General features: G+C 39.9%; 2 protein-coding genes across 2 annotated transcripts; both read right to left on the bottom strand.

Annotated features, from left to right (window-relative positions):
• Positions 1–49,304: 49,304 nt before the first annotated feature.
• SLC35D3 (solute carrier family 35 member D3) lies at positions 49,305–52,776 on the bottom strand. Its single transcript, XM_045814726.2, has 2 exons — positions 52,152–52,776; positions 49,305–51,166 (listed from the first exon to the last, which is right to left on the bottom strand). Exons 1-2 carry the CDS (start codon positions 52,588–52,590, stop codon positions 50,337–50,339), a joined length of 1,269 nt encoding a protein of 422 aa, XP_045670682.2. The 5' UTR covers positions 52,591–52,776; the 3' UTR covers positions 49,305–50,336.
• Positions 52,777–60,434: 7,658 nt separating this feature from the next.
• PEX7 (peroxisomal biogenesis factor 7) lies at positions 60,435–143,732 on the bottom strand. The gene is made up of 10 exons (XM_045814705.2): positions 143,599–143,732; positions 142,006–142,063; positions 140,426–140,576; positions 126,945–127,022; positions 126,470–126,578; positions 112,768–112,874; positions 111,002–111,115; positions 109,441–109,496; positions 83,802–83,901; positions 60,435–60,920 (listed from the first exon to the last, which is right to left on the bottom strand). The coding sequence occupies exons 1-10, from the start codon at positions 143,726–143,728 to the stop codon at positions 60,852–60,854; spliced, it is 972 nt and encodes a 323-aa protein (XP_045670661.1). The 5' UTR covers positions 143,729–143,732; the 3' UTR covers positions 60,435–60,851.
• Between the last annotated feature and the right edge of the window lie 447 nt (positions 143,733–144,179).

Raw genomic sequence — 144,179 nt, 5'->3', positions numbered from 1 at the left:
CCTAAGCTACCTGAAGAGAATAGGTATTACCAGGTATGGACTGAATGCCTGTATCCTTCCAAATTCCTTTGTTGAAACCCTACCCCCCCACCCAAATGTGATGGTATGTGGAGATTGGGCCTTTGAGAGATAGTTAGGTCATAAGGATGGAGCTCCAAGATGGAATCAGTATCTTTATTTTTAATAAGCAAGGGAAATGCAGTCTGTCTTTCTCTCTCTCTCTCTCTTCCTCTCTTTTGGTGCATGTGCCAAGGAAAGGCCATGTGAGGACATAATCGGGAAGAGGGACCCTCACTAAGAGCCTGGGCTTGCTGGCACCCTGATCTCAGACTTCCAGCCTGCAGAAGCATGAGAAATCAATGTTCATTGTTTAAGTCACTCCGACTATAATAAGTTTGTAGAGCAACCCAAATTGACTAAGATATTAGGGATTTAAAAGTAATTTAAAAGCCAATCATTTCTGACATTTGTTGTACAGATAGTTCAAATAGAATGTGATACTTCAAATAAACATACATTTATTAGTTTAAATGAACACAAATATCATCACCATAAGAAGAGGGTACCACTATCTTGACACCAAAAAGATGAACAAAATACAAAATACATGCCAGCCAAAGTGTTGATTTAGGGCTCTCTTTCACATGTCACGACTGGAGGACCCCTCCACTATGGCGCTGGCTCCAGGGAGACCGCAGTTGGTCACCCTCCACCCCTCATCGCCTCCCAGCACTGACTTCCCTAATCCTCAGGTCCCAATCAGCTTGCTGCTCTTTTCTGTTGGCCACTTAAGACTTGCATTTCAGAGTTTTGTTTTATGTGTGAAAGAAAATTTAACAGCTTTATTCACAGGCTGCTTCTCTTTTATCTTGATGCTATGCGTCGTTTCCTTGACGTCAGCAGGGGTTGGGAATTATTGTTAAAGGCCTAAATCAATACTTTCATTGAGAAAATTGGACCACGCTGGCTTGTAAGCTCAAGATGAAAAGCTGAAACCCTTTCCAATAGCTCACTGCTGAGGGCTGAAATTAGGGCAGATGGCTCAGTGTCCCTTGATATGATTTGATTACGTGTCACTGCCAGATGCCCAGTCTGAGGTACGTGAGGAGAAGCACAGACAGACAGCTGTAGTCACGCTGTTTAGGAAGCAGAGGCACCCTTTCAACTCAACAACTAAAAAGTAAAATGCTCCTTTGGGTTTTAAGGAAACACAATGTTTTGAAAAAAGGGAACTGTCTTCCTGTCTTAAGAGGTCTGTCTCAACACATTCCCTCTGGACCATCAGTCTTTACTGAATCTTTGTCATATTCTAGAGTTCTACCAAGCTAGATGCAGAAAATGCCCCAATAAAAAGCACCATTAATTTTATAGACAAGTAGCACCACAGGGCTGGAAGGAAACTTCTGGTTCATTTAGTGCTGAGCTCAACCCTTTGTTTTTTGGGAGGCCAGTGACCTCCTGGCATTCTGGTACTGCATAGGCATGAACTTCAACCCAGTAAGATGACGCATGCATGTTAGCTTTGGTTTCATAAATTAAAAACCTCCAACTACCTTAAATAAAGGAGAAGGTATACGACTGAAAGAACTCTGGAGGTCTTCACAGAATTCAGGGGCAGAGAGTGTATCTAAGACTCACTGGAAATTTGAGAAACGTAAGAGCCCTCAAGAATCCACCGTATGCCTTTGACCTCTCAGAAACCACAAGGTTTCCTGAATATCTGCTTGTTCACCCAGCACGTGACCAACATACCTTCAGCTCACGTACCCACCATTGACTGACTCAATCTCTCAAGTTCCCCCAACAGGAAAACCTAACTGGCCCTATTCACAGTCATGCCAGCCTGGTCATTTGGGAATATACTGAGGGAACTCTGACCGGGTGTCCAATTCTAGTGCAATCATCTGATGCTTGGAATTGGGAAGGCAGGGTCACTTGTTCAGCCGTGGAAGAATCCCCGAGTAGAAAGCAGGTATCTCTAATAACATGACATGGTTTTTTTCTCCTGAAAAGTACTGCCAAATTCAAAGAAATTATATCATGTCTAAGGAGAGTTTATGAAATACAAGGATAATGCAATGTATGATTTATCTTTATTGCTGCAATATAGCACACCTATAGATTTTAACATAAGGAAAATTAACAATAGGTATCAATAGACATTTCATAAAATTCAATAGCCATCCATAATTTTTACATTTAAAAAATTGTTAAAACATCATTAAAAAGGCAAATGTCAAGCTAATTATAATATGTAATAGAAAAGGGATTAATATCTTTAGAATAAAAAGAGTTCTTATAAGAGTTTTTTAAAATTAGCTCTTCAATAAAAAGAAATGAACAAAGAATGTGAAAAGGCAATTCATACCCACAAAATACTCAGCTTCATGAGAGATTAAAATGCAAAATAAAACAGGACTAGAGTATTATTTTTACTCATCAAATAAGCAAAGATGAAATAGTGATTATACCTAAGGATTTTCAGAGGTTGGTAACATATATGGTCTCATGCAATGTTTTTGGAAGCTTATATTGGTAAAACTTTCTGGATAACCTTCTGGCATTATTCATCAAAAGCCTTAAAACTGGTTATGCAATTTTAGTAGGAATTTATCAGATGTATTCTGATACGTAAGTAGATGCTTATCATGGCACCCCTTAAAATATAGGACAACTACAAACATTTAAAATGTATATCAATTAGGAATTTTAGTAACACATGGTACTATAAAAACAGAGATAACCTGAGAAGATAGAGCAGAATATACAGGACAGAGATGGAAAAGCAGTGGCTACTACAGTTTCTGCACGGAAAATCCACTTGGACTGTATGTGCTCTGATTGTCTTGCATATGTCACACGTACAATATCCTAGGTGATTTCCGGCCCACCCCCCACCAGAACGGGTGAGCAAGTGATGTTCTTTTCTAGAGGCAGCAGAGGTCAGGGGGGCTAGAAGACATAACAGGGAAGAGGCAGAGTGTTCAGGTAGAGATAAGAGTGTCTAAATAGAAAATGGTGTCCAAGAGGGTAAGATGGGGCCTTGACCTAAGGACCAAGACTGAAGGGCCATCCTTCACTTAGGAGCTGAAAGATGAGTTGGACAGTGTATAGAGACCACCCTTAACCACACCTCACAGCCCCACCCTAACATCCTCCTCAGGTTCTGAATTGGTTGGAAGACAAAAACTCAACCCTGAAGTCAAGAACTGTTGTGTGCCTGAACTAACACACATACCAAATAAAAAGGAATTCTAAAACAGAGAATCATTAACAAATTAATAAAACAGGATCTGAGTACATATTCCCAAATGTATTTTACCTATCTAATGCTATTTTACCTATCTAATTTTACCTCTCTCCTGCTTCCCCATCAACATCTGGTTCAAAACTTAATTTCCTTCATGCTTCCTTAGACGTATGTCCTACTAAAAACCAAACTACTAGGTTCACCCAGCCCCACCCTAATAGTGCGACTCCCAAGACTATTTAACTTCTTCATGACTCATTTCTTCATCTGAAAAATAAGGAGTAAAACATTTATCTATAGGGTTGCCAGAAAAGTTAGAAAGATAAGGCAAGGAAATCACTCGGAGCGTGCTCACTCAACACATACTAATTGCATCCTAAATGGGGTGTACGTGTGTTGTTTTTTTTTTAAGTGAAATACTGTTTTGTTTTAAACATTATACTTTGCAAGTTCCATAATGTCACTAACAGTAATAACATAAATGGAATGAGATAGAGAAACCTGTACTCGCTAAGATTAGCTCTGTGGAAGCGCTCTATTTTTATTTAAAAGAAATATTTTGATAAACTGATGAGGATTGAGAGTAGGACCTCAACAACATGCTTCCGGTAAGAAAAATCCTAAATGGAGGTTCAAGAGGCAAGTTGAGCAGTTTGTCTAGCTTCTGAGAAAGAAGGAAAAGAAAAAAAGAAAAGACAAGAATGAAATGAGAGGCAGAAAGGGAATAAAAAGAGAGAGGGAGAGAAACTCCAGAATTCCATGCCCAGGTTCACTAACCAGGTAGGTATAAGGTCTCCATGGCTGGGTTGGCCAGTCTAGGAGAAACTCATCCCCTTGGGGATTTTTATATAGTTGTGTGCAGTTCGCTCATTTTCCAGAAGGACAAATGCCGAGATGAATGCATAACTTCTTCTCTTCTAGAAGCTGGCCAATCAACATGGTCGTGTGCCCAGAAGATCTGGTAAGGCCACGTGAGCTATGAAGTGCTGGAATGAGAAGAGCTCCTGGCTGAAGATACCCACTTCCAAACCCCAGGATAGCTTAACTCAGCCCTTGCCTGACGTTTTTGTTTTCAGCCTCCCAGAGAGACCTATCTCTTTAGAGAAACTAAGGCAATTTAACATGTATGTGGACCATACCCCATGAGTCCGGGGTACACTTGGCTTGCTCCTGTTCCCCCTTTCTGTCAGCTTCTCCACCCAGAATACTGACTTGATTTCAGTACACAGGCTTAGCTTCAGTCATTCCACTTCTCTTGCCATAAGAGCAGGGCCAGTTGGGAAAAATGAGCCCCTGTTTATCAATTTATATTTAACAATGTGTACGTGGTCCACTAGCCTAGTGGTGTCATTTGATTATATTAATTATATTCCATCAGTGCAAGAACTATGAAACTCATGGGACAAATATTAAGTAGACCATTTGCAAGTAAAATTAAGATCTGCCCGAACTCTGTCACAAATCAGAGACTGCAGACTGAAGACACGGGAAGCCCAGAGTGTATTTTATTGTACATGTCAGAAGGCACGGGGGTCAAGTTACTCCAGACTTGCTACTTTGTAATATAAGGCATCCTTCCTTACCTTGGTCACTTCCCTGTGAATCTGAATGATTAGGTTCCAAGAATTACTTACCTGTTGGTTTTTGATTTTTTGTTTTTTTAGAGAGGGAGGGGCAGAGGGTGAGGGAGAAAGAGAATCTCTAGCAGGCTCCATGCCCAGCGCAGAGCCCTACACGGGGCTCAATCCCACAACCCTGAGATCATGACCTAAGCGGAAATCAAGAGTCAGATGCTTAACCTACTGAGCCACCCCAGGGCCCTTTACCTTTTTTTGAGGAGTAAAATTAGCACAACAACGAAGATTACCGGAAATTTTTTCACCTCAAAAAGAAAAAAATTCTCTCCCCACCCTCTCTACAATGAACACACGCAAGGCTTCACATGGCCAAACTCCTTAGCACTCATTTAAGATACTATCAGTGATCCACACCAGTGATTAGGTGACTAGCTGCTTTGCTTTTAGGCTCTAGCTAGATGCACTGGAAAGGCAAGAACTGGGATTTGAAGAGAGGAAGAGAAATGCACCCTGAAGTACAGGAAAGGCACCCCAAGTTGGGGGAAGTTATCTATAGGCCTAGTTCAAAATTCTGCCTAGTGTCTCTGTCTATGTATTTTTGACCCTCATTCCCATGACCTGAGGTTCTCAAAGGAATCTCTCCTCGGGGAGCTGAGTCACTTAAAGATCCCATTTCAGGCATCAAAACTAATGCTGGTGTGTACAGTTTGTTGTGAAAACGAAATTCAGAGCATTGAGATATGCAATAGAACAAAAAAAGATGATATTATATACATATGTCTCCCACATATAAACAGTCTCTTGAGCAAACTTTGTGCATTTTGGGGCTTATGTTATGTTGTTTAGAAAACTAATTGAGCATACTAGAGGCAGAAGTCAACATGAAGCAAATTCAGTTTTAACAGTTTATATCTGCAAAAAAAAATTAAATGAGTAGGGGATTTTTTAAAAGATTTTATTTATTTATTTGAGAGAGAGAGCGAGTTGTGGGGGAGGAGCAGAGGGAGAGGGACAAGCAGACCCCATGCAGAGCCCGACTCGGGGACTCAATCCCAGGACCCTGGGATCATGACCTGAGCCAAAGGCAGACGCTTCACTGACTGAGCCACCCAGGTATCCCAATGATCACTCATCTGTACAACTTTTCCTCCCATCTCAGTCAAAACGTCTTCTTGTGATAAATTACCAGACATATGTCCAAAAGATACATAACTATTCATGTTCTTAACACATAGTTTCAAATTATTTTCCAAGTTAAAAACGATGTCAATCTATAATCCCAACTGGCAGTCCTTATCATCACTGATTATTACAATTTTTTAAACTTTACATTTTACCAATTTCATATGTGAAAATATCTTGTTTTCATTATTTCTTTCAGTTCATATTGATCAGCTGTGGGCCCTGGACATACAGTAGTGAACAAAGTACCTCCCTTATGGAACTTTCATTCACAGTGGGGATAATAGTCCAGTTAACATAATCTCAAGAAAGAAGATGAGCTCTGAAGAAAACTACAGCAAGGTAAGGGAGAACAGGGAAGGGGTAGAGGTAAGGATGACATTTTAAATAAGGGATCAGGGAGAGCCTCTCTGGTAAAATCACATCCGAGTAGAAACCCACTAAATGAAGGAGAAAAAAATGGAGAGAGAGCATCCCAAACATAGAGGATGGAGGCCCAGGGGAGAGAACCAGCCTGTTTTGGTCAAAGAGCATCAAGACGGCCAACGTGAATCCGCGAGGTTTAGAGATGGAGCGGCCCGGGTCAGGGCATGTAGGGCCTTGTAGACCATGCGGATTTTGTTCCAAGTGTAATGGGAAACCGTTAGAGCATTTTAAGCATTAGAGTAACTGATCTGATGTAGATTCCTAGCAGATCATTCTTTTAAAAAAAGCAAGATGTATACAGTATTCTGCCGTCTGTGGAAAGAAATAAATATGTTGGTGAATACACAGGATAATGCTGGAAGGAAATGCAAAAAACTGGTTGCCTCCAGAGAAAAGAACTCAATGGGATGCGGGACCGGAGAGGGTGAGACTCAGTTTTCACATTATTTATTCTCTTTGGATAATTTTTTAATTGAAATTTTTTAACTTAATATTTTTAAATTCTCAATTAAAAAAAATTATACCTGTGTTTGTATTTCCTGTGGCAGAGAAACAACTGCCAGCTGCTCTGTGAAGACTCACCTGAGGGGAACAAGACGAAGCAGGGCGATAAGACAGGAGGCTGTTACAGCAGCCCCGGAGGAAGATGGGAGCCTGACCTGGGGTAATGGCGGTGCAGATGTGGAGAATTGATTGGATTCAGGATAAACCTTGAGGGCAGACATCTTGCCAACAGACTGGATGTGCTGGTGCAGAAAGTAGAGAAATCAGCAATGACCCCTCGGTTTGGGGCCAGAGCAAACCATGGAAGATGGCACCATGTAGAGAGATAGGATGAGGGATGGTGGGTGGCCAGGGTACAAACCAAGAGGGTACAGAGTTCCAGAATCCAAGCGAAGAGAATATTTCAGAGGACAGCATGGGATCAACATCAGATGCTGTAGATAGGTCAAGTGGGGTAAGGGCTGAGGACTGATTTAGCCCTGATGGAGGACACTGGTCATTTTGACAAGAGCAGTTTCAGTGGAGAGCTGGAAACAAAAGTCTGATTGGAATATGTTAACTGTTCATAATTTCATCCTCTTTTTTCCTATTGATGCTTTAGTATTTTTTTCTTATTGAGCATGAAGAATTCTGGGTATGTTTGTCATATTTATGGTTAATGTTTCCCTGGTTTATCATTATTTTGACATTTTAACTTTTACCATTTTTTGACAGAGTTAGATGTTTACAAACATTTATGACTGCTTTTAGAGTGAAGAGTCTTGGACTCTATGACGTAGTAAATAGGCACCTGTATTTTTCTTCTGTTGTTCTTTTACTTGTTCATATTTCACATTTAACTTGAATCCATATTAAGTTTATCTGGGGCTAAAGTATAAAGTATCCATGTAATTTTATTTTTCCCCCAAGAGTTAACAAATCGTCATTTATTAAGCAATCTTAAAAGAAATCTTTCCCTACTCTTTTATGAGACCATATGTTATGGGTTGAAATGTGTCCCCCAGAGAGACATGTTGAAGTCCTAACCCCCAGTACCTCAGAATGAACTTATTTTTGGAAATAGGATCATTGCAGATGTAATTAGTTAAGATGAGATGATACAGGAGTAGGGTGGGCCCTTATCCAATATGACTTGTGTACTCATAAGAAGAAAAGAAACAGACTCAGAAAGAAGTCCATCTGAAGACTGAGAAGCAAAGGGAGAAGGTGTCCATGCACAGCTAGAGGCGGAAATGAGAGTCATGCCACCATAGACCACGGAACACCAAGGGTCACTGGCAAGGCCAGATTCTTCCCTGGAATCTTCAAAGGGGGGATTGCTCTGCTGACACCTTGATTTCCGACTTAGGGCCTCCAGAACTGTGGGAGAATCAGTTTCTGTTGTTTTAAGCCACCCAGGGGGAGGGGTACTTGGGTCCAGCAGCCTTAGAAATCTAATACGCCCTCTTTATCATATATAAAATCCTTGTATCAACTAACATCTGCTTCTTGGTTCCCTTGATTCATGTCTGTATTATACCAGCGTCATGCTATTTGTTAAGCTTTTTAAATTTATTTTAGTTTAATACTTTCCCTCATTACTTATCTTTTCTGAATTGTCTTAGTAATCCCCCCAAATGATTCTTCACAGTGTTTTATGTTTAGAGTGAAAGTGTCAAGTCCTATTTCCTTCAAAACACAAACCTAGTAATTTTTACGTATATGGTGATTTGATACGTAGCAACAAATATTCACAATATGATTACATTAAATAAAATCTCCAGTTCATTTAAAATACCATTTAGATTTTTTAATTGATTTGCATTTAACAATGTACATTTATTCCAGAAAACTGGATAAATATGTGTTTTTAAAACAATTGTCAATCTTAAAGAATAGTAAAAATTTTATATTCCGTATAGTTGAAAGAAACTGTATTTTAAATAATAATAATGTTATTATCATTGATAATAATGCATGTGTCTTTGATTTCCACATATTTAAAACGTTCAAAAATTTTTTCCTATCATTTACTTCAAGTAAATGATATAACCGATATTCTGCCTCAAGGATGTTTCCACATTCACCACCATCAGCCCAGTGCCCCATCTCCAACCATAAATGTTTTCCCAAAATCCTTACCCACCTCACCCAAAGTCTTCCCCCTCCCTCTGTCAGGAATGGTTGGACCCCACCAATCCTTCAAGGCCCCCTGGGGTGTTACTAATACCTTGAAGCCCTGAAGCCACTTTAGTCAGAAATAGTTTCACTCTTGGGGCGCCTGGGTGGCACAGCGGTTAAGCGTCTGCCTTCGGCTCAGGGCGTGATCCCGGCGTTATGGGATCGAGCCCCACATCAGGCTCCTCTGCTATGAGCCTGCTTCTTCCTCTCCCACTCCCCCTGCTTGTGTTCCCTCTCTCGCTGGCTGTCTCTATCTCTGTTGAATAAATAAATAAAATCTTTAAAAAAAAAAGAAATAGTTTCCTCCCCCCACTGAACTTGCCACTTTTTATCTGTAGTTCATCTTGCACTTACGATGGATTGTGTAATAATGTTATCTTTTATCTATGTTCAAGATTTGAATTGTGATTTATTAAATCACATTCGTTTGAGCAATATATTATATTACATTGTGTCCTAAAAAAATTTTTTTAATCAGATGGGCTAATTCCATCTACTCCTCCTAAAATTGTATTTCCAAATTACCTGTTCTTTATGTAGAAACAAATGATGAGGACAGGCCTCGCCTAAGACGTTTTTGTAAAGGGAAACACCCAGCATTTAAAATGCATCTTGACGTAGGCCAGCGCTGGTCCTTGCAGCTATTTCTTCACATACAAGATGTAACATCAGAATTATAAGGGTGTTTTCCAACGTGCTTCAAACATGATTTTCTCAGCGTGATGACAGAGGCACTGGGCAACGGGTCAGAAAGACCGGATTCACGTTCTGACTTCGTTCTGATCTTTTACGTGTCTGGGCCCCAATTTCTCCATCACTATTGTGATTATTGCCCTAGGTCACCGGGAGGTGTTTGGTTTGGTTCTGTTTCGGGCTTTGTTGTTTCTTTTGCCTGTTTTAATTGTGGCAGCAGTCAAGACTTCTTAAAAAACTAAAGTGGGAAGAGGGGCCATACTAGATAAAAAGGAGCTGCCATGGAGGGAGATGGAAGAATGGGCTGGAAGCCGGCCTCCCGACCTTCCCAACCCTCACAGCAGCCCCCGAAGCTCTTCTGCGGCTTGAACCCCAGGATAGTTCCTGAGGACACACTTTGAAATGATTAAACTAGGTCAGGGTTTCTTAAGCATCAGGCAAACACATGCCAACTTAGGATTTTTTTGCCAGAATCAACATCTCCTACATGCTATTCATTCATTCATTCATTCATTCATTCATTGATCCGTTCAGCAAAGACTTATTGAGGCCCTACTTTGTGCTGAGGTTCTGCAAAAACAAAGCCCTTCTGTTGGGGTGCGGGGGGTGGGGATGACATTTTATAGAGCCCTGTCTCAGGGGCTGAGGAATCCAGACTCTAAATTCACACAGATCTGGGTCCGTTGGCATTAAGACAGGTCTGCCCCTTCCAACTGTTCGACTTTGGGCGAGTCATGCAAATTTTTTTTGCTTTACTCTGGTTTTCTTGTAAAATGGAATTCAGCTCCTACAGCGGCTGTGAAGGGTACACACTTAGTATGAGCCTCGGCACACAGCGCTTCGTAACAGCTCTTACTTTTCCCATTTACTTCCCTTTTCTACTTACGTGATTTCTTCAGTCTCATACTAAGCAAATACGTTTGATACACTAATTAGACGCTTCTAACATACTTAAGGATATATACATAACTTTCCCTTGGAAATGTTCTTCTTCAAACCCAAAGTCATTTCCGTTCCCCTAGGGGACGTGTGACACACTCAGGAACCATGGTTACCCGATTCCTTCTGGTAGCACCAGCTCATTCTCTGGTGAATGCGGTGGAGGGACCTCATTTTCCTCTGTGTACCTGCTGCCACTCCTATCCATCTTACGCCAACAGTCATCATGCTTCATTATCGTGTGTTTTATATCTAGGGAATGGCCTGCCCCCATTTCTTCATCCTCCAGATGATAATCCAAGCCACACAAGGTGTGATGAAACCACATTACCAGGTCATGCAGGCACCTTGACAAAGACAAGAAACGAAAATAGGGAGAGGTGATAAAACGTGTGTATCCTATATTGCTTGTGAAGGATTTTTCAGGGCTAGAGACCAGAATGGAATTTGTGAAGTGGGCAATAGGAGCTCCAAGTTCAGGTCACAAGGAACCCGCTCCCTCCCCAAGGGCCCTGGGTGCTGCATAGAAAAGTCTGCAGTGCCCTTCTCTTTCTCATTTCCCCCAAGAAGGGGCCAGGGACTCTGCAAGGGCAGAGACACTAGGGAACCCCAGGCCAGAGACCTTGCTAGCCTCCTGTTGCACCACCACATACAAGTGGTGCTTCTAGAAGCCAGACCTTTCCTAGGGCCTGCCTTTCCAACCTCCACCTCGTCTAACCACACACAAACTTGCCGTTACCATGAGTTACCTGCCAATTACTGAGAATCCTAGGGCAACCACACAGAAGTAGAGAATCTTAGAGGTAAACCCGAAGTTTTCTGGTGACTCAGGAACGCTCTCCATGGATGTCCACTTTCCGCTTCAACATGGAACAGAGGCCCCATCCTCCCCTCCCCCCACCGCGGTACCACCTACCACCTGATTGGTGACCATATTTGGGTGTAGTCAAGGATCTGTGTTGTAGTCCCAACTCTGTCTGTTACCAGCCACTTGGGTGACACTGAGCAAGTGTCAGCCTCTCAACCTTATTTTCCCCTTTTGGAAATTGAGGAGTATGTTTGATGGGATTTCTAAGGTCCCTTCCATAGCTAGGATTTAACCAATCTATTCCAGCCACCTCTCTTTTCCATGACAGCCCTTCAAATATTTGACTGCGGTGTTCGCATCATCTCTTCCTTAGCAAATGTGTCCCTTCCATTCCACACGTCCCTGTCGCGCCTGGTTTCCAGATCCCCCTCTGTGCTGGTCACCCTCCTCTGGAAGGGGGCCAGCTCATCAGCTCGTTCAGATAAGGGGCATAGCAGAGCCTGCCTGGGACTTCTTCCAGAGCACCTGCTTGTTGCCAGAACCGAGACTGTCTGCCTCCATTAGAATATCTGGTCTCCTTCCCTTGTCTTCTAATCCTGTTGCAAAAGCACTGGCTTCACAGACATGGGGAGTTTCAGATTTAAAATATTTACTCTTAGGAAAAGACAGAAAAGGGACACACTAATGCATAACCTCATATTTTCCCAGACATTAATTTAAGAAAAGAGACACACTAAGAAAACTGTAGTCAGTATTGTGAAGCTCCTAAGCTTCTCAGAGAGCAACTTGTCTCTCAAAGTACTAGCCAAAGAAAACCATCTCTTCTGCCGGGGAAGGAAAAGCACCCACTCGGCTAGTGAGCAGCCACGGAGGTGCTGCTGCCACCTTGTGGCAGAAGCTATTTATAGCTCACCTCCGTAAACAGGACTCAACTGATGAGTTGCCGAGTAAAATGCACATGGGCTGGTTTTCCTAGCAGGAGTCCTGACACAGAGAAGATTAATGGAGATTGCCCACTTGACCAGCTTCACCCAGGTTCTCCATTCACTCACCTTCCTCTCAGCCCCGCTTCATCAGGAGGCAGATGCGACCGGACAAGCCCCCCGAAGCATGGTGCGCACCCCTTCCCTAGAGGCCGGCAGCATCTGTGGCTGCCCACCTCTGACTCCCGAAGTGTGGGGCGATTTCAGAACCACGGCGGCTTGCTTGTTCGCTCTCATCTCCTTCCCCCCACCTGAGGGAGGGGTAAGCAGTAGCAGCTTTTCCCGCTGTTCTCCACGTTCCTCACCCTGGTCCCGGTGCCTCAAATAACACTCCTGGAGAACAAATGTGTTGGTCCCCAGTCCTAAGTGTGGTAAGGACGCCTCTGAGGTCTGACTTCCACCTCTGCAGGGAAGATGCGCTGCCCCCACCTTAGCATGGTGGCCACATGATCGGTGTCATAGAGGGTCTGCTTCCAGAACACTAGAGACCCGCATGCTGGATGGGGACTCTGGGACACACAGCCACATATTCCTAGGTTGGGCACTCCAGATTCCAAGCCCCACGTGCCTGTCTCCATGAGGACCAGCAACCCCAGCTTCTCCCCTTACAAACGTGTCCCTTTTGCTCCCAAGTGTCCTACTGCAGGACCACGGAGGGGCTGGAGAATCAGCATACAGGGAGCAGGGGCCACCGTGTGTATCTAGTCTAGTGATAATCCCCAGGGCTGATTTCAGGAAGCTTGGCAACCTCAAAATAACTTATTTTCCCCATCACTAGCTCACAAGTTCTACTAACTGAAGAAAAAGGTGCAAAAAAGGAGGTAGTCCATTAATCAGGAATAGAAAAGTGCTATATTGACCTTATTTTACAGCACAAAGTGCTATTTACTAAAGTACCGTCTACAAAGGATGTCGTTATCTTAAAGAGAGAAAGGGACCAAGTGTTCTGGTTAAAAGTGATGAGGGGAAATCATGTAAAGAAGGGGAGGGTGGGAAACACAAACCAAATGGAACATACCGAATATTCGCTGCCTGGCCTGGAGCAGAGGATAGACCACCTGCACATTATAAACCTGTAGTTTGTGAGAAGAAGGGTTTGCAAACCAACCAGTTACGAAGCAGAGCTGCTCAGCCACATGCAAGGTGCTGGCGTGTGTCAAAGGAGGTCATCCATGCAGCAGGGCCCATGCCTGAGGGCACTATATTGGTCCCTCCAGCACAGTGGGGCACAAACAGCTGTATGGAATACATAGAGTAAGATCTGGAACCATCCATGCCAAACTGTGACTCTGGTTACCTTTGGGGGATGGGGGCGAGGAGAATAGGAATAGAGAAGGGTGATTAATGGGCATATTAACTTGTAATATATTTTTTATTTTATTTTTTGCAAGACAGTGTATTCATTTATCATATGTATAATTTTTAAATGCATTAAACTATATTACAAAAATCCAGTAGAAGGAGCATCGGCATAAGTTGCCCCACTGGGTTTAGGCATCAGCTGTATCTGTTTCTTCCTGCAAGTGTCTAGCTTTGGGCAAGTCACTAAAACCCTTGAGCCTCCATTTTCTTGTCTGTAAAATGGAAGCATTCATACCTAACTCCTGGGGTTGTTGTATTGATTCAGACTGTAACAGGAAGTACTTGAAATTCAGTTGGTCCTAAATAAATGATCAAGAAAATAGATTATTGTCCAGACCAGAGGTAAGGTAGGCTTATGACGATGGTATCAAAGAAAAGGAGAAGAGAAAGATGGGAAGACACTTCAGAGACATGACAGAAAATAAGATGATTTACCAACAAAACTGAGGCTTATGACCTGAAGCCTCCTTGTCTACACCTGTTCACAGGTACAGCTGTCTGCTTTCTCCTCTCAGGCTTCTAGAAGCTGCTGCTACAGGAGAATCTGAAAGGAAAAGAAAGAACCAAATGAAATGGAATGAATTTAAGACCAAATAATGTCCCTGGTGATTCTTTTAAATATTTCTGTGTTGCAATGGCTATTTCGTAAAGAATTTACAAAACCCCTGCTTTCTTAAATCGTGGAAGGAACCGAGATGCCCTTCAACAGATGACTGGATTAAGAAGTTGTGGTCCATATATACAATGGAATGTTACTCAGCTATCAGAAAGAACGAGTTCTCAACATTTGCTGCAACATGGACGGCACTGGAGGAGATAATGCTAAGTGAAATAAGTCAAGCAGAGAAAGACAATTATCATATGGTTTCTCTCATCTATGGAACATAAGAACTAGGAAGATCGGTAGGGGAAGAAAGGGATAAAGAAAGGGGGATAATCAGAAAGGGGAATGAAGCATGAGAGACTATGGACTCTGAGAAACAAACTGAGGGCTTCAGAGGGGGAGGGGGTAGGGGAATGGGATGGACCGGTAATGGGTAGTAAGGAGGGCACATATTGCATGGTGCGCTGGGTGTTATACGCAACTAATGAATCATCGAACTTGACATCAGAAACCAGGGATGTACTGTATGGTGACTAATATAATAAAAAAACATTAAAATAAAAAAATTAATATAAAAAAAAACCACCCTGCTTTCTGTAAATGAGTAGGTGTCCGCATCCTGGAGACGTTCCACTCATAATATATCTCATTGTGACAGCCTCCTTCCATCTCTCCCTCTAACCGTTCTCCATGGAGGCATATCACCCCCAAGGGGGCAATAATTGCTTCTTGAGGAAAAAAAAAAAAATATATATATATATATATATATATATATATATATATATATATATAGTACACCCACCCACACAGATATAGAGTATATCTGTGATATTAAATTTTCATGAAAGAGCATTATAAAAATATATCCAAAAAAGCTCCTTAGAGGAGATGGTAATGAAAAAAAAAGTTGGAAAGCCTGCTCTGCACGCTAAGCGTTTTGGGGAGGAGGGTTCTGAACTTCACTGTGATCTCCTCTGTGCTGAGAAGACTGTCTGTGCATAATAAGGATTAATGACAATATACTGGAGGGAGGGGTGAAGGAGATGAGGGGGGAGGGAGGGAGGGAAGCACCTGCATTTTGCCTCCATCTTGAGCTACAAACAAGGGACAACATTCAATGGGCTTAACCAATAAACACCATTGGCCCATTCCACTGTTAGTTTGTTGGTAGGTAGTGAGATACTTCAGAAATCTCAGCCCTGACAAAATAATCTCAAAAGAGAGGGCATCTTCTAGAAACTCCTCCAGAGCCTTCAACAACATTCCCCTCTTGGCCAATTCCCCGGACTGAGTCACAGGACTTTTTCAGAACCTTCTCAGGCAAGGGGGTAGACTCCTCCTTAGCCCTGGAGCTGGTCCCTCACTCTCCCCTTCCCTTTCTTGCTCCCTCCAGTATATTAGTAATCCAAAGGTGCAGAGGAGTAGCAAGAGCCCAAATAAAATCAGGATTCTGTGAGGAAGGAAGAAGGAATGGACGGACGCTGGTTAGACAAACAAGAGAGTCCACTTAATTACTGGCTCAAATGTTTCTGAGCAGTTTTATTAAGAGAAATGGGCTTCCACGGTGTTCCTTCCATATTTTAATCGATCTTAACAAAACAAATCATTTTTAAATTAATTATTTTGATCATATTTATTTTGGCTAGCTGTTTAATTCAGACACATGAAATACAGTTGTACCTTTTCATGTTGAATGCACATTTTACAATATATTGTGGTCTCTTATTTAAGCAACCTTAAATAAATCTTGGGGTTTTTCTGCGGAAGGGTGTATGTATCAGAGAAGGAACATGGATCTGAGAACCGAAGGACCAGGGTTGTCTTCTTAGCTTTTCTGAGTTAAATGGGTGACACCGGGCAAGTCCCTTCCTCTTTCTGAACTTTGGTTTTCTTGGAAATAAAGATTATCAAAGTCTCTTCCATTTCTAAGATTCGGTGTCTTGGACTGTACTTCTGCTATCTAATAGATTACCAGGGTTTGTGGGATTTTACTTATATCAATGCTTTTGCTAAATATTTTGAATCCTGTTTATAATTTTTTTGACATTGTGAACAGAAGCAAGCTCTCAATTATAATGGTGTTTTAATAGGAAAATGTAATCCATTTAACCTTAAACCACGTCACATCATATCTCCCAAGAGGAAATATTTGTAGCAACAGAAGAAGCCTGCTGGATACAGTTTTAAATGATCGCATTTGTAAATTACCAAAAATAAATTGTTTGGATGGGAGGCATGGATGGATGGATGGATAGATAACTGAATGAACAAATGTTCTTGCTGTTTAACATTAGGTATAATTCACTGGTGACACTGAGAAAATTAAGTGGTAGCGCATATCTTTCAGCAATTAAAGACCGTGGATATTGCCCCAATTCTAATAATAGACCAACGGAGGGCTCTGCAGCCTGTGTCCACATTCATAGCACACTCTATTTGCCAGCTCCCCAAGGGGTCTACTGGCATTTTCACTGGACTCTGCTTTCTCTCTATTAACACATCACAACAGTGTGTTGCCCTTGTTGAGGGAAGCCAGTGACCACACTGAGGTCTATAATGGCCAGGAAAATCTCTGGTGGTAGTCCCATTTCTCTGGTCACTTTCCCCTTAAGGATTATGAGATTTGGGGGCACTGGATGGCTCAGTTGGTTAAGCCTCCAACTCTTGAACTCAGCTCAGGTCTTGATCTCAGGGTCATGAGTTCAAGCCCTGTGCTGGGCTCCATGCTGGGTAGATCATACTTTAAAAAAATGATTATGAGATATTTAAGTTATTACTAAAGAATCTGAGTGTGTTTTCTTTTTCTCTCCCACATAAGAATAATAAATAAATACGCAAGTACAAATACCACACACATCTTGAGCCCCTTACGGTCAGTAAAAATTTTAGATTATTAAGAGTAGTGACAAATTTATCAATGTTTCTAACATGAAATTGTCATCTAGAAGGATTATTTTGAAAGCACTTTTCCATTTTAGCCTAATAAATTGGCATCATCAAATAGCTGTTGTCTTATTGTTTAAATATTTCCAACTAATATCTAAAGCCTAACGGACAAAAGCGAATTCTAACAGCCAGGCTCAGAAACTCCAGGGCATAGGCTTCCTCGAGTCCCCATTCAGTTGAAGACCTCCACCGTCACCCCTACCCTGTGATTGTTGCTTTAGTGGCCACTTCCTGCAGCTGCCATCTGGCTGATTAGAAGGCGTAAAGGACTATGGTGACAAGCCCTCAGGGCACTACTCCAACCCTTTGGGAAGCAGAAGGAAATGCTTGGGACTCTAATTAGAGACCCAGGAACCACTAATAAACAGTTCAAGCAGTCTCAAAGAGAAGAGGGTACGGGTCTGGAAAAAGAGACCCCTTCATGTGCCATATTCCACGTCCTCCGTTTGTGTCCCCCTTTCATTTTAGAAGAGTCTCTAGCTTTTTTGTTTGTTTGTTTTAATTACAAATCTGAGTGTCCAACCATGTCCCTATTATTAAGAACCTAAGAATATCTGCTCTGTGGCAGGCCTATGAGCTACTCCGGCATTCATTTATACGTGTCTGTTATGCTCCAGGTGTGGAGGAAAATTCTGGGAATTTAAGACAAATAAGATAAAATTTTGCCCTGAAAGTGCTTGAAACAGCTGATTTGATACTCCCTCCCCATGGCCCCATGTTTATCTTTCTTTTTTTCCCATTTATTTTGGAATTCTTAATCACTATAGCCTACAGAGTACAGGCTCTCAGCTCAGACCAGACTTGAATCCCAGCTCTACTTTTTAGTTTGTATGTGACTTGGACAAGTTACTAATATTTCTGGGCCTCAGTTTCCTTACATGCAAAGTGGGGGAGATGATAGCTCCTACTTTTAGAGATGCTTAGAAGATGTTAAATGAATGGGACATGTTAGCTATTCTTACTAATACACCATATTCTCTTGTGCCATCAACAGTGCTATTATCTTGTATTTCATCTCCATTAAAAATGTATAACTGAGATCAAAAAGACAACATTGAAACTGTCGTACAATATCAGAAGGTGGTGAAACACGTTAATTGGAATTCTGATTATTACTTCAATCAATAGAGAAGTTGAATGTTTCTTTACACATTTATGATCCCTTGTATCAGGGAAGATTTTCTGAGTCCTCGGATGTGGGTGTTTCTTCACCTACTTTTGCGGATATTCAGGCAACCTCATTTGGTCTTTTTTAGGGAAGAGGAAGCTTGTGCTTTCTTAAAAAATGGAATTACCTTCATTGTTCCCTCTAATTATAAGAGTAAGTCACGTTCATTACAAATTTTTGGAAAATACAGTGAAGTATATATAGCAAAGCAAAAAAAAAAAAACACTCAAATCCCAGTAGAAAAAAAACTGGGAACATTTTCATATATCTCTCTCTATGCATTTTTATGCATATATAATTAATAAAATAGTAAAATATAAGTTAACAATGGTTGAGAAGTTATCTCGTGCCAGACATTATTCTAAGTGCTCTACAGGTACTAACTTAATTTTCACAATACCCTTGTGAGAGAGGCTGCCAAGAGTAGCTCATTTTACAGCTGAGGAAACCAAAGCACAGAGATATTAAGTAATTTACACATAGTCACACAGCTTTTTAGGGGCAGAACCAGGAAAATGTAGAGCCACGATTCAAAGCCAACCAGTCTGGCTTCTGAATTCACAAACCGAACCACTCTGCTATACTGCTTTTCCAAACTACACGTGCTATTTTCACCTAAAAAAGTAATGAAAAATTCTTTCCAGGTTCTTAATATATACCTATAATTTAGTAATTTAATAAGCCTAGTAATATTCCATCATATATATACTCATATTTTTATTTAATTATTATAGAATATTATTAATTGTTTATACCTTTATAAATATATATTTATATGTTTAACAGCCTCCCATTGTTGAACATTTCGGCCATTTGCCATTATAAGCAGTGACCATCATCCTTATAAACACAGATATATCCACGTCTGATTATTTCCTCAGGATAAATACCTATAAGTATAATGCCAGATCAAAAGTCATGCATTTTTCAGTGCTTTCAAAGGTCGGTGCCAAGTTGCTCTCCAGGAGACTTCTAGCCAGCCGAGTAGGAGAGTGTCTGTTTCCCACACACTTCTGCCAACACGGATAAGATTTTCTTCAGGCTAAATAAAAATATCATTGCTTTTCAAATTTCTATTTCTTTGATTAATAATTGACTGTTTCTTTATTAGTTAATTACCACGTATAATTCTTTTGAAAATCGCCTTACCCTGCTTTTTTCTAACATAGTTTGTGAATTTTTCTTACTGATCATAATTTGTATTTGTGTATCAATATTATCCTGTTGTCTGCTATTAGCTGTTGAAATCTAACCCTCAGTTTTAAAGAACTTATATTTTCATTTCTATTTTCTTTTGGACTTTTCAGGAAGAGGCTTTTTAAAAATTAAGATTTTCATACAACCACTTAGGTGTGGCTAAGAAGAGCTGATACTAGTTAAGGAAAGAAGGCATTCCTTAACCAAACCAGATAAAAATACTACTAAGTTGAAGGCCTAAGTTTTTTTTTTATTTATTTATTTAAGATGTATTTATTTGAGAGAGAAAGAGCACCAGCAGGGGTAGGGACAGAGGGAGAGGGAGGGAAATCTTCAAGGGGACTCCCTTGCTCAGCGAGGAGCAGGAGCTGGGGCTCCATCCCAAGACCCTGAGATCAGGACCTGAGCAGATATCTACAGTCAGATGCTCAAGGGACTGAGCCACCCAGGCGCCCCAAAGACCCACGTTTTATAATAATTTTAAAGATAGGGAGAAAGCAGAATATCAGCTTGATAGAGGAACAACTTCGCAGACGAGGAACTGGAGGCTCGGTAACTGAGTGACTTGGCTGGAGTAACAGTGTAATTAATTGATGAAACGAAATGGAACGGGGACCACCTGGTCTGAGCTCTACATCGCGCAACTTCTCTGAAAAACCAAGGCCACGTCTTCCGTCCCTCCCCCCCCCCGCCCCCTCCGTGGCGCTTGTCCTCACTGTTCCCGCTTAGGCTTCAGCCCTAGGTGATTTCCTCATGGTCTCTTCCTCTGGCCACGGAAACTGACTTCACCTGCGGATGCCGGCCTCCTGGCAGTCCGTGCTCTAGTTGTTGGGAGCAGTCGGCTCTGGTGGTGTCTCGATGGCCAGGCTCAGGGCCAGCCGCCCAAGTTTCGGGGCCCAGTGCAAAATGAAAATGTAGCCCCCTTACTGAAGAAAGGGGGTGAAAACTACAGGGGGAAAAAAGCTTTTCCCCTTTCCTCAGGTTCTCTGTTGCCCCTTCGTGGTGTTTTGCTGTTGTTGTTTTGTTTTTGTTTTTTGTTTTGTTTTGGGTTTGTTTGTTTGTTTTTGCTATTTGACGCCATTCCCCCCGCCCCCCTTCCCCAGAGCGACTGCAGACCCTCGGGAGCGCCGGAGCCCCTGCGGTGGACTCCACGCGGCACGGAGCATGCGCGCGCCCCCGCCTTAGCGGCTCCCAGGCCCCGCGCCGAGGGGCAGGGGGGCGCCCGGGGTGGGGGCGCCGGGCCCAGGCAGCTGGCAGCCGGCAGCTCCCGGAGGCGGGGAGGAGAAGAGAGGCTCCCCGGGCTCCCAGGCAATGATCCATTGTCCCACTGGAGTTCCCTTCAAAGACACAAATTCAAAGATAAATCAGAATTGCACGATGGCCACGAAGCCAGCCCTGCCCTGGCTCGTCGTGCTGTCGGAGCACCTCCTTCCTCCCCGAGCACGGGTCTGCGTGCACTGTGCCACATTTATCTTTTTTCCTCCTCCCCTCACCACCCCAGCCCATGACCACCAAGCTGCTGGAGATAAGCACAGGCAGCCACAAGGAAAGACACGCCTTTTGTGGGAGGTCGGCGAGAGCGCCGCAAGCGCATTCCACTTAATTACCAGGAGACATTCTCTAGAACTGCTTTTCATACTATTCCTAGAACCGATTAGCCAGAACCTTTCATTTAGATGCAACTTAGAGACGCAAAAAAACAAATAACTACGGTACTGTATTTTAGCAGCTTAAACGGCTCCATTTGTTAAGCTTAAACAGATGAATAGCTTTCCAGAAATACACAGAACAGCGCTTGGGCCTGGTGAATGCATAACAATGACAGCTGCAAAGTCACAAAGGAAGTACCTTTTAGGTGGCATTTGCTAATGAGTTGTATTTGGGGAGGGAAAGAAAAAAGTTGTTAAAGTAATGACAGTCAAAGCCAAAATAGAAACCTTCTCCCGTCTACCTGATTTTATGGATTAACAGCTGGATTACCAGTTTGGAATATGATGGTAGGTGGCATTGGTAAGGAGCAGGTTATGGCATTTCCTGAGGGAAGGCTCTGTCTCCGGACTTTTTGGACTTCTCATTTATGTAGAAATCATACATACACACAGGCTGCTTTGATAATTGCATGACTGTAACAGTTGCTTTTTCTTTCGCAAAGACATGTTAACTAGATAAGCACATATACTTCAGAGAAAACAGAATTTCTGCAGAGAGGCAGATGATTTTCACGATTCCAGTGACCACGGTTTAAAGCAGTGCTAAAAATGTCCACAATAGCTAAATTGTGGAAGGTGCCGAGATGCCCTTCAACAGATGACTGGATTAAGAAGTTGTGGTCCATATATACAATGGAATATTACTCAGCAATCAGAAAGAACGAGTTCTCAACATTTGCTACAACATGGACAGCACTGGAGGAGATAATGCTAAGTGAAATAAGTCAAGCAGAGAAAGACAACTATCATATGATTTCTCTCATCTATGGAACATAAGAACTAGGATGATCGGTAGGGGAAGAAAGGGATAAAGAAAGGGGGGGTAATCAGAAGGGGGAATGAAACATGAGAGACTATGGACTATGAGAAACAAACTGAGGACTTCAGAGGGGAGGGGGGTGGGGGAATGGGATAGACCGGTGATGGGTAGTAAGGAGGGCACGTATTGCATGGTGCACTGGGTGTTATACACAACTAATGAATCATCGAGCCTTACTTCGGAAACCGGGGATGTACTGTATGGTGACTAACATAATATAATAAAAAATCATTAAAAAAAATAAATAAAGCAGTGCTAAAAAATGTGATACTAATTTTAAATATTTTCTTCAGTTTTAAAGTTATAAATCAGAATATGTTAACGAAAGAGTTTCATGAACTTTGAATTCAAGCAAAGAGTTTAAAAATTAATTTTGCTGTTTCTTCCTTTTCATCTGTTCATTCAAAGATGGTTTTTTAAAATTAGCTTCACTGGGGGCGCCTGGGTGGCTCAGCATCCGCGACTCTTAATCTTAGCTCGGATCTTGATCTCAGTGTCGAGTGTTCAAGCCTAGTGTGGAGCCTACTTTAAAAATGAATAAATAAATAAAATAAAACTAGCTTAATTGCGTTTCCACCTTAAGAGCCTACTCTTAACAGAGCAGCTTTTGAATTCATGATAATGTAAGCTCCATAGCAAACATTGTCCCTGAATTCATACAGACGTCAATCTGCCGAGGAACAGACTGATCAGAGAAGTGCCCGGTTGCTGAATGACACTTGAAGTGCTCGTGCGTGTTACACACAAAGACACTTAGCAGTTTTGAAAGTGTCGAGAGAGAGATCGTGTGCTGCGGTTGAAAGATAACTGAACTGCATTATTCCAGCCCCAAGGACATTTTAATTTAATTTGAGACGAGTAAGCCACATCTGCTGCTGAAGCCGCTCGAATAGAAACCAGGGACCCAGAAGCAACCTGCCCAGGCTTTACCTTCAGTCCTTTCTCCTTCTTCCAAATTGTACCCTTTCTATCTTCTAATCCTGACCTATTTTGTAAACGTCTATTCTGATCTTTTTTTTTTAAGATTTTATTCATTTATTTGACAGAGACAGACAGCCAGCGAGAGAGAGAGAGAGAGAGAGAGAGAGAGAGAGAACACAAGCAGGGGGAGTGGGAGAGGAAGAAGCAGGCTCCCAGTGGAGGAGCCTGATGTGGGGCTTGATCCCGGAACGCCGGATTCACGCCCTGAGCCGAAAGCAGATGCTTACTGACTGCACCACCCAGGTGCCCTGTCCTCTCGTTCTAATCTTAATCTTCGTTCTTTAGTGATTGAAACCCTGAATAAATCAGCCTGTCCAACACATACAAGACAAAAGCACTACGTTCTAAATGTTGTGTGGGTGAGGGTGAGTCAATTCCCAATGTATAACACAGTGGGGCCAGCCACTCTCAAAATGTGAATTAATTACTTTGTGCCCTGTCAGTTCTCCCGTTTTCCTACTTGACTGGCGTTGCCTTCCACCCTCTACCCACGCTGTCCTCCTTATATCCCACTTGAACATTCTACGCCCATCCTTGTTCATTTCATCCTTCCAAAGCTTTCTTATGTTCATCATGCCCTACCCCAATGGTTCTCAAAATGAGCACAGGTGCTATTGTGGGAATCAGTTCCCAGCTCTTCAGCGTCCATATGGGCTTTTTATTAAAACCTTTCTACCGGAAAAAGAGCCTGTGGTCCAAGTGTCTTTCTGGTTCTACGTTCCCATCTCCCCTTTTATAGGCACCCTTCTCTCACCTAAAAGAATGAAGGCCCACCTCTTCTCTATCAGGACTCAATATAGTTGTGGGCTTAACACTCTCGGAGGCAAGAAAGACAAAATCAATTTGAAATAGTAATGCTGGCATTGAGACTCTAATGGTCAGCTAACAAATCCTTTTTACAAGTCAAGTGACTTCTGATTCTTTTGAAAAAAAGCTGATAAATCATTAAAAATCATTTTCTCGACAAATCATTCTATGATTTTGTTAGAACATATCTTGGAGAAGCGAGTGATTTTCTTGCAGCAAAACTTTTTCCGTTACCATCTACTTATTCAATGACCAAAATTTCTCAACACATCTATAAAAATAATAGATATGATGAGCATTGGAGCTGAACCCTATCTTTTTCTACCATAAATTATATTCATTTATGAACATATGAAATAACTTCATAAGAACTCCACCTATCCCACTGAGATACAGTTCTAATAGCATTTTATTTTTATATTTAGTAACTATTAGTATAATGTAATTTGTAATATAATGATGTTGAGGACCCATTGAGTACTAATAATAATTGCAACAACTCAATTGCAGAAGAGAATCTTTACACTTAGGGTCTTGTGGCCAAAATATTAATTTCAACTTACACACCTGTTTTTGTTTCGAAAATATATTTGAAACTTTAAAGCATAGAAAACACTAGTATAGGGGTGCCTGGGTGGCGCAGTCATTAAGTGTCTGCCTTCGGCTCAGGGCGTGATCCCGGCGTTATGGGATCGAGCCCCACATCAGGCTCCTCCGCTATGAGCCTCTTCTTCTTCTCTCACTCCCCCTGCTTGTGTTCCCTCTCTCGCTGGCTGTCTCTATCTCTGTCAAATAAATAAATAAAATCATTAAGAAAAAAAATAAAACACTAGTATAAAATTTCTACCAGGGAATAGAATAGAAATGTGATCTCATAAAGTTTGAGGGGGAAAAAAAGGATGATATAAAATTTTCCCTCACATATGCCCATGTCTTTCTTATCACCATGAAATCTGGGCTCAGTTAAGTACATTGAAAATTACATATCAAGTTTATTTCAAATAAAATAAAAGTGGAAATTACATTATTTGCAACTATCTAATCTTAAGTCAAAAGTTTTTAAATATCAACTTAAACAGGTGCAAAGAACTCATAGATTTCGAAAATTCTATTTGGGGATATAGAAGCAAAAAGTCTGAAGACCGCTGGACTGCCCTATTCCAATCTACACCTCTTCCATTCCCAGCGTTACCATCCAGAATGTTCTGCTTTCAGCGATGGTGCAGTGGTCAAGAGCACAGGTTCTGCAGTCAGGAAGACGTAAGCATAATTCCTGGGACGCCCAGGGTGCAAAACTTAAGATGCTCACTCCCAGGGTCAAGTGCGACGACCTGCACTTGCACAAACCCGAGAGTTTGCCTTCTTAAAGTTTGCCCCCTGTGTGCCTCATTGCCTCACCCTAGTCCTTTCCGCTTATTACTGAGTAATCACAGTGAATTATTTTGTTTCTCTGAGCCTCAGTGTTTCCAATAACAAACTGAAAAACCTGCTGCTTTTCAGAGGTGCACAGGCAGGTTAAAGCAGAGAATATGCAGAGTACTTGGCAAAGTGATCACCAATCAGATAGCTGCTGCTGTTTTCTGACCCTGAGGAGGGTATCTGATAAACCAATCTGTAATCAGGCAATAGACTTTAGAGATGATCAGTCCCAGAGGTTTGATGTTAAAAGGCCCTTGGAGAGACAGTATTTTCACACACATGCATGCCGTCTAGCATGCGTGCACACACATGGACACACATAGGCAGGTGCACACAGCTGGGGTAGAGGCTTCACCCCCTTCCTCCCGTCTGTCCTCTCCCGCTAACGTCTTGCCTCTGCTTACACTGATCTGTGCCCTTTCTGTGCTCAGGAATATCCCTATTTTTCAAAACCAATCTGAAAAGTGCAGGGAACTTGCCTTCCCGTTACAATAAGCATAGATATAAGCACTTAGTCCACATAATACTTCAAACATAGTACAATACAACCTAGCAGTGTGTTCTCCATAAAGGCATCATTCATGAAAATATTAAAAGGTACAGGAAGGCTGGCACCCCGTTAGTGCGATGGATAATTCTATGAGAAACCTAGTGAGGGTTTGGTAAATCTGCTTTTCCTCCCCTGCCTGTCTTAGACCACTGGGGCTTCTACAGCAAAAATACCACAGATCGGGTGGCTGATACACAATAGAAATGTATTTCTCACAGTTTGGGAGGCTGGGAAGTCCCAGGTCAAGGCACGAGCAGATTTGGTGTCTGGTGAGGACCTGCTTCCGGGTTCATCGATGGCTGTCTTTTTGCTGTCACCTCACACGGTGAAAGGAGACAGGAGAGCAGAAAGCTCTCTGCGGTCTCTTTTAGGAGATCATTCATCTCGCTCATAAGGGCTCTGCCCTTATGACCTAAACACCTTCCCAAACCTCTACCTCCTAATACCACCGCCCTGAGCGTTGGGTTTCAACATACAAATTCTGGGCGACACAAACATTCGGACCAGAGTGCTGCCCCCCGGTCGCGCCTGCCTGCGAGATTTGCTTCCACCCGTCAAACGCCCCGTTACCGAGGCTGAGTGTGGGTTACACAGGGCACCGTGCGGTCCAGGATACAGATCCGAGCAAACACAAGGCTCACCTTCAGTTAGCTTAAAATTGAGAGGATACAGTTGATTTCTTCTCTTTGCTGCTTAGTTTCTCTAGTCTCACAACACCAAAACTGGTATTTTTCACACTACTGTCCTGAGTCACACCCAGAGTCACAAGAGATGCTAAATGTTCAGCCAACCCCCGCTGTGTAAGAGAATTTTACTCACTCAAATATGCATCATTAACAAATGTTTCGGAGTACCTACTGTGTGCCAGGCAACTATGTAGATGCAGAGGATAAAACAGAAGCCAAATAGGAAGAAAAATCCCTGCTCTTATGATTATTTATTTATTTATTTATGAGAGAGTTTGGGTGGAGGAAGTGTCTTTCTTGATAAAATTAAACCTCAAACCCTCGAAGCTTAGGCAGCCAGGGAGAGCCCAGCCTGTCTCTTAAGCTCTTGGCTCGTGTGCGTCTCTTCTGCTACTTCACGCACACATGCACGTGTCGTACCCCCGTTATCTACCTACAGCATGGAAAGGCGAGTGAACTAAAGCCAGCCTGCTGCCTGTTTTTGTAAATAAAGTTTTATTGGAACCCAGCCACACTCATTCATTCATGGGTTGTCTGTGGCTGCTTTTGCTCTAAAATAGCAGAGTTGAGTAGTTGTGACAGAGAACATTTTTTGACAGGCCCACAAACCCTAAAATATCTACTATCTGATCCCTGAGGAGAAAAGACCAACTCCTAGTATAGAGGAGTAAGCCAAGGCTGCACCTTCCTTTAGTCCTCCCTAGCATATCTGAAAAAGGCTCAAACTTTCTAAAAGATTTGACTAAATATTTTCAGAAAACGGAAATGAATACAGAGAATAAAATAAACATACAAACATTCTGACCCTGGACTCTGGTATCTGACCCTGTCATAGCTGACTTAGCATAGTGTGCTCCTCATGTCCTTAGTCTCTGTAGTCTAACCAAGCCCCAAAGGCAAACCCAGAGCTACAAACTCATGATTTCCTCTCCTCCCAGCCTGGTTCTGTGTGGACACCGCCTCTTGCGATCCAACATTTGGGAGCTACTTCCTGCACATTTTGAGACCTTGCCGGTCAAAACCCCAACAAACTCCCATTCCACAGTTTTCCTGGGACTATTTTCTCTCCACTTTCCATCAGCATTCACATGCCACAGGTTTTCCTCTAATGACTGACCCTGTCAATGATCCCAATCCTTCAGAAAACGGTGTTGTCTGGACTAAAAACCAATAGTATAAAAACTCATGATAAATACAATATCCCAATGCAAGGGCCACTTTAACTGATAGACAATGATGGTCAATCGAAGGATGATTTTATCCATTTCTCAACTCCCAACATAAGAAACCTGATCTCCTAGAGAATATACAAATTACGTGAGGAAATCAAATCTATGGGGGGGGGGCAATAATCTGAGAACTACATGGGAATAGTCCATAAATAAATGGAAGTATAAATACAGTTGCTGAGAGCATAGAACCAAAACATGGTCGGAGGAATTGGAGGGAGAGGTGAAGAAGGCCTCTTTGAAGGACTGGAACTTGGGCAAATGTGGAAGAACCGACAGGGAAGATCTGTATTACCCACCTCAATTCGCCTCTACATTATCTCCTCCCTGCTAAATTTTCTCAACAGCAGCAGCCACAGCGGCAGGTGACAAAGGGCCTGGTCACAGCAGCTGAAGCATTAATGCTGTGTTTACTGAAAACAAAAGAGAGAGAGAATTTGAAGAGATCTTAACTCTGTAGAGAAAAGTAGGGCTTTTGGCAATCAGCAATAAAACACATCTTGCTCAAATAATCACCTTCTCATTCCCATTTTATTAGTAAAGCATCCACCAAAAATGGAGGAATTCTGGAGCTCAATAGTAACTCCCAAGGGCTTTCTCTCATCCGGGCAAAACGAATTTTATAACGGTAAGGAAGCTGCTTACAGATACTGATTTCCACAGAAGGTGCAGAATGTCCTCAGCCCTGCACGTTCCTCCGCCATTAACTGTGTCCTCACTCAGTGAGTTCCTTCAGCACCGGCTCATGAAATAAAGATCATTTTCCTTGTAATTTAAATCGATCTAGACTTTGATGTACAACAATAATAAATAGACTTATGAATAAAGATAAGATTAAGTTTAGTCATTTGCCTTTGGATTTTTATCTTCCATTCTATCTAGTATTTTGAAGGCAAAAGAGATGAGGTCAAAAATGCATTATAACTAGTATTCAGTTGACTTCAAAGGAACAAGAACCTGTTTCTATGGGATTGTTGGGTCCCTGTTCAGCATCATTTCGTTCTAATGGACGCTGCCTTCTGTTTTACAATTTACATTTAAATTCCAAATATTTTACTTTGATGCATTTCCAAAGGAAGATTCAGACAAGTTGTCTTTTTCTAAGAGTAATATTAAAAACCTCCTTCTATGTCACTCCTTGAGGTGCCTCATGAAAATTTTTAAAAAGTCATCACCTTTATTCTATCTGTGGAGGTTTATTGAGGAGAGGGAGGTTGGAACAAGATGAAGGGGATGTTTTCATCAGAGGAGTATTGTTCCAGGATGAAAAAGCTCTCAGGAATATATAACATGTTTCAGAAAAATTGAGGAGGAAAAAGCGAAGGGTAGGAGGAATCTGATCCTGTGGGTGTCAGACCCCCCAGAGAGACTGCTCACGCGTGACATGTTTCAGATCATTTGACACGGTCACGCAAGCAACAGAAAGTTATATGGTTTTTAGTCTTCAGGTAGCAGGGAAATGATAACGTGGGTGGATAAGGGGGAAAAAATGAACTTCTCATTTTTTATTTAAATTACTTTTGAGCTAGTTCTAGACTGCCGAGGCGTGGATAAGCCACCCAGTTCACACACTCTCACCCCTCCCTACTTCTCCTCAGCTACACCGAAGTTTTCCACAGACGTGCGGGAGCCACTCAGCACTCACTCCGACTGAGGAGTGGGTCTGGGTGGCCAACGTGCTCTAGGCCCCGGGAACGCAGATGAAAGAACACATTTCCTGCCTCTGACGAAAAACTCAGACACGTAGACAGGCAATCACACCACAGAGCAGAATGTCTCCAGATGCTATGAGCCAGGCACCCATCCCACCTGGGGACGGGGTGTGGAGGGTGAGGGAGACCTCCCCAGAGGAGGGGACAACAGACTGTGTTTGGAAAGACGGATGGGAGCCGTGCAGGAAAGGGGAAGGACGCTTCTGGCAATCCCAGCTGTCCCATCTCAGGACAGAAGACACAGATCGGAAAAGGTAAGTTTGGAAATGAAAGCAGGGCCAATCACAAAAGGTGTTGGAGGCTCTACTGAGAGTTTGAATTTCATTCTGAAATAGATGGGAAGCGAATACTAGCATTGTTAAGAAGGGAATAATCGGATCTGCACTCGTGGCATGAGGATTGTGCATAGACTGCCACCTTCTCTCTAAATGAATAAATCAGGAAAACCAACTAGGATAAAAGGTACAGCCGGAGCAGTGAGTGTGAGAACAGAGAAACATGCATGATTCCAAAGTATTTCTAAGAAAGGAGGGTACCAAACCCTTTGATGGACAGGATGCCAGAAGCGAGTGAGAGCTAAAGCGGCAGCAGAGATGCTGGTACAACTCGGGGCTCAGGAATGGGGGGGCTCCTAGAGGACGAGGAGAAAGTAGAGGGAGCCACAGTGGCCGTTGTAGGCAAAATGAGGTGAGTTGAATCACTGGAAACATCCCATGGGCAACTGATGGAGAGTCAGAGCTCAAGAGCCAGGACAAGGCACAAAGACACATTCGGCTGCTGTGCAGCAGGTCGGAGAAGTCTGGCCGAGGTGAGATGGCTGAGGAGAGATAGGGGCCCCGGGGAACACGTTCAGGTGAGGGGCCCGGAAGAGGAGACTGTGAAGAAATGGGCAGGTGGGCGGAAGGGGAACCAGGAGAGCCATAAAAAAGCCAAGGGGAGGAGTGTGTTTTAGAGAGAGAGTGACCAATAGGAACAAAAGGAGGGACTTGGCTTTTGTAAGCCTGCCATCTCTGAGGATCCTGGCAGAGCAGTCTCAGTGGAATCGTCTGGGTAGAACCCGGATCTCAACGACTGAACACTCAGTGGGGGAAGGGAAAGCAGAAGCTGCAGGGCAGACTTGACATCAAACCCACGTAGTAAGGAGGGACAGAAAATAGAGAGTTCAAAGGAGGAGTGTGTGCGTGTGAGAGAGAGAGAGAGACTTGAACTTCGCTTCAAGAACGTGCCTTCTCCTTCCTCCTGCCTGATGAGGACTCTGGGCGTAACCTAATCCAACTCTCAGGTTTTAAATAAAAAGAATGGGGTGTGCGGTATAGGAATTTATGGAATGCTTACTCCACGTCAGAAATTTTATGCGTCTGTTCTTTTATCATCCCAGAAGTTCTACAACACGGACACTAGCATATTTTCTCCCTTAGAACAACTGAGGAAACAGAGTCAAAATGTTCACTGCTTTGCCCATGGCCCACAGTATGTAAACAGTAGAGCTGGAAGTCGGTTCTAGGTCTATCTGATCTGAAGCACCGAGCCTCTGGGAGTAAGAGAGGCCGCAATTCTCCAGTAATTTCACTTCTGGAGCCTGTTTCCTTCTCGGGGAAATGAAGGCTTTGGTCTGGGAGGTCACGGGCACGGCTTGCTTCTTTTCTCTGGAGCGCCACGCGGCCGGGACGCGATGGTTCCACTGAGCGAGCAAGCCACTTGGTAAAGAAGCCATTTGAAAATCCTTCTATTTACCCTCCTGCCACTTTAACTCTCATCTACACACCTGAGCGCACAATTCTATTATTTTCAGCCTCTAATTTAGGTATGGGAGGAACTGAGTTAGTTTTAGCAGCTTTAGCGGCTGGCTCGGCACGCCCAAGGCCCAGAACACAAACAGCTTCCCTGGGTAGTTTCAGAAGAACTAGTCTGGTAAGGAGAGTTTTCTTCATTCTCTTTATACCAGCTTTCTTCATATGTTTTTTTTTAACTTTATTGATATGCAACATACATTCACAGTAGTGCATACACCCTAAATATTTATCTTGATGAATTTCGTGAGATGAAGCCATTCACAAAACCGGCACCCCGATGGGTGACTCCTTTTGAAAATTATTTGTTCTTTGTTTCCACAGTTATAAAGCTTACTTGGAAATTCAACTCTCTACCTCACAGTGAATATAGAAAGGCTAGCTAATTATAGCTTTAACTGTAAAACACTTTGACAAACTTGAAGTAGTTAAAGAGCTGCTTAAATTGATTATAATGTCACATGGTTTCTACTTAAATTATTTCACCCGAGAGAATGTCAAACTGTCCTCATTAACAGATCACGAAAGAGATGTGTTTGAAATTCAATTTAATGGAGACTTGTGAATTTTAAAACTGTTGGTGGCTTGTAACCTGAAATATTCCTATTTAAGTTCTTTGAATCAGCCTCATTCCTTTCCCATAACTTTTTCTGCATTCCTTTTTCTGTAATAATGGGAAATCTTGTGTTTGAAAGTCATAGTGGTCCCCCAAAGCTCCATGTATTACATGTTGGTCATATGGTTGGCGGCCACTGGCCCTCGGCCTCAGTTCTTGGTTTCCGGACGTCCTTCATGATGTTTTGTACAAAGCCACATTCAGATTCTAACTTTCTCCAGCCATAGACCCCCTTTCAGAGTCTGATCGTATTCTAGGTTATTTCTAATCTGGAGGAGCATGGTTTGAAACAGCTCAGGTGATCTCATCTTAGGGTAGGAATGAGCGGGAAAGCAACTGGCCTCTTTTGAGGACTATGAGTTTACCTCCTCAACGACCGGGGAAGGGAGACCACTCTATGTGACTAGGACTAGGTGAAATCTAGAGACTCTGCGTGAACAGTGAGAAGAAATGTTGACAAAACCGTGCAAGATTTGGTCCAACAAATTCTACAGCACATCAGCCATTACGGTTATTCCACGACAATATGAACCAGTAATGTTTCTTGAGGCATGAGGAAAGGGGTCTTATTTCTATTATTTATATTGACTCACACTTTGTAGCCAATCATTCCAACATGACCGAGAATTGCTACAATGATTTGTTCTCTTTCCAAGAGTTATTTTAATAAATCTAGTCATTATATGTAATCTCTGGGAAATTAGTTTTTCTTCTACTTGCTACCTGCCTGAAAGATCTGGCTCAGAATCTAGATTTGTACTATCTGTAGACAGATAGTTCTCATTCCCAAATTATATGCCTCCAATCTTTTGAGCTTAGAGACTTACTGAGGAAGTGAAATTAGCCCAGCTTTGGTAGTTACTAACTTTATCCTGCCTTGGAGCAAACATCTGTAGTTAGCAAATTAAGGGTCTGTACTGTTTTGTTTTGCTTTTGATACTGGCTTATGTACCATTGGGGATTGTTAGTTCCCTTGCCATGTACATATGTCTTACCTTCCCAAGGAGGATGTTAGCTCCTTGAGAGCAGGAACTAAGTCTTACACTTCTTTATATGTCCCAAGTGTCTTAACACAACATACTGCAGAAGAAATATTTATTAATTGGAAGTTTGGTCCAAGAAAAGGGAAAAGCCTACTAGACCATATTAACATTTTTTAAATTTAGGAATATATTACCTAATTTTGATCTTTCATAGTAGTTTTGTAAATACAAAGAGCCTTTTTTTTATCTTGTATAACCCTTAACAAATCACTGTATTTTCACCTATTTTTACTACTCTTGTATTTTTTTTTTAAGATTTTATTTATTTATTTGACAGAGATAGAGACAGCCAGCGAGAGAGGGAACACAAGCAGGGGGAGTGGGAGAGGAAGAAGCAGGCTCCCAGCGGAGGAGCCTGATGTGGGGCTTGATCCCAGGATTCCGGGATCATGCCCTGAGCCGAAGGCAGACGCTTAGCGACTGAGCCACCCAGGCGCCCCTACTATTCTTGTATTTTAACCTTCATTTTAGTTTTGTGATTAACTCACCACCTTTACAACAGTAGATTATTCTGAATTTTACTATACATTTACCTAAATTCAAATAGCTTTTTGTGAATGTAAACCACTGCTGCAGACAATGAATGAATCAACCATTCAGTAAGGTTGAATATCTCAGAGAGATCAACACCTTTCCCTTAATAATCCTGCTAATAGCTTCAGATGAGGACCAGTCATCATCCATCTTAGAAAAGGTAAGACTTCTCCCCTTTGGGCAGCTAACAAAACCATCACAAATAAGCCAAATGCTTCTCTACAAAATATTTTAGATTATATTCGTATTCTCAGCTTTACCAATTTATAAAGTCTCCGGAAGACATCATTTTATGTGTCTGACAATGAAAATCATTCTCTCAGCAAAGTGCAACACCCCTCCCAAGCAAACCCATAAGCATGACATGAATAGAAGGAATAAGAAATGTACTTCAAGATGCATGCAAATGAACAGTGCAGGGATGTCACTGACCTTCTCAGAGAAGAAAGTCTTCCTAAGTCTTGAATAGTGGTATTATTAAGCATTTCAGGTGCAAAATATGGATATATCTGTTTTGCTAATTAAGCTGTCTGTTCAACACAAGTATTGGCATCTCATTTAAATAATTATGTAGTAGGGTATACTGCAATTCCATGTTGTATATTCAGAGTGTTCAATCAGGAGAAATTCTAGCCTGCTTAGGAATGTTTGTTAATTAAAAGATTTGGAGATTTAAGTGGAGTACCTCCAGCTTTGGGAAAATCCTCAAAATTAAACCAATAAAAATTACAGCTCTTATTGTTCGCCCGGAACTAATAGCACGCTTTGGCAGGCAACTGAATGCATCCTCAGCCGCATAGATGTAGCTCCATCCAATAGGCCACTTTTAGAAAGCCACCTTTTTATCCTTCCATAGCTGGATTATCCCTACTTGTCCAGCTTGGCTAGTCTCCCCAAAGATCTTTTTTCCATTACTGAACCTAAAAACAAAAGGAAGTTTTTTGCCCCTCAATGTCCAGCTTACATAACAATGACTTGCCCAGGTTTGAGGACAACATAACTTGTAAGTAATGGAAAAATGGCTAACTTCATAAAAAGAGAAGAATTAAGTAGATGTCTGTGGTATAATTTGGCTTTGATATTTTGACAACAATACAACAGCAGGACGTTCAGGAAGGATTTTCAGTGCATTACCGTTTTTCAAGGCCTGCCATTAAAGGGTCTGTGAATTTCTTCATTACAGGTGTTTCTTTGATTTTCATGATAAATGTGTTGTTGAAATTTAGTTTGGCTTAAACAAATAGTTTCGGGGTGCCTGGGTGGCTCAGTCAGTTAAGCGTCTGCCTTCAGATCAGGTCATGATTCCAGGGTCCTGGGATCAAGGCCACATTGGGCTCCTTGCTCAGTAGAGAGCCTGCTTCTCCCTCTCCCTCTGCAGCTCCCCCTGCTTGTTCTCCCTCTCTCTCTGATAAATAAATAAAGTCTTTTCACTGCAGCAGAAGGGATTCATGCATTGAGCAAGCACTTACTAAATACCCACTAGATGCTAGAAATCATGGTCCCTAGAAATATGAAGATGGACAAACCCAAGCCCTGCTCTGTGGCGGCTCAGTCTAGTGGGGACACAAACACAGATAAAAATACAACGTAGGGTGACAGTCCCATAACAGGTGTTGAAGTAGACCCTTCTAGGATAGGCATGAAGCAATTGGACAGGCTTTTCAGATACGGTAACTTTCTACCTAAATAAACTGTGTTCAGAACACTCCTATAAAGCAAATCATTTATTTATTTTTTTAGTCACATTTTCACATATTAAGCTTTAAAAAATTAACAGAGGTGTACTCATTATTCTTGAAACAAACAAAACAACCTTATTCTGGAGCTCTTTGGTCATCCCAATTTCAAAGAGGAAACTGAGGCCAACTCTCCCTCTGCTCCCCCCATCTTGTGCTCTGTCTCTCAAACAAATAAATAAAATCTTAAAAAAAAAAAAAAAAAAAAAAGAATCCTCCTGCACCCAGAACTTCTACTGGACTCTTAAATAACGTCCTTAGCCATATGCACCTTTCCCCTTGCATTTGAGTTACTGACTACATATTTTTCTCTTTATCATGTTTTCTCTTTATTTATGTTTTAATCAGAGGTTCTCTTGGGTGAGACTTAGATTGTGTTAGCTCTGGATACATGCCGCACAGCACTGATGCCCCTACTGTGGGTGCATCTTAGATCTCTTTGGGGTCGCTGGTTCACTCCCAACCCAACAAAGTCTTCTGTGGTCCTTAAAAAAAAAGGCTTCCTTCTTAACAATAAGAAAACAACCTCATTAAAAAATGGACTAAGACCTTGGCAGACACCAAAGAAGATATGAAAATGGAAAATAAGCATATGAAAAGATATTGCACATCATATGTCATCAGGGAAATGCAAATTAAAGTGAGATACTACACACCTATTAGAATGGCCAAAATCTAGGACACTGACAACACCAAATGCTGACAAGGATGTGGAGGACAGAAACACTCAAGCATTGCCAGTGGAAATCCAAAAGGCTACAGCCCCTTTGGAAGGTAATTCAGCAGTTTCTTATAAAAATAAACATACTCTTTCTACACAGTTCAGCAATTGCACTGCTTAGTATTTACCAAAAGAGGTTGAAAGTTTGTGTCCACATGAAAACCTACACAAAGATGTTTGTAACTGCTTTATTCATATTACCAAAATTTAGAAACAACCAAGAAGTAGCTTCAGTAGAGGATGGATAAACTGGTACATCCAGACAATGGAATATTATTCAGCACTAAAAAGAAATGAGCTATTGAGCCATTAAAAGACCTGGAAACTTAAATGCATTTTACTAAGTGAAAGAAGCCAATCTGCAGGGATGACAGACTGTATGATTCCAATTATATGACATTCTGGAAAAGGTAAAACTACGGAGACAATAAAAAGATCAGTGGTTGCCAGAGTTTGGGGGTTGGGAGGGAGAGGGATGGATAGTGAGAGCACAGAGGATTTTTAGGGCCATGAAAATACTCTGTACGATACCATAATGATGGACGCCTGTCATTATACATTTGTACAAACTCACAGAATATAGAACGACTAAGAGTGAACCCCCATGTAAACTATGGACTTTGGGTGATGATGATGTGTCAGTGTATGATCATCGATTGTAACATCTGTACGACTGTGGGGGGTGTTGATAATGGGGAAGGCTGTGCATGGGGGGGTGCAGGGGGTACTTAAATCTCTGTAACTTCCTCTCCGTTTCACTGTGAATCTCAAATTGCTCTAAAAAACAGTCTAAATGACGTTGTCTGCTCATGCATCCTCTTCTATGGCTCCTTCTTCCCTGAGTCACTTGGTTCCCTTTCTTGCTGTCTCTTTTCCTTGGTGTTAACCTTGCCCGTTGCCTAGCTTCACTAGGATATCTCCGTGCACACTGAGTAGCTGCTAACTGTTCTGTTAAGGCCCACATTTCTCCAAACTCAGTGTGACTAGTATCCCAGGGTGTCTTCTATTATAAGACCCCATCAGGGAGACGGCTGGCCTCCAGTGGGCTCCTTCTAGTCATCTGCTATTTATTAGTTATATTGATCACCACCCCCAGAGGGATGACAGAAATCCTGGCACAGATATTAACTCCACAATACAGAACAAATTTGTTCATCTGCCAACAGCTCTTTCAAACGCTGTTCAAAAGATTAAAGAAAGGGCAGGACAACTTCACCCTCCATTTTTTGTCTGACCTATTTCTACTTTCCCTGTCTGAATTGTTAACAATGTTCTATATTATTTTCCAAGGCAAGCATCCTAGCCAAAAAAAAAAAAAAAAAAAAAACAGAAGAAAGTTTCTTTATGAACATTTTTATTGGATTGAGCAGAGCAAGTCTCCTAAAGCCTGAGTGCATGGAGCCTGGGGGCACCAAGAGTGCTGGGCAAGAGCTCTTGTCCTAGGTGAGTAGACTTCCAAACAGCCTGCACCCAGCCTCTCTGCCTTTTATTCCTTATCTAGCAGATTCAATTTGCAGCATTTTATTTTCCAAGAATGACACTATAGGGAAATGAGGCTTACCTATCAGGCCATCTTAAAAGGAGCTTATAATCCACTGTAGTTTCCAATTGAATGAGAAAACTGAAGTTATACTTTGATTTCATGAATTTGATTTCTTCAAAAAGTATTTACTGAGTGCTAGTCCATGCTGCAGGCACCATGTTGGGCAAAAGGAAGGAGGAAGACAGATAAGGCAGCTGAACGCCTGCCTTTGTGCAGTGAGCTATCTGGTCTACCGTCTCCCTTTCGGCAATCATCTCTCCATGTGGTTTATGGAATTGAAGGGGATGGTACTTGCCTACAAAGTCATTCACCAAATGAAAGAGGTAGTGCCATCCTATGATTACAGGAGCACTCTGGAAGGCTTAGGTAATATTAGGCAAAGTGAATTTCCCTTTATACCATTGCAATGACAGTAATTGCCTATGGAAATGGCCACTCACCAAGTCGGTAATATCATTTATAAAATACATTGCAGATTTTGGAAGACAGCCACTAGGTGAATTGCAAAATATAAAACTTTTCCCTATTTGCCTCCCCAATTCATTTGAAAATTGAACACTATTCCTTAAAGAAAAATAGAGAACTAGCAATATGAATTGGGTTGCTTATTATGGGCTGTTTAAGGGTAACTGGACCCAGAAATTATTGATGAGAGAGAATGGTAGCCCTCCAGAGAATTGGGCAATCAGTATGAAAGCACTCTACAGATAACCAGGACTTTTGACTTGCAGTATTAACGCCCACTAATCCAAGACAGCAGAGATTTATAACTGGTGGTGTTTTATTATATCACACAATAGATTAGCACTCTGGACTCATCATAATTGCATGGAAAGCCAGCCTCAAGACCAACAGTACCTCTTATTCATTAAGTGATCTTTGATACAAGAAAACACACACACACACACACACACACACACACACACACACACACACATTCTGTATATGAAGCCAAATAGCCAAAAAAAAAAAAAAAAAAGTCCACTGTCCAGATAACTCTAAATTAGGTGCTCTCATCAAGATGATTGGGTTTTTTAATTTTCCAACTGGGCACCTTGGCATCAAATGATTAAAATCAAACTTCCTCTCTTCTATCACACCAAAAAGAAGGTTGATCCAGAGGCAAGAATGGAAACGCATTTGGAATTACATCATGCGGCAGGACAAAATCAACCACATGCCCTTTGCTAGTAAGTAATTGTTCTTTCTGTTGCATCAAGTTTATTTCATGAACTGTTTTCAGAACATGTCACTGAGGTTAATCCATTGTTACATTTTGCAAGCCTCAAAGATCTACTGAATTAGTTTACAATATAAAGGATTTGATGAAAATGATGGCTTCTTTCCTTTTGCTTTCATGTTCTAAAATCTTTTCTCTAGCGAAATAAAAGAAACAAATGACAAATAGGCATTACTCAGATAGCCAGGGAAAAATTGTTTTTGCCCTTTTGAACATAGCCGATATTATAAATTGACTGTTGGCATAAACTACAAACAAATTCTTATTTGAGTTCTACTATGGAATATTATCCTCATAGAAATGCTCTCAGCTCTTAATGAAATCAATGAAAAAAATTGAATAGTGTAGTTTATTCTTATATACAGTACTGTGCCCTTAGCAGTTCTGTAAATTAAGAGTGAAGTCCCACAGCAGGTACAGGACGTATGGAATCCTGGGGCATCACGGGTTATAAGCTGAGTGTCGGTCAGGATGAGGGAGGAAAAAGTGGAAGAAAGAGAACGGGAAGAGGCCTTGAATCCTTGTCTCTTGTTTTTCAAAATCATTGTCTTTCTCCACGTGTGAAGTGAGGTGGCAATGTTTTGGTTAGAATACTGGCTAAGCTGCTGAACTACAAAGGACTCTGAGTACAGAAGCTCAAGAGACAAGGGTGGTCTCTTGCAGTAGTCGGAAAGGAGGGGTAGGGCGCTGGTGGCAGAAAGCCTCACTCACAGGACTACTCAGGGCCCTTGTTCTCTTCTGCATGCGCTCTGACACCCCCGAGTTTTGTCATAGCTGGGTTAGTGTCACATCCACAGTGGAGTTGTGAGGCTGGAAAGAGAGGAAGGAAAGGACAAGCAGGTTTCTTTTTACTTTTTTAAAACAGCTTGTTTGAGATATAATTCACATTCCACACAATTCACCCATTTAGTACACATTTCAATGGATTTTGATATCATTCATTATTAATGTTTAAAATCACAATAAAATATATCGCTATGAACTGAAAGTGTCCTCCCAAAATTTATATATTGAGATCTTAATCCCCGATGCTAATGTTTGGAGGTGGGACTTTTGGGAGGTGATTGGATTTGGATGATGTCATGGGTGGAGGCCCCAGGTGGGATCAGTGCCCATATACGGGGATGAAGAGCCCAGAACTCTCTCTCTCTCTCTCTCTCTCTCTCTCTCTCTCTCTCTCTCGGCCTTGTAAGGGCACAGTGAGAAAGTGACTGTCTACAAGCCAGCAAGTGGGTTCTCGTCATGCTGGCACCTTGATCTGGGACCTGCAGCCTCCAGCACTGAGAAAGAGATGTTTGCTGTTTAAGCCACTGCTATGGTATTTGGTTACAGCAGCCTGAGCAGACTAAGACGTGTATATATAACATAAAATTTTCCATTTTAACAATTTTTAAGGAAAGTCCAGTGGCGCTAATAGCATTCACAATTTTGTGCAACCATCACCTATTCCAAAACTTTTTCATCAACAAGCAAGTTTCTTGTAACCAAGTGATATGAGCATTGTCCGCATCCCTTCCCTTCACTTTCCATGGGCTGCAGCTGACTGCGGAGAGATAGGAGTATAGTTCAAGGTCAGCAGCAGGTGCCCAGCTCAAGCACAGGACACTCCAGTACTGAGAAGAAGAAGAGAGAAGGAATGCCTGGGCAAAGCTGCAGTTCCTACTGACGGTATTTATCTGAAACTCTGTCTTAGTCTGCTTGGGCTATCATCATGAAATACCACAGATTGGGTAGCTTAAAACAAGAGAAAATTTTCACAGTTCTGGAGGCTGGAAGTCCAAGATCAAGGTCAGTGTCTGGCATGCGCTCGATTCCTGGTTTGCAAATGGCCATCACCCCTTTGTATCCTCCCATGGCAGAGAGCAGAAAGAGGATGCTAGCTCACCTGTCTCTTCTTATAAAGGCACTAATCCCACTTATGAGGGCCTCACCCTCATGACCTAATTATTTCCCAAAGGCTCCAATCTCCAAATAACATCACATTGGGGGTTAGGATTTCATGTGAATAGGAGCAGGGGGGAGCCACACACATTCAGTCCATAACAAATGCTCTGTTTTCTACAGAGTTCATATCAACATGCCCACTCATGAGCCACCTGAGAATATGTCAATCTCCCTGCACCCTCGTGATAACCGTATTTTCATTGCTGTTTAATTTGTTTTTCTCCTATTCAAATGAAGTTCAAGATCTTCTCGTGCATGTAAGAGCCATTTGATCTCCTTTGCTAAAAACTTTCTTTTCATATCTTTTGGCCATTTGTATAGGGTTTCTGTTTCATTTTTTAAATTTTGGTGACTATGGGAAGCATCCCCAGTTTGGTCTATCAGATAAACTTCAGAAGATAATCTTTAGGGTTTGTATTGCCCTTTCAAGGAATGTTCAATGAGTCTTTATTACCAAACTAGCCCTTTGGGATGTAATTCTTCATGTATATAAAACCAGTAACTACATTTATTTTACAGAAATATTAAAAAGAGGAAATAGACTGTTGAGAAATTGATGCATAATATATCCTCAACACTTATTTGTTGGGTTAATGCATAGATAATGGATAGATGGATGGATGAAAACTAGTGTTGCAATAGGAATAAAAAAGTTTTATTTTTTAAGTATGTTTTCTTTTTGAAGTAAAATTAATTATCAAATTGATATCATAACACTTGGGAAGCTTTTGATTGAAAGAAAAAGAATGTCCAATTAAAAGTGACTTTAGAATAGGAATTTTTCTCTCCTATAACAAGAAGTGTGGACATAGGCAGTTCCTGTACTGTTAAATAAGCAGTAAAATGAAGGCATCAGAGAACAGGCTCTTTCCCCACTCTTTTTTTTTCTTCTAAGATGTATTTATTTATTTGAATGAGAGAGAGAGAGCATGCGGAGGGGGTGGGAACAGAAGGAGAGAATCTTCAAGCAGATTCCCCACTGAGCGTGGAGCCCACCACAGGACTCGATCCCAGGACCGTAAGATCATGACCTGAGGACCTGAGCAGAAATCAAGAGTCGGGCGCTTAACTGACCGAGCCACCCAGGCACCCTTCTTTCCCTCATCTTCTTGGTTCCTCAGCATATTGCCCTTCATCGTCCTTAAGATTCTGTCCACTCTAGTTGCAAAAAGACTACCTTTCAGACATCACATCCTCACCAACAGCATGAAAGGCAGGATGAAGGGAGTTTCATCTTATGGAGAACTTGCCCAGAACCCTTCCCTAGCACACTTTCTTATTCATCTCATTCGCTGGCTGGGTCACAGGCCCACCCCTGAACCAGTGATTGGCAAAGAGATGTAAGTCCGCCATGATGGCTTCAGAAAAATGATGATTAATCTGCTGGGGGCTGGCCCACCTTCCCTGAGCACCCTGCTGCCTTTATCTGAACGAATTTAGAGTTCTCTGTGTAAGGAAGAATGGGGGAAGGCAAGCAACCAACTTTGCATTAGTTATTAATTTTTCCAGAATAACTTTCTCCCTTTCCTTCTCTCCCTGGCTTGGAACAGGAGAGGATGTTCTAACTCTGGCTTTTCTACATTCTAGGAAGTGGGGAAGAATCCTATTGGAGAATGATTGCTTTTTTTATTTTATAGAACAGTGTGATAGTCCTTCCAGTTACTTCTTGAGAAACGAGGAGCTGGAGGACTTCAGTCTTTTCCTCTGGGAAAAGGGACTGTTGAGTAGGGAAGGGCCCTGCCACAGGGCAGCAGGCAGTGCCCCAGGAGAGAGAGGGACGCTCAGAGACTCCAAGAGCAGGGACCTCTGATAGTGACTTTTAAATGTTCCTTTTCACACTGAAATGCCCTTATGATAGGTTGCTTCAAGCATTCAGTAAATCTTGTCAACGGCATCTCAATGTCAACTTCATGTTAGCCAAACCTTGTGTAAAAGCAAGAGTTTGGGAGCCGGTGAGGAAAAGCAGTCTGAAGAAACACTCTCAGGCTAGCAAGAAACATCCATCCAGAACAGGCAAATCCACAGAGGCTGGAAGTAGGTTCGTGACTACCAGGAGCTGGGGGGACAGGGGAGGAATGGCTAGTGACTTCTAATGGGTACAGGACTTCTTTTTGGAATGATGAAAATGCTCTAATGGTGACGGTTGTACGATTCTAGAAACATACTAAAGACTATTGTGCACTTAAAATGAGCACATTTTATGGTATATAAATTATATTTCAATAAAGTTGTTTGCTTGGATTCTTTTTAAGTGATCCGCACAGCAGCTGGGAGCAGGAAGTAATCAGCTGCCCTGAGCGTGTTCGATGACTCCTCAGAAACACTAGTGAAGGTCTGTACTTCCCACGGTTATATATAAGGTGAGGAATCAGTGATTTTATTTGAATACTAAGAGAGAGATTGATCCAAAAGACCGGGTAACCTGGGGAGTCTTTGTTATAATAGCAATGGAGCCCCATGGGTCCCTTAGTGCTCACAAACAGAAAATGATTTATACAGACACACACATACAGGTTGTTCTCAAAATAAAGTTGTATCTTTTTCCTTTTGGAGGACAAGCAGGAAAGAATTAGGCATAGAGTCAGGATCCCCACAGGGCTGCAGGGTCAACAAACACCGTAGCGGCTCACCGCCGCTCCCAGCATGTCCAGCCTCGTGATGTCAGACTGAACGCTTCTCACTGGGAGGAGTATGGCATGAAACTCACGGGCCCTGGAGCCAGACTGCCCGGGTTCACATGCGAACCCAGCTCTGCGATCAGGGTAAGTTACTCAGCATTTTCATGCCTCAGTTCACCCCTTTGTATGACTGGGATAATATTGATGTCAACCTCTAGACATGTTGCGCAGATCAAATGGGTTGGTACTCGTAAACACTTAGAACCTCCCCTAGCAAATAGTATGAACTGTAACAAAGGCGTCAAGCAGTACTATGTATAACGGTGTGCAATACACGAATGCTTCCACTCTCCAGTGAATTTGGGAAGCGTAACTATGGGAATCAACTGGACTGTAAACTGAGGAGAAAGACGGCGGATCTAAGCATGGGTGGTTTAGGACCGTGGAGGATATGTGCATGCCAGAGGGTCCTTTGCAAGAGATCGGGGAGGCATATCTAATCCTTGGTGGAGTGCAGGGCATCGCGGATTGTGTGGTGGAAAATCAAAATCAAAAACAAAACCAACAGGGGCGCCTGGGTGGCTCAGTCGTTAAGCATCGGCCTTCGGCTCAGGGCGTGATCCTAGAGTTCTGGGATCGAGCCCCACCTCAGGCTCCTCGGCGGGGAGCCTCCTTCTTCCTCTCCCACTCCCCCTGCCTGTGTTCCCTCTCTCACTGGCTGTCTTTCTCTGTCAAATAAATAAATAAATTTTCTTTAAAAAAAAAAAAACACCTCGTTCGGTCCTTTTCCTGTTGGCTGAGAACCTTTAATTTAGTTTGTGTCGCTTAGGACTCTTTGGGTTGCAAGTGGCAAAAATCCCAACTTGAAATGACATAAGCAAATAATGACAACAACAAAAGGCGGTGTTGCGTGGAACTGACAATCTGAGGGACAGTGCTAACCTCAGTGAAAGCTTAATTTGGGGGCCACGTGGGGTCAGCAAAACTGTTCCTCTCTTTCTACCTCTCCGGTCCACTTGGACTCTCTGTATTGTTTCCTTTCTATTGTCTTTTCCTCATGGTGTGATGGCGACAGCACATCTCTCCTACCCCACCCTATCCTCGTAGGTTCAAGTCCAGTAAGAAAAAACACATACAGCTTCAGTCTCACCAAGACTATCCTTGTACTTCTTCAGCCCTGACCAGGTCCCATGACCATCCCGAACCACTTGCGCTTCCAAGTGGAGGAAATGCTTTGGGTTGGCTGGAGTCACACACGCTGAGGGTAGAAGGGTGGGGTCAACACTCTCTGAATTACACGAACCCGAAGTGGGGAGGGGACGGCTCCCCAAGGGGATGTCGGGGTTCATTTTACTAGCTGTGCATCCTCCTCTTCTGTGGTCTACTCTGTTCTGCTCACCAGCTTTCTTCCAAACCCTGCTATTTTCTCTCGGGAACAGGACACAACAGATTCGGAGAGGAATATACCCAGAATCAGAAGTACGTGTTACTGGGGGTGAAGGGTGGTGAGGGGCATGGCCAGGGAGGAGGTACCATTTCAGCAGATGCTACAGCGAAGTCCAACCTGGCGGACCTACCGTGGGATCTGGAGACGGAGCAGCAGGTGAGCCAGGTCAGCAATTATCCCTTGGAGGTTAACATGAAGGTTATGGGTTTCATAGTAGGTAGTTGGAACATGGTAAAATAAGGCCCAGAAGTAGAAGAAATTTCTGTTATGCAGAAGTGAAGCACCCCAAGATGGTGAAGGGGGGATTGAAACTAATCACAGTTGCCATGACACAGCAATCTGAATGTGCATTGACTCTTGCTCTCAGATGTTTTTATTTTCTTTTGGAACCTTCCTTGGAATGTCTAGCTTCCCTTCACAACTTCTGTCTTTTTACAGAAATGGAGCAGACTTTTCAAAAGTCTTTAGGCAGGACTTCTGGTTCCAGCTCTAACACATGAGGAGTTTGGAAGTTGCAGCTCTCATTTCTGCAACAAGAAAAAGATCAACCAAAGGAAAATAAATTACTTTTCTAGGACCCGTGGGAGAGCTGAGGTTGCAGGTGAGCTGCCAGCCCCAGATCTGGACAGACAGGTGATTCCAGGAAGTTACAGCAGACTTTACCTAGAGCAGGAGCCACGGAACTGGAAATTGGTAAAAACACTTAAACAGTAAATATTATGAATTCCCACAGGCTGAATATGAACTATCATGCCAGTGAGAAATTCCTGGGGGCCAAGTGGGTGGGGGACATCCACATTTCATGGGTTTGACTTCCAGGAACCCTGGGCACTCTGGCAGAGGGAGGAAAAGAGTAATCATTGTGAAATATGCCCAGAGAGTCCTCATAATAAAGGCCTACTCTCCAGAGGCAAACACTTACCAGAGCCTTATCCCATCCCAGGGAAAGGTTTTCTCCTTTCTCCCCCTGTAGGCCCCTCTAGCCTTCCTGTCTCATCTAAGGGGAAAAAAAAAAAAAAAGAACTACTTGTGAAGGTCACAACCCAGGGACATAGGCCACTAAGAGACTGAGATGTAATAAGATTGTAGAACGCTTTCCCTCCCCTCCCATTTACCAGCACACCAATAAGGCTCCAGTCTAATACGGGGGGGTCTCAGCTGAAAGCCCTGAGGAGCATAACCTCTATCTAAGGAGGAAGCCCAAAGTCAACAAGGAGTAAAAGCAAGGCCACCAGAAGAATTTGAAGCCTCTGACACCCACGGTTTCAGCCAGTGTTAAACAGAGCAGCCTGTAGCCATATGAACATGAAATCTCCCACTAGACGCTGATTTACCCCAGGTCCTGTTATCCCATACATCCTCCGGCTTTCAAAAAATACTTAGAAGGCATGTTAAACAGCCAAGGACAAAACATGTCTCATTAGACAAAGCAAGCATCAGAACCAGACTCAGATACGACACAGGCTTTGGAATGATTAGACAGGGAATTTAAAATAACTATGATTAATGTGCTAATGGAGCTAATGGTACAAGTAGACAGTACGCGAGAGCAGAAGGGTAGGTTAAGCAGGGAGATGGAAACTCTTAGAATCAGAAGGAAATTTTAGGAGTTTTAAAAAAAACCTTGTGAAATGAAGAATGAGGGACACCTGGGTGGCTCAGTGGGTTAAGCATCTGCCTTTGGCTCAGGCCATGATCCCAGGATCCTGGGATTGAGTCCCACATCGGGCCCCTTGCTCAGCGGGGAGCCTGCTTCTCCCTCTGCCTCTGCTCACCGCTCCCCCTGCTTGTGCTTGTGCACGTGCTCTCTCTCTCTGACAAATAAATAAATAAAATCTTACCAAAAAAAAAAAAAAAGAATGAAACGAAGAATGACTTTAATGGGCTCATCAGCAGACTGGGCACACCCCAAAAAAGAACCAGTGAGCTTGAAGATAGGTCAATAGATACTTCCCAAACTAAAGTGCGAAAAAATGTCATCAGTCAGTTAAGGACTTGTAAGTTTTACCCAGCTTCATCTCTGTGAAGTATTGCTGTTAATCCCATTGATGACTAAGCCCTCTGACCATACGTGACCACCTTTGCAGGATGGCTAGTCTTGCAGAAGTTTAGGCCACTGCTTGAGCTCTGCTCAGCCCCCCACAGTAGCACACACACACCCTCTCATCTGCACATTCTGGGCAATGACTCCCCCAGTGTTTTGGATGGTCTATGCCTCAATTAATAATAGGGGGCTCAACAGCATTTAGGGGACAAGGCCAGCAGTAGGGGGAGCATTGAGAAGGTCTGTGTGACATCATGCTGTGTTCCACAGACAGATTCCAGTCAAGAAATGCAAGTGTTGGGGTGCCTGGGTGGCTCAGTCATTAGGCGTCTGCCTTCAGCTCAGGGCGTGATCCCAGAGTTCTGGGATCGAGCCCCGCATCAGGCTCCTCCACTGGGAGCCTGCTTCTTCCTCTCCCGCTCCCCCTGCTTGTGCTCCCTCTCTCGCTGCCTGTCTCTCTCTCTGTCAAATAAATAAATAAAAATCTTAAAAAAAAAAAAAAGAAATGGCAAGTGAGTGTGTGAAGAATTGATAGAGGGACAGATTGTCAAGGCAGGGCCAGATGCCCAATTACATGCAAGGTAACTCCAAGTTGTCCAAAATGGGGCACAAATACCAGGTCAGTCAATCAACAGTGGTGACTTCCAGTTAAGTTCCTCCCATCGTAATATCCTGAAGTGCCTCAGAAGCTTTGTTCCTGACTCAAGGCCTTGGCAGAGCCCAAAGGTCAGAGTGGACCTGAGTCTGTTAGGTGGGCCTAAGTGCTACTGTCAATAGAAGAGGGATTCAGGAGCCAGGCAAGGCCGGCCAGCTGCTCACGCCCTCCTGTGCCTGAGCTCCAGGCACTGACTCGCACGCATTCTGCCTTGCCTTATGACTAACTTTCTTCATCCATGTAGAGACTCCCAAGCTTGGCCGAAACCAATGGATGTGACAGAACTTCCACTTTTGATTTTCCTGGGTTTTTTCCATCCTGGCACACTCCCCACTGTCCCCTCCCAGCATAAGTGCCTGGGATGCTTACTTCTTTGTGACAACCTGGCCACGCTGTAGTTTAGTTGTTGCTGTGAAGACTTTTTTAGATGTGATTAATATTTACAATCCGTAGATTTTGAATAAAGGAGATAACCCTCCGGAATGTGAGTGAGCCTCTTCTAATCAGTGGAAGGCCTTCAGTGCAAAGACTGAGGTCTTCAGAAGCAGCAATTCTGCCTCCAGCCTGCAACGTAAAAACCCTACCTGACTTTCTCACCTGCCAACCTGCCCTACGGATTTTAGACTTACCAACCCCCACAATTGCCAACTCCGTAATCTCTCTCTGAGATAGATGACAGATTGATATACATATAATCTTCTTCATTCTCTTTGCCTATATACATATGTATATATACACATCTTCTTGGTCCTGTTTCTCTGGAGAACTCTAACTGATACAGTGTCTCTACAGAGACAGGAAAGAGTTCATCTTTTTGCAATGAACGCAAACCCACAGTTTTGGCCCAAAGGGAATCTTTTCAGTAAAAATCATGCTATCCATTTCTCTGACAATGGTATTAACAAAAATATATATTCTTTGCTGCTTCTCATTAATTCTCTGCTTCACAGAGGTGCAACAGGATGTAGTCTCCTGGCACGCTGACATCAAAATTAACTCTCATTTTTAAAGAAGTCATTACAACCCTAGCCAACCATTTTTAACTGCAGACCCATGAGGGCTCCTACGTCTCCAATGGCTTGGAGAGGCACCTGCAGGAATGGTGAACTGCCTGTGACCACCAGTGAACCAGCACCAGTCCCAAACCGCCACATCACACTTGCTCTCCAGCTTCTGGAGCCTGATGAAGCTGAAACTTCCATTTTTGACTCTGCTTTCTGTTTTGTTTTGAAAAATAAAGAAAAATATAGGATACTACCATCTGAGCGTCTCAGGAACATGCTGGCGAATAATAAAAGTGCCTTCTCTCAAATTACCTCTCCCGAAGAAAGACTTCCCCCTGGGTGCACTCTCCTATGACATGTCAGGCTCCATATTGACTGATGTCAGCTGTGGGTGGCTTTCATAGTGCAGCATGAGGCAGTATTTTATTTTACCTTGTAACAGTTTCCCTCACTGGAAAATGAGACTGTCTTTGTGGTTGCTATTGTCGTTGTTTTAAAGTAAACTGCCCTGCTCATTTAAGAACTTCTCCATGGGGTGGCCCCTACGTAGCAGATACCGGACATCACACATTGAAGACTAACACAACCTACCCAGTGACAATAGAACATAAATGTGTCTACAATAAATTTTAACACTTTATCTTTCAGCTGATAGACTCATACTTTATTTTGACAAGTGAAAGATAGAAAAATATCATAAAGTGAATATAGCAGTTGCTGTTTTTGCAACAGGGTTTGGGATGTGCAGTGTGACTTGAAAGAGCTCGCTTAACGGGATGGTCTCACTTCTGTCTGGGCTTCAGTTAATACCGAATTACTGTTCAGCCTTTGCATTTGCTTGAAAGAATATTGGACACAGTAAAACTGGCTTTTCAAAAGGTTATGGCATTCAGTAATAAATATTAGGAAGCAATGAACCCAAACAACCTTTCAAATAGTTCTATAATTAATAAAAGCCAACTTAAACTTCAGGCTTAAAGCTAAGAACTCATATATTCAAAATAGCTTTAACATTTTCTACCAATATAGAATAGAATAATAGAGTACTTATTTTTTTAAAGTGAAGAAAAATGAGAGTAAACATGATATTTCAGATTTACTATAAATGGTAAACATCAATCCAGTATATATATATGTATATATAGCTGTATATATACATATATATATGTATATGTGTGTGTGTATATATATGTGTATATATATGGCTATATATACATATATATGTATATATATTATTTCAGTAATATACTCTTGCTCAGCCATAAAAACTGTAGCTCTAGCTATCACTGATGGATCTGGGTATGTCCCCTTTGAGCTTATTAATAGTGCGGTCATCCTGTCTACACTCCGTCTTTGGAGGGGGTGGGCTGAGGAATTCTAAGTACATGCAGATATTTGGTTATGCTTATAAAGACATAAAATTCATGTGCCAGGAGTCTGCAGCCAAAACCGCTGCTTTCCTTCCTTAAGCACCTTCGCTATCGTTTGTCCCTGTGACACCTCAGGTAAACTCACGCTAAATAATTCACACCGGTGCTCATGCTGTTGCTGTCAGTCCGTTTCAGCTTCCTGCTTTGCTTCCCTTCCCTGCTCTTCAAAGAATAAAATTGTGCGGCCCCTCATTAAAATATGGTATCTCTAACATACAAAATAAGTGTATGTACACATATACATACATGCATTTCCTTTTCAAGGACTGGGTAACTCCTCATTTTCTATCAAATAATCTTTCTTCATATACTTGGTTCCCCTAACTAACCTCCACACTTCGAGGTAAGCATCCTTCAACGACCTCTTGCTCACTTCCTCGGGGCCGTCCATGTTCTGCGAACTCCTAGCCCCCAACTGGCCTCCTCTGGGGCTGCCCCTTGCCTCCGGCCCACTCTTCCGCGTGGAGCCACCTGCTGCCTTGCCACCTTCTGACCCGCCATCTCCATCCTCCGCGGACAGCTCCTCCATGACGAATGGCAGCTGACCTCCACTCTGCTGTGCCTCCTCTTCCCGGGCCTGCGTCTCCAGGTCCTCGTAGTTGCTTTGCTTTCTGGTCTCCCAGAATTTGGCCACACAGTAAATGACGGAGCCCAGGGTGTTCACCACCACACCGGCAATGAACAGAGAGGTGGGCTCCACGTCGCTGAAGGCCACCATGCCCACCGTGATGGTGGCGATGCTCTTCACCACGCCCACGAAGCTGGTGGTCACCGCCGAGTTGATGTAGGTGCAGTGCAGCGTGGTGAAGTTCATGGCGCAGCCGATCAAGATGCAGGCCACGAAGATGCAGACCATGGCCGGGTCCTTCCAGCCAGGGAAGGTCCAGGCGTGGATAGAGTCGGTGCTGGCGAAGGAGCAGACGACCAGCAGCGGGGTGGCGGACACGGCGATGACGTACTGCGCGGTGAGCGGCCCGTGCTCCGTGTCGGCGCTGGCCTTCTGGATGAGCACCAGGTAGGCGGCGTGCACCAGCACTGCCAGCACGCCCGTTACGTACCCGATGGGGTCGCCGGTCAGGTCGCCGGCTCCTGGAGCGCGCCAGGAGAACCGCGGAGCCGGGGCAGGAAGGAAAAAGAGAAGACACCGGGTTGGCGAGGGTGGGTATTCACTGGGGCAATGCGTGGGGTTGGTGAGTAGACAGGGCTCGCGCCCCAGCTCTGCCCACCGGTATAAAACGCAAGAGCCAAGTTCAGCCAATGCCCAGTTCGAGGCATAATCGGAGGCGCCTTCCCTGCTATACCCCCAGGGCACCCTGGCTAGTTCTGTCCAGGACAAAGGCCCGGGAGAGCGCAGACGCCCTCGGAGTAGGCACGGAGGTCAGCCAGGCTTGTGGTACCCTTGCCCTCTCCGTGGGGCTCCGGAAGGAAGAGGGATCCCCAGCTAGTGTCCTTTAACCCCGGGCGGGCTGGGAGCCGAGCGAACGCCTGTGTCTCTCGACCCTTTCCCGGTTCCCGCCGGCTCCTTTCGGGCTCAGACCTTCGAGCTCGGTCCTCAGGTGGCGCTCAATCCCGTGCCCTTCGCCTCCCTCCCTCAGCACCTCGCGCGGTGCCAGAGACCCCAAACTAGCCTCCGCGGTTTCCATTGTCCCCCGCCCCCCACCACTCCAGCCCCGCGTGACCCAGGGAAGTTCACGGCCCCCCTCCTTCCGATTCAGCCTGGGGGCTCCAGTTCCCAGGCTCAGGCGGCTTCCCCACCCCTCCTGGAGGGAGGAAGGAAGGGAGGCAGGGCGGAGGGGGGGGGAAGGGAAGGCGGAGGGGGAGATACCGGGTTAGGCAGGGGCGGGGGTCGGAAGCCAGGACTAGGGAGAGGGGTGCGCGCTGAAGGAGGAGGTCTGAGCTCTAGGAAAGGCTCGGCTTGGTCTCAGAAGTCCCGTTTGAGAGCGGAGTACCCACATTCAAGCCTCTCTCTGCCTCAGTCTCCCCATCTGGAAGTGAGAGCCTTGCACTAAGTGATCCCCGCACTCTCTGTCCAGTGGGGTAGGGTGGGCCGGGGGTGGGCGCGGGTCCCGCTCACCTGCCAGGGCGGCGCCGCAGGTGGTGATGAGCACGGCCGCGAGCACCCCGGGCGAGGGCGCGCCGTTCTTGAGCACCAGAACACCGATGAGCATGGTGACCAGGGGCAGGCAGCGCTTGAAGACCACGTACATGGGCAGGCTGAGGCCGCGCAGGGACCACAGCGTGAGGCTGGACTGCAGCGTGGAGAGCACTGCGACCCCCGCGAAGGAGCGCGCCAGGCTCAGGCCGAAGGGAGGCACAGCGATGAGCCCCAGGCGCCGCAGCAGCTCGAGGCTCAGCGCCGCCGTGGAGCTGGTCAGGCACTGCACCAGGGTCAGGAAGGAGAACTGGTAGCGGCTGATGAGGAACTTGAGCAGGATGTTGAGGGAGCCCGAGAAGACCCCATGCGCGATAGCCACCGAGATACCCAGCACGCGGCCCCGGCACAGCTGCCGCATCGCGCCTGCCGCGCCCGCTCGCGGTGGTGGCGGAGCTCCGGGACCTGCGGAAGGAGAGCGGGGAAGAGAGCCGTGAGCAGCGGAGCGAGGGCGGCGGGGGTGCCCGCCCAAGGCCGCGGCGAAGGGCAGGGGGCGCCGGCTCGCTGCAGAGGGCAGCTCCAGCCAGGCGTCCTCGCGGCTCCGCCGCTCCGCGTCCGACTGCCCCGCAGCTCCCAGGAGGCAGTGACGAGGGCGGGGGACTCCGAAAAGTGGCAGGGGTGGGGGGCTGGTCTGAGAGGAGTGGCGGGAAACCTAGCGACAGCGTTTTGTAAGTGTGTGACGAGCTGCGATGGGTTGTGTCCCGCGCGGTTTCCCAGCCAGGGCGGACGCTCTGCGCCTGGAAGCCCGGGCAGCTGCAGCTAGCGGGACCCGACTCGCACCTCTCGGGCACCCCAGCGCCCATCCGGGCGGGCTCTCCGGGCGCCGCCCCCTCTCCTCCGGCAATGCCAGCTGCTCCCGCTGGCCTCTTCTTTCCAGCTGCGAGCCCAGGAGCGCGGGTTGGGGGATCCCGGGCACAGCTAAAGACTGTAGAAACGACAGCGCTCCAGGGGCGAGGTGATTAGCCGCAACAAGTGACAGCACCCTCAGCCCCAACCCTGCCCTTCCCTTCCCTCTCCGAGCTTCGGCGGCTTTTCTATCCGCCGTCCCTACAAGCGCAGCCGCGGGACCTTGTCCAGCTGCCGGCCAGGAAAGGGGAAAAAGTCGGTGCTAGCGGGCTGCGGGGCTCCGCGATGCTCAGGCGCCGGCGCCCCCACATTGAAGAAACCCACCGCCCCAGGACGCCGCCCCGGGGTGCTTTAGGGCGCCAAGGCTGGCCTCTTCCCGTCGCCGGCAACGCGCTCCTCAGTCCGTGAGCCTTCCAGGGAGGAACCTGGGATGACTCGCGTGGCTCTGGGGGAGTTTTAAGGGGGGCTCCGTGGCCTCGCCGGACAGCGGAGCCTGGGGGCGAAGGCAGGGGCACACGTTCCAAGTGGGGCAAAGATGTGAAACAAGCATAAAAGCAGAAGCTAAGTCTCCGGAGGGAGAATCCTCCACCTATCTGGTGGATCGCGGGGGCGACAGTGCCCCAGGAGTGGGGGGGAGCGAGTGGCCCCGCTGGGAGGTGCAGGGGGTGTGTTGGCAGGGGAGGGAGGACGGGGGCAGAACCCGGGGCCAAGACCGCGGCGAGACTAGGTGTAGCTTTCTCTGGAACCCCGAGAACCGACCGCAGCCTGCGGGGCTGTGGTTGGCGGCTTTCGCTAGCAGGACAACCCCCACCTCTTACCTCCCGGGGGCCTGCAGGACTTGAGAACTGTTTACTTTCCATTTGGCTAAGAGAAAAGGAAAATTCTTATTTTCTGTGGGCACAAGGCTTCTGTGACGCTTTGATCTGAATTTCGTTCCCTGGAAAAGTAACGCCTGGACGCGGAAACTCAGCAGCAGCAAAGGGGTTCGCTCAGCCGAGGTCACAACTAAAAGCCAGACACAGTTCAGTTTTCGCGCTATTTTAAAACTATGGACTTGACCAGGGTTTGGGAGCGCGGAAGAGAGCTTGAAATTGCTGCGCACCACGTCTCCCTTTCGCTCACTTTCCTATCCACCCACTCCCAGCGGGATCCCAACCTCCTAACCCTTAACTGCAGCACGAACTAATACACAGGAGCCATTTCTTAAGCGATTCTTTTGTTTTCTCCTCCATACTTCCCCCTCTGTGCTGAACGCGACACTTTCAGCCCGGATATTGAAGCCGCAATTATTTTTACCAGAGAAGAAAAATAATTTACTCCAGGGATGACAGCATCACTGCAGTCCTTATTCAAGGCCAGCTTTGCATGTGCTGGGAGCTCAAGCTGGTGGGAGAGATCTAGGTTTCAACCAGTTCTGCCTAGGGCCTAGTAGGGTCACCTCCCTTCCCCCCTCAGGTGGACACTCAAGAAAATGTTTGCAAATGGCTCAGTGTGTCAGCTTTCCAGGAATAACGCTGGAAAGCAATTTACTGAAATCCATGCTTCTGGTTCCCTGGGAAATTCTTTGTTTTTGTTGATGAAAGCTATGGTTACACGCTATTGGCTATTTCATGGACTCCATTTTTCAAGTGATGTTCTTTCTTTAGGAAATGGGGTCTGAAGCAACAGGTCACATTATGTGTATGTGTGTAGTATAAGCATATAAACGAAGTATACTCACATTAAAAAAAAACTTGAAGATTACCTTTTTAAAGAAATCAGCAAATAACAGATCTCCGCTTCTGGGGACCATTCCAATAAAGGCCATCTTAAGTGAGCACAATAAAGAATTGTCTGCATAGACCTAGTTTTGGAATGATTCATTTCTGCCAGCAATTATAATTGCTTCCATTTGTGATACTAACATTCGGTAAAAGATTTTGGGGCTGATTCAGCTATCTTATCCTTCTCATTTAGGTAAGAAAATTTAGCTGAATACTTGAAACCTACATTGGCATGAAACAGTTCATTTTCTCCACTTTATTGCATATAATTCTTTTCCATTAGGGCTTTCATTTAAAAAAAAATTAATACCATCTCCCACACCAATTACTAGATAAGCTCCTAAAGAAAAATGGGAAAAACAAGATTACTATGTTTAGCAAGGTTAATTGAACAAGAATGTAGATCTGAGGGTCAAAAAGCTATTTGACCTACTGGTATCAAGCTCCATTATCTTTGAAGCTACTTTAATACACATTGATGGCATTAAATAAATCCTTTAGTTCATTCATTTGGCAAACATATAGAGCAAGTATCTGAGGCCAGGCATTGGTTAGCCACAGAGAATCAAAGATGAGCACTCATCCTAGTTCTTTAGGGAGTCACAGGTGGAAGTGAGGCAACACAATGCTGCTTATCCAACAGTGGGGTCTTGTGGCAGAACCAGGAGAGCAGTAAAGAGAACAATAAAATGAGCTTTCTCAAGAGGTATCAGAGCAGATATCCTGGAGAAGGAAATATGGTCTTATTTCATTATTTTCAACTGTAAAAGTAACCCATTCTCATTATAGTATATAAAAGGAAAACATACTTTGTAACAATAACTGAACATGCTATCTTCAATATTCCCCACCCTCAACCCCACACCAACCCCACTACACGGAGCTGGCTACTGGCGCAAGACCTTTACGTTTTTCTTACATATCTATTTATAGATACATACTCCCCTTTTAAAAAATGATAAAGTTAGGACATCTACCTATTTGTGTATAATTTACTATTTTAAAAAGCATATCATGGATGGGTTAGTCCCCAAGATCCCTGCTTCCTTGTATTGACACCTTTGGTCAATCCCTCCTACGTTGTACCAGGACTGGTCTGTGTGACCAATAAGACACAGCAGAAGCGATGGTGTCGCTCGCTGAGATTAGGTTTAAAACACTGAAGCTTCCATCGTGAATTTTCTTTCTGTCTCTCAGTCTGGAAGAAGCCAGATGCTATGCTATAGAGACACTCACGCAACCCGTGGAGGGTCCCACATGATGGGTGCCTGCTAACAACCACGTGAGTGACTTTGGAAGCTGATTCTTTAGTCCCAGTGGGGCTTCAGACACCTGCAGCCCCGGGTGACAGCTCACCTGTCTGTCTGACAAAACCTGAGCCAGAACCACTCAGCTAAGCCACCCTTGGATTCCTGACCTATGGAAACTCTAAAATAATTCTTGTTTTAAGCTGCTATGTTTTGGGGTGCTTGTTATACAGAAATAGGTAACTCATACACCTATCGATAGCAATGTATTTTTTCATGTTGGGACACATAGTACTACCTTATTCTTTTTGATGATTGTTCCATAGTATAACCTTTCTTCAGTAGACAGGCATCTAGATGTTACCAAACAATGATGTAATGAATACCCTCGGACATTTGTTCTTGCATACCCTGTAAGTATTTGGGGTGGGAGCATACAGACAGGGAATTCTAGAACTGGAACTGCTGAGTCAACCAGTAATTTAAAATCTTCACTGCCAAATTGCCTTCCAAACAGGTGTGTAACAGTGCTCTCACTTTTTAAAAAAATTATTTGAGAGAGAGAGCAAAAGAGAGCATGCGCATGGGAGGGGGTTAGCAGGGTTGCAGCAGAGGGGCAAAGGGAGAGAGAATCTCAAGCAGACTCCCCTTTAAGTGCAGAGGCTGCCCTGGAGATTCATCCCACCACCTGAGATCATGACCTGAGCTGAAATCAAGAGTTGGACGCTCAGCCACCTGAGCCACCCAGACGTTCCATCAGTGCTTTCATTTAAACTAATATTATCAATATTTTAGTGTTTGCCAAACTGATAAGCAAAAAAAAAAAAGAAAAAAAAAAGAAAATCATTTTAATTTGCATTTCTTTGTGGTCAATTAGACAAAGTTTGGGCACTTTTTTTGAAGTGTATCAAACATTTGCATTTTTACATCTATGAATTATCTATTGATATCTTTTGTCCACTTTTATGTTTGGTTGTTAGTGATTTTTGAGAGCTCTTTGTAAATTATGGCTATTAAACAATTTGTTACATATGTTGCAAATATTCCTTCCAATATATCTTAGCTTTGCTAATGGTGTGTTTTGCTATTTTTTGTATGTTGTCAGTCTTTTTCTTTAGTCATTTCTCATAACTTTCAAATGAGAGGCAAGAATCTGTCATATCAATATATACCTGAAACCAATGTAACGTTATGTGTCAACTATACTTCAATCAAAAAGAAAGAATTCACTGAGCCAAGAGCAGGGCAAACCAGGCACGTGGACTACCTTGGACAAAGAGAGAACTGAAAACCTGCATTATTTATACGGAGAGTCTATGAGCACACCTGTGCTGTGGAGCACGAAGCTGGTGACCACGTGGAGGGAAGCAATGTGCAGAGAGAGGCAGGGGCTAGCCCCCAACGTGCAGAGAGAGGCAGGAGCTAGCCCCCAACGTGCAGAGGGAGGCAGGGGCTAGCCCCCAACGTGCAGAGGGAGGCAGGGGCTAGCCCCAACGGACCGCAGCTGTCTGATTAGTGAGCTTGAACTTTTTCCTGTAGGCAATCCTATACGCAGAGAAAGGTTTTACACTCAAACTTATGTAATCGGATCGCATTTTTAGATCTGTCTCCAGCAACTGTGTTGGAGAGGATGGCTCTGAGGGCACAAAACTAGAAACAGACCCCTCACTTAGGCAGTCTGCTGGGACTGTCCAGAGAAAACTTAACAATGGCTTGAACCAGGGCAGTGGTGGTTGGATTGAAGGGAGGAGAGAGAATGGAGAAGTATTTTGGGGGTTAAAGGGACAGGACTTAGGTGATGTGTCTTAGAGTAGAAAGGTGGGCAAAAGGGAAGGAACGAGAATGGTATTTCAGTCTTTAGCGTGAGCACCTGTACTGGCAACGCATGAGACAGACAGTACTGGCAACGCATGAGACAGTACTGGCAACGCATGAGAAAGCATGTGCCAGACGAGCCCGTTAGGGAACAAGACCAGTTTGGTTCAAAGAAAATGAGCATAAAGGCTATGGGAGGCCTGGATGGAGGAGGCAGGAGATGCGGATTTGGAAGTCTTCAGTAAATACATGGAAGTAAAAGATAGTTAAGTGGATTATCTCACTCAAGAAGAGGGCTGCTAAGAAATTAATGAGTTCCTTTTGGGAAGAGCCAAATGATAGCTAAGTTGGTCAGTTCAAAAGTGCCATAGGTAGAAGAGACAGTTGGTTCTCAGCCTGGGTCTTTCTGGGGGTGACGTACCTTGGTAGGGTCACTCCAGAGCCTGGGTCAGCTTCTTAGGAATCTAGACTTCAGATCCAGTCACAGCAGATTTCACGTTCCAGCTCTATACTTGTGGGCTCCTAGACTCCTGAGAGCCTTCATTTCTTTGTCTGGAACACTGGGAGGGCTTTCTTGCAGGGACATTATATAAATCAAAGGCAATAACATACAGAAATCATCTCACACTGTGCCCAGATCACAGAAGAAGTTGGAGAGGCAGGCAGGATGAAAGCTAAGAGCTCACTGGACAAGAGACACATGCTGTCCAGAGGCTGCTTGGCTTGTCAACTACCAAGAATTTGAAAATCTTGGGAATTCTCTTCAGGGAGAGAATCCAGCACCTTGCCTTCTAGTTTTTCAATCCTAGCTCCAGGGAACCCACTGGATAAACATTCACCCACACTCTTTTATATTGAGGCACTCCAAGAACCTAAGTATTAGGGAGTTAGTGTTCCAGACCTCTGTCCCAACCTCAAAATCGAGGGGGGGAAATCAAGAGAGATGTTAGTTTCTAAATCACAAGTATGTGTTTCAAAAGATACATGATAGATTATTTTAATAAAATCTCTCGCATTCTCAAAGGAAAAGAAGTAATTTCATTTCATTGTAAATGTGAGCTGGTGAGGTCTTTTTAAAGGTCTATGATAAATCCAGCTGATAGAGAGACCCCCACTGTGAACCTGCTTTTACTGAACTGTGCTGGGTGTGATGCCTCTGGTTCTGGAGGGAACTGAGAAACAGCTCCATGAGCCTTATTATAGAGACAGCCCTAAGGATGTGTCTGACCGCCTGATCCTGACATTATACTCATGTTAAGAAAGCAGTGCCCTCTTTACGGGGCCTTCCCAAAACAATTTGTACTGATTGGTCTAAGAACTAAAAAAAGTTGTGCTGTTCCCTGAGTACATTCATTCATGTAACAAATATTTCGTGAGCACCTTCTATGCACCAGGTATGGTACGAGGGCCATGCCTGGGACTAGGACAAAGTCCTTGCCGCTAGCTCTTGGGCACTTAATTGTGTACTCAACCAGGCATTTATGCCGCCAGGAGCAACTAGGACTTTGAGGCATAGATATTCAAGCCCCACTCACGGCTTCACTTTATGCTCCTTTTGTTCTATTACGTGGTCTTGTTCTTGTATGTTGTAAGCTGTCAATTTTTTTTTCTGGGACAAGTAAACAAATATGTAATATAAATATATAAATTAGACAATATACATATATTTTAATTTTTGTTGTTACTACAAATATATTTTGCTCTTTAAAATTCTCAAAAACTTGTTAAAAATTTAATGACAATTTTTGCCATTTATATTTTAATAGTATATAAAAATATAAATGTTATGCAAAGTTGTTTGTTTTGCCAATTTTTCCCTTTTCCCTTTTTTTTTTTTTTTTTTTTTTACAGGTCATCTGCACTTAGAGATTTTTCAAGGAGATTTAGGAAGGTACTGACTGAGGAGGGTTTATGGCATGACAGGGCTAGTTTCAAGGGTAACTGCTTGAAATTTAGTAGGACCTAAGAAACTTTTTGTAAGTGACCAGTTTTGTTTGTTTTTTTAATTGATAGCAGAGAAGTAGAAAGAGAGAAATATAGAGTCAAGGTTATGACATCTAAAAAGATTTGAATAGATGTAAAAAACATGTAAGCTTTTAACTCAGAGCATTCCATGTTCTTAAACATGCCACGAGTCCTTGAGACCACCTCATTCAGTCTGTGTGTCAAGAACATAGGAGGTGCTCAATAAATACTGCTGAATAAATCAAATTTCTATTAGAGCCCTGTTACTGAACCACAGATACCTCTCTACTATATATAGTATGTATTCATATATATATACTGTATTAGAAAAAGCAAACTTGGGGTGCCTGGGTGGCACAGCGGTTGGGCGTCTGCCTTGGGCTCAGGGCGTGATCCCGGCGTTGTGGGATCGAGCTCCACATCGGGCTCTTCCGCTATGAGCCTGCTTCTTCCTCTCCCACTCCCCCTGCTTGTGTTCCCTCTCTCGCTGGCTGTCTCTATCTCTGTCAAATAAATTAAAAAAAAAAAAAAAAGAAAGAAAAAGAAAAAGCAAACTTGCTAGGATGTCATAACTTCATAAGTAATCAAGAGATGCAGTTTATTTTAATTTTTACCAATAGCAGTGATTATATTTTACATCAAAAATGAAAAATTAAAAATGAAATATATCACTATCAATATAATCTACAGATCTCCCATATTTGAATCCATTTTACAATACAGAGATTACATTTCAAGAGACACTACAAGAGGTACCATAACATCAATTATTCCTTGGGATTTTAAGAAATATGGCTTATGTACCCGGCTTAAATAGTGAGCCAAAGTCTTTATCAGCTGCCTCAAAATGATTCCAGGGTAAATTTTTAAAATTTGAAATCTGAATAGCACATAAAAGCATAATATCTATGTTATCGATAGTTCATTTATTTCCTGTTAAGAAGCTCTCAGCCAGTCTTCTTTGCTTCTGACTGGGGGAGTACATCTCAAGCAGGCATAGTAAGGCAAACAGGATCATATATCTTTATTGTTTCGTCCCAAGCACAATCAGCCACCTAGAAAATAAAAAGGAAGTAAGAAGAAACGTAATCTACAAACATTCCAGACTGGCAGCAAAAGCTCAAGTAATTGAGAGTGGAAGCAGATCACCCACTGGTAAACATTATTTTAAATAGGAAGAAGGTCTAACTTCCCTCTTTCGGATACACTCTGGGGATTGTTTCCAATTGATGGAAATGCCTGTAAGGATTTCCTGCCTCCCCACGACTTCACCTCAGCCCCACCTCACCCCAAGACTACATCATCCCCTATATGTCCCAAGATACATGTTGAAAAAACCCACTCCTAAACTAGGAACCAACACACCATGCTAGGTATTGTGGGGACAGAAAGGAGATAAAGTACAGCTCTTGCCTTCACGGAGGGCAAGAATGGTTCATCCAAGACCTGCGGTGGGAAGTGCTCTAAGAGAAACTCTCAGAGGAGGGACTATCTGAATCCAGGTGGGGTGGTGTCAGAAGACTTCACAAATGCTGCGGCATTCCCCGGCCCTCTTTAGGGGCAGACATGGGCGACAAAGACATTCAAGTCTAAAAAGTCATACAAACATGAGGGGAGGAAAGTCCATGGTGCTCAGGAACTGGGTGTTAAAAGGTTTGTGGGTATAGCAATGTCTCAGAGTGTAAGATTAATATATAAAATTAATTGTGGGGCGCCCGGGTGGCTCGATCAGTTAGGTCTGCCTTTGGCTCAGGTCATGATCCCAGAGTCTTGGAATCAAGTCCCTCATCAGGCTCCTGGCTCAGCAGGGAGCCTGATTCTCCCTCTTCCACTCCCCCTGCTTGTGCTCTCTTCCCCCACCCCCCATCAAATAAATGAATAAAATCTTTAAGAAAAAAAAATTAAAAATAAAATCAATTGTATCAAATAACAAAGCACTTAGTAACCCATTCAATAAAAGACGTGCAAAACAGCCACACTGAAAACAAAAACACTGCCAAGAGAAACTGAAGAGGCCTAAATAAATGAGGAAATACGTCCAGGGGTTCAATATTGTTCTGAATTTAATTCTCCCCCAAATAATTTATAAAGAATTCATGATCCCAGCAGGCTTTTTAATGAAAATGGACAAGGCGACTTTTAAAGTTTATGTGGAAATGCAGAGGACCTAGAATAGCTGAAAAAAATCTTGAAAAAGAACAGCAAAAGTGTGTACTGATACTATCTAACTCAAGACTTACCATAAGATTATAGTAATCAAAACAGTGTAATATTGGCATAAGGATATACAAGTAGATCAAGGAACGGCATAGAGCTCTGGAATAGACCCAACACTTGGACAATAACTTTCCCTCCAACGTACCAGAACAATTCAACAGGGAAGGGAAGTCTTTACAACTAATGGTGCTAGAAATGGATATCCATATGGAAAAAAAAAAATGAACCTCAGCCCCAACTTCACACCATAAACAAAAACTAATTTCAGGCGGATGGGCCATGAGCCTAAATATAAAAGCTAAAAGTATAAAGCTTTGAGAAGAAAACATAGAATATATTCTTAATCTAAAGATTAGTAAAGATGTTTTAGACAGGACACAGAATGCAATAGCCACAAAAATTTGTTAGGTGCAATTGAAAATAAAACTTTTGCTCATCAAAAGACACCATTAAGAAAATAAATACATAATACATAGAGTGGGAGAAAATGCTCCCAAAACAAATGCATCTGACAATGTGTATCCAGAATATATATAAAGAACTACTATAACTCAATAATGAAAAGACAACCCAATTAAAAATGGGCAAAATACTTTACTAACAGACAAAAAAAGATATATGACCAATAAGCAGATGAAAAATAAAATGTTCAACATCATTAGGCATCAGGGAAATGCAAATAAAAACCACATTGTGATACCACCACAGACTCATAAGAACGGCTAAAATCAAAGGCAGACAATATCAAATGTCACCAGGGATGCAGTGCAGCTATAACTTCCACACACTTGCTGCTACAACCACTTTGGGAAACTTGGCTGTTTCTTATGAAGTTAAGCATATACCTATCTTTAAACTCAGTAATTCCACTTCTAGAGGTTTATCCTAGACAAATGAAAACGGCATTATGAAACAATGTATAGCACGAATGTTCACAGCAATGAAATTCACAATAGCACAGAACCGAAAACAACTAAAATATCCCTTGACAAAAGAAGATAACAAATTGTAGCAAATTCCTACAATGGAGTGCTGCTGAGCAACCCAACAGACAACCCAATAAATCTCACAGACATTAAGTTGTGTGAAAGAAGCCAAAAACAAGAGTAATTTACAGGACATTCCATCATATATGTTCTAAAACAGGCAAAACTTAAAAAATAGGGCACTGTTTTGTTTTTTCAGCTGGAGGTAGAGGTGAGGATAGGGGGAGACTAGAAAGAGAAGAGCATTTTGGAGGAAGATGCAAATGTTCTATATTGTGATAGGATGTAGATTACACAGTGCACCTGTCTGTCAAAACATAGATCTAAGACTTGTACATTTGGACGAATGCAACTGATACCTAAATATAGTAAGAATAATAATGACAATAATAATAATAACTGAACACGGGTAAGACACGAGTAGAAGAATAAATAAAACAAGAATGTTGATAATTGTTGAAGCTGGGGAAGGCAAAGGAGTTCATTATCCTATCTTGTTAACTTTTTATGTGTGAAATTTTCCACAATTAAAAAAACCCCCAAAAATGTAGACAGTGACATGAAGGATGAAGTGGCATGAGAGAGATTTTGGCTAAAGGTATTTGCACTCTATTTCCCACCCTTTAATGGTTACAAAGGCTCCAAGTTTCATAAAGGAACTCACAGTCTTAGTGGACAGTCAAATTACCTGGCTGTCACGAGTACAAGAACCACTCAGATTGATCTGAACATATTAACTCCTTATCACTCACTAACAGTATTTCAGATCACGATCCCAGCTACAGAGAGCAGTAGAGACATAAGCATAAACACCAGACTCTTCAAGATCTGGTTGCCACCTACTTCGTTTCTTATTGCACCGGGCCCACACACTCAATCCCAGCCTCTTGTTCCTGCCTCCATGCTCTTGTCCTTTTACTCATCCCCTCCCCTGAGTGACCTCTCTTCTCTCTCCCTTCCCCTCTCTCCATCGCCTTGTTCTGCCTGGAGAGGATACCTCTCTTTTGAAGAATCGGGTTAAGCATCACTCCCTCTATGAAGTCATTCACAGCACCTATGCTATTTGGCTGTACTTATTTATTGACATGTGCGTCTCTGGCTCTTTGAGGGCATAGACCATGTCTTGCTATAACATAGTGATGACTCAATGAATGTATTTTGCAGATAAAGACTGCAGAGAATAAAGTTTTCTCATGTTCATACGGAAGTAGCAGGGCTGGAACCAGAACCGAAATCTGTTGAGTCTGCCCACCAGAAATAAGTGCCTCGTAAAAGGAAAACTGACATCATTATCTGCCTAATCCTGCAGTTATCAGTTTTTATATCATGGGACACAGAGATCTTTACATTAATTTACCCCTGTCTCATCTATGTGTATTTTTTCAAGTGCTAAACCTTTCCATACGTTGTTTACTCAGGACTTATTTACTCAGAACTTAAATGCCTAACAAATATCAAGGCCAATGAATCAGCAAATGTTCATAAATCTATTAATTAATTGGTAAAATCAAAAAGACCTCAAACTGTGATGATATATAATTATGAATAGCTGATTCAAATGAAAGCAAATAATATTTCTCCATTAACTAATTAACTAAACTCCAGCTAGAGCCACAAGTTTAAAAAAGCTTGTAATAGGGGCGCCTGGGTGGCTCAGTCATTAAGCGTCTGCCGTTGGCTCAGGGCGTGATCCCGGCGTTCTGGGATCGAGCCCCACATCGGGCTTCTCTGCTGAGAGCCTGCTTCTTCCTCTCCCGCTCCCCCTGCTTGTGTTCCCTCTCTTGCTGGCTGTCTCTCTCTCTGTCAAATAAATAAGTAAAATATTTTTTAAAAAGTTTGTAATAAAAAATAATAATAAGGTAAGAAGAAAAGCGCTTTACTAAACTAACAAAGAGGTGCCTGACTCCCGAGGTAGGCACAGTGGACTTCCTGGTAAGGAAAGATGGCGGTGTGGTCCCTGGTGGTAGTGGGCAGGGTCCTCACGGATGGTCATCACCACCTCATGGCCTCTGGAGGCTCTGCTTCCCGCTTAATTCTGTCACTGAGAGTAAACACAAGGCTCTCTCTTAATGGCCCCTACTACTCATCTGAGGCCAGGCTTAAAGACATTAAAAAAAAAAAAAAAAAGACTTCAAAATAAGCATTAACAAAAAGACTGAAAGATAAGTAAAGCAAATGGCATGAAAATAAACAATCTGCTTTACAGGATGAGACTGACTCATTCTTTAGCTGGTCAAACAAAGTGAGGAATCTTCCCTAGCTCCTCTCATACTTCTTCACGACAAAAGCCATCTTTCCGTCCCATCTCCAGGAATATACTCCTGGCTACGGAGACTCCTTCAAGGCCAGACTCGGGATGGAGAACGAGAAGAGATAATAGGGTGTCTCCTTTCTCATCTACTAAAGATCCTCTTTCTCAGTTTCAGTCTCCCATACAGGGACTCACTTCTTTGCCCATGACCTTGCTGTCAGGAAAAACTGAAAGACTGCAATCAGCAAAAAGACTGCTGGGTGTTGTTTCAGTGAAATGCTGGCATTGTCCTAGGGCCCCACAGGGTGACCTCATTCTGTAGGGGTCTATGCCTTTCATTGTCTTTGACTGGATTATTTTACAACATTGAAAGTTATGGAAAACTGATAGTAATCAAATGATTCTCATTCATTAAAGTTGCAAATGAATGTTGTCCTGTGGAGACGCAACTGATGCCTCCCCTTTTCCCTCAGAAATAATTCCAAACATTACATTTTCTTGCCCTGTGGATATTGACCAGTTCTGCACCTATTAGGTAAATTCATTTCAGCCTTTAGTGCTTGCCTGTTTATGTCTGTTCTTTGGTTCCTCTGAGCTGGTTGTAAAATCTTTCAGGGGTTACGTAAATCTTTGATACACGTTCATGATACGTTTGTGTGAGAGTCATGGTCCCTATTTTGAAAATTATCCTTTAACATGGCCACATACAGGATACAGCTTATTTGTCTCAACAGGGAAATCATTATTTCTGTGGAATACAATAACCCTTGCTTCCTCATAGGAGATGACATAGTAACAGAAAAGCCATTTCATTAAAAGAACAAACATGAAATGGAGAGAATTGGGCAGATAATTATACTAGGAAAAAAGCTAAGAATAATTGCTAAAATTGGGCATGAAATTGAGCTCTATACCTCCTGGCAGCAAAGGTAAAAAAAAAGCAAACAATAAAGTAAGAAATGCAAATATCAGGATCAGTTTACCAGTTCATCAGACGAGATCAAGTTTTTCCTAGCACTTGCCTGGCTATAAGAGAAATACATACTATGCTTCCATTATAAAAGTCATTCAGCATCAAAAGAGTGGTTTTACAAGAGATACAAAGTCATTCTTCATATGGCTGTTTTTAAAATAAACATCTCAACCCTCAAATAAGCCAAAAGTATACTATTCAACTGTAGTGTCCTGAAAGCATTTCTATAGGGTAGTGGTTCTCGGGAGTTAGTGTGCATTAGAATCACCTGGAGGACGTGTGAAAACACAGAAGACGGTTCTCCATCCTCAAAGTACTTGTTCTCAAAGTGTGGTCCTGGGATCAGCTTCATTGATATCACCTAGGGCTGACGCACAGCCTAGGATCTTCAAATCAAGTCCACAGAGGGATTCAGAGAGTCTATAGATGCAACACTTTGTGTGGATACACATTTGTGGGGGAAGGGGAGAGAGACTCAATCATTTTCTTCAGCTTCTCAACCCCTGACCCCAAAGGTTAATTCCAAGCATTCCCCAGCTGAGCATCATAACCACCTAGGGAACATTCTAAAATGCAGCCAGAATTGAGAACCTCTGATACAGAACCTCTGATGTAGATCAATTGTCTTAACTGGCCTTTGTCATGTGCACAAACCCGGAGTTCTTTGGTAGTACCTATGTGCAGGAATTTTTTACTGTTGATCAAACATTAAAAAATGAATGAATGAATGAATGAACGAACGAAACCAAAATTTAGCAGGATTCAAATATTCTTGAGGGATAATTCTCTTCCTTTCTTGAGAAAGAAGAGGTTCATTTGCAACTAATAAAATGGAAAACATCTTGTGCCATATTTTCACATTAATTTGAAATCGAAGTTTCAAATCTAGTAGGCTGATATGTGGTAGGAAGATAGTGAATTGGGAGGAGGACTAAGGAGAAAAAAACATGACTGAACAATCTTTAAAGAACAACACTAGCTCCACCTGAAGCACTCCTACCCCCAAAGTTCATGTAGCTTCCCGATCCTGTTCTACATGAGGCAGTATCCAGAACTTCTACTTAAAACACATAAGACAATTTTATTAATCACGTAAGCTATGGTTAAAACCAATAGGTTGATTTATTTTTTTATTTGATATTTCCACCCTGCTGAGTTCTAAATAGGCTTAAGTGGTTTATAGATTAATGCACAGGGCCAAATAAAATAAATACAGATTCAAGGGAAAAATGTCTGTTCTAAAGGGAACAAATGGAACAAAAGCTTTCAGGCATCAGAGCTGAGCACATTACAACACTTGCAGAATAAATTAGGCTTGTGCTTTATGGTAACTAGGGAGAAAATGAGAGCATGCTGGGTAATACGGTTTCTGTTCTCTAACCACATGCACATATGGATGTAAACATTTTTGTATAATTAAACCTGAATATGATTTTCAGCAATTATATATCTCGGTCAAATCTGTATTCCTATGTTTTGTATAGTAAACCTTTAGTAAATACTGTTTGAATGAATGAATGAATGAATGAATGAATGAATGAGTGAGTGATTCCCATGTATGAGCAGTGGTTTTCCTCCTCCACAGATTTTCTGGAGTAGAGCCTCACCCATGGTAAGGAGCACCTAGCCTGGTGTGAGGTCAGAGATCTAGGTGAAGGCAACAAGTTGTACAGGAATGGGGAATATATGGGATTTTTGAGCGTCATGAATGTTATTTAAAGAGATTTCACAGGGAGCCTTCTTTTATTTCCCAAGAGCTCTTAGTCTGGTATTCCTCCACAATACAAAGCTATCTAAAACATAATTCATATATATACATACACATTTATATTCATCCATTTATTTAACAAATATTTATTGAGCATGTCCTCTGTCAGAAGCATGCTGAGGACACTACAGTTAACAAGATGGTCCTGGTCTCCGACCCACAGATCTGGAGTCCGGCAAAGAGATGGATAAACAGACACCTACAATGCAGAGAAATCTGGACAATGATAGAAGAGTTACAGGGTGCAGGAGAAGAGCTGCAGGAGAAGGAACGGTCACTATAACGAGATGTGAGGAAAGTGGATACATTCAGGAAGAAACATCGTCCAGGCTGTGGCTTACAGGAGAAGGACGCCTCGGCCAGACAGCATGTGGTGTTGCTATTGTTTGTGGGGTGGGGACACAACGGAGAGAAGGCAAGTGTTCTAGGCAGTGGAATAAATAAGAATAAATGAAGACCTAAAAGTTCTAGCTTTAAAACAACTAAACTGCATTGTAACTCCTCACATGAAACTCTTAATCTTTGGAGACAGGCTTTTTTCTGACTCGTGTCTGACTCCCGTCTAGGGTTTCTCCAGGGCTGACTGCCAAGGCCTATCTTGTTTGACCCTCTCCCCCGACGGTGAGTGTGCATGCGGAGACCACAGGGTAGAAGCCTCCAGGATCTACCTCTTCTGCGCAAGGATATGCGCGTGGAAAATTTATTCCTTACCCTGCAAGCCTCCACTGTAGTACCTGTCATCCCTATGCTCTCTGAATTTCCTTTAATCTCACATCAAAATGCAAATCTTTTCATTAAAACTCAGAATTAAAGTAACCAACATTATAGGAAAAATGGTTTGTCAAAATGTTATATTTCTTTACTTAATGTAACACTTGAAGACAGAATCTTCTTCATTATTTTTAAAATCTTCTATGTTCTAGGTAGTGAACAATAACCAATAGGATAAAACTCCATATAAGTTCAATTTTTAGTTATTTTATTTCCACTTTTAATAGCAAAACAAATATTCCTAAGTTTTAAGAAAAAGCACACTAATTAGAAATACGAATTTCTCGCCATGTCAATTCTTTAAAGCATATAATGAAGGCTTCTTGAAAAACAGAATAGAAATTTCATATCACTCTCAATTTTGTGGACAATTGCTTTTGCCCTTGAGAAACTTGCTCAATTTACTGTAATTATCTGTGTGACACATGGCCTTTTTAGTAAAAATGAACAAGAGGAACGGGCAGAAGGATGAAGAGAGAATGAAAGAAATCCCTAATAGTCAACTCTAAATTTGGAAAAAGCAGCCCAGTTATTATGTTGCAGTGTATTAAATTATGGGCTAAAGAAAGAACAGGTTTGGGGCGCCTGGTTGGCTCAATCAGTTAAGCATCTGCCTTCAGCTCAGGTCATGATCCCGGAGTCCTGGGATTGAGCCCTACATCGGGCTTCCCACTTAGCGGGGAGTCTGCTTCTCCCTCTGCCCTTCACTCTGCTCATGCACACTCGCTCTCTGTCTCAAATAAATAAAATCTTAAAAAAAATTAAACCAGTAATTAAGAAAAAAAGAACAGGTTTTACTCATTCAACCAACTTACAGGAGGAAGTGACTACAGAGAAGAACATGGGTTATTATGTTAATGATTATGGAGTTTAGGTAAAAGTAAGGAAAGAGAGGACTGATATACTAAAAAAAATCCTTTTCATTCATTCATTCACTCATTTATTCAATATTTATTTAGTACATATCTATCAGGTAATTAGCATTAATCTATGTATCTCCTGACACAGAGCTGATGCTCAAATATTTACTGAAAAAAAAAAAAGGAGAGAAGGAAGAGAAGAACTTGTACTGGACTCTGAAAGGCAGAAATCCTTCGTGCAGGCAGAAATGGGGAAGAGTGGGGGAAACAGGGGCAAACACATGGAGATGACAAATAACAAAATTACATGGGATGGTGGGAAATAAGATTAGAAAGCAATGCAGATTATAGTGAATCTTAGAAGCAACATTAAAAATTGAGACTTGGGGCACCTGAGTGGCTCAGTCAGTTAAGCATCTGACTCTTGATTTTGGCTCAGGTTGTGATCTTGGGGTCCTGGGATTGAGTCCCACCTCGGGCTCCCTGCTCAGTGGGAAGTCTGCTAGGGATTCTCTCCCTCTCACTCTGCCCCTCCTGCTTGTTCTCTCTCTCTCTCAAATAAATTAATCTTTAAAAAGTCCCTTATTAAAGATACATAATTTCTTTATCTAGAATCCTGCATATCAAAAACTATCTTTCCTCTGCGTATTACACACAAATGCACACACATGCACACACAGTTGCTGCCACGCAAATGTAATTTTTCCCATTTTATTTTCTAACTTGATTACTGACATCTACATGATATTCATTTTTGCACATTTATTTTTACTGATCTTATTGAACTCATAATTTTTAATAGGTTTAAAGTTGATGTTCTGGAATATAACACTGACAATCATATGGAGTTGATATGAATACCTTTGTCAATATTTCTACCTTTTAAAGATATTTATATCCCATTTTGTTTTTTTCTATTACTAATTGGCTACACCTTTTGGAACCATGTTGACTATTATAGTGAAGATGGTAATTCTCATCTTGTTTCGACCTTCAATGAAGCCACTGATATATTTCAGGTCAAGGACTAACAAAATCAGATTTGCATTATGGAAAGCTCTCCCCAGGAGCAGCGCTGAGAATTGGTGGAATGATGCAAAGAGCTTGGAGACCAGTTAGGAGATTACCGCAGCAACCATGGCAGAGATACAATAAATTACCTAAGGCAGTGAAGCTCGAAGGGAATGGTCCAGATTTCAGAAATATAGGTGAGGAGCAATTTATAAACTTGCGACCCACTTAAATTTAGGGAGACAAGAAAACTAGAATGACTTCTCAGGTCTGGTCCATCATGCAATCAATTGTACAGTTAGGAATATCAGAGGAAAGGTAAGACATCTATTGCAACCACACAGTAAATGCAACTGGATAAATGGGGCATGCATTACTAGCATATAATTAAATGAATTGGATATTAAAGGATGTCTACTTTTTAAGGATGGTAAGGAAGAACCTGGAGATGAAGACATTTGGCAAAGTGGTAAAGAAGATGAGGTTAGTACAGTTAGCATTAAAGCAATAGGATGAGAAGATTTGTTCTTTAAACAAATCTAAATCATATAGCTAAAGAAGAAGGAAGTCTGGGAAAAATGCTAACTTGGTTTTCACGGGTTTCCTGGCAACCTTTTTGGGCTTAACTTCAATTGAATGATGAAAGGGAGACAGATACAAGGGCATAAAAAGAGAATGTTGATTTTGAGAGAGTAAAAGCAACAGGTAAACCTACTAATTCTTGATGTCTAATAATGGAAGAAAAGCCAATTTTACTGGTATGAAGATAGGACAGTGAGGTCAAGTGAGTTTTGAAAATAGAGAACAGAACTGACTGAAGATCTAAAAGCACAGTGTACATCGAGGAAGCAAAGACCTGTATGGAGAAGCCAGTGAGAAAATCAGGAATCCACTGGAAAGGGGAGAAACAGAGATCGAACATAAAATATTGTGAGGTGACAGAGCTGGAAGAAGATATTCATTCTTATCTATTTTTACAATTAAGTAGCAAGTAAGGTCACGTGTCCAGAGTGTTAATGATACTGTGGGAGGCTGAGAAAAGATGTTATGGAGAATGGGCTAGAAAATCAAAATGACTTCAAATGTAAGTTGAGTAGGACCAAGAGCCCAGATGAAATTTTTGTGAAAAAATAATTTGTAGTGTGCTAAGTCAGCATTTTTGCTTGGTTTCTCAGAAGCAATGACAATGAGTGAGAAAGTGGGTGATTCAGGATTGGGAGCCGAGGCAGCAGAGACAAAGATGTCAGTCATTCTGGAAGCTCTCACTGCAAGGGTTGTCCATGAAGCACAGTAGGTGGTAGACAAAGGTTAACACATCCACCTTAGGGATGCACCAAGGTCCTACCAAGCTGGGCCGAGGAATGTTTTACAGCTAGGGGAAAACAGGCCCTTGTTATATAATTTTCAGCTAGAAATCACACAATTCTGAAAGCATCGAAGAGGAAACACACTGGATGCTTCTGGCACATGTTCTTTTCAACTCCTAAGCTAGTCTGTGACAGATGCAAAAATTATCACTTCAGATAAAAGGTGGTACAGATTTAGTTATCTTAACTACCAATAATGCTGGTCTTCTTTTAAAACTGAATTTTCCAACTTCATACTGAGAATCACAAAATATGTTTATCCACTGTCAACTTGTAAAGCTGGTATCTGAGATTGTGGGAACAGAGATCTCAATAAAAATATGAGCTGAAAAAAATTTTTTTATTTTTTATTTTATTATTACTTTTTTAAGATTTTATTTATTTATTTATTTATTTGACAGAAAGAGACAGCCAGTGAGAGAGGGAACACAAGCAGGGGGAGTAGGAGAGGAAGAAGCAGGCTCCCAGCAGAGGAGCCTGATGTGGGGCTCGATCCCATAACGCTGGGATCACGCCCTGAGCCGAAGGCAGACGCTTAACGACTGAGCCACCCAGGCGCCCCTGAGCTGAATTTTTAAATGACACCTAATTTTTAAAAATTTCTTTACAAATTTATTTTTTTTAATTGACATTAATTAACACATAACATTACATTAGTTTTAGGTATACAACATAATGCTTCAAAATATGTGACCTTTTTGGGCTTAACCTCAGTTGAATGAATTGAATTGAATTGCTTATTATTATTATTATTTTTTTACTAAAATGTCAACAAAGTCAAAGACACTTTTAAAAACACATCTATGGAACTAGTTTAAATCAGAGCCAAATCTAAGCATCTTCCACTGAAACAAAATAAAAATATACGAAATTTCTTTTGCCCTTTTTTAAAAAAATCGTTATAAAATGCATACATGTTCCTATCATGGATAGTCTAGGATATTCGCTCATTAAAGATTATATTTACCAAGAATTTTAGGAGTCCCAGAAGATGGATTTATATATGTAATATAACCACAACTATGAAAAACATGCATACATATGGGGAACGACTGGAAGAGTAGTTACTTTTGGGAAGGATGGGGGGGCAAGATGTGGAAGGAAGCAGAAGAGAACTTTCTGGGATTCTGGTAGGGTTATATATATTAACCTGAATGCTGGTTACTCAGGTGCAGTCATTTCTTGATAACTTATTAAGCTGTTCACTTAAAATATGTGCATTTTCCAACAAGGATGTTATACTTCAAATAAAAATGTCTAAAAAGAAAGACTGAAAACAAACATATTAATATGGTATAACAGAGATTCTTTCTAAAGCGGCAGAACCATGGGTAATCTTTTCCCTTCTGACTGTAATTTCCCAATTTCATTATGAGAAAAAAGATTAACTTTATTAAACATATAGAGATTCTATTTCGGAATGAATAAAGTCTACTTTAAAAGAGATTAAAAAGAGAAATAACTGTCTCCCAAAAGGCATGTGTAACAATATGTAAACCTATATTCAGATTATAAATACTAAACTAAATATCAATGAGTATTCAAAGGAGCAGAGTTGATACTACGGAGCACAAAGTCAGGAATTCTAAAAATATATTAACACAGAAAATCCCAATTATACAAATGGGTATATTACAGGTCCAGAATCATACGCCTAAAAACAGAAAAAGGGTATCCAATTTAGAAATAATAAGGATAAGAGAAAAAAGAGAAAATGCCAGGGCTGTACAAATCATGATCAGAGGGAAAAAATCAAAGAAAAATTTTCTGAACTGAAAGGTAACTTTAGCCTGGTTAACAAGAGAGGGGATAGAGCATTTCTCAGCAATTATCCTCAAAGAATGACCCTAGATACTTATTTGTCAAGTTTTTAACCTTTAAAGACAAGATCTTACGTTCGCCAAGAAGAAAGGAGGTATAATATAAGAATGCTTTTGGACCTCATTTTTCAGATCTCCAAGAAAGAAGAAGCTAAAAAGAAAGAGGAATTATAAGTATAAGAACTCAGATAAATCTCTTTTAAGACAGAGAATATATTAAGACACAAAGACCTAAAGTAATGTCAGCAAAGTCCAACAGCTGTTAAGATCACAAGAGACAACAAGTTTTTGAAAACAGATGGAAAGGTACTTTCTCAAAGGTGAGAGGAAGATACTTCCTAAGAGAATAAAATATGAACAAAGGGTGAAATTAATATGCAGTCAGTAAACGTAACCACATATTGTGAGAATAAAGGATAAATATGTCAAAAATAACGTAAACTACCAACTCTACCAACAAAAGGTTAATGTGATAGATATTAAATGGTTACAAATTCTTTGTAGCTACTCCCATCAAGAAGTGGAGTCTATTTTTCTTACTCTTTGAATCTGAGCTGGCCTCATGACTTGCTTTGCAACAGATGGACTGCTGCGTGAACTTCTAAGTCTAGTCCTGGAGATGCCTGGCAGCTTTTACTCTTGCCCTGTTGGAAACCTACAACGGCTAAGTAAAGAAGCCTGGGCTCATCTGGAGACACATGACTCAGGACGACAACCAGCAATGCACCTTAAACATGTGTGTGAGGCCTTCTTAGACCACCCAGCTCTAGTTAAGTTACCCAATGACTGGAGTCACATGAATGACCCCAAGTGAGAACAACAGAACTGCTTGGCTGAGCCCAGCCCAAATTGCTGACTCACAGAATTGTAAGCAATGAAAAACTGATGTTTAAGCCATTAAGTTGTGGGAGAGTTTGTTAGCAATAGATAACTGAGATAAAATAAGTGAGAGAAAAATAGGGACATACATCAAGAACTTGATCTCCTGTATCTCCCTACAAGGGAGTTTAATGCTACTTGGCAAAAACATAAATTAATACTATAAACAATACAAATGTTTGTGTTAAAATGTATTCATGCTAGATATGTAAAGAAAAATAGTGGTTGAGGTCATCATCTTAGTTTGATAAAAAGAAGAAGAGGGGCACCTGGGTGGTTCAGTCAGTTAAGCATCTGTCTTTACCTCAGGTCGTGATCCCTGGATCCTGGGATGGAGCCCCATATCAGGCTCCCTGCTCAGCCAGGGGGTGGGGGTGGGGGTCTGCTTCTCCCTTGCCCTCTGCCCCTACTCCCTGTGTTCGCTTGCTCTCTCTCAAATAAATAAAAATCTTAAAAAAAAAAAAAAAAGGAAAAAAGAAGAAGAAATTTTTAAAGATAAATTTTAGGGAGAAGAAAAGACAAACTCGTCACTGAAAATATTATACAGAAAGTAACAAGATCCTAGATCTTGGGAGTTAGAAAAGCTTCTTCTTCGAATCCCAAATCCAATAGGTTACAAAGTCAGGAAGGCTGGACCTAGTGCATTTCTCAAAGTCTCTCACATATCTACCATATTTAATCTGTCTTTTAATTTAGATGTTTAGACCATTTACATTTTTCCTTTCCTTTCCCTTTCCCTTTCCCTTTCATTTCTTTCCTTTTCTTTCTTTCTTTCTCTTCTCTCTTTTCTTTAGCAAGCTCTATACCCAACATGGGGCTTGAATTCATGACCCTAAGACCAAGAGTCGCATGCTATATCAACTGAGCCAGCCAGACACTCCTAGCCCATTTATATTTAATTTAATTGTTGAAATAGTTTGATTCAAAGACTTCCACATATAAGATCGTGTCCTTGGCAAAGAGAGATTAACTTTACTTCTTTTTTTCCAATTTAGATGCCTTTCTTTTTCTTGACTGACTGCTCTAAAACTTCCAATACTATGTTTAATAGAAATGGTGAAAGCAAGCACCTTGTCTTATTCCTGATCTTAGAGGAAAAGCTTTCAGTTTTTCACCACTGGGTATGATGTTGGCTGTAGGTTTTTCTATACAAGTTTTATTATGTTGAGGTAGTTATTTTTTATAACTATCTTCATGATTGGCTTAATAGTTATAGCTCTTTTTCTAAAACTTCTTAGATGTTAACATAGGGTTTACAATAAACATCTTGAATCTATCACAATCTACTTCCAAATACTATATCACTTCACATATAGTAATAACTTCATAACAGTGTACTTTCAATTCTTCCCTCATTTCATTATTGTCATTTATTTTACTTTTGCATATACTATGAACTCTATAATATACTATATGCAAATATATTGCATACAATACTATTTTTGCTTTAGGCAAAAATTTTCAGAGTGATAAAATTTAAAAATGTCTTGTATATTTACTTCATTTTTGCCATTTCCAGTTATTTTATATTTTTCTTCTTTCTTTCCTTCCCTCCCCTTCTTTCTCCTTCTTTCCTACCTCCTTCCCTTTCTCCCTTCCTCCCTCTGTCTGCCTCTTTCTTTTCATTTTGGTCTGGGTATATTTCTTCTGACATTTCTTGTCAGATATGCTCTCAGCTTTTGTCTGTCTGAAGTTTCCTTATTTCCTCTTTTTTTTTTGAATGATTTAATTTATTTATTTGAAAGAAAGAGAGCAGAGCCTGTGAGAGAGCACAAGCAGTGGGGCGGCAGAGAAAGAGGGAGAAGCAGACTCCCTGCTGAGCAGGGAGCCTGGCACAGGGTTCGACCCCAGGATCGTGACCAGAGCCAAAGGCAGATGCTTAATCAACTAAGCCATGAAGGACCCCCCTCTATTTCCTCTTTATATTCTTCACTTCGTACTTTAAAAAGACATTCCTCTGTCTGGTGGCTTGCATAGTTTCTGATAAGGAGTCTTCTGTAATTCTTATCTAGATGCTTCTGGGTATAATGTTTCTTTCTTTTGTCTGCTTTTAATATTTTCTCTTTACTTCTGGTTTTTAGCTGTTTGAATATGGGTATGCCTTGATGTGTTGTCTTGTTTGTTTAAATCCTGTTTAGGGTTCCCTAGGATTCTCAAACCTGTGATTTGACTTTCATTATTTTGGAAAAATCTCTTTAAAATATTTCATCTTCCCTATTTGCTCTTTTCTTCTTCAGGACTCCGATTACATATATGTAAGAACACCTGATATTATCCCACAGATGCTAGATGCTCTGTTCTCTTTTATTTCCCTCATTCTTGTTTTCCTCTATTGTTTCAGCTTGGTAGTTTCTAGTGACTGATCTCTCAATTCACTGATGAGTCTTCTGATGGGCATATTGAAGAACTGCATCTCTGATACTGTACTTTCAAAAAATTACTATTTTTTGACTCTTTCTTATATTTTTATTTCTCAGCTGAAATCCCTCATCTGTTCACACCTATTGTCCACCTTTTCCACTAGATACCATTTGTAGAGCAGCTGGGTCTTCTGCCTATGCTCTACCAAAAGTAAAACAGTGCTGGTGTCCCATCTCTCCTTGGAAGGAGGCCTCTGTCTTCCTTAGATTTGCGGCTACTTGTTTGCCCTGCTACCTCAGCTTTCCGATGAGTTCACAGAAAGTCTGATTTTGTAGTTTATCTGACTTTCTCTTATTTTTACAGTGGAAGTAATGCTTTTTCATCTTTTCACATCTTAGGGAAAATTAGAATGTCCATTCCTTTTTTTAAAAAACATCTTCACTGAGATGTAATTTAAATACCATAAAATTCACCCATTTTAAGTGTACAATTCAATGATTTTTAGGATCTTTACAGGGCTGTTCCACTATCACCCTACTCCAGTTTTAGAACATTTCTATCACTCCCAAAAGATCCGTCTGTAAACAATCCCCATCTTCATCCCCTACCCCAGATAACCACTAATCTCCTTTCTATCTCTATAGACTTGCCTTTTGTGGACATTTTATATAAATGAAATTATATATTATACAATCTTCGTGTCTAGTTTCTTAGCATAATGCTGTGGAAATTCATCCACGTTGTAGCATGTATCAAACTGTTCCCTCTTATTCCTGAATAGTATTCCATTGTATTGAGATACAACATTTTGTTTATCCATTCAGCAGCTGATTGACAGTAGGATTGCTCTCACTTTCTGGCTATGAACGTTCACGTACAAGTCTTAGTGGAGAGCTATATTTTCACTTCTTTTGGTTAGATATCCAAGAGTGTTAAGTGCTGAGATGTATGGTAAATTTACATTTAACTTTTTAAGAAACTGTCAAACTTTTCCAAAGTGACTGCAACATTTTACATGTCACCAGCAGTACATGGGAATGTCCCCATTCTTGAACCACTTTCTTCCTTGAACTTCAAAGATGCTATACTTTTGTAGTTAGTCTTTCACCTCACCGACCATTCCTTCTCAATCCACTTGGCCGGATTCTCTCCTTTCAGACTCCTAGAGATTCTTCTGGGCCTCTTCTTCATTTATATACTCTCTAGATAATTTTAATCTGCCCCGAGACTTTTAAAATCATTTGCATGCCAAAAACTCCTGAATTTGTTTCTGTTGCCCCAAACTCTTCCCTGAGGTGGATAAGCCTAAATCTGTTTACCTAGTGTCTCCATTTGAATGTCTAACAGGAGACCTCTCCAACATAACCCTTGATTGTTCCCTATCCCAAATCATCTCCTCTTCCCCATCTCAGTAAATTAAACCATTGCCCACCTTGGTGTCTAGGTCCAAATCTTAGGAGTAATCATTGATTTTTCTGTTTCTTTCACAGTCTATTTCTAGCCCATCAGCAAACCCTACTCACTATCTCTGAAGTAAACCATGTGAAATTTCCAGTAATTTTCTACGGCTCAATCTAATATATTATGAATATAATATAGCTCTTAGATTTTAAGTCACCATTATCTTTTTTTTTAAGATTTTATTTATTTATTTGAGAGAGAGAGAGAGAGAAAGAGCACAAGTAGGGGAAGTGGCAGAGGGAGAAGGAGAAGCAGGCTCCCCACTGAGCAGGGGCCCCGTGGTCTTGATCCCAAGACCCTGGGATCGTGACCTGAGCCAAAAGCAGACACTTAACTGACTGAGCCACACAGGTGTCCCTTAAGTCACCATTATCTTTGGCCTGCATTACTTCAAGAGACTCTAAGCTGCCCTCCCAGCTTACAATCTTGCCTGTCCTCTATTCTGCCACACACACAGAATGATTTTTTTTTTTCAAGTAGGCTCCATGTCTAGCATGGAGCCCAACGTAGGGCTTGAACTCACAACACTGAGATCAAGACCTGACCTGAGATCACGAGTTGGATGCTTAACCAACTGAGTCATCCGGTGCCTCCAGATTGATCTTTTAAAAGCACAAATCACTGGACAGCCACATGTAAAACAATGAAACTGGATCACTATCTTATCCTATATATAAAAATTAACTCAACATGGATTAAAGACTTGAATGTAAGATTTGAAACCATAACACTCCAAGAAGAAAACATAGGTAGTAAGCTCCTTGACATGTGTCCTGGAAACAAGTTTTTGGATCTGACTCCAAAAGCAATGACAAGGGGAATTACGTCAAACTAAAAAGCTTCTGTACATTAAAGGAAATAATCAACAAAATGAAAAGGCTGAATGGGAGAAAATATTTGCAAATCATAGATAAGGGGCTAATATCCAAAATATATAATGAATTCATACAACTCAAAAGCAAAAACACACACAATCCAATTAAAAAATAGGCAGAAGCTCTGAACAGACATTTTTCCGAAGAAGAAATACAGATGGCTAACGTGAAAAATACTCAACATTACTAATCACCAGGGAAATGCAAATCAAAACCACAATTAGATATCACCCCACACCTGTTAGAATGGCAATCATCAAAAAGACAAGAAATAATAAGTGTTGGCAATTACGTGGAGAAAAGGGAACTCTAATAAACTATTGGTGGGAACGTACATTGGTGTAGCTGCTATAGAAAACAGTATGGAAGTTCCTTAAAAAATTAAAAATAGACCTACCACATAATCCAGCAATTTTACTTCTTGGTATGTAACCAAAGAGAATGAAAATACTAATTTCAAAAGATATATGTACCCCTATGTTCACTGCAGCATTATTTACAATAGCCACCATATGAAAACAACTAAGTGTCCATCAATGAATAAATGGATAAAGAAAATATGGTAGGGGTATGTATGTATGTGTATATGTATACACACACACACACATATATATATATATATATATATACACACACACACAATAAAATTAAGCTATAAAAAAGAATGAAATCTTGCCATTTGTGATAATATTAAGATAAATCAGACAGAGAAAGAAATACCATATGATTTCACTTACATATGGAATCTTAAAAGACCCCAAAACCAAAAAACAAAGCAACCAAGCTCAAAGATATAGAGAACAGATTGGTGGTTACCAGAGGTGAGGGGTAAGGAGTGGAAGAAATGGATGAAAGGGGTCAAAAGGTACTAACTGCCAGTTATAAAATAAATAAGTCCTGGGGATATAGAATGGTACAGCATGATGACAATAGTTAATACTGATTATATATTTGAAAGTTTCGAAGAGAGATGTTAAAAGTCCTCATCACAAGAAAAATGTTTTTTTAATAACTGTGTGATGACAGATGTTAACTAGATTTATTGTGGTGATTATTTTGCAATAAATATTTTTGCATACAATATTTTGTATTGTATTGTATTGCAATAGATATTTTGCAATACAAAAGTCAAATCATTATGTTATATACCTAAAATGTCAATTATAGCTCAATAAAGAAAATCCACAAATCAGTTTCTATCATTCTTCTGCTTTTCAATCTCCAATGGCAATTACAAAGAAAATCAAACACAGTATGGTCTACAGGTCCCTCTACAATTTGGCCCCTGCCTAGTTCCTATCACTTTTCCCCTCATTCAGTAGGCTCCAGCCACGCTGGCCTTCTTCCTGTCCCTTATTAATAACAAACCCTTTATCACTCCAAGGACTTGACTGTTGTTTCCTCTGTGAAAAACACTCTTCCCTTAGATTTTTGGATGGCTGGCTTCATTTCATTATTCAGCTATCAGCTCACATTTCACTTTTCTTAGAGTCTTCCCCAGACCATTTAAGCAAAAGTACCCCATCATTCTCTATCAAATGCTCCAATTCTGAATAGAATTTATTACTATATGAAATCATCTTTTGGTTTATTATTTGATTTCTCCTATATATGTAAGCTCCATGACAGCAGGAACCTAGTCTGCTTTGTTCACTGGTCTATTCTTAGTGCCTAGAACAATGCCTAGCCTTCAGTAGGCACCTGGAAATATGAATGAATGCATATTTTCCTAAAACATCATTTGCTTCCCTCTGTTTTAGCATTTATCACAGTACACTGTAATTACCTATCCTACACAGCTGTAGTTGATACTCAATAAATGTGACCAAATAAAAGAGAGAAGCAGTGTCAAAGAGCATTAAAAGAAACAGAAAAATAGATAACTCTGAAATAATACTTTCAAAAGATTAAAAATACATTAATAATAAAGATACATTAACTAAAAAACTCTCATATTTCATTTGTATGACCTACATATGAAAAATGTAGGTCATTTTTACCTACATAGCAAAAATTATATAAAGCAAAGTTGACAAACCTTGAAGAATGGGGGAGAAATGTAAAATTTAGTTGAGAATCCCAACACTCAATTTTTAAAAATATGACAAGTAAACAAACATATTTTCTTAAATTCTAATGTTGAATAATACACCATAAATAAAGAAGAAACAATTTCTTTCATTCTCAAGTACTAGCCATGCTCCCTTCCATCCCAGGGCCTGTGATATACTATTACTTTTGCCTATTTATGATATTCCTTTGTCTCTTCACCAGTTAACACTTACTCATTCATCAGATCTCAGATGAGCCTCACTTCCTTACAGATGTTTTATAAAGATCAAATATCTACCCTAATTATGAACTTTTGAGGAACAAAGTATGTCTCCTTCATAGGCTTGTCACAGCTGTCTGTCACATTCATTCGTGAGATTAATTAATACAATGGTAGACTAAATGCTTTATGAAGCCAGGGCCCATGTTTACTTTCATTGCTCACTGCATCCCCAGTACTTAGTACACGTCCAAATATGAAAATATCTGTGGAAAGAGTAAATGATGAGAGAGAGTGGTCTTATTTTTAAGGTCCCTCCTAATCCCAAGATTCTGTCCCACTATGCGTTAACTCAGTGGAGATTCCTTGTACAATTGAACTGTATATTATGCCATTGAACTTGATGCTTTTTTAGAGCTCAAAGACTCCTGCTTCTCCATTCCTATTTGCTCTCAATAGCAATTATTTCTTTAGTACAATTGGAATTTGGTTATTCAACTGGAAGAGATGGGTGGCAGTCACCAGACTATAAAATATATATATATATATATGACCATGTGATAAAATCTCTTGTTATTTAAGAGATTTTAAAATATGATTAATACAAAATGATTAATAAATATGATTAATAAATCCTCTGAAACCAAAGTTCCTTTTAATAAGGTGGTCTATGTGCAGAGGATATAGAAAACACTTGGCGCTCTGGGCAAGGACCTGCCAGGACCAATGTACACTGAGGAGGCCACAGTTTGGGACGCATAAAGTGCAGGTTAACAGAACTATATGAGAAGGAAAATATTTACTTAGGGTCCTTTGGCACTGCCACATTTCAACAGGTACGTTGCAACTTTTTTTTAAATAGGACAGCAAACAGGTATGATTATTTTATTAAAAATCATCTACAGTAAATGTATTTCTCAGAAAAGGAACTAGTTCTTCCGAAGCATACTGTATTTACGTGAAAAATAATGCTATTTCGCCCATCACTATTTCAGTTTCTTCTCAGATGCCATTAAATCATTTAAAAACAATTATTCTAATGTTAATGAGAATATTCTAATGTCTAATAAGAGTATTTTATGTATTTATTTTTTGAGAATATTTTATAATGAGAATTGTCTTAAGTTCGTAAAATTAAAAAAACAAGTATCCATTTAAACTTAAGAATACAGTAATGAGAAATGGAATTTGCTTTTGTTCCAAGTTCTAAAATTCATCATAAAAATATAGTTTCTTAGTCACACTCTAGAATTTCCACATATTATTTTGTGGCATGACTATGCTGGTGTTCTCACATAGTCTGTGTTATAAAGTGTCTAATCATTCAACATACTGTGGTGTTTCTGACCTGAGTTTATAATTTCCAAAACTGAAACAGCATAAAAAAAAACCCTGAAGAATATTTAAAGTCCAAAATATTGACTGTCAAGTTCTCAAGAGAACAAAAGGGGGAAAATATGAAGTTTATTAATTTTTTTTAAGATTTATTGTTAGAGAAAGAGTGCAAGTACGTGCATGAATGGGGGAGGGGCAGAAGGAGAGGAGCCGACTCCCCACTGAGCGCAGAGCCTCACACGGGCTTGATCCCATGACCCTGAGTTCATGACCTGAGACAAAATCAAGAGTCCATGCTTAACCAACTGAGCCACCCAGGCACCCCTTAAGTTTAATTAAAACAGCCATTCTACTCTACCGGGTTCCCCACTGGAAGCCTCTCTTTTGACATGCGATGTAGAGAGGATGGTGACAGTCCTGAGAGGAGAATGACCTACCCATCATCTCAACCGTTCAGTGAGACAGCTGAATCCAGAACCACACTTTTGACTCTCACCGACCTTTGAGGACAAGCCATCCCCATTCCATTTTTCTCCTGTCACCCCTTCTACTGGGAGAGGTCTACTCAAACGCTCAAGTTTATATAACAAAAGAGATGAAGTTAATTAAGTAAATGTACTTTGTTCTGCCCTAAAGGCAAAAGTCTGGTCCAGACAGCAGCACACGCCCTGCAGAGAGCTAGTTGCAAACCACATGCTAAGAAAAACATGAGGAGATCGCACCCATTACCTGAGTAGGACTCTGAAGACTTAAATCTAAACCACAAGTAAACTCCGTATGATGTTCCACTGTTTCAAGAAGAGGGTCAGGTTTTGAAAAGTTCCAGAATCTGTGAATATAAACAGAAAGAAATCATTTAAGCGCTAACACTACCCAAAAAACGGACCTAAGAGAAAACAGATATTTACCATAGCAGGGTCTTTAGCAAGATAGCTTCAACCAATTCATAAATACAGAGCCCCTACTGACCTACATAAAAAAAAATCTAATACAGAAAAATATGTACTCCATTCTATTACATAAAAAAACAAAATTATTGGGGCGCCTGGGTGGCACAGCAGTTAAGCCTCTGCCTTCGGCTCAGGGCGTGATCCCGGCGTTGTGGGATCGAGCCCCACATCAGGCTCCTCTGCTGGGAGCCTGCTTCTTCCTCTCCCACTCCCCCTGCTTGTGTTCCCTCTCTCACTGGCTGTCTCTGTCTCTGTCGAATAAATAAATAAAATCTTAAAAAAAAAAATTATTAATCAATCTACCCTTGTAAAAGATTATTCCCACTAGTATACCTTGTAGGATAGAAGCTTAACAAGTTTTAGTTTGAAAAAAATTTTTTATATTGCACAAGGACATTTAAGATGAGAGATACTGTAGCAATTTCTAAAAGCATTCATGACTGTAAAATAAGGATATTGGATTACACAAACTCTAACATTTTGTGATTTTTAAATACTTCATTTCTCAACAACTGATATGAAAAGATCTTAGGTTTAATTTACATTTCAACAGCAATTCAAATTCTTTAAAAAGAATCTCTTCTCTTATGAAAATCTCGTTAATTCTGAAAATCTTTTTCTTTTTTCTTTTTTCTTTTTTTTTTTGAGGCACAGCCTTTCTTATAGATTCCACATCAGTGTAATTTCTAGAGTCAAGAAACTGAAATGTGTTTTCCTGGGCCAATATTAAGTATTCTATTTATCCTCTATAGACTGGGAGTGGTAATATTTACCATAATATGCCTCTGATTTCTACTATACAGATAGGAACTTGGCCCTTTTTTCAACATACAAAATAGTACTTTATTTCTAAAGCTTTATTTGCTCATCATCTTTCTTATTTGACTCTAAACACTCCATAAAAATGGCACATTCAGGATCATAGAGTCATACTCCAATTCAGCCTCCCTAATGATCTGCAACATGGAACACACTGAAGGTTTAGCAGATCTCTCTGAAAGAGAGTAAATACACAGAACCAACAGTCATAGTTTGTTCAACCTGGTGGTATTATTTCCCTAATAAATACAGGGTTGGTCTTATTAAGTTTGAAAAGGATTGTTGCTATGGATAAACCACTGTGTGGGTACCAGAGAGACAATGAATAAATAGCTCATTTATCAGATTACTGAAATCTACAAAATATTTAAGGAGAGTGATTTTACTTTTGAAAATTTCCTGTTCAAACAAATGAGGGAACAGGCTGCAGTCCTTCTCAGAAATCATCATAGTGGCCTCCACTGTCTTTGCATATTTGTTCCTTTGGGTCTAGAGACAGATACTGTACTGAAATCTAATTTTCTAGATTTTGATAATGTTTATATAAGCAAAAGTAAATAAGTCATCATGTAATTTCGTTTCTAGAACATGGTTATTTACTGATTTGCATTATTTGAAACAGTAATCAAATGATTTTGTATATACCCACTATGTTCCAAAAAATATTCAAAATGGTTTTAAAAATGGTTTTTAAAATGGTTTTAATATGGCTGAAAAATGAGTTAAAGAAAAAGGATAGGAAAGTAAATTTGAACCTACAACGAGATGATAAACAAAAATAAAGAGCATCCTCAACATCTCTGAACGAAACACAGAGATATTACTTCATAGGCTGCTACTCATGAATCAATGGTATCACCCCAAAGGACAGGGTAGTAGAATCATTCTATGGGAAGGTCAATTTAATCTAGGTATTCAGCTTTCTGACTTCATTTGGGATTTAGATTCTATTTCAATAGAATGGATGAGCATCTGTCTTTAGACCAACCATAAAAATTTGTTTGTGAATTTCAGCAGAACTTTTTAAGGATAATAAAAAGCAAAAGGATTCATTTGTACCCTCCAGACCAGTTCCTGGGATGCAGTTTTTGTTATTATTTTGTTGTTCTGAGCTAGTTAAGGAAAAGGTAGCACTTACAGACAAAACAGGTGGGCCTTATGAAAATTAGGATGCCCGATAAGAATGCATGGGTGAAAACATCCAACTTTAGCTTTAAAATATGGTAAGGGAGGTCACTCATGCAGGAGGGCTGAAATTCTACTCAAAAAGCCAAGCTGGCTAAGTCCGTAGAGTGAGTGACTCTTGATCTCTTGGTCATGAGTTCAAGCCCCACATTGGGTATAGAGATGACACAAATAAGTAAAACTTAAAAAAAAAAAAGTAAAGCTGAATTTGCTCTAATACATAGCTTAACAGGGAGTCAAGATGCCATATAGCTCCACACCAGAGTCATACTCATCCTAACTTTAACCTGGGAAAAATGATGTGCAAAACCCTCATCAAACAAGATGCATGCTACAACTCTAAGGATACTATTTGGTGAAGGGAGGGTTAGTCTAACGAATGTCATAAAATGCTACTGGCTTATTACATCAGTTCACGGCTCTGATGGAAATTATGTAATACATGAATTATGCCTATTATGCATATGATAGTACAAAAATTATGAGAGGTTCATTTCCAGCAGAATGGTTGACTAGGTGTCTAGAACAACATTCTTACTGAAAAAAAAAAATCCTAGATAATAACACAAAAACAAACACCACCACAAAAATTTCATAAAAGCATCAGTGAGGAGCACTCAGGTCAAAAGGAAGCCGGAAGCTCAGAGCAGCACATCGACCATGAGCCAGCTTTTGCCTCGAGAGGGTCTGCTGAACAGGGAGAGCTGGAGCTTCGATTTCGTAGACCTCGAGGGGATCAGGAGCCAGAAAAATCAGCAGGATTAATACTAATATTTATAATTTAGGAATAATTTTCAGTAAGCTAAAATATCTTCACAAAAATATCAAGTTAAAGACAGTACATGGCACAAGCTCAGTTGAGAAAACCAAGCACTAAGCAAGGCGTCTATACACTGTAATTCATTTTTTCATCGCTAATGGCTTTTTTTAATAACAAAAGAAATATATGTTTTTTCCTCATTCCCACTCTCCAATGGCAACCACTGTGAACAGTTCGATGGGGACAATTCCAGAACTGTTCCAAATTTCTCCATTTCAGTTCCACCAGGAAGGGGCGAGCAGTAAGGAGGAGGTGGGCGTTTCTCCACATTTTCTCGTATTTGCAAGTAAGGTGGTGGGCAAGGTCTCTTCTTGTGATCTTCTGGAATCAAAGGTCCCATAAGTTCTATGTATCTTAGGGCCTTCATGTGCCTATCACACAAGTAAAAGAGGCTCCTTTTATTGGGAAAAGTTAGGCTCCATGTATCATTAAGTGGTCAAATAAGGCATGTTACTGTTAGGGGCAATGTTTGCTTTGGTCCAGCACATATACGACTTGGTGCCTTTTTGTCTCTTTGCTGATGAAATCACCGACTATTTAAGCTCTCTCATGGGAAGTAAATATACTGGACAGGCTTCCAATGATTAAAAATATTACAGAACTGTAGGAACATTTTTCATTTAAATTGGAGATGGAGAGAGAGAAAAATTCATCACAGTACAAAGTCTTGTTTGAGTTCCTTTTTGCCTTCTGATTCCACACTTTTTACTAAAGCAAGTATGTAGCACTGTGTTAAATAAAACATCCAAACTACTTCAAAAATTAAGCTGAAATTTTTTTTTACTTTATTAAAATGTAATTTGAAATCCCTATACTAACTTCTGAAATTTAGCTAACATATGAGTTCAGAATAACATTGATAATATTTTTCAAAATTCTTCTTTTTCCTTTCCTGTTCTTAAGAGTTGGTCCAGAATTCTCTGTGAGTCTTTCCTAACTACAAAAAGAAAAGATGGGAAAAAATGTTGGCTCCTTTTCCATGCCTCATATGCACATTAATTTTAGTCAAGCTGAATTTTAATTATTTTAGTCACATTAATTTTAGTTGTGTTTTTAAAATTCTAAGCAAATTGCACAATCATAATTCCGTTTGCACTGCTTCAGGCGAGTGTTCTCTAGAGTGATGAGCAAAAAATGTCACAACAGCTTGTTTTCTTGTTGCCTAATTACTTGGTCATCAACAATTTGTGAGTCCTCGGATGTGCCAGGTACTGTGCTGGGTGCCAGAAGTAAGAGAGATATGGCGGGACAGACTGACATTCTTTAAAAGACCACAGAAACATAACTATCGCTGCAACTGACAAGTGCCCCCAAAGACTATGCGGGACGGTCTAAGAATGACATTCTGGCATGCTTGGGTGGCTTAGTTGGTTGAGTAGCTAACTCTTGGTTTTGGCTCAGGTCATGATCTCAGGGTCCTGAGATCAAGCCCTGTGTTGGGCTCTGTGCTCAGTGCAGAGCCTGCTTGAGATTCTCTTTCTGCTCCGCTTTGCTCCCGCTTTCTGTCTCTCTCAAATAGATATTTTTTAAAAAGAAGAATGAAATCCTGAGGAATTGACACCAAGCTGAAATCTGAAGGTTGATGAGATAGCCAGGTAGAGAGCAGCTGGCCCCTTGTCAGTAGGGAGCAGAAAGGCTCAGATCACACAGGTCTTTTAGCCCATGTGAGGAATTTGGGATTTTCTCTTAAGTATAAAAAACAAAACCAAAGGAAACAAATCAAAAAAATGAAGGAGACAGGTGCCTGGGTGGCTCAGTTAGTTAAGTGTCTGCCTTCCTCTCAGGTCATGATACTAGGGTCCTGGGATTGAGCCCCATGTCGGGCTCCCTGCTCAGTGGAGAGTCTGCTTCTCTCTCTCCCTCTGCCTGCCGCTCCCCCTGCTTGTGCTCGCACTCTCTCTCTCTCTCTCTCTCTCCCTGTGTCAAATAACTAAAATCTCAAAAAAAAAACAACCCCCAAACTGAAGGAGATTTATATACTCAGCTTTATATTCTTTAAAAAAAATGTCTTAGTAGACTTTTAAATGTTATAGTAGTTTAAATCTGGAGAACTTCTGAACAAGTAGAGTTCCCACATAGTATGACCCCATGTAGTACAGGTCCAAAAAGAGAAAATATCAGCTTGGATTTAAGATGGTGACAGTGACGATGAAAAAAGGTTAATGGATTAGATACATGTATAGGCAGAAGAATTAATAGGACAGAAGAAACAACAACGATTAATAGAACAGGAAAAAAATAAAGAATGATTCCTGTTTCTGGCTTCTATCCTAGTACTTACAATACTTCCATGTATTCAGTTATTTATTCATTTTTTTTTCCTCTAAAAGGCACTAAACTCCTTGAATTCAGGGACAGTCTCCTATTGTTCTTTGTATCTCTAGCATGCATAAAAGTATCTGACACATGGACACCCGAATAATGTTTCTTGAATGAATGAACAAAAAATAAATGTGAATATTAAGGACGAGATATATAACAAAGGCCAACCTCACAAATAAAGTAACTTTAAATCACCTATAGGTATGGTTCCCAAATGATGGATCAGAGACTCATTCCTCTGCTTTGCCGAGGAATTTTTTCTGAAAATTTCAATTGAATAGATTTGTATGGAATCCAAAAATCCCTTCTCAGGAAATGGTGATGCTTAACCAGCTAGGTCTGGGAATTACCATCTTGAAGCAGCACTTCAACAGATACAGATTTGATAAATTCCCATCGGAAACAACAGTGATAGCAAGCATTAGGCAGAAGGGGAGGCAAGGGAAAAAGCCAGTAGGGGGTAGTGGTTCTCAACCTTGACTAAATGCAATCAACTGAGAAACTTTAAAAAAACTGATGTGTGAATGCTAGCCCTAGAAATTCTGATTTAATTGGGCTGATGTATGTCATGGGCATTGGGAGGTTCAAACATTCTCCAGGTGATTGAAATGTAATGCCAAGGTTGAGCTTCTTGAGGGGGTAGGGGTGGGGGGTAGGGTGGCAGATATTACCCATTAATTGAGAATCACTGATCTAGACCAGCAGGTTCTCGAACTTAACTTTGCATCAGAATTGCCTGAAGTGCTTGTGAAAAACAGATTTAGAAGGTGTGGAGTGAGGCTCAAGAATTTGCTTTAGAGATGAAACAATCCATCATGACATAGCTAATAAATGGCAGCCCCAATGTACAGACTCTACTGGCACCATGTCCAGTACTTTCTCTACTGAAAGCTGCTGCCATTTGCTTTTTTTTCTGGGCCAGGCCAAGGAATCTGGAATATAGGTGGCCTGGGGCTCTTCAGGTAGTTCTGATTAACACCCTGAAAGTTCAAATGGCCCTGGACTAAGTCAGGCTTCCCCCATACTCCTCAACTACATAGAAAATTCTATTAGCCAAAGCCCATGCCAACACTCCATTGGTCTGCCAGCTTACATTCAAAACCAATACCCTAAGAAAATTACAAGCTAGAATAAATCTGAACGCCTATGGCAAGGAGTTCAGAAATTTCCCTTTCTTCTAATATTTTTTACATGCACCTACTGGATCTCCCATCTAACTTGCTGTCCCTTCCTGACTTTTGAATCACTCAACTGATCAGCTCTTTCTGTAACCTCACAGATCCCCATCTTTTTGAGGTGAAATCCTCCTGAGCAGAACACACAGAATAAATCATGGGCTTATTATTTTATTGTCTGTATTGCTTTTGGAGGGGATTAAAACATAGAAATTACAGACTAGCAAAACAATCCTGTAAAGAGCTAAACTTTCTTTCATTAACTAAAGAATATTTACCGAGCACTAAGGCTCATTTGTTTGCATGACTAGATTGGAGAGTTGTTTATTTTCATAACTGGTAATGACCAAAATAAAGCTTAAAACTGAAAAATACTGTCTGCTAAATGAAAAAATATGATTAATTTCAAAGAACTACTGAACAATTTTCAAAGAACTTTTAGAACGACTCATTCACAAAAATCCAGAAACCATATTCACAAACTTTCAAGGTTAAATCCAAAATTCTAGAATTAAGATTCTCTACCAAAATAAATGCATTTTAATATTTCAGTTAAAACTTTAATTAGATCAGTACTTTAGAGGGACTTACTCCACTTCATCACAACAAACATTAAGCCCAGGAGCCATATACCACAAAGCCTAGCGTACTTTGACAAATTAAAGAAAACCATTAGCTGATGGAAGGCTTGCTCTGAGTGTATACATGGTTGCAATCCACGGGGATACAGGATGATTTTCTGAAGAATGCCACATCTCAACAAGAGGAGATAAAAGAAAGAAAAAAAACCACAACTCTTAGAGACTTTGTTTACTGTTCACTGGTACGAACTGGAGGATCATGAAATAATTTTGCGGTCAAGTTTCAAACAACATCTTAAAAAAGAAACAAACTGGGAAGAACTCTATCCGACATGAAATAGTATCAGTAACTCAGGGATGAGAATAGTCTATGTTCAACTGAATTGTAAAGGGCACCAAAATGTGGCTACCCAGGTTAACTACCTCCCAAAATGTGGCAAAAGGTTATTTCATAGAAGCACAGACCACAGTGTGACTGGATGAGGCCGCAGGAGAACCTGGCGCCTAACGTTGAAAGACTAAACTGACAGCGGCTGCTTGCCTGCTCCGGTCCTTTACCAGCCATATGCCTCTGAAATTCTTAATGTCCTCATCTCTGCAGCTAAGCATTTGTGAATAAACCCACTCAGGCTGCCAGGTTGTGGAATGTCTACACAGCTTACAAGGATCTCTTTTATTGAACAACTCTCTTATCAGTGGAGGACGGATATAGTGAGGGGGTGAAGGAGAGAAGCAGACACTGACACATGTGGGAGAAAAAAAAAAACACATGGAGCAGACCAAATAATTCTGCTTCTTTTCTGGTGACTGGACATGAAAGCTTAAGGAAACAAGAAAAAAGAAAAAAATCAGTGCAGAAAGAGGAGAAATGAGAGCAGGCACTTGAGTCAAGCAGTTGCACTACCTCCCTGGCCCCTGGGGCACTCCTGTCCTGGTGCTCGGAGGGATCCCAGATCCTGAGTCAGGTCTCTCCCTTTCTATGTAAGCTAGCTCAAGACGGTTCCGCTTTCCACACAAGTCTGCACACAATGCAGACACACACACGCCCGCACAGCAAAACTAAGCGAGGCTGCTGAATTTGAAGATGCAAACAGATTGCTCATTATTGGTGTTTATTCTCTGTACGGTTCACTCTATTAGGTCAAATCTCTAAGATTCAATGTTAGAATATTTAGTGTTACCACATTCCAGATTGGGGCTTTGGGGCAGACTTCAAGGGTAATTTTTTTTTTTTAAGATTTTATTTATTTGAGAGACAGAGGGAGGGAGAGCACAGAGGGGGAGTGAAAGGGAGAAGCAGACTCCCCACTGAGCAGAGAGCCTGATTCCCACCGAAGGCAGAGGCTTAACCGACTGAGCCACCCAGGCGCCCCTCGAGGGTGAATTACTTTTCCTTGAGTTCTTAGGGGACAGAACAAAGTAGTAACAGCTGGCGGGTACTACCCAGTTGATCTAAATAAACAGGCTCACTATGTGTGCAAACAAGGTGGGGGGAACACTGAGGTTTTCTGCTCAATTACCTTTTTCTTAAAAACAGTAATTGCACAGATTAGAGTCCACTAATTCTACAAGGCTTATAACAAAGAACAGCAGCTTCCTGCATAGTCCCCTCTGCCCTTCACCTCAGAGGTCATCGCTTTCCATTCTTTTTGCTGTTCCTTTTGATACGCTGTACTTATTTCCGCTATATTTCCAAATAATATGCTCATGGAATTCATTATTTTCATTTTCACATATTATCTTTTGGCTTCCTACCATGGAAGATGAGGCAAACATTATCTACATTAGAAAATATACATATATGCAACAAAAGCCACTCAGTTGCCTATTCATACTGCAACCACAGAAGTTCTTAAAAATTATAATGCAAATTAACTGACAAACTCCAGAAATTTTCTGCTAATCAACACAATTCAAAGTTCAAAGCAGTGACTGACACTGCATTAAGCTATGACTTAACATTCCTCACTCCTTTTAGATCTATGTATTTCTTCATGTGCTGGCATTAGGTTATGAATTACACACGGATTTGGTTTGGTTCTTAATGAAAAATGTTAGCACTAAATAGTTCTGAAAATGTTGTGCAGTTACAAATCAAGGTATTTAAAATCAAAAGTCTTACACATTCCTTTCTAATTAATGTACGTTGTTTCATTTTATAGGAAATTACTTTCATTTTTCACCTGGCATTTAACTTGCAAAATTATGCTTCACTTCATCAAAAGAGCTTTCCAATATGACAATAATTAACACAAGACTTTTCTAATTTAAACAAGTCAAATGGAAAAATTCTTTGGGACATTTAAAAACATCAATCTATCAACAAACTTGGGATTTATTGCTTCATACAGACAAATACCTTAACTATTAGTTATATGAAGTTCAAGGAAATTTATTAGTAAATTGCATATGACAATTGATTGCAGGAAAAAAAACCCAAAAAATATCTATCTGTAAATTTAGTTGACAATCAGGATACCAATACAATGGTTCGAAATTTGTTAAGTAGCAAAATTTTGTGATCTAGTCAGTCCTGACTTAAATGAATAGAACAGCAAGTTTTATCCTGGAAAAATATCACTTTCTTATCCCAACAGGACTTTCCAGTTTAAATTCAGTTTGATTAATGACTACTTCAAACATAATTAAAGGGAAAGCCATATTAAAATACAATTGTTGTAGGTTGTTACATTCAGAGTGAGCCAAGGGTAATATAACTTTTCATGTAATTTAAATTCACTTACATCTAAAACGTTTATTTAGTATTTACACGTACCAGGGTGCCAGGTACTAGGGACAAAACAATGAAACAGACACTTATAGCCTGTAATCAGATAATGTACTTTATTAACACAAAATATAGTCAGTATTAAAATAGCCTTATCAGAGTTAAGCAGATTAAATATGTGAATGCAAATAATCTCATTCTTAAAAGACACAACATTAAGATGCTCTCCTAATATCAGTGGTGAAGTTCAGTGAACCTTTGCCACAAAGCAAAACCTGTGATAGAGTTACAAAGACACATCTAAGATATCTGAGAGGCACACAACATGAAACCACTCTTCGATCATTTTCAGGGTTCAATCACAGTTACTCAAACGTTAACAGTTAGTGTCATATCATTAGCCACATAATTCTTCTTGTGGTTTGATTAACAAATGCAGAGGAATTAAGAACAGCTGTCTGAAAAGATGAGGTAAAATGATCATTTGAAACTACATCTGAGCTCACATTCAGCCACATTTCTTACCTATTTACTTTGACTGACCTTTTTTTTTGTGGGTAAGGGGGACTAGGTAAAGTTGAAAGGAAAGGTTTGCAAGACAGAGTACATATTCAGCTATACTATCTGTTTACTTTGGCTGACCTTTTTTTATGGGGAAGGGGAGGAAAGAGAAGTATCTGCCTGAGGAAATCTCTGTGCTAATAAACATAAGGATCAAAAAAGCCCATCAACCATACCAAAGTTAAGACACTTACTATATAAAGGAAAATCCCATGAGAGTAAATGCGACAAAGATAAAAAGTATTTCTGTGTCTGCTGCTTTGTTAAGATTCTAAATTTACTACAATTAAAGACCATTTTTCTGCTTACGCAACATAATAAAGCTATTTATCTTATTTTACAATTAACAGTATCATTGAATATCACATTTATGAGATATTAGTAAGGTATTAGTAAGAAACATTTTCAGTGTCTTATTTTATATGAGCAAATATAGCTTACTTTTTCCTCAAATGTTGTTATTTTTAAAATCACCAACCCAGAGAAAAATTCAAAGAATATAATGAACACGCATATATTGTCTATGTTCACCAATTATTAAAGTTTTACATTTGCTTTATCTTTCTCTACAAATACATACTTAAAATAATATTTTTGCTGAACCACTTAAAAATAAATTGCAGGAGTCCTAATTGAGTGTCTTTTTGTGATTCTGCTTCTTTTTTAACAATTCTGATCTGAAATATAAAAGCATATATTCACAGTGACACAGTACTAAGTACAAAGTTTGAGGAATATATATGTGGATGAAAAAGAGAAGAAACTAAAATTTGTTGAGTGCTTGATATGGGCCAGCCACTATGGGGACAGCTTTGCATACACTGATATTTAAATCTCATAATAATATATTTTATGACTGAGGAAACAATGGCTCAGGGAGGTCAAGTGACTTTATAAGAGATTAAATATAACAACAGCTAGTGACGGTAAATTCAGGATTTTAAACTATATCTCTTTTTCTATTGTATCCTGCTGCCTCGCTAAGCAATAATTTTAAAACAAATGTATAGATAATATGTAAACATTTAGAGAAACATATAGGTTGAATTGAAGTAGAAGTGGTCATGTGGTTATGGATTTGAAGAAAATGATTCACGTACATTCATCTTTGTCTATGTGTACAAGTATACTCTGTTCTGGGTCATACTGCACCAAATTCACAAGGTATGCTTCCCCCACCTCCTCTTGACAATGTAACAAGAATTCCCATTCACAAAGCTCCTCCACAGTTTAAGCACCATAATTATCTTATTAAAGTAATGCTAGGTAAGGCATGAATGATGAATACCTTAACTCTCCCTACAGTACTTACATTTTAAAATAGAAAACTTATTATAACTATTCTCATTTAAAATATCTGCTATTTTCTTTGAACACTTATTATGTGCCAAAGGTGTTTACAGCTTCATTTAATCTTCTGAACATCCCTGCAAAGTATCATTTCCTATATTTCACAGCTAGTAAATGGAGGAAATGGCCTTTCAACAAGTCTAATGGACTCAGAAGAGCATATGCTTATCCCACCACACAGGGGATTTTGAACCCACAGAACTTTCCTATATGTCTCCAGAGACCAAAGAATGGGGAGGGACAGTACAGCTTCTAGATAACCTCCTACCCCCACTTAGTACTACTTTCTCACCTACTTATTAATGTAGAATTTTATTAAATTATAATTTATGAGTAGATATTTAGAAAAGTTAGCAATTCTATCATATCTTGCACTCAAATATTCTTTCTCAATGAAATAGTCATGAAGCCTTGGTCCTAGATTGTCTACTCTAATCTCTCCCAATAAAACCTTAAAATTATATAAATTGAAGTTAAACTATATTGTCTGGTCAGGAATGTATCCTATTTGTAACTTGGGACTGAAACATACTTCAATAACATATACTTATTGAGTATAGTTCACTTAGTGACAGATCATCTGCTATGTATTTACCATAGTAATAGTGCACTTATTTAGGAATCCGACTTTTGAGAAGAACAACATCCCAAAATGGAGAACCAAAAAAAAAAAAAAAAAAAAAAATCCAGAAAAGTGAGTGTACATGAAAAATGGCTATTTTTAAGTCTATGAATTTTATTAAGTGAGCAGATTAAAAATAGTACGTACAAAAGCAGAATAACATGTCACCTGGAAGTGAAGAAGCATAGAGAAACATACGAAAGGCAAAGGAAAAGAAACTAGAAAGTAAAACTTTCTGGGGTCACAGTGTCTCAGGACAGTTCTACAATATACAGACAGTTCAATAACTTACCCACTGTCAGCCTTGGCCAGAGGTTAGATTTTTTTAAAAAGAGCTTTAAGATTGTATACATACCTAAGTTATACGCCAATTAAAGAAGTTAAAAAAATTTGTGTTAAGATATCTGAAATCCCAGCCATCAGTAATCTTTAAATTTTAGTTATATCTTTCCAAACACTTTTCAATAAAAATGTGTATACATACATATATGTTTATGTGTATATACACTTACATGTGTATCTATATACACTCACAGGTGTATTTATATACACATACATCCTAATGCTGAAAGGTATTTAAATCCATAATTGTTAAGATAAAAGTATGGCACATAACCTTTTACACGTCCATCATTGTCAAAACTCACTTATGCAGAATACCTCAATCCTGAAATGATTATAGATATTATAGGCAATACTGTATTTTGGCAATTTAATCCCTAAGGAGATAACGTTTAACATAACAGGGGGAAATTATACTATTTGGAAATACATAAAGGCCTGCGCTTACTAGAAGTGTTCAGGTATTGAGTAATATAAAAAGCACCAGATTTGAAAATAAAAGATCTAGGTTCAAGTTTGGCTCCATTACTTGCCACTTGTGTGATAACGGCCTACCCTTCTACCTCCCAGAGTCAACTGCCTTCTGGATAAAATGAGTACATGCCCAAGGTAGCGTTGTGTGAATAAAAGGAAAATATTGTATATTAACATACTTTATAAACTAGACATAGCTAATCAAAAATAAGAAGTTGTATCATTGTGAGCACTGGGTGTTATATGTAAGCAATGAAACACTAAATTCTACTCCTGAAAACAATACTACGCTGTATGTTAACTAACTAGAATTTAAATAAAAATTTGGAAAAAAATAATAAGTTAAATATAAGAACAGATATTGATATGGAAGAATTTGAGGCATAATGAAGACTCTTTATTTGGACCTATTTCGCTTAATATTCCCACTGCCTGAAATCCACTGGGTAGGGCGCTACTGATCCTGGAGGAAGGGGAGTCAATTGCTAACTGCGCGGTCTGTCTTGGCCATTCCAGGACCCTACGCCCAGCACCTGCCCACTCAATGCCAAGGTGTGTGCTGGCACTGCCACAAAACCAAATATGCCCCCACAAAGAATACTGCAGATTTAATTTAAAGAGTAACTATAACCAGGGAAACATACACAGTAAGCCTTAGGTCCTTTTGCCTCCATATAAATAAATGGACAAAAATGTTCTTCGAAGGGGGTAAAAACCACTGAAAGGAGAGGAGGTAAAGAATGCTTACATAAAGTTTATCTGGTATATAACTTTCCAGACATTTTCCAACGAAAATGCACACATAAACACATATTATAATTACAGAAGCCTTTTAAAATCAGTAATTATTAAGATCACAATCACGTAGGTCTAGGCCAGCCCCAGTGGAGTGCTGGAGCCAGCTCATTCTGGTTTGCGAGAGCTGGCTGAGCACAACTTCCCAACCCTGTGCTTACTACGGACCTGTCACGGGGGCAGCTTGATATCGGCCGTGATAGGAGGACTTATACCACTGAACTCTTACTTCAAACATACAAATCAGGTTACCCCCACCTGCCTAGAGAGCCAGTTGTTAAACATTTTTCTGGTCAGCCCTTATGGAATTATGTTGAATAATAAACTGTTAATAAATTAAAATGGTGTTATTATCTGGTCTTATAAGCAAGAAAAGCACTGATAAAAATACTAGAATCAAAGCCACAATGAGATACCACCTTACACCAGTTAGAATGGCTAAAATTAACAAGACAGGAAACAACAAATGTTGGCAAGGATGTGGAGAACGGGGAACCCTCTTACACTGTCGGTGGGAATGCAGGCTGGTACCGCCACTCTGGAAAACAGTATGGAGGTTCCTCAAGAAGTTAAAAATAGAGCTACCCTATGACCCAACAATTGCACTACTAGGTGTTTACCCCAAAGATGTAGTGAAACGAAGGGGCACAATTGCACCCCAATGTTCATAGCAGCAATGTCCACAATAGCCAAACTGTGGAAGGAGACAAGATGTCCTTCAACAGATGAATGGATAGAGAAGATGTGGTTCATATATACAATGGAATTATTCTCAACCATCAGAAAGGATGAATACCTACCATTTATATTGACATGGATGGAACTGGAGGGTATTATGCTAAGTGAAATAAGTCAGTCAGAGAAAGATAATTATCATATGGTTTCACTCACATGTGTAATATAAGAATAGTGCAGAGAATCATAGGGGAAGGGAGGGAAAACTGAATGGGAAGAAATCAGAGAGGGAGACAAACCATGAGAGACCCTTGACTCTAGGAAACAAGCTGAGGGCTGCAGAAGGGGAGGTGGGTGAGGGGATGGGTAACTGGGTGATGGGCATTAAGGGGGCACGTGATGTGATGAGCACTGGGTGTTATACGCAACTGATGAATCACTGAACCCTACATCTGAAACTAATGATCTACGTTAGCTAATTGAATTTAAATAAAAAAATACTATACTTTTATAGTATAAATTGAATTTAAATAAAAAAACACTTTAAGAGCTCTGAACTAAAACTAAATTTAAAAGTTATGTACTGGAGAACATGTTGATAAAAAGTTGCACACTGTCACCAAGAAAATGAACTCCCAGGAGGCAGAGGAGACAACAAAAGGCCAGGTTGAGGCTGCCTGCTTTTGTGGCCATACAATACAAATTGTTATCTCACCCTTGAAGACGGGAGCTGAAATGGGCCTCAAACCCAAAGAGATGGTCTTCTGTCACCATCCATCCTGGCAGTGTAATAAGTGACAAAGACTTACACGGCCCCTGCTACGTGCAGCATTTGTGGATATTACTCGTCTCGTCCTCACAGCAAGCCGGTGTGGTAGGTACCATCATTGTCTCCATTTTACAGAAGAGGACACTGAGCATGCTGTTTTCAAATACTGTGTTCAAGTTTATACAGATAGTAAAAGGAGGCCTGGCTCCGTAGTCCGTGGTCCTAACTCCTATGTTACCCAGGAATGTGCCACCCCACAATTAGTCCATTCAACTTGTATTTCCCACAACCCCAAATCTGTATTTGTGACTACAAGTCTCTGCTACTCCCACTAATCCCAACACAAATGACAGGCTCAGGACTCCCTGAAGTGTGTTTCTACTTCTTTCCAGGTCTTTACTTTTATCATTTCGTCAGCAAGATATTCAGAACTGTCTATTACAAGGGCTGTCAGATAACAGGCATTCTATAAAAATGCCTGAATTTTAAAGCAGAGTATAGCCCTACCATTTTGTAACCAAAGTAGCTTAACAGTTGAGTAGGAAACATTAACGTTGCTGGTATAAGCAGAGCGAGTTTCACATCACACAAGCTTAGATGAGCACAGTTTGAAAACACTGGAATTAAAACTCCCTATTTTTCTTGCCAAAAATTCTATAAGTCAAAAAAACCCCCACTGCAGTTTGGTATATTACTACCCAAGACCAACGACAAAGAATGTTTGGAAGGTTAGAATATTTATAGAAGTATCATAAGGTGAAAAAGTATTACTCTGAGTTTAAATTTATCATATTAGTTTTATCAGTTTTATGAAAGTTATATCTTTAAATACCTGAGAAGTATTTGCTACACCTGGAAAAATGTTGCTTTTTCTAATGAAAAAAAACCTAATTTTAACAGCTTTTACCTTTGTTTGGCTGCCATACATACTGGATCTGCTGATTTCCAACTGTGTTTACAAAACAATCCACTTAGTATGAAACCAAAACAAGCACTCAGAACTCAAATCATGCTCATGCATGGTTGGCATAGCAAACATGCCTCGGCCGAAAAAGAAGTAACCTAATGGAGAGTACATGGGAAGAAGATGGTGTGCTACAATCTATGCTGACAACATTCACAGAAGAAAGGAAATAAATCACTGTGAAATATTTTAGATTTAGTACCATCTTGAGTGAAGTTTAGAAAGAACCGATGTGTAATTTTTTTTTAAGATTTTATTTATTATTTGATGAGAGAGAGAGCACAAGCAGGGGGAGTGGCAGGCAGAGGGAGAGGGAGAAGCAGACTCCCTGCTCAGCAGGGAGACCAATGAGGGGCTTGATCCCAGGGCCCTGGGATCATGACCTGAGCTGAATGCAGACACTTAACCGACTGAGCCACCCAGGTGCCCCAGAACTGATGTATATTTTTATAGAGTATATTGCCCATCAGCTAAAGGGAGTTCTGATATTTTTTATAAGGTTGGAGCTTTTGTTTAATCTAAACACATTAATTTCAAATGCTATTTACATATTAATTTTTAGATTTTTATTATTTATTCAGTGAAACATAATGAGCTACTATACAGGTAAAGGACTTAAAGCTTTTTCTATTAGATATGATAATATATCCACATAAAACAAAAATATGAAACCTGAATTTTATAATACTAAAACATCCATCACATCATCAGTTTTGACATGTGCACAAGATGAACTATTTTAAAATGAAATTTTAAAGGCTTAAAAACTACACAAGATATAAAAATGGACAAATAAATGAAAACTTATCTTTGAAGAGCTTATGTTACAAAAACTAGCCGCCCAAAATCTAGAGGTAATACCTGTATAATTATCAGTGCTGAAAATTAAACAGGTTATTGCTGGTCTTTTGTCTTAAATCTTTTTCTTTTTATTAAAATGAGTTTTCTGGCACTAAAAATATCATCAAACCAATGAGATTTAAAATTCTTCAGAGGATAAATTGAACTCATATCACATGGGGTAAAAAATCTACTAAAAACATATCTTTTCTGACCTTTCCAATGCATGGTCACTACACACAAATAATGAAAACTAAACTCACACAAGGCATTACTATAGTTAAAGTCGTATTCTCAGCATGTTCTGTGAATTACAAAATACAGTACATATGTTAAAAAAGAAATTTTAAAAAATGATTTTGTTTTCTTTTTCTACTTTCCTTCTCATAAAGTCTTTGGTGGTGCTATATTGAAATACACAATTGTTAACCTCCAGTTACATTTAGTAAAAAGGCAGTACAGTAAAGTAGCTGTAACGTATGTTAAAATTAAAATTCCATTTCTGGAAAAAAGAGGATGCTGCTTCTACATACTGCCTGTGATGGAATTTGGTTTAAGTTTTTTACTCCATACTGAGAAAATGATTACCAATTTTGCAGGGAAAAAACAAAAGAATTCTAGGCTTCAGGCTTGACTAGGGATAATATTCCCATGAAGACCTTAAAATGGCCCTGGTGAATGGAAGCTTAGGGGACGCTAAAAGTTTGGTTGGGAAGGAAAGAGAAATGTAAGAGAGAAGTTAAAAGAAGATAGCGGAAAAAGGAATAAATTACAGGCTAAGGGGGAAGTCAGCAGGGAATTGGAGAACAATGATAAAGGAGGGAGAAGGGGTGATTTCACAGTCCTGAAAACAAGAGTGTATGGGGTTAAGAGGCCTCATATCCAATGGTAGCAGAGAAATGGATAGGTACGGATTTAGATCAATCCGCAGGCTTGCAGTGAAAATTGAGATAATTTGTGCTTGAGCTCCACAGTTATTATTATTTTTAAAGATTTTATTTATTTGAGAGACAGACAGAGATAGTGAGGGAGAACAGGAGCAGGGAGGAGAGGGAGAAGCAGGCTCCCCACTGAGCAGGGAGCCCAACATGGGGCTCAATCCCAGAACCCTGGGATCATGACCTGAGCCAAAGGCAGACACTTAACTGACTGAGCCACCCAGGAGCCCCCCCCCCCACCTTTTTAAAGAGATATATAAGGCCTTGAGTGAATAAGGTTGGTGAGGTGTCTTGAGAAGAGAAACAAAGGTTGGAACAGTGAAAAATTAGCACAGTAATTTCCAGTATGACCTCTTCTGTAATTCTTATAATCAATTTTTGAGGAGAGATATTATTAATTCCATCCTACATATGAAAACCTGGACTCTGAGTTATATAGGAAAACTGTGCATTAAATGTCTTTTTTAGTTATATGTTAAGGATCTCCTATTATTTCATTATAATTTCACTTTTTCCAAATGCTTACAATTACAGCTATGACACTTTTGATCTTGCAGCATGTCACCGAAGCCAATCCTCTCCCCAGAAGCACTAAACATCTATCCCCTAATCTCCAGACTTGCTCAGGGATCAGGAAAGAAGCAAAACCTAATTCTTAGAAATAGAAGAGTAAGACTGTGAGCCTTAAATTGTGATGATTTTTGAGCATGTTTAGCTACCTACACGATTTTGGAGCAGTATCACATTCAAAAGTTCAGTCTTAACAAATATTTCTGACTCAAATTTACATCTATAAAGATAAGGCATTTCTCAACTGGGTCTTCAAGGATACTTAAGTATATAGATAAAACGGGGAACGGCCAGTAGGGTTAAGATCATGATGACAGTTCTGAAAATAAAGTGTACGTAGGTCACTAGGTTTTTCCCTTTAATTAGAAACAGGACAGAAATGGATTTAATATGCCCCTTAATAATACCTCGAAACCAGAAAGACCCAATTAAAATTGTTAGGGACACTAAAAATGAGATCAAAAGATTAATGCCCCATCTCATTTGGTAAAGTCTCCAGTGATCAGTTTCAAACATCAGAAAGGTCTTTGAAATCCAAGGACTAGATTCTATATCCACAAATCCCTTTTGAGCCCAAAAGTGACACTATATAAAGAGAGAAAACTGAAAGTTCTACTCTTTATCCTGCTCAGTCCATCCAAAGGATCTCACATCACTGGCCATTCACATCTGGTTGAAATCCTCTCCTGAAGTTTCTGCAGCATACTGCATGCTCTCCTGTTTTAAGTGGGCTTGTCCCTTCTTTGTTCCAACATTAATTCTCTCCTGCTTTTTGCTCTTCTTTCTCTAAACTTAGTCATTCTTATGGACTGAACTGTCAGTAAGTTAATGGTCTTCAAATCCATATTTACAGCCCAAATCTTCAGCCAATAATCTATCTCCACAATTCCAGTTTGAAGAAGTTTGGGGCGGATGGCCAAGTTTTCTTCCTGTCTGCCATGTTGCCATTCTTTGGCTCTAATGCCAGAAGTTCTATAATCACTCCTTACTATTTTATACAGACTATTAAAAAAAAACTGTTATGGCACCCTTTTAATTGATAGCTGGAAGCCTCAGTGTGATTATGTTTCCCAGTTTATCTGCATGCTTATATTGGATTAAAAAAAAAGTTAGGGCATGTAATTTCTCTCAAGGCATTGTAAATTATTCTATTCCACAGTATATTCCACAGAAACAAAGTTATACAGCTTCTACCATATCAACTACTGACTCAGAAGTAAAGGAGAGAGGAATTCTGGGTAGTTGAGGCAGGGAAGCCATGCAAATCCAAAACTCTAAGGGCATCTTCACAAAAAACTAATACAGAATAAGCAGAACAAATAAAACTACACAAAACTTGGGGCTCCTGGGTGGCTCAGTCCGTTAAACATCCAACTCTTGATTTCAGCTGAGGTCATAATCTTTGGCTTGCAAGATCAAGCCCCACAACGGGCTCCATGCTGGGCATGGAGCCTGCTCGAGACACCCTCCCTCTACCCCAGCTCATGTGTGTGAGCTCACTCTCTCTTCACCCCTCAAAAAACAAAACAAAACAAACAAAAGCCCTACACAAAACTCAGGCCTCCAACACACCTGAAATTTAATTACAGCTAAAAAAGAAAAATAAAAACAGAACCACAACGAGCTATCTCCCATGTTCCAGCCACAAGCCTAACTGGACACTTCAGTCTGTACCAGGGAAAACTGAACTGCAACAATCAGGGTCCCCAGGAAAAAAGATCAAAAAACTTATGAGGACATAAGAATCAGACTGGCATTGGAATTCCAAAAACAAGACAGAAAAGGAGGCAAAAATGAGGTAGCATTTTCAAAAAACTCCAGAAATGTAAATCGAAGCATTTCTTTTTTTTTTTAAGGTTTATAAAATTTATTTTATTTTTTTGATATTGTAGATTTATTTATTTATCTATTTATTTTTATTTTAATGTTTTTAATTATATTATGTTAGTCACCATACAGTACATCCCTGGCTTCTGATGTAAAGTTCAATGATTCATTAGTTGCGTATAACACCCAGTGCACCATGCAATACGTGCCCTCCTTACTACCCATCACCAGTCTATCCCATTCCCCCACCCCCCTCCCCTCTGAGGCCCTCAGTTTGTTTCTCATAGTCCATAGTCTCTCATGCTTCATTCCCCCTTCTGATTACCCCCCCCCTTTCTTTATCCCTTTCTTCCCCTACCGATAATGCTAAGTGAAATAAGTCAAGCAGAGAAAGACAATTATCATATGATTTCTCTCATCTATGGAACTAGGAAGATCGGTAGGGGAAATTGAAGCATTTCTATTCAGAGAAGCTACACTTTAAGGACAAGGCTATAGAGAAACAGTTTTAAATGTGCAAGAGCTCCTGAGAATTCTGAACCCATCAGCTCTTCTTAAGGAATCTACTAGAAGATAAACTTCACCAAACTAAGAGACATGATGGGGAAATTCCAGCAAAAAGATTAATAATGAATATTTGATATATTTAATTGTATATCTAAGACTAAAACAAAGGTGAAAACAGTGGAAAAATAATTTAAATGTTGCGAGGTCTGACAAAGTATAAATAAAATCACTCAACATTTGATGGAGAAAGGAAAGGTGGGGAAAAAAGGAAATAGAGTAAGTTCACTGCTTGTCGTATATGTAGTAGGTAGGTGTTGAAATACCATTAAAAACTCACGAGTCAGCAATGGTTACATTTTTTTTAAATGGGAATGAAGGCATTAAAAAATTTAAAATACCAAACGCAACCACTAATACAAGCAAAAACTTAATACCTAAATATTACAAAAATTTAAATAAAAGAACAAAATAAACCTTCAAAACACAACCAAATTTACATCATACACAGAAACAGCAAATGTAACTTAATATACATAATAGTCGCCACATAAAATGATACGACAGACTTGATACCAAACATGTTTTTATCAAGAAATATAGATAGGTTAAACTTGACTATTACAATACAAAGACTTTTTATTTAGTTCACCTAGCAAGACCCAAATATATGCTCTATACAAAAGACATATCAGAAACAAAATGTTTCAAAAAAGCTAAAACTGAAGGTATAGGAAAAGATGTACCCGGAAAGTGGAAACAATCTGAAAGCAGGGACAGTGACACAGGTTAAGAGACAAAGCCCAGCTAAAGCTAAAAAGATCAACTGTGACAAAGAAGGAATCTCTTTGATGCTAAAAGTCTCAATTCACTATATGGCTGTTATAAATACCTATGCACCAAACAACACACTACACTATCTACCTTTATGAAATCAAAACGACAAGAGTTGCAGGGAGACACAGATAGAAGCCCACTGATAATAGTTTTAACATTCCACTCTTGGTACAAAAGAGATTAAGTGGTCAAAAAATAAAATAGGATACAGAACATCTAAACAACAATCAGTAGAGCTTATGTCACATATTGGACTTCACAGCATGATCATACAGAATATACCCTCTTCTCAATTGCTTATGAAACACTCACAAAAGCTGATCATTTATCAGGTCCCCCCAAAAATCAATATGTTCTATAAAATGGAATGACTAAGAACTGTATTCTCTAATTACAATGCAATAAAACTAGAAACTTTTAATGAACTTCTAAAAATTAAAAAGCACTTTCATCTGGAAATTAAATAACTTCCTACTTAACAACCCTTGAAAGAAAGGGGAAATACAGATAGAAGTTACAAATCTTTTCAAAACAAACTGAGGGTTTCAGAGGGGAGGAGGATGGAGGATTGGGCTAGGCCAGTGATGGGTATTAAGGACGGTATGTATTGCATGGAGCACTGGGTGTTATACGCAAACAATGAATCATGGAACATTACATCAAAACCTAATGATGTACTGTATGGTGAACAGCATAATAAAAAATTAAAAATAAATAAATAAAATGATAATGAAAACATAATATATCAGAATTTATGGGTGAGAACTGAAACAGAAACTGGAAGAAAATTCATAGCCTTAAACAGTTTATTAACAAAATGAAAGAATAAAAATAAATTCCCAGCTCAAAAGTTGAAAAAGAACAAGGTAAGCCAGAAGAAAGTAACAAGAAGGAAATAATAAAGATAAAAGTAGAAATTAATGAGGTGATGAATAGAAAAACGGTCATTCTAATTAATAAACCAAAATCTTGTTTGCTGAAGAAAAATAACAAAGTATATATACCATTAAATAACTTACAGAAGAAATCACAAACATACAAAATCAGAAATAAGAGTGAAATAACCGTTGAAACAGGAGAAATTAAAAAGTCATGACACTACTTTACAGACATCTGTAACAAATAAATGTGAAAATCTATAAGCTAAGGACAATTTCCAAAACTGATCCCAATAGAGATAAAAAGTTTAAATAGACCAATTTTCCATACAAGAAATAAAGTTATTAAGAAAGCACTCCACAAAAAGAACCATGCCTAGGTGGTTTCACAGGGGAACTCAACCGAGGCTTCAAGGACCAAATAGCCTCAATGTTGTACAAGTTGTTCCGGAGCTTTGAAAACTAGGAAAACTTCTTAATTCTTTTTTATGAAACAAGTAAAACACTGACGCATGAAAGAAAGAAAGAAAGAAAGAAAGAAAGAAAGAAAGAAAGAAAGAAAGAGCAAGCTGTAGACCAATATCACCTTTGAATACTAATGCAAAAGCTCTAAATAAACTAATAGCAGACCAAATTCAACACTACATAAGAAAATAATACACAAAGATCAAGAGGGATTTAGTCCAGGAAGGCAAGGCTGGTTCGATCCATTACAATAATTCCTTAATAGCTCTAAGAAGAAAAATCATGATCATCTCCACAGATGCTGAAAAAGCCTTTGACAAAACTTAAAATCCATTTCTGACTTTAAAAAGATTCAAGAAATCAAGAGTTGATGCACATTTCCTTAGCACGACAAACAAACATATATATATCTGACCCTTGAGCAACACAAGTTTGAACTATGTGGGTCCACTTACATGGAATTTGTTTTTCAATAAATATACATACAGTATTGTAAATGTATTTTCTCTTCCTTATGATTTTCTTAATAACATTTTCTTTTCTCTAGCTTACCTTATTGTAAGAATATAGTATATGATACACACAGCATGCAAAATGGGTGTTAATCAATTGTTTACATTAGTTATAGGTAAGGCTTCTGGTCAACAGCAGGCTGTTAGGTTTTAGGGGAGTCAAAAGTTATGCAGGGGTCAGTACCCCTAACCCCAGGTGTTTGAGGGTCAACTATACTTTGACTTAGAGCCAACACCTTACTTTTAACAGGGAAATGTAAAAGGCACTTTCATAAATACAGAATTAGACATTATAACACTATTTAGCACTTTAAGAGAGGTATCTGCAAATGCAATTAGATAAATCAATCGGAGGCATCAGAGTTGGAACTGAAGATACATAACCGTCTTTCCTGGCAGATGCTTTGATCATGTACTTGGAAAACCCTAAAGAATCAATGATCTTTAGATCAGTAGAGAAACAGGCATTCTCAAACACTGCTTCTTAGAATGAAAATTGATATATTCCTTTTGTGGGGAATTTGGTGATATCTAACACAACTATATGTATGCTTACATTTTAATTCAGCAATCTCACTTCTAGGAATATACTCTGAAGTTAATCTTCTAATAATGTGCACATACATACAAGGTATTATTCACTGTGCATTGTTTATTTACAAAATATCTGAGAACAAGCTAAATTCCCATACATAGGAGAGTAGTTGAATAAACGATAGTACATCCACATAACGCAGTATTATAAGAATGAGAAGATCTCTATGAACTGACATACAGTGATTTCCTGGATGTATTTTATGTGAAAAAAAGCAAAACTGAAGAGTACCCAGAGCACTCCATTTTGTATAAAAAAGGGGGAAATAAGAAAATAGGCATTGTCTACTTATCTGAGCAATATCGATTATTATAGGATGTGGGACCCTATAGAATGGGTTGGAAAGAATAGAGGAAATAAATTTTTCTGAATATAACTTTACATACATCTTGACTTTGGAACCATGTTACTGTTTTGTCTGCTCAGAGAAACAGACAAAATCAATAAGGATACGGGAAAATTGAATACAAACAGAAGCAAATGAATCGAACTGTGTTTCCAATGAATGACACAGCCACACTGATGGAGGGGAGCAGAATTAACCCAAATAACCTTTAAACACAGTATTTGGACTAGGGGAAAAAAGCCCTAAACAAATGTGAACTCTAATTAGTACGATTCCGTTTCAGAGAGGCATGGCTTTGCAATTCTAAAATTACTTTCTGAGCATTCTAGGGTTTGCAAGTAAGTCAATATATTGTGGATAATGGGAATTAGGAGTTACAAATCTGGAAAAGGAGGAAAAAAAACCAGAATAAACCTTGTGTAGTGTGGGATTGGAACTGGGATGTATGGATAGAGACACACATACACACACGTATATATTCATACATAGATGTGGATGTGCACACACATATACACACTCATCTATATACATTCGCAAACATAATAACACCCTTGCTGGTTTTTTCAACTATAACAATCTAAGCCTTAAGATTCATATAATTACACCCGAAAAAATGGAATTTCACAATTTCTAAAATCTAAACTTAAAAAATACTGGCTATGCAGCCTATTGTGTGGAAAGGTGTCAGTATAGGAATAGCTATCAGGAAAAAAGGCTTTTAAACAGAATAGCCAGGCTATCTTTAAATAGCAAAGAATTTACGTATATGCCAAGATCATAAAAATATAATATGAATCCTAGTGGCAAATATTCAAATGTGCCGAGCTCAGATTATTTTCATATTAGTACAATAACTATTTTTCATAAAAGTTGAAAGAATGCTATTCGGTATTTCACAATGAAACTTATCAAAAACTACCGTACCTTACAGTGAAATCATAGGAGCAAGAGGCCAGAACGGAAGCATGAAATGGTGAAAACTACAAAAACAAAAAAAAAAACTTTTCTAAGTTAGCTGTAATTATAACATGTTACTTCATAAGGTCATTCCCATGAGTGCTACAATAAAGTTTAATCAAGACTGTTGCTTAAAATTACTTCTCCCCAAACCTTATATGCTTTAATTTAAGGCAAAAATCTTCTGGCCTTTTAAGTATCAGCTGCAGGAAATACATTTACTTTAACATTCACCAAAGAAAAGTCATTCCTCAAGCTTTTTAGCACTTACTTAGAATAAAATATTCCCAAAGGGTTGCCATTCTGGAAAAATTAAATACAATTTCATAATGGCTATCCAAAAATGACTCCTACAATATAAGGAATTTAAGTATATGATTGTACAATATGTAATTATATAATTTACCCATTTTATGAATACATATTATGATTGCTATATACACAAGTATCAAGTCATCATTTAATTGTTAAATAAAAACATCTTTAAAAGAATTTTTACATTATCTGTATATCACAACAATGTAAAGGATATCAAGAAGAAAAACTGCAAATTTAAAGACAAATATCTTTTAGATAAGTAATCAACATACTTTAATAGGCTGCCCTTTGTAATTATATTTCTTTAGGTTTTTTTCTTCCCAGTATTTTAATGGTTATATACATAAATATAACTACATTCAAATATGCTTTATAGTTTGCAAAATACTTTCAGTAAATTACCCAATTTCATTCTGTGAAACAAATATTGAAACTATTTTTCAACTACTACAACCTGTGTGCCATTAAAACAACAACATGGCACTGGGTCTCATATGCTGAGTTGCAACCAGTAAAATTTAAAATATTAATCTAATTGAAGATTTAGAATTTCTGAAATAGGAATAACCCAATATCTTATTTAAAAGATGAATAAAGTACTTCTTTACCCTTAGTATAACAAAACAAAGAATGAAATTGGGGGATTGAAAAGATGTTTTCCACAGTGACTTAGCAAAACCCACCAATAACAGCTGGGAAGCTTATGTAAGTCACCTTAGAACCAGGCACATTTCTCAGGAGTGGGAGCAAAAAGTTATCTTCATCTCATCGTCTGTTGTTGGCAGAGTGGAAAATTTTCTATACCCCAAATGTTTGGGAACATTCATATTTATTACCATGTTAGAGTAAAGAAACCTCTCTGTAGTTTCAACCAAGAGACCTTCCATTGAGTGGGAAATTATGAAGAATACCGAAAGTAAATTATCATAGTTAAAAACATATAAAAAGGAATAGTAGTAGAATGGAAAGGACAAAATGAAAAAACTTTTCTATTTAACCTTAAGCACTGATTGGCTACATTGTCCCAATTCATTCAATTATTATTCAAATATTTTACCTAATTTTAGCTTTCATTGTTCATCATCAATTGGCGAACAGAAATATGCATAAAAAGAATCCATAACCCCAACCCCTAGACAGTTTTCTATACACTTCATTGGTTATGTTTGTATTTATACTCTACATATAAAAAGAAAAGATAAACACTTACTTTCACTCTCCTAACAGCATAGGTGTGACCAAGAAGTTCGAACACTGGCTGCCGTACATTCCTCAAGTCCCAGCCTCTCAAACTACAATCCACTGCCCCGGTCACCAGCAAGTTCTGCAAAAACGATTCGGAGAAAAGTGAGCAGTGCACACATCAGAACAAGGCACAGTCTCAAATGGCACTGTGGGTTCTCCAATCAACCCGTAGTACTACCAGTAAGTACATACGGGAATAAAAATTATGCCTGACAAATGAGCCCACCTTTCTCTTCAGTGTATTGTGAGGCTTTACCAGGGGTTAAACAGCAAGAGGCCTGTTAACCGAGGAATATGGGGGGAAACAAAAGGGTACAAATTTGATTTTTTACATTTTTTCTAAATTTAATTCAATCATTGTTCCCCACTCTCATGGGCCATGTCTTAATACAATATCTAATCCTATTTGAGAACTTCTGCAAATAGTGGTGAGTCTCTCCTATCTGGTCAGGTTTTACAAATCTCTCTATCTAGAGCCCTCGGTGAACCCACAGTTCCTGGCTGAACAGGCCAAGTGCTGGGTCCACAGTCAGCCCCGTCCTTGCCAACCAGAGCAGTAATTCATTGTCTGAATGTTCTGGGTTTCAGTGTAAGCTCATTTGAGGAAAAATTTCAATAATTTAAAACAAAAACTGGGGCGCCTGGGTGGCACAGTCGTTAAGCATCTGCCTTTGGCTCAGGGTGTGATTCCAGCGTTCTGGGATCAAGTCCCACATCAGGCTCTTCCACTGGGAGCCTGCTTCTTCCTCTCCCACTCCCCTGCTTGTGTTCCCTCTCTCGCTGACTGTCTCTCTCTGTCAAATAAATAAATAAAATCTTTTAAAAAAATAATTTAAAACAAAACCAATTTTAACAACTCTCAACCATGTATCAGCATCTTTTTGTGAATTCCCAAAAGTGAAAAATATAGTCCACAACTCATTTTCTATATGGAAAACTCATTTATGATGACAGAGTTGAACAGCAGTTATCTGCCTGGAATTGTTATTTAGCTCAAGTACTATTATTGAATATGTACTCTATTTTCTTTTAATCCATTTTATTTCTTTCCAAAGAACTCTGCCAGTACAATGCTCTCTTAACTTCCTTTAATTAATTGAAAACTGAGAAGAAACAAGGCATATGTTTTAACTGTCAGTCCCAATCAAAAGACCACTTCAGGTACATAAACAGTATATCAACACATGTTTAATCCATTTCTATTCTGAATTCATATGCTCATGTGGTTAACTGAAGCTTTGCAAAAAGGTACAAATAGACACTATTATCTTACAGAAGCATGAAGTTTGGTTAGGCTTATATGGGAAGATGAAACAAAATGTTAAAAACTGGTGGACTGTCAAACTAAAAATCAAGTTACAAATAGTTCAGCAGCCCAACCAGCAAAGTGAACGAGAAATGAAAGCAGATGATACAAATTGGTGGGGTTAAGAGCAATAAAGAAAAAAAAATTACATAAATTGTAAAGCAGCTTCCCAAATAAGCAAGTAAGGCTGCACTGTTGAACTTTGAGAATTTCTACTTCTTACTCTGCCTGTTTTATGTGCACTTAAATCCAATTAATGCTAATGCAGGTCACTCGCAATCATCAATTAGAACTGAAAGGGACTGAATTTAACTTAATGGTCCATAAACACTACCAAGGTCCACATAAAGGAACAGAAGATAAAATCGCAAACATTTCAACAACAGGAAGGGCTCAGCAGCAAGGGACAGATCCAGACAGGGTACCTCATTGTATTTACACCAGTCACAGCTCAAAATTTCTGCATGATGTGCTGGAACCACAATTCTGACTCCTGTTGACTTCACATCCCAGATTCTCAGAGTCTGATCACCTGATGAGAGATGAAGACTTGATCACCCTCCATCACACCATTTGGATGTTCAGTGACATCATACTCATGATGAGAAATTCAGGGAAAATACACTATTTTACTGTTAGGATTTTACCATCTCTATATCATATGCATACATATATTGGTTGTTTTTTTTTTTAAGATTTAGATAAAGAGAGAAAGCACACGAGTGGAAGGGGCAGAGGGAGAGGGAGAGAGAAGCTCAAGTAGACTCCACAGTGAGCCCGAAGCCCAATGTAGGGGCTCGATCTCATGACCCTGAGATCACAACCTGAGCCAAAACCAAGAATCGGATGCTTAACTGACCACCACATATATTGTTTTTTACTAGAATGCACAGGAACTACTAAAAGTGATGAACTACATAAAGTAATGTGTCATGACAATGTTTTTAGATCTACTCAATGCAGGAAAATCTGAATTTCACACTGAAACAACAACACGCATGGTGACAAGATACAGACACACACAGCGCCATTTCTCTTCAGGACAGGAAAAGGCCCTGAAAATCCTCGGTTTCTAGCAAATAACCCACCAGCACAGTTTATAAGAAACAAAATGCTAACAATTTTACTATTAAACTTGGGTAGTCTACCAAGACAAAATAGAGAATTTTTAATCTTTGCATTTATATTTACTACACTTTAATAGGCCAGCCGGAGGCATATTTTTCTCCTTGGAAAAAAAGAGTTGAAAAACTTAGGGATTATATTTTGCATTATTACAAAAATGGTTTCCATTGCTTACTTTCACAAAGTTACCCCTGATTAAATGTTTTATATGCTGTTTGCCTTCCATTTTTATAAATTATAAGGAGACAACAAAATGACCAAATGAATAAAACTCAGGATGTGTGTGTATGTGTATATATATATATATATATATATATATATATATATATATATAGACATCACCAGTAAATTATAAATAGTCAGTGATGCTGAGAGAAAGCTGGTACAGCTTGATGGAAGAACATGGTTGATGGCGTGATGGCAGTCAGGGTCTGGAATTCCATAGTAGCTGTGTGACCTGCACAAGTTATGTATCTCTGAGACTGATTCCTCATTTCTTAAAAAAAAAAACAAACAAAACACCACAGAATGCCTACATGCAGGGCTGTACCAGAATTTAGTGTAATAAAGTTGCTGGCACTTAGCATGGTCTCTAGCACAAAGCAGATACTTTAATATATGGTATATAATAACACTAAAATTTTAAATTATCCTTTGCTTACTTACATATATTTTCCCCCATTCCCAATTCTAAATCATATCATCGTGTAGCTACATTTAGCAATTTTAGATAATGTTTTTTTTTTTCTGATTTCTTTGGAAGTTGTTTAAGAAAGATAAGCATTATATTGTTGGTGGTAATGAAATGTAGAGGTTACGAATGGGGACTCTGGTGGTCCAGAGCTTAGTCCTAATCTAGCTCAATCATTTGGTCCCTGTTGATGTTTAATCAAGTTACTTAACTTACCTGATTCTCAGTTTCCTTACCTGTGATAAAATATTACCTTATCAAGTTTAAATGAGATAATGTATTTAAAAATAAAATAAGAAAGCATACCCATGATTAGAAGTCATTCCCACCCCTATTAATAATACCATGAATAATGGCCAATATTTATTGAGTGCTTATTTTATGGCAGATGGTGGTCTAAACATTTTGTATGTATTAACTTTTTAAAAACGTAACAAGTGAGGTAGAAATTTCGATAATATAAAAAGTAATTTTTGTGGTAGTTGACAAATAGGGAAACTGAAGCTCGTGGAGATGAAATAAGGCCCTCAAGATAGCAAGCCATGGAGTCAGGATCTGGGACAAGAGCTCAGGCAGGCGGGCGCCCCAGCCGGCGTGCTCCATAACGACACTGTGCTCACTTCCTCATGTTGCTAGAGGAGACCTGCCAGACAGCCAATGTTGGCTGACTCTTGAGGAATTCTTTTTATTTACATGCTTTTTTCAATAAATTGAGAGGAAAAACCCCACATACACACACACACGACATTGTCATTTTTGCCCCACAGTTAGTTATCTCAGAAATAAAAGTAATAAAACGAATAAAATTGAAACCTCTACTATATTTCCAATCCCATTCCCCATCTTCCTTGCCCAGAGGACACCACAATCATGAATTTGGCATCCCTTTAGTCTGTGTTTTTGTAATACTTTCATTACATGTTTATGGATCCATATATATGTACTATCTCTTTATGTGTGGGATTTATATTTTTTTTGTTTAAAAATACTATCTTCTTACTTTTTTAAAAATTTGAGTACAGTTGACACTTAATGTTACATTAGTTTCAGGTGTACAACATAATGATTCAGCGTCTCTGTACATTATGCTGTGCTCCCCACAAATGTAGCTCCCATCTGTCACCACGCAACATTATTAGAGTATCATTGACTATATTCCCTATGCTCTGCCTTTCATTCCTGTGACTCATTCATTCCATAATTGGAAGACCTGCATGTCCCACTCCCCTTCACCCATTTTGCCCATCCCCCAACCCTCTTCCCACCTTCCTACTTTAAAAGAAGTTGAAAATCACTCTGATAGAAGAGAGTAACTAACATTTTTGGATCTAGCTAAATATGGTAGGGACGGGAGGAAATGAGGAATTTGAAAGTGCCAAGTGGAAACTGCTCAGAATTAGTATTGACTAGATCTTCAAATAACTCCAGGGGCCCAAATTATAGCCAATGTCTAGCCACCTGTCAGTAGAATTTGTTTCAAAATTCTAAATAGCTTTGATAAAATGATCTTTAGGCTTTCTCTAGCCTTCAGAGTATAAAGCAGGGTGGTGTGGATGTCTAGTGTTTGGTCTGCCCAACAGTACACTTCTTACAGGAAAAGCATCCTTTCTCACCATGTGACTCTAGAAGGATCTATGGCTCAACACAGCTGACCACTCAGGGGCAGGTCCAAGCAAGGCCAGTCATATTATCTTATTTCCTGTCCTGATCACAGCTGGCAGGTTAAAGGTAGGTACCTGGGTTGTTTGTTTTGGGTGTTTTTTTTTTTTTTAACTATAACTGAAAAAATAGTATCAGTCCCTCTCTTAGGATTAACAGATTATAACACTGAGGAGCTGCTGGTGGCCACATGTCTCACTGTTTGGGGAAAGCCAGCTTGCAGAATGAAGTCAGCAAGCAGAGAAAAGTCTAGATTAAAGACAGAAAATGTGTCCTGGGCTGTTCAAGCATCCCTTCCCTTTCTTGGGGCTATTTTTCAATAAATTCCTCAAAAACCTAAGACAGTTCAAAGTCTATCACCCGTAGGTAAAGGAGACCCCTTTCCATCATGGAGGGAGTGAATGAAATTCCCCTAAAGCTTCAGTCTGTAAAAAGCCTAGCCTAAGAGAAAAACATTTGATTTAGCACAAGGCTTCCATTAAAACATAGGAAATACCTAAATGAGGTATACCAGTTTTCAAAAAGTTATATTTAATATCAGGTCTGAAACTATAAAGTCTGCTATAGTGGCAACTAAAGCACTGTTTAAAGTTGAATGTGCTGTGTTCATCCTAGTAATTACATCTTATGAGTATGTGAATGGCTTAGAGTGTCAAAACATTACAATGACTATGGACTAGGCCATGAAGAAGTAACTGTTATTCTAGCAACATTACTGATAAGTCTCACAAAATATAATGTTGAACAAAAGAAACCTGACACAGAAGTATAAAAACAGGCAAAATTAATTTATGCTATTAGAAGGCAGGACAGTGGTCACCCTGGAGTGGGGTAGGGGAAGCCTCTCAGAATGTTGTTTCTTGATCTGGCTGCTGGTACACAGATGTGCTCATTGTGAAAATTACTTGCATTGTACACTTAAGATTATGCACTGTTCCATATGTGTACTATACTTCACTAAAAGATTAAGCAATTGCACTAGTAGGTATTTATCGAAAGGATTAAAACATAGTGATTTGAAGGGGCACATGCACCCCAATGTTTATAGCAACAACGTCCACAATAGCCAAACTATGGAAAGAGCCCAGATGTCCATCAACAGATAAATGGATAAAGAAGATGTGGTATGTATATATATATCAAAATATATATATCAGCTATCAAAAAGAATGAAATCTTGCCATTTGCAACGACATGAATGGAACTAGAGGGTATTATGCTAAGTGAAATAGAGAAAGAAAAATACCACATGACTTCACTCATATGTGGAATGTAAGAAACAAAACAGAAGAACATGGGAAAGGGAAGGAAAAATAAAATAAGATGAAAACAGGGAGGCAAACCATAAGAGACTCTAAACTCTAGGAAACAAATTGAGGGTTGTTGGAGGGGAGGTGGGTGGGGGAATGGGGTAACTGGGTGATGGGCATTAAGGACGGCAGTTGATATAATGAGCTGATGAATCACTAAGTTCTACCTCGGAAACTAATAATATACTATATGTTAACTAAATTGAATTTAAATAAAATATATATATGTCTGTATATATTTATTTTATATTACATATATATTTATATAGGATAAAAAGATTAAGCAAAATACCAACAACAAAGACTGGGTGGGTGGCCACTCCACATTTCTCTGGGACAATATTTTGGTTCCTTACCAACATATTCACACACACAGAAAAACCATGGCCTAGGTTGTCCCTTCTTACAGTTAACTTAAAAGACACAAAAAAGGAGGGAACGGCTCTAAGGAGCTAAGAATTCCATTTACTTGACAGTCGCTTCTGTTGCACACATTTGGCACTTCATCGTTCTCACTTTGTTTTCCAGGTTGGAGAGCCAGCTTCTGGCCCAATGGTGCCATGACTCACTCAACTCTTAGCCACCGGGATATCTGTATTTATGTTGGTTTTTTTTTTTTATAATTGCATTTTCCAGACAACTGGCCTTTCATTGCCAGCCAGACGTTGACCAGGGCCCTGTGACAGCGCCATGGGCCCACCTGAATTACTAGCTTCTCTTATCAGTGGCAGGCTTGCCACTGGCAGCTGAACCAGTGAGTCTCCGTACATAGCATGGAATAGGAAATGTTGGCTGCTACTATGTCTACTTCAAGCCGCAGCAGGTAAGAGGACAGCGAGTAAGGAGAATGAGTGTCAATGTTGAATCTGACTCTGGAAGAGCTAAGCAGCAAAAGGATGCATACTGGGCCCAAATAATTGAACTGAATTGAAATGCCAGATGCTTATCAAATGTAATATAAATTTTTTCTCAGAGTGAATGAAGATTGTTTTTTAACTACCGGACTCATTCATTCAGGCATGGCTATGACTTATGCAATTATATGGAGACTGTAATAGCAGTAACTTAGTTTTCATGGTTCAAAAGAAAGTTTACTTCATATTAATGTTCTTTATGTAATGAGCTTAAATATTCTTCCCTTCTATCTCATGTAATTTAGAAATATGAATTCTGTCTTACTAACAACTTTCATGAACTAGACAAAATGCAATGTCCTTAGAGAACCTTAGAATGCTTTGGAAGGTAAATCTAGATCTAAATCCCTAAAAACTCCCCCCTTTTTGGCCTGTCCTAACTTAGCCAGTGGTAACAAATTTAGTTCTAGATTTGCAAATACCATCTAATTTTGAAGGTGATTCAATTCTTAGAATGACTTCAATGCTATATTCTCACATATCTTAAAATATAAACTGCTATAAGCAGTTGAGCGGCATAATTAACCATATGTGCGGCACAGGACTAGACATAAAAGTACATCTTGACTGCCTAACATGTAAGCTTCCGCCATTTGTAATATTTGTAAAGACAAATATTTTACAACTTTGGGTCCCACAACCATGAAATTTACAGTTGAGATTTCTTATGCAAAGATTATAGTTTTATAAAAAGCTCTGTCTGTAAGCAAGAAGATAAAGTAAGAAAATTGATGAAGACCATAATATAACCCAAACAAAACTGAGGGAAAAAAAACAACTAAGGCATTCTCAAACTACAGAAACCACTTCCTCTCTGAATTCAGCACTGAAACCATTCTGTGGGTTTTTAAAAAAGAGATGAATATTAAACATGCAGCTTCCATTATACCAACAGAAATAAACTATTAGTTTGGCTTGTCAAACAAAGCTATGCCATAGAGTAGAACAGTGCTTTCCAAATGAGGCTAATCACCAAATTCAGCTGGGGTGATTAAAAAATGTGCCTTCAGGAGGACTAAGATGGAGCCCAGAATCCTGTTGTTGTTGTTGTTTTTAAAGCTCCCCCAACAATTGCAATGGCCAGCCAGGTTTCAGGATCACTGGCCTCGTATGCTATTACACAACCAAGCATTCCAGATTCTACCCGGAGCAAGTTCCTCAGATGAGCACTGGTAATTCTTACAACACAAACACATGCCACGGTCATTCAGATGCTCTTCAAATATGCCACCTCCCATTCCTTTGCTTTCCAGCTCTCATCACTTAAGTCTTAGTTGTTCGTAGGTAACGGCGTGAACACTGTTTCCTCGGAGTAGACGACCCGCTTCCCTGACCACCCAAGTTTGATGAGCTCAAGGGTCCTTAGCTGTGTTTCCACAGAATTCTGAGCACACATGTTAATCATAGAAGGCAACATTTATAGAGCCCTAACTCTGTGCCAGGTACTGTCCTCAGCCTTTTGCACACATTAACTCACTTAATCTTCCTCAAAACTCCATGATGTAAGTATCACCGTCACCATTGTTTTCAAGTGAAGAATGAAGAGACAGAGGTGAAGCAGCATGGCCTGAGGTCAGGTAATAGTGGTGAAAGAAGGATTTCGTCTCAGACAGTCCGGCTCAAGCCCATGTTCCTAACCACTGTACTTACTATGTTACCTCTCCAAAGAACCTCACACTCCTTAGCATTATCCATTGCTAGTTTTCTTCCTTAGGATCTCTCTCTTCCACTGGATTGCAGGTCTAAGAAGACAGGAACCCCATCCGTTTTCTTCTTCAATGTATCTTCAGTGCCTTTCAATGTATCTTTCAGAAAACAGTGGCCATTCACTTAATATCTGACTGACCCACTGTCAATGTCCCTCTCAACAACCAAAATTTACCTTAGATGTATTTTTAAAACTCTAATAAGATGGTTACCCCCCATATCTTATATAGCAGTAATAAAAAATATTTTAGTGTTTGCTTGTGTAAGGCACTCAGCTAGGTAAAAGAATACACGTGCCCGATAGAAAATGTATGAAAACAAGTAAAGAAAATATGCAAAGAAGTTCATTTGCCTCCTAATACATTGTACATAGCTTGGTAAGAAAATTTTCTCATCTCATTTGAAATGGCAAAGGCACAGTGAGAGCTTCAGAGCGTGCCCCCTCTTTTACTGTTCCACAAACCCTCCTCTTGTAGAGTGGAAGAAAAAATTTTAAATCTTTTCAACTTTATTAAGGAGGCTACTATTTGAAAATCATTACTAAGGACTATTTCAGGAAAATGGCAAATGCTTAATAAATAAACCTTCCAATGAGTTTCTAAAATCATAAAAGCTGGCAGAAAAAAAGGCTTTCTTTTATTCAATTTTTAAAAATGAAACATTTTATAGCTCACAGGTCCAGAGCTTAGTTTTCATGAAATCCCTTTGGTTTAAGTGTTGGATGTGCATACAATCTAGTGAATATCAGCCCCGTAGAATATATCAAACTGAGGGCTTCAGAGGAGAGGGGGGTGGGGGAATGGGATAGACTGGTGATGGGTAGTAAGGAGGGCACGTATTGCATGGTGCACTGGGTGTTATACGCAACTAATGAATCATCGAACTTTACATCAGAAACCAGGGATGTACTGTATGGTGACTAACATAATATAATAATAATAAAAAAAAAGAATATATCCAGCCACTTCCACCTAATCACTATTCACTCTTTCCATTCTTGGTGTATGAGTTGGACTATCTACCCTCTCTCTCATTTCCCATTTCCAACTGCAAGAGCTAAGCTGGACCCACGCCAATCAGTATATTACATTCCCCTCTCCTAGGCACAGTGATCAGTTTAGAAACATTCACGTGGACCATCAGATGAGAGAAAATGGAACTTTCCTAGATGTCTGAGAGGGAGTCTCACACTTTTTTCCTACTGGACGGAAACCAGAAAAGACGCAGGGGCTGGAGCTGCTGCCATCTTACTTTCACATGGTGCCTGATACAAAACCAACTCCAGTGATACAGAAGAGATGGCAAGAACATCCTCTAAGCCCTACGTCCAGCCATGTGTATAAAGCCAAATGTAACTTTGGACATTTCAACCATGTGAGCGAATAAATTACCTTCTTACTTAAGGTGGTTTGGTTCAGAATTTCTTCGACTTTCAACCAAAGAAATCCTGGCTGATGTGACCACTAATTATATTTATTTCTAATAGAACACACGAAGGTGATGTCATTAAACAGATAATATATTTTTTCTATTAAACCAAATGGACATTGTGATGATAAAAGACTGTTTAAATATTAACCTATTTACAATGTGTAGATAGTTAAGTTTTGTGATTATATTGCTAACTCTCCACACAATAAGTCTTTTCCTGCTATTCAGTCTCATACACTGAATATTCTATAAGCAACATCCAGACTCAATATTACGTATACCATGCTACACAAAAGGCCAGTGTAAAAGGAAGAGGAGTGAGTGACTCAGCCCAAATAAAAGGCTAATATACACAATTTCACCTGACAGTTAAATAAATGCAGGTGTATTAGTTCAAGATTTTGTCACCATCAGATTTTATATCTGGTCATGGTCATAAAAAGAGCAATGATTAAAAACAAATGAAGATAACTTTAGAACCTTAAATAATAATAATATACATTAATAAAATTACATACAATAGTAAGGTAAAGGAATTTTTAAAAAATCTATCAGTAGTTCAAGGCGTTTTACTTATTAATACTTTTCCAAATATGTAAAATTATACTCATTATTAATTTCAGTTTATTATGAATGTTGCCAATTAGAGTTCCCACCAGACATGTCTTCACTGCTTCACCAGAAGGGAAGTATGTTTCAATTCATTTTGAAGACAAATCTATTTTATACCACTAATTCCATCCAGGGTTTGAGATGACTCCTTTGAAACTGTAGGATATAAGGCCAAAGGGCTTTCCTACTCAAAGAAAATGATGCCGATGTCAATCTAATTCACATCTTTAAAAGAACTTTAATTGAACTTGTACTAATACTCTCTGTATTAGGGCTTTTCACCTACAGTAAAATTATAATCATTATGCTGAACTGTGGTCATCTTACAGATGTGATTCACTATCAGCATGAAACTCATTAGCATTTGCACTAAATTAAAAGCATAAAGATGACTAACTCAAGTTATATAGGCAGGCTAAAGGGTTAGTTGATTAGAACAAGCATACCAATACTGCTATCACTTACTTAATACACACCCGGGCTTACAATTAGATGTGCCACAGAAAACTTTAAAAACTCAAAGAAGAATTTTAGGCTTGGAAAAGGAAATGTGCCAAGGAAATATATCCTACTGGTTCCATCCCAAAACATTTGCTATCTCGGGAAAGATTTAACTCAGATTGTGGACAAAACACTGTGACTCAGACAACTTAGAAATTTAAAATAAAGGCAATAATCTTGTAAGTATAGTGTTCTTCATTGTAGAAAATCAGGCTGTTAATTTTAATCACTAAACATTTTTTTACTTAACTGAACCTCTATACATAGAATTTACTATTATTTGCTATTATCTTAAAATCTAAGAAATTGCTTAATCTAATGGGCGTTATTTGTCTGTACGCAGTATACCTGAAGATTTCCTGTTCTGAGTGACTTCAACCTAATAATACTTTAGAATTGAGGGACATTTGGTCATTCAAAATTTTTAGAATAAAAAAATAATAAACAAAAGGAAAGGATTTCTGTGATGTTACATTTATTATGGAAGCCACTCAACAGCTCAGGGCATTGATACAGTTCAGCAGCAAGGAAGGAACAACCATCCTACTGATCACCTATTTGGGGATGCTGGGTAATCACATGAGGAGACAACAGTAGACACACTCTACCTCCTTCCCTAGCTATTTTCTTCTCTCCTCCCCTAAACCACCAAACTGCATGAAAGAGCTTCCACCGCTTTATCTCCCCTCGAGACTCTTTATACAAAGCGGCAGCAAACATTTCCTGTGAAGGGCCCAGCAGTAAGTATTTTTGGTTTCAACGGCCTTTCACCTCTGCCACAGCTACTCCCCTCTGCCGTTATGGCACCAAAGCAGCTGCAGACAGACGTTCCGTGAAAGGATTCGCACGGCTGTGTTGCACGAAAACTCTGTTCACAAACCCTGTCAGTGGGTCAGTTTGATCTGAGGGCAGTCGTTTGTCAACCTATGCTCTAGTCTAAGGTTTCTTCTATTTATTAGTCTTTCCCGGGGGCTCCGATTGACTGCAATGGCTTTACTTACCATTTATGAGCCAATGACACAATTTATTCACGAGGCTAGATGTCTCAGCTCCAAAATCAGCCTACTCATCGACAACCCCATGTGTCCCATGAGCTCCGTGTGCTCTAAAACAAAACTCAAGATCTTCTCTTTCAAACACATTTCTTACCTCAGTTATGACATTCCCACCCACGGACTTATCCTTGTCAGGAATCTAGGAGTTACTCTTTACTCATTCTTCTCTCTTCACCCTCTTGTACATCTTATAAAATCATCTCTAAATACCACTCAAGTCAGCCGAATTTCTGCCACCATCCTTATCCACGCCTCCATCTCTCTCGGTTAATCTTCCTGCATTCACTCCTGCTCCTCTCCCAGCTATTCTCTACACACAGCCAGAAGGAATTTTTTTTTTTTAAGATTTTATTTATTTATTCGACAGAGATAGAGACAGCCAGCGAGAGAGGGAACACAAGCAGGGGGAGTGGGAGAGGAAGAAGCAGGCTCATAGTGGAGGAGCCTGATGTGGGGCTTGATCCCATAACGCCAGGATCACGCTGGGATCACGCCCTGAGCCGAAGGCAGACGCTTAACCGCTGTGCCACCCAGGCGCCCCCAGAAGGAATTTTTTTTAAATGCAAGCCTAATCATATCACTCTTTTGCTTAAACCTCTTTAGTGCCTTGCCCGTGTCCATAGGATAAAATCCAAAATCTTGAATCCAGTCCATAAGGTGTGATCTGGGCGCCTCTCTACTGTCCAATCTCATTTCTACTATCTTTTCCTCTTAAGCAGTGGTCTCCCTGGCCTTCTCTCAGTACCTCAAATGCACCAAGTTCTTACTTTTGGACCCCTATTCTCTCTGCCTAGAACGGTCTCTCTTTCTGTGCCATGCAAGGCCTCCCACTTTTCATTGAGCCAACTCCTTATTCATCCTAAATGAAAGCCAGAAACCTATCAAGTAAAAAATTGATAGTTTTGACTACCAAAAACTTAAATGCATATACACAGTAAAAAATATATATACAACATAAAATAAAATAGAATAATATAAAATAAATAGTTAAAAGACAAACAAAAAATTGGGAAAATATATGTAAGATATAGAAGACTAATTCCTAAATACAAAAAAAGAGCTCATACATCAATACAGAAAAACAACAAACAGCTCTCAGTAGAAAAGTGAGCCAAAAACATGAACATGAGACTCACAAAGGAAAAACTGTAGTGGTCAACGGACATATAAAAAATATTCACTATCCCTAATAATCCAATATGCAAATCAAAACAAAATTAGGAACCATTTTTTACTCATCAAATTGCAAAACAGTTAAAAGATTAAGGAGGTGCATTTATTTATCATTTCAAGGTCCAAACCTTAAAATAACTATTACCTTAACATTATCAGATATTCACTATCAGAATTAACTGACACCATCTAGACCAGGAAGGTTGTTGTTATTGTTTTGATTAGTCTATAAGGTGTTGCTGCTCTATAATAAACACTTTTGAAAGTCATTAGTGTCACACAGATTATATTTATGTATATATTCCCCAAATGATGTTATTTAATAAATCCTCACATTGGAATACTCTGAGACATTGGTTTACCCTTCCCGCCACTTGTTCACAGAGGCAGGGTCAAAGTGACTCAAGAAGGCAGCCTAGCAGAGCAACCCTGCCTTGCCTATGCCAATTAGTTGTTCACCTTTGTTTCATTCCTACACTTTTTACAGCTTTAATGGCACTCATACATTACACAAATAATCTAAAATAAAAATGAAGCAATGTATATTAAAGTAGCAGAGATTTTAGGAAAGAAATAGTATTCAGAAAATTTTTTAGCCAAATGTGTATTGGTGGTAGATCAAATAAAAGAAACATGGTGTACCTCTTTTTCTACCTTAAATTTGTTTCAATTCCATAAGTTTAAGTATAAAATAAAAATTCATATGTATAATTCATAAAATATAATTGGTGAATATTCTTTTCCATCAAGTTTATTTAAAACTAGAGTCTAAGAACTCCTTCTGAATGATGGTATGATTCACTCAAATCAACTATAATACTGGACTAAGGCTACTAAGAAATCTCTACAATCAAAAGCTGTTTTATTTTTATAATAATGTTTTCAGTGGGGAAAATGAATTTGGGATGGGAGATTTTCTGATTCACAATTATAAAATTATTTTCCTGTATAATTTCAACAACAACAAAAACTTTATAGCCATAAGCATATAAAACCTAACATCGCTAAGCAAATTCAGCCCTTAAAGACATTTAACTTTTTCCTCAGGAATATTACCCATAAACATTTTTCATTTTTTTAAACATTTTATTTATTTATTTGAGAGAGAGAGCAAGAGAAGGGGAGGGGAGCAAAGGGAGAAAGAGAAGAAGACTCCCCACTGAGCAGGGAGTCCGACTGAGGGGCTCAATCCCAGAACCCCAAGATCATGACCTGAGCTGAAGGCAGATGCTTAGTCAACCAAGCCACCCAGGTGCCCCAAACATTTTTCATTTTTTACCATATATTCTAGAATGAGAATATCTTATTCTCATTTTTATGGAGGAATACAAGAAAAAGTTAACCGTGGTTCTACGGAGGGGGAGGGATAAGGACTTACTTTTTATTTGGCGTGTTTCTGTGCTGTTTGAATTTCCTCACTATGCATATGGTAAGTCTAGAATAGGGATTATGTAGGATACCATTTTGGGTTTTTTCTTTACAAATTTTTTTTTTTTGAAAGTTACAAAAACAAAAAATACAGAGTGATAATTTTACTTTGTCATTCATCACAAATATTTGTCATTAATTAGCACGTTACACATGCTCGTAACTGTTACTCAGACTTAGCCACCTTTATTCTGATAAACAAAGGATAATGCCATCTAAGCGAAGGAGCTCAGTGGCTAATAAAAAGAACTAGGACGGCTCCCAATTTTGGAAGATTTATCACCAGTTATGGTATGCCTAAGACAAACCATATTTGTTCATTAATAGTTGAAAAGTAGTCCAGGCCTGGCTAATTCTTATCTAGAGGTTGATAAAGAATGAAACCATCTAAAGAGCACAAAGAATAGAACTGTGGTCTCTTTTTCCCTCCAAATTGCAAGTACACAGCGCCACCTACTGGGGAAAGCAAAGCTACCACACACTACAAGTAAGGCTTTTTTGGTAAATACCGAATTATTTACCTGAGGCCGAGGCAAAACAACCAGGGATGTGGGGAGACCAGATTGTGCTATAAATGACACTTTCATGGCCTCTAAAGGTGCACAGAGACTTTCCAACAGTTGGATCCCACTACAAACAAATGAATAGAACAATTACTTAAAAGTAAATTCAAATGTCTATTTATATACATAATATATATAATACACTACATATGTATTTATATATATACATGTAATAGACATATCTCAAGGATTCTTTAAAGTCTATTTTCATATAAAGCAAAATGGTATTTAAGGGGCCAAAATAATCAATGCTGAGCTAATTGTTAGTTTACAGCCAAAGATAAAAAATGTTTAAATTCTAATAAATGCTTTAATACAGTTCTTTGAAAAGAAAATTAGCTGTGTAACTGAAAAGATATAGAAGTATGTTCTAGAAAAGAAAAAAATTCAATGAAGAGAATATTTGGTTTTAAATACAGTAACGCTGACATACCAGTTTGACAGTCTGATCCCATGAGCCAGACACCACAAGCTGTTCACCTCTCGTTTGGCTCCAATCAACACTATAGACCTAAAAACATTTTAATGTGTCATTTAGAAAGCAAAAGAGCATTCAGTTCAATATTATATTTTATTTCTTTATAACAGTGATAGCCAGTTAGAACAACTAATTCACTTCATTGAAACATCAAATAAAGTCCTACAAATCTCAACATGGTGCCTGAGAAATGGAAAGGTCATTTTGTCCATTCCTCCAGACATATTCCTTACAGATAAGATTCCATTCTATTTTAATAGAATGCTACAGATGATTTCCAAACCTCCTTCACTAAAACAAATCATATATATTTTTAACCTACCAACAAATCACTGTTTGCAGCACCCTGTAGAAATGTCAAAGCAGATTAGAAAGTTAGTCGTCTAAAAACGCTTGCCAGGTCAGTGTTTATCAGAAAGCATTAAAATTCAATTAATATCCCTATCTGGCCTTTCTTAGAAAAAGCTTATAGGAACCAGGTAATCCTTTCAGAGCTCTTGGTAAACAGCTTTAGTTATCCAATGCTGCTATTCTAATCTATGCTTTACTGCTTTCTGTGAACCATTTCAAATGAACCATTTGAAAACTTACGGAAATCTTTTTTATTTTGTCATTTTATACAACAAATTATATACAAATCACTACTGTAAGCTAAATTCCACAAAATATGTGCATAATTATTCTTTATTACATTAAAGTATTCCTGACATGGACCTGAGTATACATCACTACATGTGACCAGCCAGCAGAGTCTTCTGAATCTTAAAAATTCTAGCTACCATATTTATGTAGGAAGCAGTGGTGTCTGCAGTTTGCTGTAGCTTAAGTACAGGTTACCTGTTCTCTGCTGTCTTGTACTGTGTACTATGGTTAGCCATGCTGGAGTCTCAGTTTGAAAAATATCAGTAATACTGATCCTGTCTTTGTTTAAAACTTTGATATTTTTCTCATCACAGATTTTTTTGAATTGGGATTTTTAAAAATATTGTATGAAGACATTATTTGACTACTGAATTTTTGGGGCCCTCCTTAATCATGTACATAAGGTGAGTGACTCACCTACTCCGTCCTAGTCCTGGCCTACTGCTGTCCATATTAATGCAGAAGAGAGACGATCAGTTGGAACGCTGAAGAAACCACAATCCAGCAACAGAGAGCAGCTCTTACAGAAGGGGCAGCAAAAACCAAAGAGCTGCTGTGGCCATCTCTTAGTTGTGGATGGAAAAAGAAAGCCTTGAAGTAGCCATTAAAGATCTTGAGAGCTAAAGAGTTTGATTTTATCCTCTAGGCTAGGGCATGGCAAATTTCTTCTGTAAAGAGCAATAATTTGGGGCTTTATGGGCCATTTGATCTGTATGTTGGCCTGGGAGAGCACAAAAGTAGCCACAGGTGATACTTGATAGGTAGGCATAGCTGTATTCCAATAAAACTTTATTCACAAATCAGAGAGCACACTAGGTTGGACCTGTCTCATGAGTAGTAGTTCGCCAACTCTTGCTCTAGGCTGATATGAACAGTCAAAAATAACCATAATAGCAAACTTCTATTGAGCACCTACTGTGTGCTAGATACCGTCCTAAGCATTTTACATATTTTATCTCATTAATCTTCACTTCTATGAAGTAGATACTGTGCTAAGACCCAAAAAGTTTAAATAAACTGTCCAAATTCCTATAGCTAGTAAGTTGCAGAGCTGAATTCTGAACCTCAGTAGCCTCACTGAAGAGCCCACCCTTAATCGCTACACGAGGCTGTCTCTACATCATGCTACTTGAGGGCACTGTTGGATTCGAATGACCTTGGGCTGCAATATTAAGGAAATAAAGGCCTGCCCTTCATTGGCGATTCACTGGTATCACCCTTCATTAGAGCCCAGATTGATTCCATCTTGTTTTCATGAATTATCCATATCCGAGAACTTAAAGCCCCTGTCAACTTAGTGAACTCCTGTTCATCTGTCAAGACTTGGCGCCGTACACCCTTTATGAAGCGAGCCTCCCCTCAACAAAACCCTCGATGACTGAAATGCTTCCTTCCGTGCATTCCAACAGCATCTTGTACCTACTTATAATTTAACATTTACCATATCTTACTACAATTTGTGTTAAATACCTGCTAGATTCTGGAAGATCCACCATGTGAGCAAAACCATCTTGTATGTCTATGCTCACTGCAATATAATAAGCACTCAATACATGGGAGTTAAAATAATTTATCTGATTAAATTTATCTTCGCAATCTGTACCAACAAGTAGTTATAAAGAGCTACTGTTTTCATGTCAGAAGATAACTGAACAAATATAACTAAAAACTAAGACCAACATCTCAGATTCCACTGCCTCTACACATGTCCGGCGCGATGCAGGATTTGATACCTTATGACTTCTCACCTTTTAAAACTGCAAGAGCCCCCACAGGCTCAGAGAGAACCCAGCCCTAGTGAGAACAAAAGATAGGAGGTAAGAGGACTATGCTGATGGCGGTGTTGCTGCCAGCTCTATTATCAGTCCCACAGCAAGGTGCAAGCAGTGGGACTCTAGGACAAAACTAAGGACAGGACACACATGGTGAAGTTAAAAATGGGACAACAGAGAAGGAAATAAAGGCAACTCAATAAATATTTTATGTGTTTGATTGTGTTTACAATTTAGGATATGGGTAAGTAACTAACAGTACAAGCCAGGATATTGTTTAAAAAAAAAAAAAAAAAACTATAGACAAGTACAAAATGGGTGCTGGGATGGAAAATTCAGCTTGATGCCCAGAAGAGTGGATCCAAGCAGGGCCTTGAGGCCTAGCTAAAATGTCAACAGCAGAAAGCAGAAGTGAAAACAGTGATCAGAAACTCCCCCAAAGACATACAAGGGCATAGACAGCACCCAAGGGATTAGGACTAGAGAACACTGCAGGATAACACCAAGGTTTTGTGCCTGGGGACTGCTGGTGGTGGAGGCATTCACAAAATGGGAAGACTGGAGGAAAGAAGATAATGTGTAATTTTAGACATACTGACTTTGAAGTGACAGCAAGATAGTCAAGTGGGAACAGAGTTTGGGCATTGACCTCAGGCTCTGAAAAAAGTTTACAGCCAGAGAGATGTCTGGGAGACAGTCAAAAAAGGATGAATAGATTCCATTATTCCAACTTCAAGTTACCTCACTAGTTCATTTAACAAGCATTTATTAAGCACCTACTATATACAAGGCACAAGGGAAAGAGGGGTTTGTTAGACAAGACCGATAATGTCCCCACCCTTAAGGATCATAGCCAGGCTATACATAAATAATTTCATATTGTGATTTTAAAGAAAAGCTACGAAGCAAAACAAAACCAAGGAAGGAGACTGGGAAACAATGACAGAGGGAAGGAGTCACTTCCTGATACAGTGGTCAGGGAAGACCTCTCTCAGCAGAGACCTGAGCACAGCAAACACAGAACTCTGCAGGTTTGAGAGGAAAGGCTTTGACAGAACAGGGAAAGACCCTTAAGCAGGAAACAGGCTTGTCACATTTGAAGAACAGAAAGGTCAAACAGGAGGGACAAGATCCCAAAGGACCATGGTTACAAGTTGGTATATAATTTCTCTTAAGAGGCTAGAGCCATCAAGCCTATGCTAGCTACCACCTAGACTGCAGGCAGCATCCTTCAACTGCCCTCCCCCCCATCCTTGCTCACCTCTAACCCATGATCTGCACTGCATAAAAACACACATCATTCCCCTGTAGAAAGCCCTTCGACGGTTTCATACTATGGGTCTCGGGCAACTTACCATCTTCACTCAACATTGAGAATTATTCATGCTGCTGCTTATTACCCAAAGGTCAAAATCATGCAAGACTATGAATAACCGGTTTAGGGATGCATACAGATGCAGTAAAGCTAAAAAGAAAAGCAAAAAAAAACAGAAATAGAAATTCAGAATTAGTGGTTACTCCTGGGAAGAAGGGAGTAAAGACAAAAGGAGGGAGAATGATAGAATCAGAAAAAAAAGTAGATAGAAGAAAAATAGCATCTGTAAGTGGGGGCTCCAACAGCAAAGGGAATGTTTTATTTCTTATGTCAGATGATGAATATGCAAGCACTCATTATACATTTTTATAGCTTACATATATTTTATACGCATGAAATATTTCATGGCAAATTTTTAAAAATCTTCAATGTCCTTCCACTGAATTTAGCTTAACAGCCAAGACACTAACTATTCCAGGCATGCAGGCTCAGTCCCCCCGCGTTTGCCTCTAACCCTATTCCTCTGGCCTCTCCACCTGAATAGTTAATTCCTACTCTCCCTGCAGACATAAGGATGCCTTCCTGGTCCCTTCCCCAGACAAGATCCTTTCCTCTTGTAGCACTCCATACATTCTAGCACTTATCACATCATCAAGGAGATAACAGCAGCTCAAGCCTCCTTCCCTAGAGAGGGCTAGGACTCCAGCAGGGCAAGGACCATGCCTGACTTGTTCATCCTCCCTGCTAGGCCTCACACAGTCCCTTACACACAGTAGGTGAATCAAAGTTTCTGGAATGGTTGAAGGGACAGAGAAACAAATCTGAATGAAGAGCACACCTCACATCAGTCTAGTCTTCCACCCTTTCCCTATTCCCAGTGCCCCCCTTCACGCCCCACTCAAACAGTGGACATGGCTCAATGGTCAGATTAAGGATAAAAAGGAAGAGGGGTACACAGATATGCTATAAAAGCAGGGTCCTCAAAAGGCCTATCTTATGTAATTACCCTTGGCAGTGGTGAAGAAAATTAATTGAGAAACTGTAAAAAGGAAAAAAAAATAACCCTGAACAATATTTTGTGCTGCTTTATGAAATCTGAACCTCAAATTTTATTACTGAAACCAATTCCCAAAGAGCTCGTTTTTAATCTACTGTATAGCATTGCCCTTTTTAAGTTGGTCTATTTAATTAAAAATCATCAAATAAAAACTATGTCCAGAATGTTCATACTTATCTGTATCAATACAGAGTAAAGGGACACTGACTTTTAATTACTGAGCGATTAGAAAAGGCTACATATTTCTTTTAATGTGAAACAAGTTTTTTAAATTTATTGTTATAGAAATTTTGAAATGCACATAGAAGAAAAAATATCGTAATAAATCCCTAGGTATCTATCACATACGTTCCATAATTATCAACATTTGCCACCTTGTTTCATCTGTCCTGTTACCAACTGACTGACTGCTGGAGTATTTTAACATCAGACCACTTCACTCATAAATAATTAAGCAGATAAGGATTTTTTTTTCTTATAGAAGCACAAGGCTATCTTCACCTAAAAAGATGAACAACAGTTCCTTAATGTCATCCAAAACTCAGTCTACATTCTTATTTTCCAGACTGTCTCAAAAATGTCTTTTTACAGTTGGTTTATTTGAACTGGAAACAAAACAAAATCCATATTTTACACTTAGTTGTTATGTCTCTTAGGTCTAATCTAGGAAAGTCCTCCTCTCCCACGTTGCTTTTCCCACCCACCCTTCCCATGACATTTATAATTGGTGAAGACACAAAGCTAATGGTCCTGTAGCATCTTCTACACTCTGTATTTAGCTATCTTCGTGGTGTTACCATTTCTCTCTACCCTTCCCATTCCTTTAAGTTGGGAGTTAGGTCTAGAGGCTTGATTACATGCAGTTCAATCTTTTTTTTAGCTTCCTATCTTATTAGGTGTATAATTGCTGATTGACCCACTTTTAGTGATCCTAAAACAATTCAGGAGATGTATCAATATTAATGTTTTAACATCCATGGATAACCTTTGCCTACAGTCATTACTTTATTTGGGGATATTCAATGGTGACTTTCTAATTAAGCTATTGCTTCTGCATTTATTAGCCAGAATTCTGTTATGAGAAATTTTCCACATCAAGTATCCAATTATTCCACAATAAAATTCATACAGGAAAGGCAGGAAAAGTGCCTTGGTTCTTTATCTTATCAATTTTCAAAGTGAGTCCACTGTCCTCCTAATCTTGGGTAGTGACCAGTTGTTGTTTCTTAATGATTACAACCCCATGTAATGGGTGGAAATATACATCTAAGTGTATGGTCTCTCTATACATTGTCTCTTCTAAACTTTTGATGTGATCTCAGTGGCCTTTCATAGTTTTCTGACACAAGAAGATGTCTTGGATTCATCTTGTATGTTTCCCCTCAGTCCTGGAATCAACTATTTCTCCAAAGATCCCAATTCCTTTTCGTGGGAAATGGTTTTTAGAGGCAGTCATCTCCAAATTAGGGATATTTACTGGGACTGAATTGTCACTGCTTTTCAGTCTTCATAGTCCAAAGAACGAGGGCATATATACTTTTTTAAACAGAGAAAAATTAATCATGAGTCTGTATAGACATTTCTCATTCAATTTTAAAATTAAATGTCTCTTTTTAACTTCTTCATTCTCATCACTTTCCTCTTGCATAAAAATTTTTGGTTTCTGATAACATAATTACTGCTATGCTTTAATCTACAATATAATATGAGTTTCTTTTTTTAATTTAAGTTCAATCAGCCAACATATAGTACATCATTAGTTTCAGATGTAGAGTTCTATAATTCATCAGCTGCATAAAACACCCACTGCTCATCCATCATGTCATGCTCTTCTTAATGCCCATCACCCAATTACCCCAACCCCCCACCCACCTCCCCTCCAGCAGCCCTCAGTTTGTTTCTTAAAGAGTCTTTCTTGGTTTGTCCCTCTAAGATTACTTCCCATTAAGTTTCCCCTCCCTTCCCCTATGATCCTCTACACTGTTTCTTATATTCCACATATGAGTGAAACCATATGATGTCTTTCTATGAGAGTTTCAAAATAACAATACTGATCTTTCAGTATTTTGCAGTTTAAAATTCTTTTGCAATTCTTTTTATCAGACATATCTCATTAGGTTATGGACAATCACAATACTGTATTTTTAAAGTCACTAGAAAATAATTATTTTCAATACCTGGTTATGATGCCAATTTGATATACCACTAGATTAATCTGTTTCTGTTTGTTTTCAATTTTTAACAATTGCTTTTTTCCTTTTTAACTAAACCGTGATTTTTAATTTTGTAAAATATTTCAATTGTTCCAAGGTCAAAAGTGTAATACAAATTATATTGAAGAAATTGTCCATCCTTGTCCCCTCTCCCCTGACTTCTTCCCCACCCCCTTTAAAGGTAACCACTTTCATTAGCTTTTGGATTATCTTTCCACTGTTCATTTTTGAAATATATACAGAGATAACTATAAATATACATATATATACATATAAATATATATACACACATATATACATGTATGTGTAAAATATATATAAAATTCCTCCCCGTCTCACATAAAACGTAAATTCTAAATGTATTTAAATAGCTCTGCCAATAATTCCATAGGATAACTTCATTTGATATCAGATTGTAGCTAAACTAAAAAGAATTTCTAGGGGCACCTGGGTGGCACAGCGGTTAAGCGTCTGCCTTCGGCTCAGGGCGTGATCCCCGCGTTGTGGGATCGAGCCCCACATCAGGCTCCTCTGTTATAAGCCTGCTTCTTCCTCTCCCACTCCCCTTGCTTGTGTTCCCTCTCTCGCTGGCTGTCTCTGTCAAATAAAAATAAATAAAATCTTTAAAAAAAAAAAAAAGAATTTCTAGCTTCATATGATTTAAAATTATCAAATAAAAGACCGTATCATTGTCCTACATATGTTTCCTACTAGATCTAAAGTAGAAGCTATGGGGTTCTAACTTCTAGACATGATTCACTCACCAACTTGCTTTGGAGACAAGCACAGTGTTTGAGACCCACGATGAGTATATGACAGAGAGACTACAGATATAGTGGCAGTAGTCATGCATGAAAGTCATTCTCGACCCAGAAATATTCCATTACAGTTTCCATCTATTTAAAACTATCACTTCCTCTTCTTTAAAAAAAATTTTTAAAGCTTTGAGTTACCCCTTTGCAAGGCAAATCAAATCACACCTTTTATTAAATATTTGTTAAAATCGACATTTTGAATCTACAACCCTCGAAATATTAGATAATATACATAAGAAGGTCATTAGAACGGAATGCTTATTAAGTTAAAGCAGTGGCTTCCAAACATTGCTGCACATTGAAATCATCTGGGAATCTAAATAATGCTTGGCTCCAACCCCAGACATTGGGACCTGGGTATGAAGATTTTTAAAAGGTCTTTAGGTGATTCTAGTATGTTAGAATCCAACACATACACTCTAGGCTCCAGTCACACCAAAGGACCTATGAGTTCCTGAACATGTCATGTTCTTTCATAGATCTGCACCTGTGCAGATGCTTTTCTCTATCAGAAATGCCCTCTTCCCTTTGGGCTGCCAGTGAATTCCTACGAATTGTCCAAGACGCAGCTCAAATGGCATCTCTTCTGTGCCCTCTCTGTACCTTCTACACACTTTTTTCAATATGACCGCCTTGTATTAAATGGTTTGCTCACATGTCCCAGAACTACTACCAGAAATCAGCACCTGCGTCTTATTCACATTTGCATCTTCAATGACTAGCATATGCCTGGCACATAACATGTGCTACCAGTAAGGACAGAACTAGCTCCTTCTTTTTCTTTTTTTTTTTTTCTGAGAAAGAGAGAGAGAAAGACAGAGTGCGAGTGGTGGAGTGTGGGGGAGAGAGAGAATCTTTTTTTAAGAGCGTGCGAATGGGGGCGAGAGGGAGAGGGAGCGAGAGAATCTTAAGCAGGCTCCACCTCCAGCACGGAGCCCCATGCAGGGCTTGATCTCACGACCCTGAGATCATGACCTGAGCCAAAACCAAGAGTCAGACACTCAACTGACTGAGCCATCCAGGTGCCCCCCAGATCTAGCTTTTTAAATACAAGTTAAAACTTTAAAATACTAAACAAAGTAAGAAAAAAAAAGAAAGTGAATGGTTTAAAAACATAAGGATTGAAAAGTGATGAAAGATATCACATCCTATTCGTAGTAAAATCCAGAAAGACTCAACTGACACATAATTGGAAACTATTTTTCTTCATAATCACAATTTTAGGGGAAAGTTTTACACTTATTTTAAATTGTAATAAAAATCTTACTGCAGTAACCTACTCCAGAATGAATGGCTGAGCATGACCAAACACTCACAAGGAAATAAATCAAGTTCAATTGTGTCCTGGAAGAAAGGAAGAGAGGAAGAAGGGAGGAAGGGACAAAGGAAAGAGATAGATCTCTTTAGCTGAGAAGTCTGTTGTGCAGTTAAACATAAATGCAATTTCTAAAGGGAACAAACTGGTGTTAAATGTATGACTCACTGTCATTCTCATTAATATTTTTATGGGCATTCATAATTATAAACTTTTCAGCTTCTATCATTATCATAGGAGTAAATAATTGATTTTTTAAAGTAAGTAAGGTCTTAACCACATGGCACATCTTTACTACAAAATGTATAGTTAAATACATTCTTTCTACAATGAGATACTAATAGTTGCATACTATTCAAAGATAAGTTTTCATAACCAAAAACTTTAAATGGATCAAATCTTTTTTTTTAATTCAGCAAATTGATAAGGTTACTATTTGTCAATGAAGACAAATGTTAACTACTTTTTAAAAACTGTAATAGGCACACGGGAAACTAGATATTGATGTAAGCATTAAATTGAGTCTATGTCACCTTGAAAGTCACTCCTAACTCACTCCCGGTAGCACCATGTTGTAAGTCATGAAGTACAGAAACAAAATTCTCAGTTCACCCTCTATTCCCCTTCTTGCTGGATCTTTTTTAAATTTTCCTATTCTTCCACTCCTATTATATATTCAGCAGCAGGCTAAGCTACAGGCATTTAATGGGCTCAAAAGACATAATGGTCTCTGCAGACACCAGTTAAACAATGGAGAGAAGAATCGGATTCTTGCTTTGATGCTAAGTTTAGAAGCCATGCACACAGATAATGTCCATGTTTTTCTTTCTTTCCATTTCACCAAGCCCTTCATTCCTCAGGCCTAAAATATATCTAGGTCTTGGATTTCTCCTCTTCACTTCAGCAACTTCTCATCTGATTATCTGAAAACTGATTGTTGGACATTGCTCAGTTATCAGGTGATGAAATGGGTAAGTGCAGGATTCCTAACTTGTCCGTATCTTTCTAACCCTAGTATAATAAGATATAATAATATATAGTAATAAGAGCTCATATTTATTTAGTGTTGGCTCTGATCTAAATATTTACAACAACCGTATGACATAGACTACTATTATCCGCAGTTTGCAAATGAAGAAACTAAGTTTTAGGAAAAATAAGCAACTTGCCCAAGGTCCCACAGCTGGTAAGTTACAGAGCCAGGATTCAACCCGAAGTTGATTGAAACCAGGCTACTCATCCTTATTCTATACTATTACCTATGGGAAAAAACGACCCATTGTTTGGTATTCTTGAACATGCTGGTGGGAAAAAAATAATAAGAGGCAATCAGCTATGCTCGTTCACTTACTAATTAATTCAACAAATATTTATTAGCTCCTCAAAACTCTCACTTGCCCTTAAATCCTTTTAAGTGTTTCTGAGTATTTGGTATAAGAGACATGTTTTGAATACATGCTGTATTTCTTCAATGAAGAAAATGCCAAATATTTGGTATTATAATACTGAGACTTACGTTGATCACCAGAAATTCTCTCTCTTCACAATCTCACAGAGGATGGCCTTTATGAGTTCTCTATTCATCACCCTGCTGGCATACTTTGATTTTTACAAACAACTGTGAGAAAGACAAGTATGTTGTAGCAGAGCCAATCCCCCTTTCTTCCTTGCTTGCAGAACCCTAATTTTTCCTTCAGGGAAAAAGCTCCGTCCCTTCCTCATCCCAGGGCCAAATCTGGTTTAGGTGAAGGCAGGAATGGAGGCTTGTCTCCCTCATAAGTGACATGGTTAGGACCGGGCATCATCTTCTAGCTATGGGGATGTGAAGAGGTTCTGCTGTAATAGCTTTGAGGAAGCTTTTCCTCAAAAGAGTCCCAAGACAGGGACATTCACTTTTTTTGCCCTTTGACCTTGAAAGGTGATAAGATGATAGTTGGAACCAGAAGCAGCATAAGAAGAAAAGAATACTCACTGAGGATAACAGAGTGGAAAGGCAAGGACAACTTGGGTATTTGATGGCATTGTCAAGCCCTGAATAACCAAGCCAGCACCCAGTCCACCTCCATATACTTGGTTATGTGAGATAAGAAACTCTGATTGCTGAATCTACTTTTATTTGTATTCTCTATTATACTAACCGCCAAGGCATCCTCACTGATACAAGCGCTTATCAAAAATTGCATTTGAAAAGAAATTAAGGGGAAAAAGTAGCCTGAAAGAAAAAAAACCCACAAAGATGTCTTCAGCTCAAAAAAACCCAGTTATGTCATTATAGAATGATATAAACCTGGTTTCACAGCAGTTCAGATAGCAGAGATCGAGGTGCCTTACCAGTGGATTCAAAGTAACCCAATACTATGACATGGCCGAGGAAAATGGACAGCCAGCCATGTTAGGTAATATTATTAGAACCAGAGGCTCAAGATTATGGTGGCAAAGTCTTAAAAAGTTCAGCACTGATCATCACATTTCTAGAATAAATAACGTACGCAATGTCAAAGACGACCATGAAAAAGGGGAATATGCAAAGGAATTTACCAAGAGAGTAAAAGATAGAGAGACCATGTAATCTGAAGACAGGCTGAAGGAATTACAGATGCACAGTCTGGAAGAGGAAAGACTAAAAGTGGTCATGGTGGTTAGTTTCAAGGGTTCCCTGGAAAACGGGGACTGGACTCATTCTCATCACTTCAGAGAAAGGCATTTGAAACAACAGTTGGTTGATAAAAGGTAGATCTGGGCTTAAGATAGCAATTTTCTAACCATTAGAGCGATCTAAAGTCGAATAAGTTATCTCATGAGATAGTGAGATCCACTTTCGCTGAGATGAAGTAAAGGCTGAGTGACCATCATCAGGAACATTCTAGGGCAGTATTTCCCAGAGAGTAGTACACACACCACTGGTTGTACAAGAGATGGTTTTAACTGGTGCATGCATTTTATTTCATCATTACATATTTATTTTAACATATATTGAAAACCAATAAATGTACATTCTAAGTTAGTCATCAATTCCATGGCTTCCCAAATATAACTGTTTTAGGATAAGTGAAATAATAATGTGAGTGTGATTTAAAAAAATATATTAAATCAATATGGCCCATTTAATATAACTAGATATATTATTTTATGACTTGTTGGTTATAGTCCTAGAATTTATAAGACAATACAAAGCATTAAAGATTTAAAAAAAAAAGAAAACACCTTTTGAGAGGAAAAACATTAAGGCAAAAAAAAAAAAAAAACTAAGTTAACTATAAGTGGTATTAGAAAAAACAAAAATCATGAAGGTACCACAAAAATGTCCAAATTTTGGACATGCTGCTCTGTGGGGATCCTTGCATTGAACATTGTGAAACTAAAGTTTCTCCTTTACCAACGTTGTCTTCAGTGATTCTATGAAAACATGATCATTTATAAGTACATTTATTCAGAGAGGCTTCACCATAAAATAGAGGAACTAAAATTTTCCATTATTTTCAGTCACAATCTTAGAGATATTGAATTTTAATAGCTATAGCTATACAGTGATTTCCGGAATCCTCACACGACTCATCTTTTTATCACAAAAGACTAACATTCTTGCATCTAATAAACATTCACTGGAGGCCTTCTATGGGCCTGACCCTGTGGCAGACACAAGTTTGAATGTAAACGTGCAAGTTTTCTCTTGAAGGATCTACTGCTACCTTTAGGAAACTTCTTAAACATTTAAGGTAAAACACCGAAAGGGATTGTTTTACCATCACGTTCATTAAAAATACATATTGTAGTTTTATATGATCGAAAACCAAACTATTTTCTAGGCTACCCATATATATATACACACAGAAGCTACACATACGAACTGGCTTTAGATTTCAAATTTCTTCAGTAAGCTCTGTGTCCTCGTGAGTATTTCATGCTCCTGCTCCAATATATTCTGAAAATCCTCAGGAATCTTGCTGAAGCCTAGAGGCAATCTTGTGAAGTTTCTGTGAAAAGTCTGCCCACCTCTATCCTCAGGCAGTCGCAGGGCAGGCATAGCCTCCAGCGGGAAGAAAGCGTGGGGCCTCTCTGGAGGAAACGGTGCCACAGCATACTTTTACTACTGGTGGCGTTCTCACGGACTAATGAGAACCCTGACCTTTGCTTCTTCCCTAGCTCCTCGGGCCAAGATGTACTTTATGTTTCAATAATCAAATAACAAACGACATCTAACATGGGTAAGAAATACCAATGCTTAAACTTCTTGTTCCCATGTTTCCATCCTGGAATGGATTTCATCCAAAGAAAAAACAATCGGCTCGGGAAGACTGCCTTCCTACCTCCTGAGTGTGCTCCTTGTAGACCTGCAGGGGCCCCACGGCCTTGGCCGTGTCCCAGAGCTGCAGCGAGCCATCGCCACTACAAGTGACCAGGACGTGTTCATTGTTCTCACTCCAGGTCACGTCAAACAAACCATCGTTCCAGTCAAAGCTATGACAGGAAAAGCGAAACAGAACACCCGGTTATACAGCCGAACATAAAATAACAATCATAATTTTACAGCTTTTCTTCAAGTTTATCACACATTTTTTTGGCTTTTTTTTTATTATGTGAGGCTAGTCACCGTACAGTACATCATTAGTTTTTGATGTAGTGTTCCATGATTCATTGCGTACAACACCCAGTGCTCATCACAACACATGCCCTCCTTGATACCCATCGCCGGGCTCCCCCATCCCCCCACACCCCTCCCCTGGAACACACAGTATCTCACACAGTCTTCGGGACTATGGAAGAGAAGTAGAGCAAGCACTATGACAGATGCAGAAATGCGTTCAGAGAGGTGAAAAGAACAGCCCAGGGCACCTGGGTGGCTCAGTTGGCTAAGCGTCTGCCTTCTGCTCAGGTCATGATCCCAGGGTCTGGGATGGAGTCCCTTATCAGGCTCCCGGCTCAGTGGGGAGTCTGCTTCTCCCTATGTCCCTCCCCCCTGCTCATGCTCACTCTTTCTCTCACTCTCTCTCTTGCAAAAGTAAATAAACTCTTTAAAAACTACATTAAAAAGAAAAAGAAAAGAACAGCCCAGGACATATATATGGCAGAAAACTGCAGAGCTAGATTAAAATTAGGCCTCCCGGGGCGCCTGGGTAGCGCAGTCCTTAAGCGTCTGCCTTCGGCTCAGGGCGTGATCCCGGCTTTCCGGGATCGAGTCCCACATCGGGCTCCTCCGCTGGGAGCCTGCTTCTTCCTCTCCCACTCCCCCTGCTTGTGTTCCCTCTCTCACTGGCTGTCTCTCTGTCACAAAAATAAATAAAAATCTTAAAAAAAAAAAAATTAGGCCTCCCATCTAGAAATTTGGCACGATTTACATGAGGGCGTGCTGCCACACCTGGGAATTTAGACCAGTGATTTCAACTTTCCACATAAAACTTTCACCTGACCTGGGAGCAAGTAGTTATCTTCTGACAGGATTTCCTTTCCTTTCTCTGACATTGACTAACCCTAATGGGAGTGTTAATAAGTTCAACAGTCAAGACAGTCACAGAAAGAAGAAAGGGCAAGAAGTGCTAGGTAATTCATGAAACGGATAATCAGCTCCTGAATGAGTAAAACTAAACTATGTGAAAAAGACAGCAAAGTTAGAAACGTCCCACAGTATACTCACCATTTTACATTTTTTTTTTATGTTTAAGCTTTATAGTTTATAACTGGACACTAACAGACAAGGCCTTTAGAAGAAAAATGATATAATCACAACTTACTGGCAAAAATGTTCTATACCATGCAAATGCTGCACTTTCTATTGCAAATTTAAAAATTAAAAACCTCTTACTCATCAAAAAGATTCAAAATCTAATTATATCAAGGCTTTAATAGCAACAGAGAAGGCATGTAAGTTTAATCATTAGAGCCACCTTACCTTCTAAGAAGTCTAAGCCCAGATTCATTTTGATCCAATATTAGAAGGGTCCCACAGCCTAAGGAAAATAAATAAATAAATCGTGGTCATGCTGTTAACTTGCCAGGGGAGCATCTAAGGTCCAAGTGGACTGAGCACCGAGTACCTAATTTTACTACCGCAAATTCCTCCCTAAAGTTATTGAGAACATGTATACAAAATGATCAGGATTGGGCTCTCCATTTCTGTCTTTCTATATTGCACCTCGACCATGAAATATTAAACTTATCTCACGTACGTTTGGGATCCAGACACAGCTCTAACAGAGGGGAGAGATATTTGAATTCATATTCTGTGGCCAGGCAGGGTGCAAGGCACATAAACCCCCATGTAGGTGTCATCATCCCTATTTACACGTGAGAAACCTTTGGCCTACAGACCCCCAAAACTCTGCTCCTTCTACTTCATTACACTGCCTCACCAATAAACTTAAAATACATTCAACATAGGAGTTTAAAACAAAATACCTGCTGAAACGTCCCCCATACTAGGTGGTAAAGTGCTGACTACAACCTATCAGTTATCTACTAAAAACGAATTATTTTACTAAGGGACAAGCATATTTTAAAAGTTGTACTTGTTATATGGACTGAGGGAGGAAAAACATTCTATTTAAACACGACTGATTTTTTTTTAAAAACACCAACTCTTGTAAGTTTTTACAAAGGATTTAATTTAAAATAGCAAATTCATGAGTTTCAAACTAACTAGTGGGCAAGTATTGTTAATTTGAATGTGCAAATGCAAGCAGAAAGAGCTAAGTGGTGAAAACATAAGTAAATATTTCTCGCCCTCTGAGTTTTAGAAATCACATCTTTTTTTTTTTTTTTTTTTCGGCTATAGGACCAGAAAAACGACTACCAAAAGCTGATATCATGCACTGACTTATTTCACAGAGCTGCAGTGCGTAAATAACAGCTAGGATACAAATTAAAAGTTGAAAATTTACGAATGCAACCCTGCCTTTCAATTTAGTCCTTGAAAAGAGACAATGATCTTGAACCTCCAACAACTACTGGGAAACCTGTGTATTCCTCTTGAGACAACAAAAGTGGGGGCAGAACTTGGATCAATTGTTGGGAGACTCCAAGCGTCCGCTGAGGGCCATCCTTCTTACGACGGACAGCCTGGATGCAGACTGTGGGGATAGGGGACCCGTTAGCAGATACTGGGGAGTGACCCTGCAGACCGTCGCCTTCCAAGTACTGGCAGGAGGGGTCAACAACCGCTAAGCCGGCTCCCTGCAGGTGGCGTGTGCCTGGAAGTGGGGGTAGGAGGTCAGGTGGCGACGGAGTCTGTGCGCTAAGGCATAAGGACACAAGCCAGTAGGCACCTCCCACGTGCTACTTCCACACATTAACTGGAAAACACCATTGACTTGGTCTCCAGACCCACTCCCCACACTGGACAAAGGAGGAAGCGGGAACTGGCCCGTTCCTAGGCTCCCCCTGGTGTTCATTTGTGGCACTGTCTACTGTCGGAAGTGCTTTCCGACCGCAGGGCAAAACTGGGGCTCGACGGGAACCCGCCCCCGCCCCGGCGGCGCGGCCTCACCCGCGATGCCGTAGTGCTGGGCTGTGGCGCAGGCCAGCCGGCCCGGCAGATACGGGGAGAACTCGGCCGCGTAGCCGTGGCGGCCCGGCACCCGCAGCGTCCGCACCGCTCCGCAGCGCGCCCCGCTCATCCCGCCCGCCGCCTCCGGGCCTCGCCGCCCTGGCGCCGCCACAGCAGTTCGACTCGGAAGCGGACCGTTCCGACTCTTCAAGATAGAGGCCCAGGAAGACGAGGCGGAAGTGAGGAAACCGGAGCCCTGAATGCTAGATTTCGGTTGGTCCGCAAAGAAAAGGGCCTTGACTCCGACGGAGTCCATTTTTGTTTGGGGCAAAACAAGGCGATTTGCGCCACCTATCCTGAGTTCCACACAGCGAGGCAGTGATTCTAGGGTTAGGTGATGATTCTAACAACTTCTGTTTTTGCATATCAGCCTTCACTACGGGATTTTTTTGGTTTTTGTCAATTCATTGAGATTTTGGAAGACTGGCATCAGAAAGTGTTTCTGACGATTACAAAATACGACAAGCCACAGCAACTCTGAAACCATGCAGCGAGCAAAAAGGCAACTGAGTGCTGTGTTG

This window comes from Ursus americanus, chromosome 11 (assembly GCF_024610735.1).
Source record: "Ursus americanus isolate L20-20 chromosome 11, mUrsAme1.1.p, whole genome shotgun sequence".
Taxonomy (NCBI): Eukaryota; Metazoa; Chordata; class Mammalia; order Carnivora; family Ursidae; genus Ursus; species Ursus americanus.
The sequence above is the reverse complement of the archived record's forward strand: the minus strand, read 5'-3'. Positions and strand labels throughout refer to the sequence as shown.

Coding starts and splice junctions, on each gene's coding strand:
- PEX7 (XM_045814705.2), bottom strand. CDS start 143,728: ATGAGCGGGGCGCGCTGCGGAGCGGTGCGGACGCTGCGGGTGCCGGGC. Junction 140,577..142,005: donor GGGCTTAGACTTCTTAGAAG/GTAAGGTGGCTC, acceptor TTCCTGTCATAG/CTTTGACTGGAACGATGGTT. Junction 109,497..111,001: donor ATGCTGTTAGGAGAGTGAAA/GTAAGTGTTTAT, acceptor TTGTTTTTGTAG/TTTTCACCATTTCATGCTTC.
- SLC35D3 (XM_045814726.2), bottom strand. CDS start 52,590: ATGCGGCAGCTGTGCCGGGGCCGCGTGCTGGGTATCTCGGTGGCTATC. Junction 51,167..52,151: donor CTGCGGCGCCGCCCTGGCAG/GTGAGCGGGACC, acceptor GGCGCGCTCCAG/GAGCCGGCGACCTGACCGGC.